Raw genomic sequence first — 143155 nt, 5'->3', positions numbered from 1 at the left:
GAGCCTCCAAAAGCACATCAGATCTGATGCCTTCTAGACATCCCTGGGCATCACAGTACTGCCTGAAGAAATTTGGAAAATGTCACTGAAGATGATGAAATCTTGTCTAAAAACCTGAAGGAAGATCCTAGGGGCACAGGTGGTGTGTTACAGTATCAGCGGGAGGAGAATGATTACAAACTTGGACCACACTGGTAATGAGGGAGACATGGGGGGACCACAAGCTCCAAGGGCATTTCTTGCCTCCTACGGCAGGGCTCCAATGTCCTGTCACTTCCAGGGGTGTCCTCATGCTACCCTCTAAATACAGCATCTCTGTTGGGGAAGCCATCAAGCTGAGCTTTTTGGTTTTTCTCCTTTAGTCCAGCTAAACTGGTCCAATCTCTGTTCCCGAGGTAGTGTGCCAGGCTCTCCAGCTCCTATATAAGTTCATTTGCACTGACCATCCAGTCCATTGAGTGCAATGTACTCCTCCCTTGTTTCAATCTCTTAGAATCCCTCGTTCTCCCTTCCATATAGCTTAAACACCCACCTTACATATGAAACTTTGGCTGATCTTCCAACTGTGAGTACTTTCTCCCTAACTACATTTTATTTACTTTGTATTGACTCTGTATACAATGTTTCATATATACATATGTACATATGTATAATGATAGATTATCAATTCTTTAAAGACAAGGCTTGTTTCAATTTTTTGTATCTGTATTGATTATCAGCCACATACAATTATACGATATATATAATATATATTGTATATATCTAATGTATATATATTGTATAATTATACAATACAATGAACCTTATACAATGTTTTGCTTATTAGGTGATTAAAAAATATGTGATTGATTGAATTTTTTATATTATTTCTTATGGCACAGTAATATTCTGTTCATATTCAGTCATATAGTGTTTTTATCAATTCTCTAGTCGATGAACTTTGTTTCCAGTTCTTTGATACCAAAAAATACTACTATATTCTGTCATATATTGAACCATTATTTCTGTCTTTGACTTCCTTGAGGTATATGCTATGAGGTAGGATTTCTGGATCAAAGATTCATCTTGATCCATGGTCTCTGGCTCTGAATGTTCTGTGTCCTCTTCTCTTAGATAATGACCCGAGGCAGAAGTACTCAGTGGAAAGCTTGAACTGGAAGGGTATGGAGAGCATAACGATATTTTTTTCTGGTACAATTTCAAATCGAAATCCAGAACAGTTGGACCACTTCAGAACACTACTAATATTTCTTCCCAAAGCCCCTCCAACATTGACAATTCCCATCTTTTGCCAATTTGCATGGATTGAGGTGAAAACTAAGAGTGACTAATTTTTGTTTCTTTTACCATATGTGATTTGGAGCATGTTTTCTTGTGAGCATAATGATAATTTCATCCTCTAAAAGGTGGAAAAGGTACCAAGGGGAGCAACTATTCTGGACCTGATTCTCATCAACTAGGAGAAACTAATTGCTTAGAAATAGAAATTATGAGAGTCTTGGAAATATGTTACCAGCTTAGAATTTGTGATGCAGAAGGAGAGGAAAACCAGTCATAGCCTGATATATATATCCATATTTGGTGAGACCAGATTTCAAAATGTTCAGACAAAGATAGGTAGGATCCAAGGCTACATCAGGGGAAATTAATCTTAGTGGGAATGGGGAAACTCTCAAGAATGAAATTCTGAAGACAAAGTTCTGATGAGAAGAAAAATGGAAATTGTCTAAGGGGACTGATTTAGAGATTGCTATCTCTAATACATACACAGAGATAGACATACACAGAAAATGGTGGCAAAATTATACAATGGAGAATGAACACAAGAGTGTAACAAGGCCTAGTAAGAACAATGTAAAGGAGTGCTAAAATTCAGGATAAATTGAATCTTATAAGAAAATCTAAGGATAGCAAAAAAGGTTTTTTTTAAAGCAATATTGGGGGGGGGAGAAAGTAAGGTTCAAAGAAGAACTAGGGGCACCTAAGAAAATGAAAAAAGAGAAGTAAAATGACTCAACTCCTAATCATTTTCATCACCACCAAGAAAAACTTCACCTTTGTCCTGCAAAGTACAGGGCAAATAGGACTTGGAAACCATCTATAGAATAGAAACCCAAGATAAATATGAAGGTAGTAAGAAAGTATCTGGCTGTCCTTGATGAGTTCAGGTTGCCAGGGCCCTGTGCAATGAAGGAATTGAATATGATCACTGATCTTTGATAGATTGAGAATGAGAGAAGTACTGCTAAGGGCAGATAAGGGCAAATGTGATTTTCATAAAGAAGGGAAGAGAGAAAAGTCTTCAAAGCAATCAATCAGTAAGCATTTATTAAACACTATATTCCTGGCAGCTAGGGTGTCGGCCCTGGAGTCAGGAGGACATGAATTCAAATGTGGCCTCAGACATTTACTAGCTGTATGTTCCTGGGCAAGTCACTTAATCTTGTTTATCTCAGTTTCCTCCTCTGTAAAAGAAGCTGGAGAGGGAAATGGCAAACCACTGCAGTATCTTTGTCAAGAAAATCTCATGTGGGGTCATGAGGAGTTGGATGTGACTGAATGACAACAAAAATATAATGCCTGGAATATTATGGTGGTTAAGTGCTGGGGATAATTGTATAAAATGAAATAATACTGACTCTCATGTTTATATTCTAGGGGCAGCTAGATAGTGCAGTGGATAGAGCACCAGTCCTGGAGTCAGGAGAACTTGAGTTCAAATCCAGCCCAGACATTTAACACTCCCTAGCTGGGTGAGCCCAGGAAGTCACTTAACCCCAGTGGCCTGCAAAAACAAACAAATAAACAAAAAAGTTCAAGTTCTAATGGGAGAAACGAGTACATAAGTAATTGTAATGGAGGATTGGTCCTCAGGCCCAGTCCTTATTTTCTCACATGGAAGTGATTAGGGAGCCTGATGCTGAGAGAATTCTGATGGTGTGTAATGCAAGTATCTGCATGAGACTTTGGAGCAATCAGTTATAGAATAATATATAACTGATTCTAGTTCACTTCCTATGTGATGAAGACAGACCTATTTGACTGCATAGCTGAAACTGGGAGTTCATTCAAAAGTCACTATTAGACTGGAGCCTTGATCCTTTCCTCTTCAGGTGACTTCTTGCCTGATGGCATTTGATGTGGGAAGAGAAAATATTGTAAAGGAAAAGGTCTTGGGCCTTTTCCATTAAAGCTTGACATGTAGCTTGTAAATATGGGTCTTGGTTTCTTGGTCTGAATCTTTCATTTTAAGGGAAGGAATTGGAAGCAAAGATTTTGTGAGTTTCAAAAAGGCATGAGGAGGATCTGGGAGTGGAATCCATGCCAGAGTGTATACAGTCTAACTTTGAGGCCCTGGGAATTGAGGAGTAATCTTCAGGACTCAACCTAGTAGTAGGTAAATCATGGGTTCATTTAATGGAATCATTGCATTTGGACATGAACTTATGGGACCAGTGCTACTGTGAAATGACCAGTGAAATTGTGTTAAATTTGAGCCCACCTTCCCCTAAAGCTGAGATGGTTTAGGACAAGTATAATATGGCATTGGTTATATTTTTGTTCTTGTTCCATCTGCAAAGTAATGTCTCTTTTAGCCAATCAATGTCAATTGATTAAATGAAACCAGCATGTTTATAATTGGAGGTCAATGGTGGGGAAAGAACCACATTGAAATGGGGAGTCAAATCAATAACATTAGATAGATACCTGAATTCCAAAGGAATATCCTTAGAATGCTAAGAGAGAGATTTAACTAGCTTTCCTCTGGGAGAAGGAGGAATACATTGGCTTTAGAGGGGAGGTTTGAAGTCTTTGTCCTCTAAGTATCATTTCTCTTCTCCCACTGGATGACATCAAGAAGGAAGAAGTCACTTGAATAGAAAGGAACTGTGTGAGATGGAAAAATGAAAAACTTACAAGATAAGTATTGTATGAATTCCTCACCCCGCCACTCTTTTTGTTATTTCCCTGTGTCCTGCATATGCAGACATATTTACTTAACATTAATCAGTGACATTTATCAGTATTTGACATTTATCAATATTTGACATTTTTTGGTATTTAGTCTATGAGCTTGACCACTGTTCATTTGATTATCTAAAGCCTGAAGACCTAAGCCAGAAACCTTCCATTCCAGTCTCTCTGGACAGCAACAACCAATTAGATTCCCCCCCTCACACCCCCACCCCCCAGCCACCATGCTCTCTTACTTGTGATGTAATCTCTTCTAACATATCTATAAAAGCTGTGTATATTCATTGATTCTTCGGCTCTCTGCTGTAAGTACTTTCATTTCCCTTTATCTCTTATTGCTGGACTGCCCTATTCTCATAAGAAGCTATAATAAACAAGTTTTCTACTTTCTACTTCGAGTGTTCTCTAAGTAGTCAGTTTGGGTAAGGGTCTTGTATGTTCCACACAGCTGGGGGCTCATCTGGGATCGAGAGTCTTTGGGGGAGATGGCTGTGCACACTGAATGAGGACAGGTGCACCCACGAAGTAGTTTTCTCCATGGTCTCTGGCTCTGAATGTGCAGCCTCCCTCTTCTCTTAGATAACGATCCGAGGCAGAAGTACTCAGTAGAAAGTAGAATTGAAGACTAGAAGGAAATGGAGTCCTTATGGCCAGCAAAGCGCAGTCTGAAAGACTTACACATGTAACTTGAGGTAAGGCTCTTGGGAGTCTGGGGGTGGGTCAAGGGAGACCTGAGGGATTAGCCCTCCTAAATTTGTTTTTGGTGGGGACTGCTGTCGACCCCAGTGATAAAGGACTTTCTTGAGGAAGCTCTCGGATGATTGGTGGTGTGATGGTGACCTCTGCCAATACCTGGTTTGGGGGCAGGTTGAAAAATGGGACATAAGCAGTCCAAGAATCGATGTCAGGTTCTGATTCAGGGAATTCCCTCTTGGGAATTGACTTAAAGACCGAGATGAACTTATCACATATAAAAGGAAAGAAAACTAGGAGGAGTATATTTGAGTATATCAGACTTATCTGTATCTAAAAGGTGAAAAGAGTTCTGCGTGTGTCTGTGTGGGTATGTCTGCTTTGCATTCTGTGTTCTGTGTTAAAAGTCAGCAAGCTTGTAACAGATAAGAATTTAGCCTCTGTGTTGTAGGTTTAGAAAAATATCAGGCTGAATTGTTGGAAATGGAATTAATTCAGAGTAGTAATTCTTTCAGAGTCACTCAGAATGTATTGGTCTTTGATTATGGTAAGGTAACTTGGGAGCTAATTTTGGGCTTCTCAAGATTAGGATAATGCAAGAAAAGAAAATCTTTTTCTCTTTCTCTCCCTCTGCCTCTGACTGCCGCAGCTTTGTGGGAAAGGGGGAGAGAAAGGGGAAAATATATCTAATATAGTGAAATGAGAAATTTTAAGCATGTAGAAATGAGAAAAACATAGATTGAAAAGTATTTGAAAGTTTGGAAAGTTTTGAGAAAACAGGAGAGCAGTATACTATCACTTTAAAAACTCCTGTAAGCAAGGAATCCATAATTTTGTTATCAGAACTTGAGTTTGTGGAATCATGTCAAGAAGAATCTCAAGATAAAATGAAGCAAAAAAAATTGGCACTTAACTCTCCTGACTTACTAAAGAAAAGAAGTTTGAATGGAATATCTAGGTAGATTTTAGGAAATTTCACAAACTAAAGTACTGGTTAATTTTAAAATAATTTTAAATTGGTATGTATGTTAAAATTGGAAACTTAACACAATGGTAGCATGTCTAATAAATTAAACAAATGACATTTCCAATTCATGATCAGACATAAATAAGAAATTGCAGAAATTGGAAGGATGGAATAATAAGTCAGTTGGGGAATTACTGAAAGAAGCAATGAAGATATATGTGAGGAGAGATTGGCAAAGAGAAAAGAGTGTCAAAGAATCAAAGTACTAATTCAGACTTTAAAAAACAGGGAAAAGGGTGGAATAAAAATAGAGTAAAAAGGGTAAATAGCCGAACATGGGGACCCTCTGACCTGTTGGATCTGTGGGAAAACTAGGCATGCTTCTAAAAAATTGTCCCAGGAGAAGAAAGAAAAATCATTATTAGCAAGTTTGCTTTCATGGAATTAGAGAACAGAAAGTTTAAGAGGACTCAACTTGGGCGGTAGAATTGGTAATTGTTTGTCTGCAACATTTGATTAAGAATTTGGGGAACTTACTATATTTTAAAGAGGTACTATAATTTTGAAATTGGGGGAAATAATTTTCCTTTGCCTTGCACATGATAGATTTATTCTGAGTATAAAACCTTAAGAATTGTTTCAGTATTAAGGCCTTTACAACTGAAGAGAAAAACTTTTTTTTTTTAAATTTGGTTGGACTTCAAATTAAAATATAGGGTATTAAACAAAATGCCGGTACCTTACCTTAGGGGAAGTTATATCTTCGATTGTATGTTACTTTCTAGAAGTATTGGGTAATTTGTAAAAAAAAAAAAAATTTTTTTTGTCAACTCTGCTGAGCATGTATATGGGTTTTATGGAGTTATTTAGCTATTCATTGCGCTGTGAACATTTAAAAAATTTTTGAAGGGAAAAGGAGAATGAAGGTGATTTAAGAAGGATTGATTAGTAGGAGCAAATTGAAAGTTTGAATGATTTCAAGAAGGAATCAGTGCAAAAAAGAAAGAAGGAACTAGTTGGGAAGGATAGTCACAGAGAGACAGAGATGGGATGTATTTCTGGGGAGATAATGTTGGTAAGAGAAACAGAAGGAAACGTATGTAGCAAGAGAGAAAGAGAAAGTTGGGAAGCCTGGTGGACTTGGGAAGAAATTTGATATTGGGAGAAAGTAAATAAACTGATTGGCTAAATCCTGAGAAGGATACCTGTGTAGGAAAATAATTTTTTTTCTTTCTTCAAGGGGAAAGATTTAGCTGACTTCCCCTTCATGCCTTGAGGCTGCTTCTTTGGAAGTGAGGTGGGGGAAAGAGCATCAGTGGAAAGGTGGTTCCTTTTGCTGAAGAAAGCAATCTAATCTTTTAAAGGGACAGGCTGCTCTTACAAGATGTTAATTGAGTAATTGTTTCTTTAGATACATAATGGTTTCCTTGTTTAAGGAATATGAACAAAAATTCGATCTATAGTTTGAAAGGGTTATTTCAAAAAGTTTAATTGATGTTTTTAAGAACTTTTCAGATTCTTTTATGTGAAAATAGGAAGTTTTAATTAACTGTATTGGTGCCAGTTATTTTAAAGGACACAAGAATAATAGTTTTTGCCTTTGTCCTTTTAAAAATGTTTTTGTTATGGACAATATGTAGTTTGGGATTTTTCTGTGTATTGGGTATTTTAAAAGCAAAATGAATTGGTATAATGTTCAACTTATGAAACATCTACTTGGGTATGTAAGAATTGTGTGAACTTTCAGGGATAAATTTCTTATTGTTATCAATATAAGGTCATAACTATTTGGGATTTATCTGAAACTTTGATTAATGGGATTTGTTATTGGAGATAAAATTTCTTGGGCTTATAATTAATAATATTTGGGAGTTTTAAAGCTTCACCCTCTGACAGTTAGTGGGACAATTATCTGGAGTAAAACTGGGTTAAGGCTATGAGCTTAGGAATCAGTTTTGATTGCTTATGTTATAGTTATGTCCTTACATTTCTTTTCCTCCTGTGACTGATTTCTATAATCAGAGGAATGGTCAATAGAAATTGTTAATGCATTCCAATTATGTCATACCTTGCTGTTTCCAATCTAGTTATATGTAATCATTATGTCCTAAGTGCTTAGGCAAATAAGTATTTAGCTTGGTCATCTGTCTGTTACTGGATATTTGTGTGTTTTTTTTTAAAGGTTTCTAAATGATAACAGGACAATTAACAGTGGTCTATGAAACCTAACTGCTGTTTTATTTATTAGAATATAGCTGATGGCCATTTGCCTGTCATCTCTTCACATAGGAAGCTGCTGGCTCTTCACATTTTGCAGCAGTCTTGTAAACCAAGTCTTTCTATTTCAGATTGTTCTAACTTTTGTTAGATATGTTGTTGTTCTAGATTTGGTCAAATTTCAGATTACTGAACCTCTTCTGGGACATGGATCGGCCCATCTGAAGCTTTGCTAGCTGTCAGCATGCCATCCCCACCCCCGGAGGAGAGCCTCCGCTTATTCTCAGTCTGAAGCAGCTTAGAGTGAGATCATCGACCCTGCTCCTGATGTAATTTGGACTGATATGGGGGGAGTGGGAAAGTGGTTGGTGAATTATTGTTAAAATTTTAACTGTGTTATTGTGTGCTTAAGATTTGGGATAGAAATTGTAAAATTGTGTAACTATTGTTGTTATGGATATATAGGAACTTTATATGTGGGAGGGTTACTTGATGGTTTAACTTTGAAATCCATTATTCTGTTGGAATTGCTCTGACAGACTATTCTCTGATTGCCTGCTTTCAGGAAATCTCCACGATATAGACACCTGTCTTAGGACTGGCAGTCTCCAGCCCTGTAACCTCAGTTTCTTAATTGGTATTTCAGCATTCTCAAAGGACATTTTAGATTTGAGATCAGACCTCTAAAATTTGGAGTTTGCCTGCCCTCATGGTCTAACTGTGCATTTTCTGTTCAGAAATTTGGATCCTTTCTGGATCCTAGCATCAGCTCCTGTTCTTCTGAGTGGGGACAGGTAGAGCTATTCCAGGTCCCACTCTTTCCCTTCTTTGGAGTCCCTGACAGACTTGGGGTGCCCCTCCTAGCATGGGCAGCATGACTTTCTTGAGCACTGCTACTCCCTATATAAACAGAGGCTGAGTTAAATGCACAAATGACTGCAGACCACCTAACACAGTGAACTGTCCATCTCAAACTGGATTCTCTGGCTGAGATGAGGGCCTTTGTATTGCTGATAACTCTGGGGTTGCAAGGGAGAGACTTACCCTTGGCATAAGTCCTTGCATTTTCTAATTTTATTTTGATTTATTTGCTTCACATTGGGATGGTCAAAATTATGGTGCTGAGACCTCCCAGATATCTAGGGGGAGGTAATTCAATAATTCAAATATTCAGAAGGAGAGTATGTAATGTTGTGCCTCAATTTCCCTAGATTGTCATCTTTGTTTATATATCTTTGTATTTTTATGTCTGCCAAATGCCAATCTGTTCTGTGATAACAGTTTCCAAGACAGTCAGTGGAAGCAACTTTCATGGTATGGAGTTATTGCAATCAGTGGTATTATCCTGTTGCTGCTATGTCTGCCCTGTATAATTATGTTAGTAACCAGAATAGTTCAATGGTTCTGTCAAAGATACTGCATACAGAGGACGCTATTAAAATGATGATTCTTCAGAAAGAAGGCTGGAATGTAGTAGAGAGAGAGGATCCAGATGATGAGCTTGATAAACAATGTGTAGCTATGTTGGCTGATTTTGAACTGTTTGTAAGTTCTTCACAGAAATATGATAAACATCATTTACAAATTATAGGGGGGATTGTATGAGATAGAAAGATGAAGAACTTACAAGATAAGTATTGTATGAATTCCCCCCCTTTTGTTATTTCCCCGTGTCCTGCATATGCAGACATATTTACTTAACATTAATCAGTGACATTTATCAGTATTTGACATTTATCAATATTTTATGTTTATTGGTATTTAGTCTATTAGCTTGATCACTGTTGGCTTGATTATCTAAAGCCTGAAGGCCTAAGCCAGAAACCTTCCATTCCAATTTATTGAAGGGGGATGGAGGGAAAAGAAGAGAAAGAGGGAAGAAGGAGAGAAGGGGAGGGAGGGAGAAAGGAGAAAGAGAGAGAAGTAATTCAGGAAAATCAAGCACATTACAACTATGTCTACTAGTATATGCAATTTTCTGCACCTGTACTTCTACACCGATGAACATTTTTCTTTTTCTATTTTATTATCAATAGTATTTTATTTTTCCAAATACATGGAAAGATAATTTTCAGCATTCATTTTTGTAAGACTTTGTGTTCTGTTTATTCCCTCCCTCTTTCCCTTACTGATTTTTTTCAAGAAGAATGTGGATAGTTTGTTTAGGATAGTTTCAAATCCATACATTGCTATTTTGCTTTCCTGACAGTAGGAGTTTCCTTGATTTAAAGATGGAAATATTGAAGTATAACCTGAGGTTATACATGAGGAATTTTCTCCAAAAAATGCAAAGATAGTTTTCAACATTTACCCTTGCAAACTGTGTTCCAAAATTTTCTCCCTCCCTTTCCCTTACCCCCTTCCTTTAAACAATATAGTTAAAACATGTATAGTTCTTCTATACATATTTCCACATTTATTATACTGCAAAGAAAAACCAGACTAAAAGAGGAAAAAATGAGAAAAAAAGAAAAACAAACAAGCAAACAACAACAAAAAAGCTGAAAAAACTATGTTGTGATCCACATTCAGTCCCCATAGTCCTCTCTGAGTGCAGATGGCTCTCTCAGATCTATTGGAATTGTCCTGAATCACCACACTGTTGAAAAAAGCCAAGTCCATCAGGATTGATCATTGTACAATATTGTTGTTGCCGTGTTCAATGTAATCTTGATTCTACTCACTTCACTTAGCATCAGTTCATGTAGGTCTCTCCAGGCCTCTCTGTATTCATCCTGCTGGTTATTTCTTAGAGAACAATAATATCCCATAATATTCATATGCCACAAGTTATTCAGCAATGAACCAAGTAGATGCTCCTCCCTTCCCCCAGTCCTCTCTTACTTGTGATGTAATCTCTTGTAATAAAATCTGAAAAAGGTGTGTATATTCACTGATTCTTCAGCTCTCCTACTGTGAATACTTTCACTTCCCTTTATCTCTCACTGCCAGCCTGCCTGCCTCTCATGAGAAGCTATAATAAACAAGTTTTCTACGTTTTATTTCAAATGTTCTCTGAGTAGTCAATTTGGGTAAGGGTCTTTTACATCCCACACAGAACCATTATCTCACCAGTGATTTCTGAATACAATTTCAGTTTGGTTTTTACATGGCTGATCATTACATATTCATACATAAATCAAAGAAGGTATTGAATGGGTATATATGCTCTAAAGCATCTTCAAGAGTCTTCCATTATACGTTACCCTAACTCTTCAGAAAGCAGGTTCCACAGGCTGTTCTACATAAAGAACTATAACAAATGCTTTTTAAAATTCATTCTTTCTTTCTTTTTTAAAGGTAGTTTTCTTTTTTTAATATTTAATATTTATTTATTTTTATTTTAAAGAGTTTAAAAATATTTTATATTATTTTTTATTTTAAAGAAAGTTTTTCTTTCTTTTTAAATAGTTTATATTTATTTTATTTTAAAGGTAGTTTTCTTTTTTAATATTTAATATTTATTTATTTATTTTTATTTTAAAGCTAGTTTAAAATATTTTATATTTTTATTTATTTTTTATTTTAAAGATAGTTTTCTTTTCTTTTTTAATATTTCATATTTATTTATTTTTATTTTAAAAATATTTTATATTTTATACTTAAATTTGTTTATTTTAAAGATAGTGTTTTTTAATAAATGCTTTTTAAAAAATGTTCATAAGTAATGGAATCAGTGGCCAGTCTACTATCATAACTATTTATATAGAGATAACATAAATATAAAGTAAATAAATACAAATTATATACAAAGTAGTTAAATAGAAGGCAGTGGTGGTGAGAGGATACTAGTTGTAGGGGAGGGAATCAGGAAAGGTTTCATACAAAATGATACTTTTATCTTAAAGGAAGAGATTTCTCGATGTGGAAGGTTAGGAGGGATCCTTCCATGGCAGGTATGGGGTGGCCAGTGCAAATCTGCAGAGACGGAAGATGGAAGTATATGTAAAGAACAAAGAGATGCCAGTTTGGCAGATCACAGAGTGTGAAATGGGTGAATAATATCCATGGAGGCAGGAATGGTAAGTTGGGAGGCCCCTGTATAAGAGTTTTAAAAGCTAAATGGAGAAGTTTACATTTTAATCTTAGAGGCAATAGTAAACCACAAGAGTTGACTGAGTAGGAGATTCATACCGCCCAGAATTGGGCTTGAGGAAAATAACTTTGGCACAAGTGTTGAGAGACTTGAGGCAAGGAGACCCACTGGGAGATCACTGTGTTAATCTAGGGAAGAATAGATTGGGGCTGCACTTAGGTGGTAGCTGAGTAGATAGACAAGTTCCGATGTGAGGATGTAGAAGTAGAAAGAAGATTTAGCAGCTGTTGGGATGTATAAAGTGGGAAGGGCTAAAAGATCAAGGATTTTGCTAAGGTTATACATTTGGGAGACAGGAATGATCATGGTGCTTTGATAGAAAGAGAAGTTTAAAAGAGGGGAGATTTGCAAGAGGGAAAAGAATGAGTTCAAGTTTAGACATGTTGAGTTTAATTAAGATGGCTCTGGGACAACCAGCTTGAAATGTCCAATAAGCAACTGGAGAAACTCAGGGGGAAAGACTAGGGTTGGATTTAGAGTTCCAGATCCCTTGCACAGAGATGATAATTAACCACTACAAGCCACTGCACTTGCATTCAATTCCTGGAAAGAATTATTTATGGAATGCCTAGTGAATATCTGGGAAAGCAAACAGTGGTTATAGATGGAATGACCTGGTGGTACTAGTATAAGTATTCAAACTTATACTAATATAAGCCTTTAAGGTGCTGTCATTTTATATGGGACAGTGTGAACTGATTAGTTAAGAATGATCAGAATTGTAAGAGAAACAATTCCTAAAACAGTTCATCTGATCCAGTGTTTTAAGGCAGATGCTACTTATTTTTAAATGAACATGCTGTAGTATATTGGAGGTATACAGACATTAGAATGGTTTTTAAAATTTTATTTCAAAAAATTTCAATTAATAAGCATGTTTATTCTTTCCCACTCCCACTATTGAGAAAAGAGAGAAGTAAAGCCTTTGTACTAAACATCTACAGTTCAAACACATTTTCATAATGGCTATATCCAAAAATATGTCTCATCCCACATCATGGGTCTATATTCTTTCTGTCAAGATTTGGTATGTCTTCTGTATGGTCTTCTGGAGCTGGGATTAATTACTTTATTGATCAAAGTTCTTAGATCTTTCAAATTTGTTTTTCTTTACAATGCTGTTTTTGTATAAATTATTCATTTTTGCTCATGTCCCTGCATCAGTTCATGAGTTTATTGAGTTTTTCTGAAATAACCCGTTATTTCTTACAGCATAAGAGTATTCCAATTCATTTATAAACCACGATTTGTTGTTATTCCCTAACCGATGGGTACTCTTTTTGGTTTTAATTTTTTTTTTTCTTTTCTGATGGGTACTCTATTAGGTTCCAATTCTTTGCAACTACAAGCAGAGCAGTTATTTATTTATTTATTGCATATATGAGTCCTTTTCTTCCTTGCTCTTTTTGGGGAATAGGCCAGTAATTTTATTGTTGGATCAAAGGATATGCAGCTTAGTGACCTTTTGGGCATAGTGGTAATTTGCTTTCCAGAATGGCTAGACTAATTCACAGCTCCAACAACAGTGACTATTTTCCTGCAGCCCCTTCAACATTTGTCATTTTCCTTTTCTTGTCATCTTTAACATGAGACTTGTTTTATGATGTGGGACAACTATATCAGATCACAGAAGTTGTGAATTTGGTTATTAACCATAATGAATTGTATAGTTACAGACAGCAATGATGGCTTAAGACCAGACATATAAGGTAAAATACTCACTGAGCAGAGTCTAGGTTCCCAGGGTTGATACCTTTTGTACCAGATGGAGGTGGAAACTGGAGAACAAGGCTGGCAGAGAGATGGTTGGGAAGAACAGAGTGCTGCTATGATATGAGGACACATTTCGTAAGTTCCCAATGGCAGGTCTCTTTGTTAGTGACCCTGTTTAATTTATTTTGTCCAACAAGAAGTAGATATCCCAGTGTCTTTCTTTTTGCCTCCACTGATAAAAAGCTTAAGACACAATGTCTACCTCTAGGACAGCTAGGTGGCTCAATGGATAATATGCTGAACTTGGAGGCAAGAAGGCATGAGTTCAAATCTGACTTCACATAATTTAGTAGATGTGTGAATCTGGGCAAGTCACTAAACATATTTGCTTTACTTTCTCCTCTGTGAAATGAAGAGGAATAATATCATCTATATTCTGGAGTTGTTTCATGGATCAAATGAAATAATATTTATAAAGTGCTTTGCAAATCTTAAAACACTATATAAATCCTAGCTGTTATCCATATATCTGCAGTGGCTGATTCATATCAGGTGCTTGAGATTTCTATTTTCCTGCTCTATTTGATTCAATGAGTCTTGTTGTAACATTTCAGTCATGACTGACTTTCTGTGACCCTACCTGCGATTTTCCTGAGAAAGAAATTGGAGTGGTTTGCCATTTCTTTCTCCAGCTCATTTTATAGATGAGGAAACTGAGGCAAATAGTTATTGTCCTTCATTCTCAAAGAGGACCAAAATGGTATCACCATGTTAGAGTTGAGTTACAGCATGTATGACTGTGGCTGATCAGACCAATCAGAGCTCAGAGTGCTCTGCCACAGGTCGGACACAAATAGTCCCTATGAACTTTTGGGGTGGCTTCTGTCTTTTTTTTTTTCCTATTTTAATTTTTATTTATTTATTTTTTAAACTTTTTATTGACAGAACCCATGCCAGGGTAATTTTTTATAGCATTATCCCTTGCACTCACTTCTGTTCCGATTTTTCCCCTCCCTCCCTCCACCCCCTCCCCCAGGCAAGCAGTCCTTTATATGTTAAATAGGTTACAGTATATCCTAGATACAATATATGTGTGCAGAACCGAACAGTTCTCTTGTTGCACAGGGAGAATTGGATTCAGAAGGTAAAAATAACCCGGGAAGAAAAACAAAAATGAAAACAGTTTACATTCATCTCCCAGTGTTCTTTCTTTGGGTGTAGCTGCTTCTGTCCATCCTTGATCAATTGAAACTGAATTAGCTCTCTTTGTCGAAGAAATCCACTTCCATCAGAATACATCCTCAAACAGTATCGTTGCTGAGGTATTTAATGATCTCCTGGTTCTGCTCATTTCACTTAGCATCAGTTCATGTAAGTCTCACCAGTCCTCTCTGTATTCATCCTGCTGGTCATTTCTTACAGAACAATAATATTCCATAACGTTCATATACCACAATTTACTCAATCATTCTGATTGATGGGCATCCATTCATTTCCCAGCTTCTAGCCACTACAAACAGGGCTGCCACAAACATTTTGTCACATACAGGTCCCTTTCCCTTCTTTAGTATCTCTTTGGGGTATAAGCCCAGTAGTAACACTGCTGGAACAAAGGGTGTGCACAGTTTGATAACTTTTTGAGCATAGTTCCAAATTGCTCTCCAGAATGGTTGGATGTGTTCACAATTCCACCAACAATGTATCAGTGTCCCTGTTTTCCCACATCCCCTCCAACATTCCACATTATCTTTCCCTGTCATTCTAGCCAATCTGACAGGTGTGTAGTGGTATCTCAGAGTTGTCTTAATTTGTATTTCTCTGATTAATAATGATTTGGAGCATATTTTCATATGGCTATAAATAGTTTTAATTTCTTCATCTGAGAATTGTCTGTTCATCTCCTTTGACCATTTATCAATTGGAGAATGGCTTGATTTCTTATAAATTAGAGTCAGTTCTCAATATATTTTGGAAATGAGACCTTTATCAGAACCTTTGACTGTAAAAATGTTTTCCCAGTTTATTGTTTCCCTTCTAATCTTGTCTGCATTTGTTTTGTTTGTACAAAAACTTTTCAATTTGACATAATCAAAATTTTCTATTTTGTGGTCAATAGTGATCTCTAGTTCTTCTTTGGTCATAAATTCCTCCCTCTTCCACAGGTTTGAGAGGTAAACTATCCTATGCTCTTCCAATTTATTTATAATTTCATTCTTTATGCCTAGGTCATGAACCCATTTTGACCTTATCTTGGTGTACGGTGTTAAGAGTGGGTCAATGCCTCGTTTCTGCCATACTAATTTCCAAGTTTCTCAGAAATTTTTGTCAAATACTGCGTTCTTATCCCAAAAACTGGGGTCTTTGGGTTTGTCAAACACTAGATTATTAAATTTATTGGCTTTTTTCTCCTTTGAATCTAACCTTTTCCATTGATCAACTAGTCTATTTCTTAGCCAATACCAGATGGTTTTAGTAACTGCTGCTTTATAATATAATTTTAGATCTGGTTACAGCTAGGCCATCTTCATTTGATTTTTTTTTTCATTAATTCCCTTGAAATTTTTGACCTTTTGTTTTTCCATAGGAACTTTGTTATTATTTTTTCTAGGTCATCAAAATAGTTTTTTGGGAGTCTGATTGGTATAGCGCTAAATAAATAGGTTAGTTTAGGTAGTGCGGTCATCTTTATTAAATTTGCTCGCCCAATCCAAGAGCATTTAATATTTTTCCAGTTGGTTAGATCAGATTAATTTGTGTGGAAAGTGTTTTGTAGTTTTGCTCATAAAGTTTCTGATTTTGGGGCAGCTTCTCTAATTTTGCACACCTTACATTTCTTTTGGGTTGATTCAATTTTGCTTTGCTCATAGAGCACAGCACCTTCTCTGATGAGGACACACCATGCTGGGCAGTTCTGTATCAGTGTCTCCCATGTCATACAATCAGTTCTAAAGTTATTAAAAGAGACCTTTGTTGTCCTTTTATCACCTTTTTGACCACCTTGAGCACTTGTCATGTATAATCTTTTTGGCAAGTATATATTTAACATACAAACAATGTGGCCAGTCCAATAGAGTTGTGCTTTCTGCAGTAGATTTGGAATACTTGGCAGTTTAGTTTAAAAAGGACTTCACTTTCTGGTATCTTATCCTGCCTGATGTTCAGAATCTTCTTAAAACAATTCAAATGGAATCTCAGTTACACATGCTCTCAGGGTTCTAGGGGTGTATCTTCCCTTTTTTTTAAATTTAAGCTGCCATTTTTATTATATGTTAAAGTTTACAAGCTGTTTCACTTATCATGTGTTATCTCATTGGGGACTTACAGCATCCCTGAAATAGTACAAAGTCCTTATTTTACAAAGAAACTGTTTCAGAGACATTATTACTGAATCACAAAGTTGAAAACTTTTTAAAGGTCCTTTTTAAAAAATATGCAATATTCAAGTGGTCATTTAATGTTAATCCCCAATAAGGACATATCCATTACTTGCAGTGATGACTTTAGATACTAGCTCTGCAATTCTGGACTAATCATTTATCAATTTACTTCAGTTTCCTCATCTGTAAAATAGCATCTACCAAGCAGGATTGGTGTAAGAATCAAATGAGATATTTGTTAAATGCTTAATAGTGTCTGGACGTAATAGTTTTATAGCAATGCTTATTCATTTCCCTTTCTAATCATTAGGGAGTTTTCTCTAAGGGTAGTTATATTCCATGAACCCTCACTCATTCTCAAATGGTCTCCACCAAATCTGAGAAATACTCTCTTGGTATGTTTGGCCAGGGTGGGAGGAGACAGCCCAAATTCTAAGCTGAGGCTGGGGCTTTCCCTTCCTCTCCCAGCTAGTTGGTGTATTGCTTGATTTTACTGAATTGATTCTGAAAATTTTTATTACAAGAGATAGTCTGTTGTGCAGAGAAGAATATATTTAAGGGCAGATGTGATATAACTAAGAAAACAGCAATAAACATTAATATTTTAAAATGTAAGCACTTTAAAGAAAAAGACTTTTTTTGTTTTAGTATCCCACCATCTAGCACGGCTCCTTATACGTAGTAAGTACTTAATATATGTTTGCTGAATTGCCAGAGAAGTCAAGTGATGGTCACATAGCTAAGAAGCAAGAGATGGGATTTAAATCTGGTGTTTTTTCACTACTATCTCATTTCCATGGATTTGGAGTCAGAGCACCAGAATTCAATTCTTCCGTGTCTTTGGACACCAAACCTGTCTTGGACCTCGCGTCTCTCCTCTGTAAAATGGGGTAGAGGATACTGGACTCGATAGTAATGATGGACATACATGGACACCTTGACACCTTTTGACAAGTTCAAGGTTCTATCCATTACGCCACACTGGCTCCAGAGCCAAGAACACATACAGGGTACTTTTCAGATTGGGAGTCAGAACTCTCAATCATCCCTTTTGTTAATGAAGTAACACTGACAACCTACACTAGCTTTTGACCTGCCTCCTCTTGGTCTGCAGACAGACTGTATCAATTTATCATCAAACAGAAAGGGAGATGTAGTTATAATTTTGTCCACCAGATGACACTCTACTCAACCTAACATCCTAGTAGTTGATGAAATTATCAAAGATTAACCTGACAGCCCATCTTGGACAAACTACTAATTTGAAAAACCCTGGAAGGAAAGAAATATTCACTGATCGGGGTAATGAATGAACACAGGGTAGGAGACAACATTATTGCTTTGGATTTTAAAAATTGGACCATTTATATCATTTGAGCCCCCATCTCGTCTCGAATGTAACCTAGCTCAATCTCTCCTCTCTTGGCTGATACTACAGAAGCAGTCAGCCTTCGGTAGTTCCATGGTTTATTCAACACAGTAAAATTATAAAGAAACTTGTTTGTCAAATTGTCACCTCCCCCTTTCCATACCTACAGGTTGTAAAAAAATAAAGTGTGAGTGTGTATAAAGAATGGGATGTCCTTTATGAAGGACACAAGTAGAAGGGTTGGACTTGGCAGGAAAGTTCACCTCTTTTAAGCCTGGAGCAAATGGGAAAGAGAGGGGAATGCTGAGGGAATTAAAGAATTGGGGAGGAGAAGCTTGAAAGTGATGGATTCCATTTTCTTGGTCAAATCTGAATGGTCTTCAATTGAGAGGATAAGGCGAGGGGGAATGGTAGGTGTCTTGAGAATAGAACAACATTTTCTAAGGGAAGTAGAAGAGGGGAAATGAGGAAAGACTATAAGGACTGAGGTACAGCAGTGATTAGGTAAAGTACATTTGTATGGTTCAGGCTGAATTGTTGTGTGACTTCCTCCAGCCCTTGAAACAGGAATGGAAAAGATAGAATTAGCCAGGGTTGAGGTAGCGGAGGAAGCTGGAGATGAGGAATGACAAGAGTGGTAGCTGGGAAAGGGAGTTTTCCTCCAGACAGCAACTCTCAATTGTGGGAATTGGGAGAGGAAGAAGAAAAAAGGGTAAAGGATAGTGAGACTACTTGATAAGTAATGAGTTATCAACTTCCTCCTTCCTCTCCCAGTTCTTGAACAGAACTTCCTTTTACAGATAACAAAACTGAGACTCATCGAGGTAAATGACATGCCCAGATTTACATACATGGTAAGTGGCAGAGCTGAGAGTTTAACCCAGGTCACCTAAAACATGAGAATTTATTGGGGGTGAGGAAGAATTCACAGAAGCAGTGTTAATCCCTGGCATCTTTAATTTCCATGTCACCTATATTTTCAAATCTCTTCTTTTCTCCCTGCTCAGACAGCTAATTCCATATAACAAAGAAAAAGAAAGGGAAAATAGTAGATTAGCAAAATTGCCCAATATATGTATAACAATCATTCAAGGTTCCACACAAAGTCCCATATATCTGGGAAGGAGGGGGAGAGAGAGGTGTTTTGCATTTCTTTTTCAGGATCAAACTTTATTATAATCATATAGCATTATTTTGATTTCTTTTTGGTTGTTCTTTCCATTAACATTGTTGTAGTCATTATTCATGTGGTTTCCCTGGTTCTGCTCATTTCATTTTGCATTAGCTCATATAAATCTTCCCATGCATTTCTATATTTTCCAGTTTTCTATGCTGTTAGCAACATGCCATTCAGTTACTGTCCCACAATTTGTTCCGCTGTTTCCCAGGGCATGAGCATCTACTCTGAACTCAGGTCTGTCCTACTATGAAATATTTTGGTACCTATGGAAGTTAGGGCCTTCCTACATTCATATTAAGAATTTCTTGTGGGGCAGCAAAGTGGTGCAGTGGATAGAGCACCAGCCCTGAAGTCCGGAGGACCTGAGTTCAAATCTGACCTCAGATACTTAACAGTTCCTGGCTGTGTGACCTCGGGCAAGTCATTTAATCCCAACTGCCTGAGGGGAAAGGAGGGATGACGACCAAATTTCTTATGTGGCCTTTCAGATTAGCTAAAATGACAAGATAATGGCAAATGAAGGAGATGTGGGAAAATTGGGACACTAATACATTGTTGGTGAAGTTGTGAACTGATCCAACCATTCTGGAGAGCAATTTGGAATTATGCCCAAAGGGTTATCAAACTGTGTATATCCTTTGATCCATCAGTGTCTCTATTGAGCTTGTATCCCAGAGAGATCATAAAAAAGGTAAAAGGACCCATGTGTGCAAAAATGTTTGTAGCAATCCTTTCTATAGTGGCAAAGAACTGGAAATTGAATGGATGTCCATCAGTTGGAGAATACTGGATAAGCTATGATATATGAATGTTATAGAATATTATTGCTCCATAAGAAATGGTCAGCAGGATGATTTCAGAAAAGCCTGAAGACACTTTACATGAACTGATACTAAATGAAGTGAGTAAAACCAAGATTACATTGTACACAGCAACAACAATCTTATACAATGATCAATCCTGATGGACTTGGCTTTTTTCAACAGTGTGGTGATTCAGGACAATTCCAATAGATTTGAGAGAGCCATCTGCACCCAGAGAGGACTATGGGGACTGAATGTGGATCACAACATAGCTTTTTCAGACTTGTTGTTGTTGTTGTTGTTTGCTTGTTTGTTTTTCTTTTTTCTCATTTTTTCCCTCTTTTAGTTTGGTTTTTCTTGTGCAGTATAATAAATGTGGAAATATGTATAGAAGAATTGTACATGTTTTAACTATATTGTTTAAAGGAAGAGGGTAAGGGAAAGGGAGGGAAAAAATTTGGAACACAAAGTTTTGCAAGGGTAAATGGTGAAAATTATCTTTGCATTTTGGGGGAAAAATTCCTCATGTATGACCTCAGATTATTTCATCTATCTAGACTTCAATGTTTCCATCTTTAAATCAAAGATTTTTGGTGAATTCCTACTGTCAGGAAAGCAATATAGCAATGTATGGATTTGAAACCATCCTAAACAAACTATCCACATTCTTCTTGAAAAAATTCAGTAAGGGAAAGAGGGAGGGAATAAACAAAACACAAAGTCTTACAAAAATGAATGCTGTCAAACGATATGAACAGACAATTCTCAGATGAAGAAATCGAAACTATTTATAGACATATGAAAATATACTCCAAATCATTATTAATCAGAGAAATGCAAATTAAGACAACTCTGAGATACCACTTCACACCTGTCAGATTGGCTAGAATGACAGAGAAAGATAATGGGGAATGTTGGAGGGGATGTGGGAAAACAGGGACACTGATACATTATTGGTGGAATTGTGAACACATCCAGCCATTCTGGAAAGCGATTTGGAACTATGCTCAAAAAGTTATCAAGCTGTGCATACCCTTTGATCCAGCAGTGTTTCTACTGGGCTTGTATCCCAAAGAGACACTAAAGAAGGGAAAGGGACCCCCATGTGCAAAAAATGTTTGTGACATCCCTCTTTGTAGTGGCTAGAAGCTGGAAAATGAAAGGATGCCCATCAATTGGAGAATGGTTGAGTAAATTGTGGTATATGAATGTTATGGAATATTATTGTTCTGTAAGGAATGACCAGCAGGATGAATACAGAGAGGACTGGCGAGACTTACATGAACTGATGCTGAGTGAAATGAGCAGAACCAGGAGATCATTATATACCCAACAAAGATATTGTTTGAGGATGTATTCTGATGGAAGTGGATTTCTTCGATAAAGAGAGCCTTAATTGATCAAAGATGGACAGAAGCAGCTACACCCAGAGAAAGAACACTGGGAAATGAATATAAACTGCTTGCATTTTTGTTTTTCTTCCCGGGTTATTTATACCTTCTGAATTCAATTCTCCCTGTGCAACAAGAAAACTGTTCGGTTCTGCACACATATATTGTATCTAGGATATACTGCAACCCATTCAACATGTAAAGGACTGCTTGCCATCTGGGGGAAGGGGTGGAGGGAGGGAGGGGAAAAACCGGGACAGAAGTGAATGCAAGGGATAATGTTGTAAAAAATTACCCTGGCATGCATTCTATCAATAAAAAGTTATTTTAAAAAAATGAATGCTGAAAATTATCTTTCCATATATTTGGAAAAATAAAATACTATTGATAATAAAATAGAAAAAGAAAAATGTTCATCAATGGAGAAGTACAGGTGCAGAAAATTGCATATCCTAGTAGACATAGTTGTAACGTGCTTGACTTTCCTGAATTACTTCTCTTTTTCCCCTTTCTCCCTCCCTCCCCTTCTCTCCTTCTTCCCTCTTTCCCTTCTTTCCCCTCTATCCCCCTTCAAGAAATCTTTGTTCCAAGCTTAGCAAGTATGCAGATCCTCATTATAAGGAATGACTTACTAGGTATGTGGGGAGCAGAGAGGAGGAGCAAAAGAGACATATATACAGCGATCAATATAAAGTAATAATAAAATATATGAAAAGCAATTTAAAAAAGATTGAAAAGTTTCCTCTTCCTATAAATCCTCCAAAATAAAAATAAAATCTATCAAAAAACTTTTTTGAAAAAAGATTGTGAAAAATGTCCTCTATTTCTTCTCCAATAGTCCCTGATATTGTGAGGCAATAGGAAGAGTCCTAGATATGCAGTCAGAAGAACAAATCCCTACTTGGCGAAGTATTTAGTACTGATGTGACCATGGGCAAGTAATTTTCCTAACTTTGAGTTGCTGTTTCCTCTTCTCTGTAAAGTGAGAGAATGGATGATGGGGTCTCAAAAGTTTCTTCCAGTTCCCAATTTGATGGCCTTTTATTTTCTCCAGAACTAGTTGGGTGTGGGGGTCCAGGTTATGATCTGGGTGTAGACCAAGTTGGAACAGCAATAGCTAGCTTCAGTGTCTACTGGTGATTGCCACTTTCTCCTCTGCCGTGCAGCTATGGCTCTCTGCACAAACTTGACCACAACTGGGGAGTTTGCTGAAGCTTCATAGCCCCCAATCCCCTAATTAGCACAAATCAATCGAACATCAGCCTCCAAGGGGACACAAGGGCTTTTTTTTTTTTTTTTTAAAGTACAAGGTAGAACCTTTATTACAACTTTTTTTTTTTTAAATTTTCATTCATAGGTATACAACATCTGAGAGACAGATATGAAGGAGGGGAGGGGAAGGGATATTATTATAAAATGTCACATTTATTGCTACATTACTGTTATATACAAGACAGTTCTCAAAATCTACTTAAAAAAGTTAGGATTATTTAAAAATTCCAAATAATCCAGCCAGCTGTTTTGACACTTGTATAAAATTACTTTTTTTAAAAATGAGAAACAAAACAAAAACCAGTCATCTTGAGGCACTCAGAGACACAATTTCCCCCTAATTGTGAATTCCCCTTCCCACCCCACCCCACATTTTTTTTCCTTTTTTCTGGGTTAGGAATACACATGTGTGTGTGTATGCATACATGTATATATACACACATATATATGCATACACACACACATATAGCAAATAGTTTGAAACTATAACGTGTTATCTGATTTAAGCACAAGGTTCCTCAGTCATGAAGCACATCTGGCAGGCAACATCAACACCATAACTAGGGTCCAAATGGGACCCCAAACAAAACAAAAATACATGCTCCTCTTCCCCAACAAAGGATTATGGGGAGGGAACCCCACAAACAAAGCCAAGAAGAAATCCCACTGGTTTCTCAGTCTTCCTCCCCTCCCCAGTTTCTCTCCTGAGACTTGGGGTTCCCAAGAGTTCATGGGTTGAGTGACTGGATGGGGAAAGGGGGATGGTGGGGGGGTGGGGGTAAGGCGCAGAAACGGGGGAAGTTTTGTTCTCTGCTGATGGTCTCCACTGCCTGGCTAGGGAGGGAAGGAAAGAGGTAGGGCTTGGAAGGGATATTATCCACTTTGTCCTGACCCACTGAAAAGTGAGGAACGTTGAGGGCAGCACGCCCGAGAGAGAGGTGTGGCTCACAGGTGGGTTTGGGGGAGATTCTCAAGGGGTGAGGTTAAATCGGGAGACACTGGCGGATGGATGGCATTTTCTCTGGCCCCGTGAAATGGGAGCCCCTTGTTCTAGCTATGTGAAAATGGAGGAGATGCCGGCATCTCCCTGCTTGCCAAGAGCACAGGTGGCGAGGGAATTACTGGTTCTCTCTCCTCTCCCTGCCCCACCAAGATGTTCAACTCCTTTCCCATAGTTTAGCCCAAAACATTTTCCTGCACTTGCTGAGTGACCCATGCTCCCTTATCACCTGGTGGAGATGGGCTTAGACCAACCCTATCAGCTCTCCTCTGACAGCAAGTCATGGAAATTCAAGGGGACATCTTGCTTGTTACTTACTAGTCATGGGATCTTGGGCAAGTCATTATTCTGGGCATCAATTCCTTCATCTGTAAAACATGGGGCTTCTGAGATCCCTTCTATCTTCCCATCTACTAGCGTCTGATCCCTTGAATGTGATTTAAGTGCTAACTATCCACCTAGCAGGGCACTCCCAGACAAAAGTCCAGACAAAAGATGAAAATGGAAGGTTGGCTCCTTTCTTAAGGAGTAGCTTACTTCTATGCCTGGGCTGCTCTCCAAGGTACCCAAAAGGGGAAGGAGTGGTGGGCTTGCTCATTATTTCTTGGCTCATACTGGAGGCAGCGGCAGCTGTCCGCCTCAGACAAGAATCCTTGGAAGTAGAGGGAAAGAACTGGCTTCTCTCTCACACCACCGGGCCAGGCCCCTGCTTTCCTGACCATGGGACATTTATGTGTTTGCCCCCCTTGACCCAGAGAAGAAAGCCTAAGAAGGGATGAGGGACTCCTCTTTTGTCTGGGACTGTAGGGACAGCCACCCTGGCTATGGAACCCTGGGCATGGGATACACTAAGAATTCCAAGTGACTTCTCTTTGGACAAAGGTGGGTATGGGGGGGGCTTTCAAAATGGGGAAGGTCTTAGTATTACAGGGTCACATCACAGACCTAACAAGTCCCACTCTCAGGGAGCAGCCCAATGCCGTTCTCTATCACTCAGCAGGAAGACATACCTTAGGGCGATTAGTTAGTTCTTGAATAGCCAAAGGCAGTACTTGTCTCTTGATGGATTTCCTATGGGGTCTGAGCTGATCCAGAAAGCAAAGCCCCATTCTAGGAACTGAACCGAGTTGAGGTTTGGCATTTGTGGGACCCGAGAACGTGGGTTCTCCACCTCCTGGTTTTTGTGAATGTGTGTGTGTGTGTGTGTGGCTTCTGTGCTCTTGGCTGTCAGGGAATGAGGGTCGTGAGTGTGTGTGTGGAGGGGAGAAGGAGGGCTGTGTTGGTTGGACATAATCTTTGGGGTGTTTTCAGCAGGTGACCAAGCAGGGTCAGCCATAGGAGATGGGATGTGCCTCAGGCACTTTCCCTTCACATGGAATTACATGCCTTGGCAGGCAGTGCCAGGCAAGGGTTCCTTCTTCACGGTGGTGGGAATGGGGCATCTTCCAAGATTCTCTTCTCCTCAACCCAGATACAGCAAAAGAGTCAGGACTCTTTAAGTCTTCCCTAAAGTACGAGATGTTTCAAGAGTCCTGATGACTAGTCAACATGAAGATGACCAAATGGCCTCTAGATAGGGACCGGTTCTACGATTTCATTTAGGGTTTACCCCTGATGCAGCCTCTTCCTTTTCTGCCCCATCGGTTAGAAATGCTTAGTGACAAAAATGAGCTGTCCCAGGACACACAGGCCAGGGCAGGGTAGAGGTGGGATGGGAGAGAGAGGCAGTCGGAGGAAGACAAGGAGGGATAGAGGGAGGACTCTACTAGTTCATACTTTTTGGTGGGAAAGGAAGGAGGGAGAGAGAAAGAGCAGCAATGTTTGTGATCCCCCCTCCCAGTCCTGAAAGACTTCCTACAAAGAAACTAGGGAATAGGCAGCCTCAGGAAGCTCAACCTCTGGGAATTCAGGGGAGGGAGCAGGGAGAGCCCACTTCCTCCCAATCTGAGGTGGCTCAGAGCAACAAGGTATGTTCAATCCATGAACTCTATTTGGAAGATATATGTAAGATGAAGGGAACACAAGACTTGGACAGCTGGGGTAAGTGGGGAGGGGAGAGCAGAAGGGAGCCTGGGAACAGATTTTTTAAAATAACAGAAAAAAGTCCCCTAAATAAAACCACTAAAAAAAAAAAATCAAGCCCAAACAGAAAAAAAAAACAAAAAACAAGATGAAACCGAGAAACACCCGCATGGCTCCATTCACACTGAGCGGCTTCCCGAGGAGTCAACCTTGCTTTTTAACCCAGTCTCTTTTTAATACAACTTTTAATAATCTGGTTGATCGTAGAGAGGCAACATTTAACCATAGAAACAGCAGCAGAAAAGCATGGGACACAAGACTTGTTTTTTTATACAAAAAAATTTGTCGCTTACAAAACATACGCAAAAGAAGCTTAAAAAAAAAAATCCCAAAGGTATCGCTATTTTCTTCTACATAAAAAATCTCATAACTAATGTTCTTTTACTCTCCTTAAAAAAAAAAAAAACCAGCAAACAGAAATATGAGGCTTAGGCACAATTTGCTGCTGGCTGTTTGTGAACAAGCCAAGTTTAACACAGCGTCTCCCCTTCTTAACTGAGTGATATGTATTGACTCTTCCATTCTTTATACTTAAGGCAATTTTTTTTTGATGAAGTGTTTATTTTCTTTCCTTCTTTTCTTTTTCCCCCTTTTCTTTAAAAAAAAACCAAAACCAAAACCAAAACCAAAACATCGCTCCTTACGGCGAGTGCCAGGGTCTCCCATCTCAGGGACAGGCGTCGGCAGGAGAAGGGCCAGGATTTTCTGTTTTAGGAAGATGGGTGAGTCACAAGGCTTCCTGGGGTGGCGGACCTAGGAGAGAAGGAAGGGGCCAAAGAGCCCAGTGAGATGGGAAACTGGCATGTACAAAGTTCAAATAACAGCACTGGGAAGTCTTTACAACATGGAATTTCTGAGCTGAGAAGGACTTTAGGGCATAGGATGTCAGAGCGGAAGAATGACAACCCTGGTCAGAACACATCTGGAGAACGGCGTTCAGATCTGGAGGCTATCAGTAAGTTGGAGGGAGCCTGAAGGGAGGCTCTGAAGGGACCTGAGAAGTCTTCAGTTCTAAGCCTCTTCTTTCACAGATGTGGCAGAGATGGTGAAGGTTCTTGATTGTAGGTTGTATAAAAGTCAGATAAAGGAACTGAGGATAGAATGGGGAAAAAAAATTCCAACACAGTACCCGTGTATTGGGAGGGCTGTACTTGGAAGAAATGCCCTAATGGGCAGGACTGGGAGTAGAAAGAAGTTACTAAAAGGCAAATCCAGACTCCATATAAGGCAAAGGTCCCCAACATGCTGAACTCTCCACACGTGGAACGGACCACCCTGGGAGAAAGTGGGCTCGTCTTCCTTGGGGGTCTACGAGCCAAGGCCAGATGGCTACCTGTTAGCATTGCTGCAGAGGGACTCTTTGATAAGGCATAACTACATGATCTCCCAACTCTGGAGTTCTGTGATTTTCAAGAATATAGAAAAATCAGGGCTGGGAAGGGTTTTATAAGTGAGGCAGTGTGGGAAGACCTGAATTCTGCCCACTTGCAAACCTGGACAAATTATTTAACTTCCCTGGGTCTCAATTGCCTTCCTTGAGGGGTGGGGGTGGGTGGGAAGGCACTGGACCAGATAATCTCTGTGATTCCTTTTAGCTTTAGAGTTGGAATGCTATGAGAGAGGTCTTGCATGTGCATGGGATCCTACAGCAGAAACTAAAGCAATTGGACTTCTGGGTTGTGTGTTGAATGTAACCATTTCCGTTCCCTTTTTGTACTATGGCTCACCAGCCTCAACCCTCTTGGCTCTAGCCTTTAGTCTGGGGCCTCTGGGGGTGGCCAGAGGTGGAGCTAACCTGTCCTCCCAGAAATGATCCAGGAGCACAGGATGACACACGCCTCAGGGGACAGTGGTACTAGGGACGGAGGTAGGAGTATTGGGACAGAGCTGGCTTTGTTTTGGACCCAGACCAAGAGCTGGCTGCGTCATGGGCAATGGGTATAAAGAAGAGCCCGACAGGTTTCAATTGCCCAATTTCTGCTGAGTTTGATCTTGACAATCGTGTGGTCATAAATTCAGACCAGAGAGGGAAGGGAGAAGGGATGGGTATGCATGTGTACTCCTGTATGTGAAGATTTTTGACTCAATAAAACAAAATTTCCCCAAAGTTGGAGCTGTCCAAAAATAGAATATGAGAGGCAATGAACTGTTACTGAATACAAAGTGGTTGCAGAGATCTTGTTACAGAGATCTACAAGATGAGCTGGAGAAGGAAATGGCAAGAAAACTATATGGTCCTGGGTAAATCAATAAATCCGTTTGCCTCAGTTTCCTGCTAGAGAAGGAACTGGCAAATCATTCCAGGATCTTTGCCAAGAAAACCCCAAATGGGATCACAACTCAACAACTATGGATCATTCTGTCCATCCCTGCTAAGAAAATGTAAGCTAAGAGCATGGATGGAACAGGAGGAGTCCTGGCCCTGGTATTTAATAGATGGGAGTCCATGTGTATTCTTTCACTTCTTCAAGCCTCTGCTTCCTCATCTCTAAGGCATGGATTCAAACACTTCACTTGTACCTCCTTCCTAGGAGAGCCACTGAGAAAAAAAGCAGTTTGTTAACTGGAAAGGGCTCCAGATTTGGGGTTTTTGCCACTGTTGTCCAGAGTCAGAGACAGCTCAGCTCAGCCCAGTTCAGTTGCTGGTTTCTAATATTGACATTACCCTCAAACCATTCTTTCTACAAACTAAACTTATCTCCTTGTCCTCAATCCAGGAGAGCTCTTCTAGGGTGGAGGCCAAGAGCTCTTTTGGGGGTGCAAGCAAATGGTTGGGAATTACGAGGAGAAAATCTGGGGGCTCTGAAGGAGAGGGGGCCCCTCGGGTATCCATCCAGCAGCTGATCAAACAAACAAGGCTTCCCGTCCCTGCGGGAGGAAGAGGCACACCCCAGTAGGAGCTGCAGGCTGTTGCTCTAAGGGGCTGGGTGCTGCTCTACATACCACAAGGATGTGTAAGACCCAGGTGCTTTCTGGGGCCATGTTTTGAAATGATGGTGTGTTATCTCTTACCACATACAGACTATTCTCAGTTATCTGCAGGGGGTGGGTAGATACAGATAATCCTGAACACTAAGCTAAAGGTTTGGGTAAGGCAGCCTAAGCTCTCAGAAGGGTTACTGGAGGTCATATTTTACTGATGGGGAAACTGAGGCTGAGAAAGCTTCAGTGGCTTGTTCATGTCATTAAATGACTGTCATGACTAAAACTCAACACTTGGGGCCCCAGAGACAATGCTCCTTCTAATACGCACTACCGAATATCAGTCATCAATAAGGGGTCAGGAGACAATTTCAAGATAATCGCATTCCATTATATAAGACAAGTCTCTTGGAGACTACCTCCTTGGGGGTCTTTGCCTCGTACACAGCAGGCACTTAATAAATGCTAGTCTGACAATTAATTACACTCTTTACCTCAGCATCAGGAACAACTGAACATTGCTTAGTCTTTCCTGGATGGCACAAAAATTACATCAACAGGAAGCATTTATATTGTGCTTTACAAGTTTTATCTCCTTTGATTCTCATGGCCCCCCTAATGGTAAGTGCTATTACTGTCTCCATTTTGCAGAAGGGGAGACTGAGGCACACAGAAGCTAAGTGGCTTGTCCAGGCTCACACAGTTAGTAAATGTCTGTGGCCAGATTTGAAGTTAGGTCTTTCTGACTCCAGGCCTGGTGCATCAGTTACCTTGCAGACTATGGGGATGTTTGTTCCTCTACTGAATGGACTCAAATCAGTATTCTTTTTGAGTTCTCATGTATGCTTAGATCTCAGACTCTCAGGAGTGTTAAGATTCTAGGCAAGTTCCTTGCTCTCAGTTTCCTCATCTGTAAAATGGGGACAATAATTGATTTTTGTGAAGATTATATCAGATATCTGTAAAGAGCTTTTCAAATATAAAAACAGGTACTCTTCCTCCTCCTCTTTCTTTATATTCTTCTGCCTCCTACCTCAGACTGTTATCAATTTAACTATTTCTAGCATATTTTCCCCATACCTACTTTCTCAGTTGACTGTGGACTTGGGAACAAACTTACCTACCTGATTATAGCTCTATGTGAAGATCTGGTTTTCTCTTGAGAGCATCTGCACTTTAGGACATAGCTCTATGCCCACTATTTTGGCTGCCCTAGGGATTTCTGGTGGGGTTCCAGATATGAGGAGTCAGATGAAACGTGTATTATTCATAATCAGGGAATCAGTATGATAAAGGCAAGGTTAGGGGTTTTTTTTAAGAGTTCCTTCATGCTGACTTTCAAGTCTTCATATGAATAAATGGTCTGTTCTCCTTAGTCTCACAAGCAGACTGGGAAGAAGGCATACCAGGTATTCTTATTGTCAGCGCCCCAAGTGAGGCTAGAATCTGGATTTTCATGACTTTAACAGTCACATGCTAGCATGGCTGGCTAGTGGTTTAGCTGTCCACTCCTACTGAGAACAGGACTAGAATGCCTACAAGTTAGGGCTGCTGGCTGGCTGCGGGACGACTCACAAAGGGGACCAAACAAAACCACAGAATTCCAATTGGAAGAGACTTTGGATTTCCCCTTTTCAAGCCGAACCAGCAGTCATTCAGTCTCTGCTTGAGACTCCCAATAAGAACCAGAGAATTCATGACTTCCTGAGGCAGCCCGTTCTACTACTGGATAACTTGAGTTGTTAGGAAGTTTCCCCCAATGTCAAGTTTAAATTTGCCTTTAAAAATTCTGCTTATTGTTCCTGGTGCTTTTTCCCTGCGTGCTTTTCAGATACTGGAAAGATTCATGTGCCCTGAATCTTCTCTTCTCTACTCTCAGTTCCTTCCAATGATCCCTACGTGACCTTACTCGAGGTCTATCACCACACTGGTCACCCTCCTATGGACATTACGGCCGTTAAATTTCTAAAATGCGGTGAACGTGGCAGCCCAGAAGTGGGCAGGGCAGAGATGGGTGGACCCGTCACCTCCCTATGGCCAGCAGACCTTAATGCAGCCCAAGTCAGTGTGAGCCTTTCAGGCTTACATCCACACCCACCTAGGCCCACCCACTTGGGCCCGTGCACGCCTACAAACACAGCCCACACAAAGGACACACGCCATGCGACACAGTGAATCACATCCCTGCAGTCCGTTCGAACTCATTCCCAGGTTTGTTTTTTCCCCAAAGCGTGCACTCCCTTCTGGTACTCAAGAAGCTGATTTCTTGCACCCAAGCACACAGCCTTTTCCATTCATCCCTATTAACTCCAGCTCAGGAGATCTGGTTCAGAGCTCCAGACTTTTGGGGAGCTTACCCTGGTGCTTAAGCCATCTCACACAGCGGCTCTCCAAATAAACACTCAAACCCAAAGTGGCTAATTCAACAAACTGTAGGATTCTCCCAACAGAAGCTCAAGGCACAAGACCAAGTCCCATTGGCTCGAGGAGAGAGGAAAGGCACGTACCTTTACATATGTCCAACGGGGTTATGACCATCGCCCAGGCCTGGATGACCGGCCGAAAGTGCCATCTGAGGATCACCGACCACTCCAGACACTTTCTCTTCTTCCCGACGCTTCAAGCAGGCAGCTTTGGGGTTCAGATTGCGCTCTGTTGAGACAGGGGGGCAAGAACACAGACCCAATGGGGAGATGCCTGAGGAGGGAGCAGGGAGCTAAGAGCTTGGCAGGCCAAGACTGACAAGTGGATGGGAAACTGAGAACAGGAAGAAGTAAGCCAGTGACAGGCAAGGGCTGGGGGCTCTGCCTCTAAAAGGTGGGTAGCAAGGAAGGAAAAGAGGAAGGGGACCTGAAGGAATCTGTTATCCTCTGCGGGGAGGAGGGCTCCTTCTCTCTGATCCAAAGCATCTCTGCCCATCTCCCAGGGCCCCCAAAATTCTGCCCCAGCAGCATTAGGGAGTTAGAGGGTTAGCCCGGGGAGGGGAGGGGGGGAAAGAGATGGAAGTGATTATTTGTGCCAAAGAAGAATACCCTAGAACTGCACCCTCGGAGACCACCGAGTCTAACCCTCTCCTTTTGGACAAGCTCACGGAGCCCTTGAAGACACAGAGGGAGCTGAGGTTCCAAGCCGGGCTCTGCAACTCCCCAAACACCAGCCTTCTCAACAAGCACGTTTCCACCTTTCCACACCTGAGGAAGGCCGGTGACAGGGGGAATGAATCCGGGGAGGGGGTTTGGAGGGTCAGAGGCCAGGCTGCCCGGGGCCACTCAGTCTGGGAAAGACAAGACTCAGGAAAGGGGTTCAGATTCACTTCAGGTCAGCCCCCATTACTCCGTGTTAGGATACCGCGAGTCAGGCACTCACGGGGTGACAGAGAGGAAGAACCCCGTGAGTGACCTCAGGGAGCTTCCATCCCTGCTGGGGAGAGGCTGTACACACACAGATAGGATGTGGGGCCGAGAGAAACACAGTCCGGAGCTCAAGGACTTCTGTGTGGGAGCAGCGGAAGGGAGAGAGCAGACACTGACAGCTGAGGGGCCGGAAGAGGGGTCTCCAGGAGAGAAGGAAGTGAAGGACGCAGGAGGGAGCACCTCCCGGCACGGACCAATGGCCCGCGAGCGCAGAGCGGGAGGGCGGAGGGCCTTCACTTGAGACAGAAGGGATCCCAGTCCCTCACTCGGGGTCTCCTAACTGAGCGTGGGCGTCGTGAAATTATGATTTATTAGCAGTAAATGTTTGAGTTAGACACCTACGTACCCAGGGTCACGTAAACTTCTGGGCAAAAAGGGGCTGTGAGGGAAAAAGCTGGAGAAGCCCTGACGCTGCCTCACTTTACAGATGAGATTTAAGGCGGGGAGAGACTGGTTGTTCAGGAGAAGCCGCTGGCCCGGTCCTGAGGAGTCCAGGATGTGCGCTGTCCCGGAGGCCTCCCGCTTTTATTTGGCCCCAGATGCCTTAGGAAGCCTCCAAAGGTTTCTGACCCAGACCCAGCAAGTCTGACTCGGGCCTCCTGACTCCCCCCCAATCAGAGGGTCTGGAATTTTCTCCCTCCTGGCTCTCCTCGGCCCCCCCAGTCCCAGAGTCTGCCAGAGCTTCTGCCCTTTGTGCCAGGGGGTCTCTCCCCCGGGAACAGAGACTAACCAATGCCCTCTGGCGGAGGAGAGGGGCTGGGGGAGCCGTGGGGGCCGGGGGAGCTGTGGGGCCGGGGGAGCTGTGGGGCCGGGCACACTCGCTGGCACAGACACAGATAAAGGCGTCTGCGCTCGGAGTGGAGGAGGAGGAGCAGGGCGCGTCCTTGACTGAGGGGGGGCTCCAGCGGGGCAGCGGGTGATCACGAGGGGACAAGAGGCGGGGGCTCGGGGGGCTGTGCCCGGCAGGCTGGCGAGGAGGGGGAGCGCGCACACAGACACACACTCGCACACGGACACACGGACACGGCGCACGCGGGCGGGCGGGCGCTGCCGGGCACGGAGGGCTCCTGGAGGCGAGGGCGGCCCCCGCCGCGGACCGTACCTCGCACTTGCTGCTCGAGGCCCAGAATGACCTGCACGGCTTGCTGAAGGATGATCAGTTTGGTCTGTGCTTTGTCCGATTTTAAGTGCATCTGACACATGCGTCCCAGCTCTTTGAACGCCTCGTTTATGTCCCGCACGCGCACCCTCTCCCTGGCGTTATTGGCCATCCTCCTCTCCCGGTCCCTCAGATCCTTCTCCTCCAGTGAAAGGGCCTCGTCGGTACTGCTGGGTTCACAGCACCAGAGGCATTAGTCAGGGAGGGCGGGCTCTCGAGGGGCTGGCCCGGCAGGGGGAGGGGGCGCTGACGCCCATTAGGGGGAGGGGGCGCTGACGCCCGGCAGGGGGAGAGGGTGCTGACCGCCCAGCAGGGGGAGGGGGTGCTGACCGCCCATTAGGGGGAGGGGGCGCTGACCGCCCGGCAGGGGGAGGGGGACTAGCAGTGGGCTCGGAGAGGCGGCTCCAGCCTGGGGCTTCGGGAGCTGTGTGGGGCTCGGGCCTGCCCAGGCCTGTGTGCTGCGTGTGCCCCCCTGTGCGTGCGTTTGTACGTGTGGATGAGTGAGCATGGGTGGGAGCCCGCGGCAACGAGGCAAGAGGCAGGGAGGCTGGCCTCGAACAAGGAGCGCGCGGACGTGGCCAGCTTTGGGCCCGTCCTTTCTGGCTCAGCCCGAGTGACCACGACCACCTGGCAGAGGCTCCCCTTAGTAAAGACGTGGGGAGCGCAGCCTCCAGTTCTGCTTCCTAGCTGCCCTTGTCCTGGACGACTTTCTCCTCCCAGAGCAAAACCGTCGCTAGGACTCACTTCCTATCCCACGGAGCCGTCCCCGCCTCCTCGGGACGCCTGCCACCAGCCGGGGGGCTGTGTGGGCCTGGGGGCCCTGCGCAGCAGCAGGAGCGGGGGGGCTCGGCAGGGCCCTGCAGGGGCTGGGGAAAGGGGCGTCTTTGCCACTATCGTTGACAGGAGTGACTCTGTAATCATCAGAGGACCTGCAGGGTCCTCAAACTGCGGCCCGCGGCCAGATGCAGCAGCTGAGAACGTTTATCCCCCTCCCCCAGGGCTAGGAAGTTTCTTTATTAAAGGCCCACAAAACAAAGTTTTTGTTTTTACTATAGTCCGGCCTCCACCAGTCTGAGGGACAGTGAACTGGTCCCTATATAAAAAGCCCGAGGACCCCTGCTTGTATCCCCAGAGTTTAGCAATGTATCTGTTCATAAGATACCTAATAAGACACCTAATAAAAGCTTTCTGATTGATTGACCTAATCCAATTTATGTGGGAAGGATAAATCCCCTTCCATAAAATCCTTATACCAAATAGACTTGAAAGAGGGACAGTGGATAAAATCCCGGCCCCCTATTTAAAAAGCCTGAGGAGCCCTGCCTAAGGATTCCAAACACGGGCCACGGGACCAGAGAGCCCGGGAAGGCCAGGATCGGGCCCGCGGAAGCGGAGTCAGTCCCACTCCTAGGGGGCGCTTCCCTGACCCGGGGGGCTTCCTCAGTCAGCCTGGAGCCCCTGGGCCAGGCGGGTCTAGCTGCTGGTAGGCGGGGACCCCCGAACCTTCCTGCCTCTGGCTGCTGATCTGGGGCTGGGGAAGGGCGTCCCACCCGGGTCCCGGCCGGCCCCCTGAGCCTTCCCACGCGCCAGCTCGGGAAGGCGGCATAAAATAGGACAAGAGCAGAAGACCAAAATGATCACGGCTGATGGCGACTCGCCCCTGATCCGGACTGGTCCCCCCCGCCCCGTCCCGTATTTTGGGGGAGAATTTAGGTTTGGATGCCTGGCCCTGAACCTCGATCCTGCCCCGACCCGGGCTCCGTCTCCATCAGCAAGTACAAGGTAGGGAGTGGGCCACCGGGGGGTCGGCTGGGGACTGTCTGTGGGAGATTGGAAAGAAATCAACGGGGGAGAAAGGAAAGAGGGGGGAGAGAGAGGAGAGGAGAGGATGAGAGAGGGGATGAATGAGCAGGGTGGGGGGCGGGATTATCAACACACATTGCAACAAGACGCAAAATATTACAAAACAAGAGAGGCACGAGTAAAGTCCAGATGCCATGATGGGACAGCGGAGGGCAGGCGGGGAGGGGGAGGCTCAGGCCCCTGGCCTGACATCCAGTCCGAGCAAAAGTGCTGCAGGGAAGAAAGAGTTAATGCGGCAGAAGGGATTTAAATTTTTTTTGGGGGAGGGGGCAGAACCCAAAAGGAGAGGAAGGGGTTAATGAGGAAGCGCATAAGTGCCAGACTTGAAAAGCAGGGGAAGAGAGACAGACGTAATTTGCTCCAAGAGGTGGTATGGAGGTAGTGGAAAGAACTCTGCAGTCAAGAGCTTTGGGTTCAAATCCTGGTTCTGATGCTTATTTTCAAGCAATTTCACCAGTCGGTGCCTCAGTTTCCTCCATCTCTACAATGGGGATAATGATGCTTGAGAGAGGCAACAGCATATAATTCGATTTCAAGTCACAGGACAGAGAGTTTAAGTCCTAGCTCTGTGCCTCTGGCTGGATCCCGTCCCTGCTTTGCACCTCAGTTTTCCCCATCTGTACAATGGGGGCTGGGGAGAGACTTTTAGGTGAGATGACCTCTGGAGGCACCAGCTCAGGGAGGTGGGCTTTAAAACCCGGGGGATCCAAACCCTCTGAGGAGCCAGCCGGGGGAACAGCAGCATCTCCGGGACTAGGAACGAGACTTGCTCCCAGAATACACTGACCGGCAGGGGCCAAAGCGAACTCCAGAGAGAGGCCGCCTAGGAAGCTACCCCTTGTGTCCTGGCCACGGGTCCTGCTCAGATCCTGAGTGAGTGTGTACGTGTGGGGGGTTCCACGGTCTCCACCTCCTGACTCCCCCACAGAAGGAAGCGGGATCGCTTTCAGGTCAGTGCCGGACTCCAGAAGGGGCCGGGGAAGAAAGAGTGGCGGACACTCAGTGGGTCCCCCGTCCCTGACCTAGCACCGAGGCCCCCGGCAGAGGTGCGGGAGGGGACCGAGAGCCCAGGGCCCCTCTGAGGGTCTGGGGTGTGTGTGAGGTGCGTGTATTGGCACACAACTTGGTGAGGGAAGACAGGGAGAGAAGCAGACCTGGGAGCGGGAGGGTGCGTCGGGGAAGGAGAGACGGGAAGCAATGAAGGGGCTGGGGAGGCCCCCGGGGTGGGCCCAGGAGCCGCGAGACAGACAGACAGCCAGACTGACGGACAGACAGACAGACAGACAGCCCACGCCGGCCGGCTCCGTCCCAACGCGGGCCCCCCCAGCACCGCGGGCCTCTCACTGACCTCGCACTTGCTGTTCCAGGTTCAAAATAACCGACACGGCCTGGTGGAGAATTAGAAGTTTGGTCTGCGGTTTTTCACTGTTAAGGTGGAGTTGGCACATGCGGCCGAGCTCTTTAAAGGCCTCGTTGATGTCGCGGACACGGAGGCGCTCGCGGGCGTTATTGGCCACCCGCCTCTCCTTCTCTCTCTCCGCTTTCTGCTCTGGGGGGAGAAGTTCGTCCTCCTCATCCTCATCTTGACTAGGGGGTTCCGAAACGAGAGAACGAGACAGGGAACATTCTCCATGGGTGCCCTCGGGCATCCCGTCCTGGCGGCCTCCCACCGTCTGAGGGCCTCCTGCCACCTTGCCACGGGCGTGTGTGCGGCTGCGTGTGTGCGTGCGTGAGGGCGAGAGCACCCCCGAGGGTGGGGCGTGTGTGCGCGGGCCTGAGGGCGCTGGGCAGGGGCGCGGGCCCCACGCGGCTTCTTCCGCCCAGGGCCTGGGGCGGGGCACGGGGGCTGGGGGCCTGCGGGGGTCCCCGGGGCGGGGGAGGGCCGGGGTCCGCGGGGGTCCCGGCCCTCGGCCACCTCCCTCCCACGTGGGCCACGGAGGACGGGGAAGGAAGGGGGGAGTCTCGCAGAGGGGTCGGCTCCCAGGGGGCACCTTGTTCTAGTCCGAGACGGCTTCATCTCCTTCTTCTCCTCCTCCGAGTTGTCCGCCACGGACGTGTTCTCCTCGTCTTCCTTCTCCTCCCTCTTGATTTCACTGGTTCCTGAAGAAGCGCCGGCTCTCCCCAGCCCCGACGTCAAGCCTGCAGTGTCGGGCAGGGGCCCAGGGAGGGAAAGACTAAGCCGTGTCCTCCCTGCCCAAGTGCGCCCTGGCCTGGGAGCCGGGCTCCCCCCCGCACCGTCACCATGTGGCTGCCGTGGCCCGGGAGGCTTCCCCTCACCCATCACCACGTGGCTGCCGCGGGCCGGCCGAGCACAGGGACAGAGCGGCAAAGTAAAGCCTGGACCCAAGGAGCTTCGGGCCCGACTGGGGGAGGCGAGGGAGCGGGTACAAGGCGAGCTCTCTGGTGGCCGCGCGAGAAGTGAGAGGGCGCGGAAAAGGCTTTTTGTAAAACATCAGGCTTCCGGCCGGTGGAAACGGGGAAGGGAGCACTCTAGCACGGGGACGGCCAGAGAAAAGGGCCCCAGAGACGGAGGGCTTAGTGGCCCAACCTGCACCTCTCCCCAAGCTTCCCTCCCCGGCAGAGACCTCACCCCTGCTTACAGCACCACCCTCAACTACTCCTTTTCCCGCAGCCAAACTCCGTCTCTCCTCTCTCTCTGATTCCTTGACCCTGGTTTCTGGCTTAATCGTTCAATTAAAACCTCTCCCTCCGAAGCCGCCGATGCCTTAACTGCCAAATCGGATGCTCTGACCTGTCGCTACCCCGACCGCCCCACGGCGCTGGGCACAGCCGCGCCCTCCCCGCTGGACATTCTCTGCCCCCTTACCCGGCCCTCGTTCCTAGCTCTGACAGCCCCCCCAGAGTCATGCCCCTGCCTGGGGGGCCTCCCCCTCTCTCCCGGCTCTCAGGGGCTCCGCCATCCTCTCTGCAGAAGCCCCCAGGTCTCTGTCTCCACGCCTCTCTCTCTTGCGTTTAAGTCACCTTAACGGACATTTTGCACTGGCTTCCTGCAGAGACCTTGTGTTCCACAATAACCTCTCCCCCTAAGCTCTCTCTTCTGGCAAAGTTCCTTATTTCTTTGGAGGGCACCGTAATCCTGCCAGCCAACTCCTAGCTGCCAATCCGTGACTGAAGCTTGTACTTTTTGCTCCCTCGCACAGTAACCGCCCCGGTTCAGGCCCTCCTTCCCCCGTCTGGGTCACTGCCGCAGCCCCCTCCCCGGCCTCTGCCATGCTCGGCCCGGCTGCAGAAGTGCTTCCCTAAAGGCCGCGTCTGGCTGTGCTCTCTCTCTAGAAACATCAGTGGCTCCCCATCACCTCCTGAATCTGAAGGCCGCCAGCATTTATAGCCCCATAAATTTTCCCAAACTTTTACTTTTTTTTTACATTATTCACCTCCCTGGTTCTCCTGGTCACCAAACCAGTCTTCTTCCTGCTCCTCTGTGACACACTTTCCTTCCGTGTTCCTATACCCAGCATGCTCCCCCTCCTCACTTCCACCTCGCAGAATTCCTGGTTTTCTTCAGGAAAGTTCACCATCTTCCGCACGACCCCTTCCTGGAGCCCCCCCTCCCCGAGCTGCTCAGACCCCCGGCATTCATGTGACTAGTAGCCACTTGCTGGTGTAAACTCTGCTCCTGCTCTGCCCGCAGACAGAACTCCCCGAAGGCAGGGCCCTCCCTGCTGGCGAGAACCCCCGAGAGCAGGAGGCCGGGCCCTCAGGCCCCCCCCCCCCCAGCCCCGGGGACTCACCGCTATAGGCGTCCTGCTGCCGAGTGAGGTCGGGGAGCGAGCCGGGCTGGGAGGGGAGCGAGACGTGGTTGTGGAGGAGGCTGGAGTTGCTGGGGAGGCCGTCCTCCGTGTGGCTGCCCCCAACCTACAGGACAGTCAGAGCAATGGGCGCAGGCTCGACACCCCCGCAGCCCCTCCCCCCAATGGAGCGGGGAGGAAGGCTCAGCACACGGGCGCCCCCGGGGGTGGGCCTCCTGTCGGTCCTGCCCGCACCCCCCACCCCGGGAGGGGGGCCGACGGCCCCAGCAGGGCGCGGGACTGGATGAGAAGATCCGAGTCCCAATCCCAGCGGCCCCGACCTTTCCTACGGGGCGGGAGGGAAGGTCCCCGGCGCGCCCCCCCCGCTCACCAGGCTGGAGTGCCGCCCCACCAGGGGCATGACGGAGGTGGAGAAGGCCTGGCCCAGGGTGCCCACGGCGCCGCTGTGCCCCGGCGCGCCCCCCAGGATGCCGTGCATGTCCCCCGTCTGCCCCACAGCGTGGCTCCTCAGCACGTGGATGGCTTCATCTAAGTGATCCTCCATCTTGTTTTGCTGTTGGGGGCGTGAGGGAGGGAGGAAGGAGGGGCAGAATTAGGGTTTTCCCTGCGCCCCCCCGGCCAGAGGGCCCCGGTTCCGGCCCCGCCTGGGAGAGGGAACCTCCAGCCCTCGCAGCTGGGGGCTCCCCAGGCTCTGGAAGGAGAGGGGCCGCCAGGCGCACTCACCAAATTGTGCAGAGTTCCTTCGTAGCTGGGAGATAAGGCACCGGGTGCTCCTGTTCGGGGCCACTGGGAAGTGCCTGGAACACAAGGCTCGGGTTCAGGGCCCGGTCTCACCCGCCCCCGTGAGCGCTCCCCAAAGGCCCCCGGCGCCTTTCACTGACTGACGGTGCTCTGAGGCTGGCGCCCCACGACCAACCGGAAGGCCGAGAGCCTGTGAGTTCTCGGCCCCCCCGGGCCAGCCCCAGGTTCCTCCTCCGGGGAGCACTGGCAGCCCCGAGCTGTTCCGGGGGCACAACCTTGCCCATCATTTATCTGTGACCTTGAGACGCCTGCAGCGCTGACTCACGCCACAGGGGGGCACCCTGCACAAACACAACGCGGGGCGCCAGGGAGGGCCTTTGGGGGGAGGACCCCCGGCATCTCTCCCCTGAAGTCCTCCCCATCCAGGTTCCTCCCAATTCCTCTTGGCGAGAACCAAGCAGCAAAATGTCTCCCCAATGGGACAGAGGGAGCCTGGGAAGGAGCAGAGCGGACAGCTAGAAACATCTGAGGGGGGAGAGGGGGATCGGGGCAGCCGAGCCTGGGGAACCTAGGGTCCGAGGCCCGGGACGCGTCTGACTGCTTCCCGCCTCCAGGGAGCCTCCGGGCCCAGCTCCCCCGGGGAGGAGCGGGGGCTGGTCTTGCTCCCACTCCTGTGCTTCAAGGCTGAGGCTCAGGACACTGGGAGGGAGAGGAAGGCCCCTGGTCTGCTCTGAGGACTGAACCTCGTGTCCCTTTAGCCCCCAGCAAGTCACCACAGGGGGCCGCGTTCAGGGAGCCCTTCTCCCCAGGGACGGTCTAGGAGCAGAGCCGACTCCGGGGCCAGAGAACCATTTCCCGGTAACTCACCCGAAGGAGCCTCGGGAAGGGAGGCCCCCCCCGCTCTCCCCTTCACACAAGCCCGAGGCTCGGCTGGGGGGCAGGAGACAACTCGCTTGGACAGTCAAGCTTCCCTTGCCCTAGCTAGTGGTTCTTGGGGCCACGGGGAGAGCGGCGGGGCCTGTTTAGCGAAGTGAGAGTCAGCAAGGTTTGTAGTGAGATCAGGAGGGGGCCCGAAGACAGAGAGCGGTGGGGACCCCACCTACCGGGGGGCCCAGAAGTATTTTTAACTTAACTGCCAGCCCTTCCAGAAACCCAGAGATTTCACTTCCCTCTCGCTCCAGCTGATGGGGGGAGGTATGAACAAAGCAGGGGACTGAGCACACACCTACAAGTGCTTCTGTAAAGAGATCTCACTATGTGAGAAGGGGGGGCAGGAAGGGAAGGGGAGAGGACCGAGAGACGGGGACGGCAAAGAGGGAGTGAGGAGGAAAAGGGGGGGAGAGAAGGAAGGGGAAGGATGGAGGGAGAAGAGAAAGGAAGGGGAAGGATGGAGGGAGAAGGAAAGGAAGGGGGGAGAGAAGAAGGGGAAGGATGGAGGGAGAGAGAAAGGAAGGGGAAGGATGGAGGGAGAAGGGAAAGGAAGGGGGGAAAGAAGGAAGGGGAAGGATGGAGGGAGAAGGGAAGGAAGGGGGGAAAGAAGGAAGGGGAAGGATGGAGGGAGAAGAGAAAGGAAAGAGAAGGATAGAGGGAGAAGAGAAAGGAAGAGGGGGGAGAGAAGGAAGGGGAGGATGGAGGGAGAAGAGAAAGGAAGGGGGGAGAGAAGGAAGGAAGGATAGAGGGAGAAGGGAAAGGAAAGAGAAGGATAGAGGGAGAAGAGAAAGGAAGGGGGGAGAGAAGGAAGGAGAAGGATAGAGAAGAAGAGAAAGGAAGGAAAGGGGGGGAGAGAAGGAAGGAGAAGAGAAAGGAAGGAAAGGGAGGGGGAGAGAAGGAAGGAGAAGGATGGAGGGAGAAGAGAAAGGAAGGAACGGGGGGGAGAGAAGGAAGGGGAAGGATGGAGGGAGAAGAGAAAGGAAGGGGGGAGAGAAGGAAGGAGAAGGGTGGAGGGAGAAGAGAAAGGAAGAGGGGGGAGAGAAGGAAGGAGAAGGGTGGAGGGAGAAGAGAAAGGAAGGGGGGAGAGAAGGAAGGGGAAGGATGGAGGAGAAGAGAAAGGAAGGAAACGGGGGGGAGAGAAGGAAGGGGAAGGATGGAGGGAGAAGAGAAAGGAAGGGGGGAGAGAAGGAAGGGGAAGGATGGAGGGAGAAGAGAAAGGAAAGAGAAGGATAGAGGAGAAGAGAAGGAAGGGGGGAGAGAAGGAAGGAGAAGGATAGAGGAAGAAGAGAAAGGAAGGAAAGGGAGGGGGAGAGAAGGAAGGAGAAGGATGGAGGGAGAAGAGAAAGGAAGGAACGGGGGGGAGAGAAGGAAGGGGAAGGATGGAGGGAGAAGAGAAGGAAGGAAGGGGGGAGAAGGAAGGAGAAGGGTGGAGGGAGAAGGAAAGGAAGGAAAGGGGGGGAGAGAAGGAAGGAGAAGGGTAGAGGGAGAAGGAAAGGAAGGATAGAGGGAGAAGAGAAAGGAAGGGGAAGGATGGAGGGAGAAGGGAAAGGAAGGGGGGAAAGAAGGAAGGGGAAGGATGGAGGGAGAAGGGAAAGGAAGGGGGGAAAGAAGGAAGGGGAAGGATGGAGGGAGAAGAGAAGGAAGAGAAGGATAGAGGGAGAAGAGAAAGGAAGAGGGGGGAGAGAAGGAAGGAGAAGGATGGAGGGAGAAGAGAAAGGAGGGGGGGAGAGAAGGAAAGGAAGGATAGAGGGAGAAGGGAAAGGAAAGAGAAGGATAGAGGGAGAAGAGAAAGGAAGGGGGGAGAGAAGGAAGGAGAAGGATAGAGGAAGAAGAGAAAGGAAGGAAAGGGGGGGAGAAGGAAGGAGAAGAGAAAGAAGGAAAGGGAGGGGGAGAGAAGGAAGGAGAAGGATGGAGGGAGAAGAGAAAGGAAGGAAACGGGGGGGAGAGAAGGAAGGGGAAGGATGGAGGAGAAGAGAAAGGAAGGGGGGAGAGAAGGAAGGAGAAGGGTGGAGGGAGAAGAGAAAGGAAGAGGGGGGAGAGAAGGAAGGAGAAGGGTGGAGGGAGAAGAGAAAGGAAGGGGGGAGAGAAGGAAGGGGAAGGATGGAGGAGAAGAGAAAGAAGGAAAGGGAGGGGGAGAGAAGGAAGGAGAAGGATGGAGGGAGAAGAGAAAGGAAGGAAACGGGGGGGAGAGAAGGAAGGGGAAGGATGGAGGAGAAGAGAAAGGAAGGGGGGAGAGAAGGAAGGAGAAGGGTGGAGGGAGAAGAGAAAGGAAGAGGGGGGAGAGAAGGAAGGAGAAGGGTGGAGGGAAAGAGAAAGGAAGGGGGGAGAGAAGAAGGGGAAGGATGGAGGGAGAAGAGAAAGGAAGGAAACGGGGGGGAGAGAAGGAAGGGGAAGGATGGAGGAGAAGAGAAAGAAGGGGGGGAGAGAAGGAAGGGGAAGGATGGAGGGAGAAGAGAAAGGAAAGAGAAGGATAGAGGGAGAAGAGAAAGGAAGGGGGGAGAGAAGGAAGGAGAAGGATAGAGGAAGAAGAGAAAGGAAGGAAAGGGAGGGGGAGAGAAGGAAGGAGAAGGATGGAGGGAGAAGAGAAAGGAAGGAAACGGGGGGGAGAGAAGGAAGGGGAAGGATGGAGGGAGAAGAGAAAGGAGGGGGGGAGAGAAGGAAGGAGAAGGATGGAGGAGAAGGGAAAGGAAGGAAAGGGGGGAGAGAAGAAGGAGAAGGGTAGAGGGAGAAGGAAGGAAGGAAAGGGGGGAGAGAGAAGGAAGGAAAGGGGGGAGAGAAGGAAGGAAAAAGATGGAGGGAGAAGAGAAAGGAAGGAAAGGGAGGGGGAGAGAAGGAAGGAGAAGGATGGAGGGAGAAGAGAAAGGAAGGAAAGGGGGGAGAGGGGGAAGACAAAAGGGAAATGGTCTCTGAGGACCCTTTATGAGCATGTGTGTGACTGGCATGGCAGGGAATGACCACACATAAGATTACATGTGTGTTCCGGTACAGTGGGTATGTGTCCAAGGACAAGGATAGGTGGAGATTAAAGCAGAAAGCCACTGGATTTGCAATCAGGGAATTTGGTCTAATCCCAATCCTGTCATTTGCTTGCAGTGTTCACCCGGCCAAGTCACTCGCCACTGTCTGCACATCCCTTTTCTTGCCTCCTTCCCCCAAAGGTCAGTGAGGGAGATCGCAGGAATATTCGGGTGTGCGTGGGGAGCGGGACTGCGTGAGTGCCGAGTGTGGGAGCCCCCGTATCTGTGTCAGAGTGTGGCTGTGAGGTCAGACACAGATGTGTAGAAAGAGGGAACCAATGAAGGGAGAAATACGCCTGAAAGTCTCCCTATGCACCAGATGTTGAGTTAACCATTGGGGACACAAATACAAAAGGGGGCGGTCCCTGATCTTTACATGGGAGAGACACTTTATCCAGGGGAGGGAATGGTGACTATGATGTGAAGAATCGGGGGGTGGTGAGGGTCACGTTATTCTGACTTGTTTTAAAGCAAAAAATAAAATGAGTGAGCAAGTGAGTGAGACGGAAGAGGAAGACGGCTGACTAGATGATGTGAGCTCTTGCCAACTGGTCAGCCTGGCCCTGGATCATGTGGTCACCCCCTCAAGAAAGGTGGGAATGAGTTATAGGGATGTAAGTTAGTGGTGGGGAGGTGTGCACACGTCTATGGGTATGAGCTTCTCCTGGATGCACATGGTGTGTGTAGATATGGACACGTGGTGGGTACAGGTGTGCGCTCCTCCAGGATATACATGTGTGTGGGAAGTGTGGACACATGGTGGGTACAGGTGTGGACACATGGTGGGTAAGGTGTGCGCTCCTCCAGGATATACATGTGTGTGGGAAGGTGTGGACACATGGTGGGTACAGGTGTGCGCTCCTCCAGGATGCACATGATGTGTGTAGGTATGGACACGTGGTGGGTACAGGTGTGGACACATGGTGGGTACAGGTGTGGACACATGGTGGGTACAGGTGTGGACACATGGTGGGTACAGGTGTGGACACATGGTGGGTACAGGTGTGCGCTCCTCCAGGATGCACATGATGTGTGTAGGTATGGACACGTGGTGGGTACAGGTGTGGACACATGGTGGGTAAGGTGTGCGCTCCTCCAAGATATACATGTGTGTGGGAAGTGCGGACACATGGTGGGTACAGGTGTGCGCTTCTCCAGGATGCACATGATGTGTGTAGGTATGGACACGTGGTGGGTACAGGTGTGAGCTCCTCCAGGATGCACACGTGTGGGGAGGGGGGCATTGGGCCAGGACACCTGGATACACACATCCCCTCACTTAAGTCACTTATCCCGGGTTCTCCGTTTGCCCTGCTGTCGAAATGAGCTAGCGCCGTGAGCACCGCCCGCTTTCCCTTCAGGGGTGGTGGAGAGGAGCAGGCGTTGCATGTGTGCAGGGAGGAGAGCTGTCGGTGGGGAGGTGAGGGGAGTGGAGGGGGGCAGGGATGTGTGTGCCAAGTAGCTCCCCCCGACCCCCAACACGCCTCAGCTTGTTCTGCATCGGCCGGTGGTGCCGCAGCTGCTGATAACAAACCCCGCATTTTTGGGGTCACCGAGGAGAACACGGGACACTTTCCTGCACGCAGGGAGCCAGGCGCCCGGGCACAAACTCCCCTTCCCCCCCCAGATGCTGCCGAATCAGCCTTGCCATGCCCGAGACCCGTGGAGCCTTCCTAGGGCCAGAGCTGGAAGGTGACCGGTGCCCTGCCGGTCAGGGGACTGACCTCCCTCCTCCCCAGCCCTTCCTGGCCCTGCTGCGGGGCTTTCTCGTTTCTGCCTCTGCTGCCAGAGGTGCTGGGGCCGGGGCCACAACTGCTCTGCCGCAGCCAGCTCCCCAACGTTTGCTAATCCCCTCCTATGGGCCAGCACCGGGAGCTCGTGGAGAGGGGGCTGAAACCGCGGGTCAGGAGCCCCGGCTCAGACATCACCACCTGTGCCGTGGCGGGCGGGAACAGGGCCTCCGTAGGTTACCCTGCCAACATTAAGTGAGCAGTACTCTCCCCTGCAGCCGCCTCTGGTGGGCGACCCGGTGACACAGAGGGCAGAGCCCCAGTCCAGAGACTTGTCTTCGGGAGTTCAGACACTCGCTAGCTATGTGACCCTGGCACTTCACTCTGTCTGCCTCAGTTTCCTTATCTGTAAAATGGGCTGGAGAAGGACGTGGCAAACACTCCAGTGTCTCTGCCGCGAAAACCCCAAATGCTTTGGACAAGACTGAAATAATCGATTGACAAAACCCTCTCCAGGGGGCCCGCTGTGTGAAGGGGGGGGTCCCGATCCCTCGTGCCCCTCCCCCCTCCTAGAACACGTACCTGCAAGTCCCTGAGGGGAACCCACCGGGGTCGAGGGGTTGGAAGGAAAGTTATTGCTTGAGTGGTCTGGGGAATAGATCTGGAGGGGAGAGAGAGAAGACACGCGTGGCTCAGGAGGCGCCGGTGAGACGTCTGATCCCAGCCGGGAGCCGTCATTCCTCCCAGCGCTGGGTTACAAACGAAAGACACCGGGGGGCTTCTCGTTGACAGCGAGTCTAAATCAGCCCTTGAGAGCTGTCCCCGTTACCGGGGCCGCCGGGTGCAGCTAGAGCATCAGGCCTTGAGTCAGGAGGGCCCGAGGTCCCATCAGGCTCAGGCACTTCCAGTGGGTAACTGCCTCCCTCCCACCGTCCCCCTTCCTGTGGATGTGTGTGGGGAGTTACTGACAGAAGAACAGGGACGTTGCACCGGGTGGAGACCTGAGGACCAGGGCGACCCCCTTAGGGGATTCTTCTGAGAAATGACCGCTCCCGTCCCTGGTCCCACTGTCAGAGTCAAACCCAGCGAGTCTGAGGCCATGGGACGCGAGCAGCCGCCTGCCTTCCAACTGGGTTCTCGGCATTTACTGGGGGAGGGACCGGAAAGGTTCCCCGGGGCTGCTCTGGCAAGCAGAGGAAGCAAATCCCCGGGAGCACTCACCGCCCTGACGGGAGCACCCACCTCCCTGATGGGAGCACCTACGGCCCTGACGGGAGCACTCACCGTCCTGATGGGAGCACCTACGGCCCTGACTGGAGCACTCACCGCCCTGACGGGAGCACCTACGGCCCTGACTGGAGCACTCACCGCCCTGACGGGAGCACCTACCGCCCTGAAGGGAGCCCAGAGCTACTGCCCTGACCCTCGCCCCATCTGTACTGTCTGACAGCTAAAGAAGCCGGAGGGACCTGTCGCCCTGGCCCACTGAGGCTCGGTGGCCTGAGGGATGCTCCCGGGGGGGCCTCTGGGAAAAGAGCCCTGGCTCCCTCCGTGACTCAGTTTCTCCAACTGTAGAATGGCTCTAGAGCCGTGATGCTGTGAGCAGCCCCCACGGCAGCCCCAGCCCCCCGTCCCCATCCGTATTTTGCTCATACGGAGGCAAGAATGGTGGTGTCTGGGCCAAGTGCACAAGAGACCTGGGCAGGCAGTGGGAGGTGGCGGCCCGAGGGAGAGAATGGTGAGGGGGAGGTTTGGGCAGATCATCGACGTGAGGCCCCCCAGTGACACTGTTCCCACCATGCCTTTCGCTTCCTGGCACATACACCCGGTGTTCTCAGTTTCAGCCACCTTGGGGTGCCTGTGGTGAGGCTGTGGGGGGAGCCGTGATGAGGGGAGAGGGAAACGGGACTACCTACAAAGTGGCAGAGCTCAAGGGCAGCCTGAGTGAGCTGCTGGGAGTAGGGGCTCCCAGCCTCAGTCGGGGGGAGCAGGAGCGCGAGCTTCCGCCACTGTCTCCTCTCTCGGTCACTGGACTCTGGGAACTGGGGCAGGGAATACTGGCCGGAGGGCCCAAGAGAACAAGAGTGAGAGGAGACACACACGAGGGGCCTGGGTCTCTCAGGCCCCTCTCATCACCCCGGCAGCCCCCCTCCCCTCCCCTAATAAATGGAGGAGACTTTGGCCGGCTCCCTTGGGAGCACTCTCCCCTGCCAACCCAAGGGAAGGGAACCTCAGTGCCCTTCTAGGGGGTAAAGGGAGGCCCGAAACAACCGTTCCCGGCCAGGCAAATCTGCCTATGAATCCCCTAGTCTTGCCCATCACCATCCCGGGGAGAGAAAAACTGGCAGAAGCAGCTCTTACCGAAGCCAGCGCCTTCCCAAGTGCGTCTCCAGAGCTACCAGCTGTAGTCCCTCTGTTACCTGGGACGGAAGGAGAAAGGGACACAGGTCAGGCCTTTCACTCCCATACCCTCGGAGGAGGGAAGCTTCATGCTAACCAACCCACAGAATCTCAAGTGCTGGAAGGTACCTCGGAACATGGAACACTGGAGGGGAGAGGGGATGTCAAATCTTGGAGGGCCCTTAGAACCCAAACAGTCAGCTGGGAGGGCCCTTAGAACCCAGGAGGTCAGAGCTGGGAGGACCCTTAGAACCCAGGAGGTCAGGGCTGGGAGAGCCTTAGAACCCAGGAGGGTCAGGGCTGGGAGAGCCTTAGGACACCTCAGAGACATGAAGCGGCTGCACCTGCCCACTATCAGATAGCCAGGGCAGAGAGGACAGAACTGGTGCCTTCCTCTATTCTACCGACAGCTCAAAGAGCTAGGATCACAGAGTGAGCCGGCTGGGGCTGGGGCTGGAGCCCCGTGGATGTCCCTGGGGCCAGACCTCTACAACGTCCTGTTCCTTCCTGGATCAGCTGCGGCTGGGGACTGTAAGAGAGCCAGATGGGAGCCATGGAGGGGAAGGGACCCCCCGGGAGCGGTACGTACCCATGATGCTCTCTGTCCCGCTGATTGGCGGCGTGTGGCTGGAGACACCATAGGGAGTGGTGGCGGAGGAGAATCCGGACACTGACGGGATCCCACCATTCACTTCCCCCGAATGCATCTGGTAGTTCTTAGGGAGACCCCGCAGGAGCAGGGAGAGAAGGAGAGGGGTCAGATGGCGGACTCTGGACACGGGGAGTGGTTTTCTCTAAGGCGGGGCCACACCTCTCATCACCCCGGCAGCCCCCCTCCCCTCCCCTAATAAATGGAGGAGACTTTGGCCGGCTCCCTTGGGAGCACTCTCCCCTGCCAACCCAAGGGAAGGGAACCTCAGTGCCCTTCTAGGGGGTAAAGGGAGGCCCGAAACAACCGTTCCCGGCCAGGCAAATCTGCCTATGAATCCCCTAGTCTTGCCCATCACCATCCCGGGGAGAGAAAAACTGGCAGAAGCAGCTCTTACCGAAGCCAGCGCCTTCCCAAGTGCGTCTCCAGAGCTACCAGCTGTAGTCCCTCTGTTACCTGGGACGGAAGGAGAAAGGGACACAGGTCAGGCCTTTCACTCCCATACCCTCGGAGGAGGGAAGCTTCATGCTAACCAACCCACAGAATCTCAAGTGCTGGAAGGTACCTCGGAACATGGAACACTGGAGGGGAGAGGGGATGTCAAATCTTGGAGGGCCCTTAGAACCCAAACAGTCAGCTGGGAGGACCCTTAGAACCCAGGAGGTCAGGGCTGGGAGGGCCCTTAGACCCCAGGAGGTCAGAGCTGGGAGGGCCCTTAGAACCCAGGAGGTCAGAGCTGGGAGGGCCCTTAGAACCCAGGAGGTCAGAGCTGGGAGGGCCCTTAGAACCCAGGAGGTCAGGGCTGGGAGGACCCTTAGACCCTGGGAGGTCAGGGCTGGGAGAGCCTTAGAACCCAGGAGGTCAGAGCTGGGAGGACCCTTAGAACCCAGGAGGTCAGGGCTGGGAGGACCCTTAGAACCCAGGAGGTCAGGGCTGGGAGGACCCTTAGAACCCAGGATGTCAGAGCTGGGAGGACCCTTAGAACCCAGGATGTCAGAGCTGGGAGGGCCCTTAGAACCCAGGATGTCAGAGCTGGGAGGACCCTTAGAACCCAGGAGGTCAGGGCTGGGAGAGCCTTAGAACCCAGGAGGTCAGGGCTGGGAGAGCCTTAGGACACCTCAGAGACATGAAGCGGCTGCACCTGCCCACTATCAGATAGCCAGGGCAGAGAGGACAGAACTGGTGCCTTCCTCTATTCTACCGACAGCTCAAAGAGCTAGGATCACAGAGTGAGCCGGCTGGGGCTGGGGCTGGAGCCCCGTGGATGTCCCTGGGGCCAGACCTCTACAACGTCCTGTTCCTTCCTGGATCAGCTGCGGCTGGGGACTGTAAGAGAGCCAGATGGGAGCCATGGAGGGGAAGGGACCCCCCGGGAGCGGTACGTACCCATGATGCTCTCTGTCCCGCTGATTGGCGGCGTGTGGCTGGAGACACCATAGGGAGTGGTGGCGGAGGAGAATCCGGACACTGACGGGATCCCACCATTCACTTCCCCCGAATGCATCTGGTAGTTCTTAGGGAGACCCCGCAGGAGCAGGGAGAGAAGGAGAGGGGTCAGATGGCGGACTCTGGACACGGGGAGTGGTTTTCTCTAAGGCGGGGCCACACCTCCCTTCCCCCCCCCAGCCGCAGTCTCGCTGAGGGCAGGAACCACGGCCCCTTCTTAAAGGGAGGGGGGCACCTGTGAGGGGGCTCTCTTACCATCCGCTCATGCTGGTGTAGGTTACTGAAGCCGCCACTCTGAGGGAGAGGGGAGGAGGAGCTGCCCAGCATGGGGGGGGCGTAGTTGGACTGGTTCATGGTGCCCGAGGGGCTCCACAGGTCCGCGGAGTTGTGTAGTCCATCTGCGGGGAGACCAGCGTCCAGGTCAAGAATCAAGGTTCCAGGGATACAAAGGGTCCCAGACCCTCCCCCGTCTCCTCTTCCAACACTTTCCTTACGCCGGCTCTACACAGCCCTGAGCCCTGATGCTAGCGGGACTCTGACTGGGACCTCGGCGGGCTAGTCCCCAAAAAAGCGGGATCCCCAAAGGCCTCCCCCCAGGGCAAGCTCCGATCTCCTGGCGTGAAGGACAGATGGCGGCCCACCTGACCCGCAGGTGCCTCCGCACAGCAAACAAGGGCGTTTCTCCTTCTGCCCCATGAACCGTACCTGGCATGTAGAAGGCTGCAGGGTACACAGTACTGGCAGGTTTGGAGGAAGGGTATCCCGCGGGGTCTCGGCTATAGTCATCACCTGAGTTGGAGGGATACACCTGCCAAGGAAGAGAGTCAGTCAAAGGGAAAGTGCCCCATCGCCAGCCCCTCCTCGGGAGGCAGGGACCAGGTAGCGCGCCGTCCTTGGGCGGGAATCCTGTCTCAGACACTTCTTACCACACCGGAACTGCCACTTGCCCTTTCTGGGAGATTGTCAGTCTTTCTAAAAGTTCCTCAAGAGTCTGGGAAGACTGTTGGGGAAGGGGGTAGGATAGGTAGTGCAGGGCCCTACCTCCTTAGGAAAGAAATAGGGAAAGGCCAGGAGAAGGAAGGAAGGTGGAAAGAAACAGAAACATGGAAGGGATGCCAGAAAAAGGAGATCTGCCATGTTACGGCAGAAACTTGCTGAGATTAGAGTTAGGAACTTGGGGTCTAGTCCTAGTATTGGCACAATTCACTGGATGGCTAGATATCCACTCTAAGGGCCCTCCCAGCTCTGACATCCCCTGTTCTAAGGGCCCTCCCAGCCCTGACCTCCCGGGTTCTAAGGGCCCTCCCAGCCCTGACCTCCCGGGTTCTAAGGGCCCTCCCAGCTCTGACATCCCGGGCTCTAAGGGCCCTCCCAGCTCTGACATCCCCTGTTCTAAGGCACACCTCCCCGGCCTCCTCCCTGATCTACAGTTTTTCTGCTGTAAAATGGATCCAACAGCATCTGTAGCATCTCTAGGTTTAACGGTATGATACATCACTGGGGGAGTGTTAAAGTGCCAGTATAAACAGTGGTCACTCTCATTTTGTGAAGCTCCCTTTGAGCTTCAACCTGAGGGAAAGGAGAAAGAAAAGGGGAGGCAGGACGGGGCTGCTCGGCCCTAAGTCCCATGGGCTTCCTTTGTGCTCTGCCTTCCTCCCCCAGGGCTGAGCCAGAGAAGTTAGGAGGATAGACCCCCATAACTGGCCTGGCTCCGCAGGCGGTTCTCCCGGGCCTGGAAATGCCCAGGTGGGAACAGAGGCGACGCCCTGGGCTCCTTGCTTCCCTCCCCACCCCTCCCCCACCCCCAGGCCCTCCAGTTTGGGAGAATGGGAGCGAGTCCCCCTACCAGGGCCTCCTTCTGCCGCGGGCGGGGGGGCTGGGGTGGCCCAGATCCCTTACACTGAGATTCAGTTACATTTTCAGCAGATGGTAACTTAGGTTTTAGAGGCCCCAGCAAGGGCAAGCTAATAGTGTGTGTGTTTTTGGTATGGTCTCTGGAGTGGGAAAGGGAACAGGGTTTCTTTTCTCCCCCCTCTTCTTTTGAGGATCTCAACCCTTCTTCCTTAAAATGCTGTGGATCAGTCTGGGACCTGGGAAGCCCCGGTGTCCCCCCCTCAGAAGGGAGCTCCAGCTCAACCATTCACCAAGTTTCTCTCTCCTTCCTCCTCCAATTAAGGCTGTGAAAGCCAATTAGCCAGCCCTCTGGCCCTGGGACTCCCCCTCGGGCCCGGCCAGATGCAGAGAGGAAGCGGGGCTGGGTCGGGGCCAGGGGAGCCGCTGGGGTCAAGAGAGCCGTGGCCAGCTGGGGCCTGGCCTGTGGAATCTCTGACATCCAAGTCTGCCGGACGGGCCTGGGATCCCTTCCCCTGCCCCCCACCCGACGGATCCCAACGGCAATGCCCGGTTTCCTCCAGAAACCGGGAAACCAGAACCAGGCTGTCCCAGGTCTTGACTTCACCACCACCGTTCTGACTGGACGCTGCACTAGAGCAAGGGGAGGCGGGGGAAGGGGCAGGTGTGGGCCTGACATTGCCTGACTAGCTCCATGAGCCGGAGGTCCTACGGGATTTCTTCCTCTCTAAACCGGGGCCGGGCTGGGTGACTGGCAGCCCCTCCCAGTTCTGCCATCAGTGCTCTGAGGTAGGACTTTCTCTGGCCCAAGGACTTTCCCAGCTCTGACCCTCTCCGTTCTAAGGGCCCTCCCAGCCCGCTATTCTGTAGGGCTCTACGTTAGGCAGTTCTCCAAGGTGGCTCGCAGGGGGAGAACACAATACCTGGGATTTAAGAGGGAGAAGAAGAGCCCTCCGGGAGGTGTGTGAAGACCTGGGCCAGGTGGGGTGGCTGGGGGGAAACGAAGCTTCTTTTTCTCTAGGAGGGAGGTGTGTGGGGGGGATATGTGGCGCCAGGGAGCCCAGAAATGAAGGGAATGAGAAGGGCTACAATGAACAAGAATCCAGCAAATTGACTTTTTCTATAATTTGATTAAATAGCGGGAGCTGGGAGAGCCGAGCCTGTCTAAGAGCTCTGTGCCATCTGTCGGGCCCTGGCCCCCCGCCAAGGCTTCATGCAGCTGTGCTGCGAGGGAGGGGTGGTGGGGGATTGGGGAGGGGAGGAGAGTGAGTGAGTGTGTGTGTGTGTGTGTGTGTGTGTGGCTATTGGGAAGCTCCTGATGTACAGATGTGGGGGAGCAGGGGAGAGCCCCTCTCCTCCACCATCAATGCTTCCTTCCTTCCCTCCTTCCAAACTCCAGTGGGCAGGGGTGGGGGAAGGGGTATCGATGGGGGTGGAGGAGTCGGGTTTCAGCCCCTCTCCCTATCACCTTCTCCCCTCCACTCTTCATAACCCTTCGGTTTGGTGCCTCTGCCCGCTTCCCACCCCGTCCAGCCCCCCTTCTCTTCCCAAATAACGGGCCGGCGCCTTCAGCGCCGTGGGACAAGAACTGCTCCTTTCTCCGGGGCCCAATCCCCCCGCCCGCCCTGGTTCTGAAACCGACATGAGATGAAATGGTGGGGGACACTCCCAGCCAAGAGTCTCAGATCCTCTTTGATTCTGCGAGCGGCAGCGAGAGGCAGTGATTACGGTTTCCTACCTCGCCGTCCCCGTGACTTGTTCCGTCACCTTGACAAGTCATTTCTATCTGACTCAAGCTCTCCGTGTGTGTGTGTGTGTGTGTGTGTGTGCAAGCAGCGGACCCCTAACAGGACTCTGCAGCCCTCCTTCGGATGGGGCTCTCGGCCGTCTGAGCCAGAAGCGGCTGACAAGTCCCCCTTCGTTTCACACACGGGCGGGGACGCCTGCTGGTCACCAGCCAGCTTCCCATCAGCCAGTCTCCAGGTGGAAGATGGAGGACCCCTCGGTCCTGGAAAGCGAGACAACTGTCCACCTGGGGGCCGAGGCCCTTGAATTCTACTTTGGTGTGTCAGGCACTGGTGGGCGGTGGGGGAGGGACCAGAGGGAGGAGAACTGAGGGAGCTTCCTCCTGCCTGGGTGGGGAGGGGGCATCGGCCAAGGGGCCACGTGCGAATGCTCGCGTACGGACAGCACTCACACACGGGAATCTGAACAGAATTACAACCTCCTCGGTCCCTGTCACACAAGCCGAGCCTCCTGTGCCTCGGAGAATAAGGATGGGCAAGTCATGGCAAGATGACTCACTGAGGACTTATCTTGGCTCCCTTGTTCCCGGGGCTCCCGTAACACTAGCGAGGGAGCGCACCCCAGAGCCGGGGAAGGCCCCGAGGCTCCAGGGACAGCTGCCTGACCAGAGGTCACAGAACGGCTCCTCCTCTGGGAAGACAAGCAGAGGCTCTCTTATGGCCAGATGTGAAGCTGGAGGGCATCTCAATGAAGAGGCTGCTACTCTAGAGTTTTCTCATCTGCAAAATGGGATGAGTCTTTCAAGGTCTTAGCTCTAACAATTCGTGTTATACCTTCTAAGGACTCTGAGATCCTGGGTTCTAGGGTCCTTTCCCACCAAATTTTGATGTTCTAAATCAGGGGTCCCCAAACTTTTAAAATAGGGGACCAGTTCACTGTCCCTCAGACTGTTGGAGGGCCGGACCATAGTAAAAACAAAACTTTGTTTTGTGGCCTTTAAATAAAGAAACTTCACAGCCCTGGGGGAGGGGGATAAACGTCCTCAGCCACTGCATCTGGCCCCAGGGCCGTAGTTTGAGGACCCCTGTTAAGGGACACTATATGACGCTGATTCCTGGAGTATTACATCTGAATAGGGTTACTTATGTCATGTTGCAGCTTGACATTTGCTCACTTAGACAAGGCCTTGAAGCCTACGCACTTGTGTGGGTACTGAAAATGTGGGGGATCTCCTGGGGTGGGAGAATGGCGGCAGGCCCTCCCTCCCCCAACACAGACCGCCTATGAGACAGATACCCACATCCTGTGATCTCCTCCCCACATCCCCCGGGCCTACTCACCGAGGAGGGGAGTCCTGGAGGCACCTTCCGCACCTTCTTAGGTTGCCCATCTAGTCAGACAGAGGCGGGAGAAGGAGAAAGAGAAAACAAACAAAAAACCATGAAACCACAGGAAACGGTAACCTTTGCCTTCTCTCGCAGAGCAAATAGGATTTCAGACCCCTCTGTCAATGCCTACCAACCCTGGGCTGGAGCATCTTCCCCTTCCTTGCTCTGCCCTTCACCTCCCAGCCCAAGACCCCCGTCCTTGCACGAAGTCACTGGTCAGCCATCATCCTCTGGGACTTGTTGATATATGAGCCTCCACCATCTTCCACTTATCTCAGGGCTGAGTTCCCCTAGCTGTGTAAAGTTAGGCAGCGACAAAGCTTGGGGATGTGTAAAAGTGGGGACCGTGATATCTGCAGGATAAAGTGCTCCAGAAGGGAGTCTCGCCCCCATCGTGGCCACCTCTGGAGCCGGACCGGGAGCTCCCCAGAAGCCTCTTCTCTCACCCACAGGGCCGGCAGCAGAGAGTGCCGGTGTGGGAGAGAAGGGGCTTCGGGGCCTTCCAGAGGAGCCCTCGCTTTATCCTGAGGTAACAGTGCCAGAGAAGAAGGGACACAATAAGTGCCGGAGGATGGACTGGAACTTGGGTCTCCGGATGACAAGATGGACTGGGACTCCGACTCGGGCCCGGTGGCTCTGGAGCCACATTACAAAGCCAAGCGACCACCGACGCCCGGCTGAGACGGCGTTCCCTCACTGCTGCCCGACAAGCTCGCAGTGTAGACCGGCTCCATATTCGGGGCTGGGAGAGAGGAGGGAAGTCCTGGCTCTCAGGGAGGTCTCACAGCGGCTGCGTGAAGGATGGCGGTGAGGTTGTAAAAACGCAGGTGCTAATACCTCACCTCACTCCAGGCCTCTAAACTAGGCAAGCCACTAAATCTCTGCTGTCTCATCTTCCTCATCTGTAAAATGGGGGCAGCGATAGCCCCTCCCTCTCGGGGTTTGTTGTGAGGAATCAATGAGATAATAGTGGTGAGATGCTTTGCACATTGCCACGTCTCTGGGAAATATGTATAGAATGACACACGCTTAACATATAGTGGATTTCTTTGGAACACAAGGTTCTGCAAGTGTGGATGTTGAAAATCATCTTTGCAAATGTTTTGAAAATAAAAAGCTTTAATTAAAAAAATGAAAGAGGAAATAAAAGGACACTTTGCACACCTGAAGGGGACTCTGTTAATGTTATTACCGTCATTAGGACTTGGAGGAGGAGACGACATCCTTAGCAATGGAAGCTGTGCTATTACTCTAAGAGCAATGAGAACACACCCAGTGCCAGAGGAAGTACACAAGGTCAGGAAAGGAGAGAGGGACCTACCTGAGAAAAGGCCCTCCCCCCAACGCCCCCCAAAGCCTGGCTCCGAGCCCTTTTAGGGCTGTGGGGAGGGGAAGAAGTATTTCACAACTTGGTCCCTTTGCTGCTTGAGAATAGGCCGATGGCCATCTCTCTGGGAGGCAGGAATGTAAATTTAGCTTTATTTGCAGGCGCAGAGAAGTAAAGTAATTTCTGAGGCGTGAGAGGCGGGGCTTCCCGGGAACACTCCCTGGGAGGGAGGAACAGAAAAGGCTCCACCAGCCCCGGAACTGCGCCCGCTGGGCAGCACCTGATAACCCGGGGCCTCTGGGACACACCTGTCCCAGCTTCACGTGCCTCTCTCATCCCCTGGGCTAGGCTGGGCTGGTGGTTACTAGGAAAAAGAACAACAGCTAATAGCTAGATAGAGCTGGAAGGTTGGGGAATAGCGCACTTTCCATATACACTTTCTCATTCAGGGAGCCTCCTGTTAACCCTCCGAGGTAGGTGCTATTATTGGCCCCATTTTAGAGATGAGAAAACCGAGGACTCAGTGCATTAAATGTATTTCCTCGGGGTCATTCACCTAGGATGGGATTTGGACTCACAGGAAGGGCGGACCCCCATGTTTGGGGACGGAGAAACGGGCGTCTCTGGGACTCTGGGAAGGAATGATGGGAGGGCGCTTCTGTGAAGGGAGGACTTTAACCAGGTGAAGGAACTGGGATGCTCAGCCTGGGGTGGGGGGCGGCGGATAGCACATATGATTTCTATCTCCCAGGAGCAGGATTCATTAGACTGTTCTTCTTGGTCCCAATAATGGGGGGAAGGGATTGATGGTGGATCCGTTCTTTAGCTCAGTGGAAGGGAGCTGTCCGGTGACCTCAGAGGTCACCGATCCAAATTCCTCATTTTACAGATTAGGAACTAGCTCCAAGAGGTTCGAGGCAGAAGATCAGTCAGCAAGGGCCTCATGCACAAGGCATCTCGTCCAACCTGTCTGGGAACAGGACTCCTCTGTACAACGCAGCCTGAGCACCTACAACTTGCTAGTTCCAGCTGGGGGTCGCTCCCGATCTGGGGACAGGGAATCCACCATCTCCCAGACAGCCCCCAATCCACTCTGGATTTCCACTCCTTTGGTTTCTTAGAAGAATCTCCTAAAGGCAAATTCCTTAAGCCAAAAGGTGGGAGAGCGGTCAGATTTCACGAGGACATGGCTAGATAACCTATGTCTTCTGGCAATTGGAGGAGAAGGCCACAGACAGTTTTGTCTCTACGGTGTTTGAAGGTCTGAAAAGAGCTTTATAGAATGATTATCTTAACTGATTCTCACCACAACTTTTGTAGGCAGGTCCCACTGCTGTCCTCATTTTAGAGATGAGGAAATTGAGGCTGAAAGTGCTAATAGGATTTGCCCAGGGTGCCATAGTTAGGAAGTGTCCTGACTCTAGGGATAGTGATCTCTTCAATGGATTATTTATTGAGCTTTCTATCCCTGGAGGGGACTCTTATTCACCTCTGAGTGGGACTCGATGTTCCTTTCCAGCTGAGATTTTTTGGGTAGCCAGGACTCACACTCACTGGCTGGGTGAGACCGTTAGCAAAATGCTTCCCCAAACTGGACACCATTTCCCCACCTGCTGAAAGGGTAACGACCCCTGGTCTTCTCCCCAAGCTGCTGCTAAGAGGGGCTGGGTAAGGAAGCCCCCGTTTGACGGACTCCTGGGCTGTTATTTTTTTGGCTGTTGATGTTGGTTGGAAGTGAATCTTCCCATCAGGTCTGGGGCATTGGGGCAGGCAGGAAGGCAGGGCAGTAGGCAAGATCAGAGTGTTCTGAGAAAGAACGTTTATTGCTCTGCTGATAAGCATCTCTTGGCAGTTAAGAGTCACCGTTGCCATAGCTGGACATGACTCTTAAGGGAGCCGGCAGTCAGCATAGGACTGGCCTTATGTTTAAAGGAGAGAGAGGGAACCAAGGGGGCAGAAAAATGTGGCCTACAACAGGCCAACCAGCCCCACAGCCCTGTCGGATGGGCGAGGACCTGCTGGCCGGCCGTTGGTCAGCCAGCACACAAAGATAGAGCAGCACTGGCCTGGGTCCATGTGGAAAACACTTGGGGACGGTCAGCCACACCGTGGTCATGGCGGGCCCCAGTGTCCCAGACTGGAGCTCCCCATCCTTCGTGAGACCTTGCTCTGGCAGCACCACCTGTTGATATCCCTTAAGGGCCAGTTGCATGAAGCCATCCCCACCCCGTGACCGGAAGGTCATCTCCCCCTGCTCAGCTTTTGGGGCACTTGATAACTCCATTTCTGCCAAAATTACTTGCTAGTCAAATATGCAAAGGATCAGTAATTTCATGAGCATGGGGAGCTCCTTGTCTGGGAGTTCCTCCCACAAAAACAAGTGGCAAGGGCTGTTTTGTAACTTATCAGCAGTAATGACTGCGGGAGTCTTTCCCCGGCCCCCACTGCTCATCCCCACCTGGCGCTGGATTTGGATGGCCCTACCTGGCAAGAGGCGGATTCACCAGAGCCCTGCTCCCTTCTGGCCAGTCAGCCAGCCACCCCTTTGTAAGCATCACTGATCGGGGCCCCGGCTGTGGGCGCCCTTGGGTGAGCAGAGATTACTCCTACTAAACAGGGAAGACCACCAAGTCTTATCATCTACCCTGGTACTGCCCCTAAATTCCATGGGATCTTACCATCCCCCTCTGAACCCCCAGGCTGTGTCTCCCACCCAAGGCCTCCTGCACCACAAGTGTCCGGTCTCCCCCAATTAGAATGCAGATTCCCGGAAGGTGAGCCCAGCAGGGTTTCTATCTGCACCTTGATCACCTGGCACGTGCTAAAGTGGTTAGTACTTTTCTATCCACTGTCTGTCCGGGTCTAAGGAGAGAGGGGCCCTGTGGGCTGAGGCACACAGACAGGGGCAAGTGCTCCTGAAGCTAGATCCGGCCTCTCTCCAACATATCAGATCACCCGGGGGATCGTAGCTGCAGTACATTAGTCTATGTCTCCCCTAGGAGAAGGGAAGTCCCAGGAGGGCAGGGACCACGTCTCAGTTAGGTGCTAATGAATGTCTGCTGAAAGCAAAGAGATAGCTTTATCCCAGAGACTAGCACATGCTGTACTGGCAAGGACAAGGGATGAGTCACTTGCTGTTTGCCTCAGTTTCCTCATCTGTCAAATGAACTGGAGAAGGAAATGGCAAACCACACCAATATTTTGGCCAAGAAAACTCCCAATGGGACAGTTGGGTGGCGCAGTGGATAGAGCACCAGCCCTGAAGTCCGGAGGACCTGAGTTCAAATCCTGCCTCAGACACTTGATACTTCCTGGCTGTGTGACCCTGGGCAAGTCACTTAAGCCCAACTGCCTCAGCAAAAGCAAAAACAGAAAAAAAGAAAACTCCCAAAGGGGTCAGGAACAACAACAAAATGGAAGCTAACATCACCTGTAATACTTAACTGAGAACTGTTACGAATATATTGTATTCAAAAAATACTTTGTAAATCTGTATAAATGTCAGCTGTTACCATCAATAAATTAAAGACTAAAAAGAAAAATCAAAAACGAATGTGCTATAATTAGGCTGAGCATGAATACGTGATTCCTCCCTTTTTTGCAGAGGGACAATGGGTGTGGATCCCTGCACACACTCGCCTCAAATCCACCTTTGCCATGAAACTTTTTCTGATTCCTCCCAGTTGCTTCTGCCTTCCTCCTCACCATCACCCTGTTATGTGTGTGTGTGTGTGTGTGTGTGTGTGTGTGTGTGTGTGTGTTATTACTTGTTGTCTCCCATGATCAAAGAAAACCTCTTTGAGGGCAGGAATCCTTTTATTTTTATGTGTATTGGCATCCAGCATGCTTCCCGGCACAGGGCAGGAACTGAGTGCCTGTTGCTGGGTTAGTTTTTGTCAAACTGCCTTTTCCACCTCATCTTTTATTTTATATTTTTTCTTTTAAAGGATGGTTTTCTGGAAGGAATATACTGGTAAACAGTACTAACAACAATTCCAAAAACAATTAACAGAGCCTCTGTACAGTGCTCTATGGTTTGCCAATGATCTCGTCGAATCTTCGTAATAACCCTGGGACATAAGTAGTATCGTCACCTCATTTTACAGCGGAGGAAACAGAGTCAGGGTTTGGATGGCTTGTCTTGCATCACCCATTTAACAAGCGTCTGAATTTGTCTAATTTCCAAAATAGCCTTTGAGTCAGCTTGCCTACTGCTCCACAAAGCCATTCTCCCAAAGCCTGGGGCTGACCAGACCACCTCTCTATCAGCAGCTTCCTACACCCTTTGGGATCCAAGGGGCATTGAAATCTCTCACAATCCGCCCAGTTCTACTCATCTAGCCTTAATTATCTCCTCCACACCCTCTGCAATTGACTGTGGGGACTGAATGTGGATGACAACATAGAATTGTCCCGTTTTTTTGTTGTTTGTTTTTTCTTTTTAATATGATTTTCCCTGTGAAGCATGATAAAATTGCACATCCTATATTGAACTACTTGCTGTCTAGGGAAGGGGGAGAAGGAGGGAGAAAAATTTGGAACACAAGAGTTTTGCAAAGAAAAAAAGCTATTAAGAGTCAGCTCAAGAGCCATCTTAAACAAGAGGCTTGTCCTTACTTTTGCTAATGTCCCTCCCCATCCCAGATTCATTTTGCATGTGCTTATGTGTCCAGGTTGTCTCCCCTGTTAGTGTGGTCCTTATGAGTAGAGATTGCTGGGTGATGGTCTCACATTGCTAGCACTGCGTACTGTTGGGGCAGGATGAATGCTCGCTGACGCCCTGACTGACACTGCGTCCTAGCAGGCAGCGAGGGCAGAACCTGCCTTGAACAACAGCCTGATTTTGGGACACTGGGCAAGTCATTTAACTTCTTGACACTCTAGGGCAGTGGTCCTCAAAGTGTAGCCCAAAGAATTGTGGGGGTCTCTGAAACCCTTTCAGAGGGTCTACAAATTCAAAATTATTTTTTATTTCTAATATAGTAAATAGCTATAAATATAACCCATGTGAACAAAAACTCTTTGAACAGATCCTTGATAGTTTTTTAACAACATGAAGATACCGAGAACAAAAGTTTGAGAACCACTGCTCTAGGGAATGCTAGAAGTCCTAAAAGCTGAAGGTGCAGAGAAGGTGCAGACGACCTCAGCAGGTAGAGGGAGTTTTGCTTTGTTGTTTTTTTTACCAGGATTCCCTTGTACAATGAGATCTCCAGTCTGGTCCCAGACAGGCGTATGTTCTGGTCTCTCCCAGCTCCTCTATTCTATAACATGTGTCCTAAGGACCCTGCAGTCTCTAACGTCTTCCTGGAAGGTAAGAGACTGTCCTTTCCTCCCCGGCCCCAGTACTCTGGGCTATGTAGAAGAACTCAGGAAAGGTGTGCTGCCTGGGAGATCACAGAACAGGATCATTCACCCGTGCCCCCCAATAGCACTCACCAAGGTTGCTGTCGGCCGCCCTCCGTCGAGGGTTGTTGGGATACGAGTAATACTGTGAGCCTCCCTTGACCCCTGTGGGGGACAGCGTGCTCGGGCTGTTGATTCCCAGCTCACTGGGCAGGAAGCCGGCCTACAAGGAACAAGAGCCATAAGCTCTCAGAGACGCCGAGACCCCGGTCCCCCCACCCCCACTCCCCAGGGCAGCCCCAGTCCAGTCTCTCTGGCCCAGTTGAGGACCATGGCACAAGCCCCCACAAACTGCCTCTATGAGCCCGGGCTCCTGGGGGAGGAGTTGGAGAACGAGAGGGACGCCCGATTCCCAAGCAGGGTCTCTGCCTGCCATTCAGGGACTGCTCTCGGAGGAACCCCTTCTCATCTAGAAAACGAGGGGCTTTTCTCTCTCACTGACAAGTCTCCCCAGAGGGCCATGATGCTCCGTAACTAAGAAGCCGTGGTCCTGTGAGCAGAAAGATGGGGAAGCCCCGGCACAAACCCCCATCAGTCCATTTGCAGCTCTGAGGATCTCTGTCTTAAAGTCCCTCAACTCTGCCGTTCTATGGCGGGCCTCCTCGGCAGCATGGTTTCCTTCAGTTTAAAGTGGCATTGGGGCAGCCGAGTGGCTCAGCAGACACAGTGCTGGCTAGGCCTGGAGTCAGGAAGACCCGGACTGAAATCCATCCTCAGACACTCCTAGCACTCTAGATGGGGAAATCACTTCACCTGGTTTGCCTCAGTTTCCTCATCTGTAAAATGAGCTGGAGAAGGAAATGGCCAACCAGCCCAGTATCTTTGCAAAGAGAGTCCCTAATGGGATCAGGAAGAGTCAGACCAACTGAAAATGACTGAATAACAGCCTGAAGAGAACACCATGTAAGCTGAAATGAGCAGTTATAATTCTACAAGCTAAAAGGCTAAAAAGGCCTGAGGCTTCCCAGGGAAGCACCCTAAGGCTGGATTCCAGACTCTGGGGGATAGTAGCACATAGTGCTCTTAGGATTGTGCTCAATGTCACTGAACAGCCTCCCCAAAAAGGAAAAGGTGTCCCTGGGACTCCCAGGAAGGGAAGCAGCAGCTGTTGCTTGGGAACGCTCCTAAGCCTGAACCAAGAAGCAGGAGACTTCATCACTTCATCGCTGAGGAGTCTTGGTCAGTCACTTGAACCTTCTGGGTTCTGCCTGGGCAATAGCTCAGAAGGGGAGGATACCATTTTCTCCAGCATTTGAAAGAAACAATATAGGTGGGAACACTGGAAAGGATACGGAAACGGGAGCCAGGAGGTAGGAGTTTGAATGCAAGCCCCGAGAGCCAGGGCAAATTATAATTCTCCCCCAACTCTCAGTTTTTTCACCCATATGATGGGGTGTATAATAATAATAAATCTTTTCACATCACTTTAAAGTCTGTATGAGCACTTACAGAATATTAAATGCTTGCCCTGGCTCCCTCTAAGGAAATGAAATAAGAAGATAGCATTTTATTATAATCCTTAAAATGCTATAGAGAAACGAAGTCTACTATTATTTTATTTTATGCATTTAAAACCGTAATTCTGAGAAGAGGTCCATGGGTTTCACCAGGCTGACTGATGCCCAAGGAATCTGTCAATCAAAAGAAGTGCAGGAGCCCTGATTTGGTTCAGCCTCCTTATTTTACAGCTGGGCAAACTGAGGCTCCAGAGAGCAGCCACAGGCGCTAAGCAGCAGAGCTGTGTTCCCAAGCACGAGGAGGGAATGGGGTGGGGTGTCTGGCTGCAGTTCTAACGCTCTCTGCAATAAGCCATGCTGCTGCCTGGTTACAGGAACACCGAGAAGATTCCTAATTTCATTCAATGAGAACTCCCAGTGTGGGAGCCCCCTCCTACAGGGCAGATCCATAATCCTGGCTCAAAGCTCTAGAACAAGAAGGGACCCCGAGACCGTCTGCTCCAACCCAGGGAATTGAGACCCAAGGTCACACAAATGCCCTCTTTATCCCAAAGTGCCAAGATGGCAGCAGACACTCTAATTCCAAGTTTGGGGGTCTCAGGAGTTGCTGAGGCTCGACACTGACCTGCAAAAAGCACTGGGTCATTTGGGGAAGGGGGTGAGGATTGGAACTCAGATCATGGTGGCCAAGCCTAGTGCTCGATCCCACTTTGCCTCACCACCTGTACCTATTTATCAGTACGGCTGTTGGGGCAGGGACTTTTTTATTAAGTCCAGGGAACTCCAGAGCGAGGATGTTCCTTCTACCAATGCTGGCAGGCGACTTCTTTGAAACGTACTGTTTTATTACACATGTATGAGCTATGTCAAATTGTTTGCCTTCTCAAGGGAGGGAGGGAGAGAATTTGGAACCCGAAAAAAGAAGGTTAAAACTATTTTTAAGTGGGAGGGGGGAAGGGAGAGAAGAAAAGAAACTTAGAGTCTTAGTTGCCCAGAGAACTGAGTTGGGTTGGGTCACAATGGGAGGATATGTGAAAGGCAGGCTATCTGCTAAGCCTTAAAATAAGAATGATTATTATTATGTTTGTTACTACTACAAATAATGATATGAATAATGATGTTCTGGGCAAATGCAAAAGATCATGAATATGAAAGCCCCTGGGTCCAGCTTCTGAAGAGGGACCAAGGCACCTTCCCAGCCCTTTTTTTGGGGGGGAGGGAGAAGATCTCCCTGCTATCCAGTCCTTCCCCAGCCCCCAAATTCAAACCTCTGCCAAATGACAACATTAAAAATAAAAAATCCCCCCTCGTGGGCCTTTGGCACCTGTCCCGCTGCTATTTTCACAGCTTCGGTGGTAAATTAAATTCACCGCGGCCGGCCCCGGAGCCAGCGCAGCTGGTGTAGCAAAAGGAAACATTCTCCGTTCAGAGAAGAGGAAATTATGACAAATTTGTGCAAAATTAAAACATGGGCTTTAAAAAAAAAAAAGGGAAAGAGGGAGAGAAAGAGCTACCCAAAACCACACCCTGCAAAGAGCAGAGCAGACAGGGAGGAAGGCTGGGCTAGGAGGAACAGCCCAAGGAGGGGCCACTGGACAAGCCCTTACATCCTCCCCCCTCATCCGCCCACTTTCAAATCTCCAAGAATCCTGTCTTCCCCTTCACTGCTCAGTGGCCATTTTCAGTTCTAATATTTGGTTCTCTCTTGTAAGGCTTCTTCTAACTTCAACACTCTTTGTTCTAGGAGCTAAGAACCCTCCCAGCACTGACATCCTGCGTTCTAAGAAGCTCTCAGCTCGGATATTCTTTGTTTTAAAGGCCCTCCCCACCCTGACAGCCTGTGTTCTAAGGGTGCTCCCAGCTCTGACATTCTCTGTTCTAAGATTCCCTCCCAGCTCTGACATCCCGGATTCTAAGGGCCCTCCCAGCTCTGATATTCTCTGTCCATTGATAGGTTCTTCCCAGTACATGAGCTAATAATATCCTTTGCACAATCACATTCTATCTTCCATGTGTGGCAAACTGCTCCGAGGATGCCCTTCTAGAAATCTGGCAAACTCATCTTCCTTGTCCAAGCTTGGGCAGCTCTCTAGTCCCCCCAGTGACCCTCTCACCCCCACTCCCTTGGTTCTATTTCAAGCTCCATATTGGACTACTCAATTCTTGAGAAGAATCCAGAAAATAGGAGTTATTGTCCTTCTCCCCTTCCCCAAAGTCCTGGAAAAATCTTAATCCAGGCTGTTTCTGGTGGTTGGGAAACTGAAGGTGACAGTCCCCAAGAGGAAGGAGGCTGGGCTTTCTACAAGAGGCAGCAGAGTTGGATCCCTCTCCTCAGACCATCCCAAGCCACCACCTGCTTCAGCCCCCCCTGCACTGACAGCCCTGAGGCTTGGGGGGGAGGGAATAAAGGTGACAGCCCAGCCCATGAGCCCAGACCCCAATTTTCCAATTATTTTCCTCTCATTCTGTGCTGTGCAAGGCTCAGGGCAGCCCACCCTCTAAGAGAAGGCCTCTCTCCACACCCATCAGCCAAACGACTTGGATTTATTGTTTTTTCTCCTGTTACTTACCTGGCTGAGTCCAGGCATCCCAGGGTCTCTCCCAAAGGCTGAATATGAAGCTCTCTCACTGTTCTTCCCTAGAGGAAAGGAAGCAATATCCTGGTGAATAATGGCAGAAGAAACTAGGCCACTGGTCCTGGCAAGGCGGGCTAGGTGGCTACAGAGACTAGGGAGAGAGCACCCTTCCTAGTTCTACGGTTTGTGATCAGAATAAGGACTCATCTGGTTGGGTCCTTAGGGGGAGAGATCCTCCCACCCTAAGGAGCATCAGAGGCTGGTTTCTGTTTCTTCACTGTTACACCAATGGCTTTTACTCCATTATCTCAAGTCCAAGGTAAGAAGTAGGTGCCATCTTATGATGGGAGTCAGATTTGCTACTGATTCTCTCCTGAGTTACTGCAAATCATTGCTCCTCTCTAGACCTCAATATCCTCTCCTATGTGGACAAGATAATTGAAGTCTTCTTCCATATCCCAGTCCCAACACCTGTGTTTCAAGGGCCCTCCAAGTCCTGATATTCTGGGTTCTAAGAGCCTTCCTGGCCCTGCCATCCTAGGTTCTAAGGGTCCTCCCAAACCTGAGACTCTGTGTTCTAAGGGTCCTCTCAGCTTTGACATCCTGTGCTCTTATCAGCCCTCCCTGCTCTGACAATCTTGTGTTCTAAGGGACCTTCAAGGTCAACATTCTATGTTCTAAGCATTCCCTCAGCTCTACAACAAGCTCTGTCTTTTAAGAAACAAACTGGAGAAGATGGAGGAAAGGCAGTCCCAGCTGGGGTCCTACTTTATCCCCATGCACCCACCTCCTTCTCTTTTCAAACTTGTCAATGAGGACTTGTGGTCATGGCAACCGATTATCTCAAAATACCAACCAAGGCAGGAAACCAGAAGCAATAGATCAGAACACACACTCACACACAATTACCTTATTCAAAAGGAATGGGACAGGTAAGGAGGAACAGGATGGACTCATGGAGGAAGATTGTACAATAAGATACACTCAAGTCAGGATATCCAGAATCCAAATGCCAGGACCAATAAGGAGAACAGTTAGGTGAAGACCAACAGAGGCAAAGTCACAAATAATCCTTACACTGGCACAGACTATGCAGGGAAGATTTAAGGTTAGGAACCTGACTGCAAGCTTGATACAGAAGGCAGTGATAGAGGGACTTGAATTACTTGGAACTTTAGTAGAACCCAAAGCAAAGTGGCTAATAATTTCTTGGTTCTCCTTATGAGAATTTCATTCTTCAAAAGGTGGAGGAACTAAAAAAGGGAACTGGGATTTTGGACCAGATTCTGATTCACAAAGAACTGGTCCCTGGGACTCCAGGGCATGAGAGGATGAGCCTACTCTATTATAAGAGTTTGTAATAACAAGTAACAGATGAAAAACTGGGAGCATCTTGTAGGCACCTTGATTTGAGAACAGCAGATTTTAGGAGGTTATGTGAAAGTCCAGTTCCAATATAGACTAAAATTCTGCAGGAGAAGAAAGTAGATAATAAGGGATGGAGGAGAAAATAGAGAATGAAATTCTTTGGCAAGATATGGAAAAAAGATAACTCAAGGGAGGAGGAAAGGGGTATGTGTGAGGGGTGTTTAAAAGACCGATGTGGACAACAAGGAGAGTCACCAACTGAAATAGTTTTAAAAGGCATGACACAGAAAATGAAAGCCAAGGCAGATAAGAGGTGATTAATGTCAAAGGTCAGAAAGTTCAGCAATCTCTGTTCAACAAGTCAGTGATGTGATATGGCAGAACAAAAATTTAATGTCCCAGAGAAAGGACTATGGGTACCCAATGTGGATCTCAACATAGTATTTTCACCTTTGTTGTTGTTTTGCTTGTTTTTTTCTCTCATTTTTTCCCCTTTTTGATTTGACTTTTCTTGTGCAGCATGATAAATGTGGAAATAATCTTTAGAAGAACTGCACATGTTTAACCTATATTGGATTACTCGCTATCTAGAGGAAGGGGGAAAGAAGGGAGTGAGGGAGAAAAATATGAAACACAAAGTTTTGCAAGGGTGAATGCTGAAAACAATGTTTGCATGATTTTGAAAAATAAAAAAGTTTTATACAAAAATAACATACAAAAGTTATGCAGCTTTAGTTTTTGTTAAGGAAGGAAGGGGGCATCCAGGATCAGGGAGGTAATAGGGCTGGAATCTTCTGCCCTAGGCAGACTTTTCTGGGTTACCACATTGTAACCTAGAAATTGTCCTGAGGGAGAAAAGCAAGATACATGGTCTGGGATCGGGCCACAGGAGGATCAATGGAAGGAATTGGAGAAGTTTCCCATGGAAAAGCAGGGGGATGACAGCTGTCACGTGGAAGACAGAAAAGACCTGACCCTGGAGGCCAGGCCAGAAGCAATGGGAAGAAACTGAAAGCAGCACATTTTAGCCTAACCATCAGCCCTCCCAAGTGTAATGGGCTAACTTGGAGGGCCGTGGGTCACTCCTCTCTGAAGTATGAGTCTTACTGGGCCAGCTTTTAGAGAGGATTTTCCTAGGAGATGGTGGCTGCCAGGCTACTAACAGCCATTCCACATGGAACTGGGTGACTTGCCTGGGAGGGGGGAAGCGAGATCCCCAAATGACTGGGCTCCTGTACCATAGCCCCAAGACATAAGCAGCCTTCACTGGCTGGGGCCCCTGGTGGGAAGCCTCTGGACTGACAGCTCATCTCCTGGTGCTGGATGGAGTCTGTAGGGGGAAGGGGAGGAGCCCATCCCCCTTACTCACAGGGAGGCCAGGACTCCTGTTTTCAATCTATACCACATGATTTCGTCTCTCTTTTTCAGTTTGAATGAACTTCAGAAAATTGAGGGAGGGACTATGCTAAAAAGGAAAAGGGGAAGAGAAGACCTTGTGAGAGAAGAGAGGGAGAGGGGAAAAGTGGGGAGATGGGGGAGGAAGGGAAGCTGAGACAGGAGAAGAGAGGACGTTTAGGAGAAAGGGAAGGGGGAGACAGGACTCAAGGAGGAGAGAGGCTCAAGAGGCGAGAGAAGGGGAGTGGCTCCTATTTCTCCCATGTCTATTCTGAACTCTTCTCATGAATGCCCAGGTGTGTCATCACAGAGGAAAGGCAGAGGCTCTGGAAACTAGACCAGAGAGTGTCTCAGAGCCTGAGAAACCAGGGCTCATTTCCCAGTCAATTATCCAAGGGCACCAGGGGAATGGTCTTTCCTAGTCCACAGGGTGACGGATGTCAGAAACTGCTGCAAAAACAGCCCTAAGCAGCCAGCTCAGGCCGACTCTCCAGGGGCCAGCTCAGGCAGCTGTGGCGCTGGGGGCTGGAGGAGAGAACTTTCTACCTCCCCCAAGCCCTGACCAGTGGAGGAAGGGAAAAGGCTGGCTAAAGGGTGGTCACCTTAGGTCAGGCTCCGGGGGCCACGAGCTCCCACCCAGAGAAAAGGAAGAAACTGCGTGGTCTTTGACCTGAGAACCCCCAGTAGCAAAATGGGATGTCAGGGATGGTCTACCTCACAGAGCACAGAATGGCATGAATAGGCGTGCTGCTCAGCCTGCCCCTTGGCCAAGGGATCCCTTTAAATCATGCTCGAAAGGGGTCACTCCGCTTCTACCCGATCACTTTTAATGACAGGAAGCTCACGACCTCACAAGGCAGCCAAACATCCTGACTTTCCAGTGCTAACCCCTTCTCAGTGGGATAAGGATCATTTTACGGAGATGAGGAAGAAAATGAGAGGGACCCAGAAAGATGGTGACCCCCAAAGCTGTGAAGCAGCAGGACTCACTCCCTATCTACCCCGGCCTCTCACACCACACTGACCCCTGGGCCCCTGGATGTGGGGTCTGAGCCCCATCCACAGCAGGGATACAGGGAGGCGGAGGAAGTCTCCCTCCTCCCCTCAGGACAAGAAAGAGGAGGGATCGGAGACAGCTGGAGCTGGGAGGAAACAAAGAGAGGTAAAACTTTTCCTGGAGAGGCTGATGAATTCAGTGGCCGGAGCCATCAAGTGCCTTCTAAGTTACGCTCAAAGCAGCTGCTTGTACAGTGTGACATTGAGGAAAGTGTCTCACACTCAGAATACGTCAAAGAAAACTCCTATTTTCCCTACATTTTAAGGTTCGTAAAATGCTTTTCCAGATCTGAACATCAAGTCCATCAGTGTCGGTCCATAAGCTTGAAGGATTAATTTGGGCAAGATGTTCCTGTTCTTTAAACCTCAATTTGTTGTGTTCAATCAGGTACGATTTTACGTGACGTGGGATCTCCTTGGCAAAGATGCCAGTAATCTGCCATATCTTTCTCTGATGTGGACCCATTTTACAGATGAACTGAGACAAATAGAGGTTCAACTGACCTGCCCAGGGTCATACAGCTAGGACGTCTCTGAGCCCGTATCTGAACTGATATCTTTTTGAGTCCGGGCTGCTGCTCTACCCACTGAGCCACCAGGCAGCCCTTAATTAACCTTATCCAGGAGGTTGTCAGAAGTCCCCAGAGCCTCTGATGTCCGTGCTAGGGTTCCATCTCAGACAACGAGACAAAGCTCCCTGGTGAGGAGGAGGGGGTTTCCTAACCGGGACTTATTTATACCAGTGAAATCATAGGACTGCACACCCTCTACCCCCAATTAACTATCACACAGGGTGATGAGCTGTGAGGTTTTTTGTTTGTTTTATCTACCCACCTACCTACTGTTCTGCTCTGTCTCCAGTCCAGCCACCCCCACCCCCCCAAATATCGGGGCACTTTGTGGAGGGCACAGAGCTGCCTCCATCAGGAAGTAAAGACCAAACCCAAGTAAAATAATAAAGAAATAAAGCCATCAGGGGCCTTATCTTATCTCTATTCCCAAGAGTCTATAATCCTGGGCCTTAGCCAGGGGTGGCAGGAGGGAGGGGGAGGGGAGAAGAGCCGATCCCCCCCTTCTTCAGCAATAACACACCCCCTGATACCGTGTGGGAAGCAAATTTGTTTTTACCGTTTCGAAAGCTGGAAGTCGATGGAGTGTTTAGAACTGACTGGGCAGATTTGCATTTTTAAGTGGCTGGGGGAAGTGGGGGTGGGTTGTGGGGTGCAGAGTGGATTGCTGGGAACTCGGTTTATGATTCCTGCTGACCTGAGGCCGTCCACATGCCGCCGCTACGGCCTCCCCGCACAGCTCTGTACCCTGAACCTGGGCCCAGCCTGGTTCCTGGGTGGGGTGTTGGGCTTGGTGCATGCGCCAAGGTTCTGGCACCCATAAACTGCTCCCACTGATAGGGCCTTTCTCTGAAAGCCAATCCCAGCCCCCACCCTCTCAGTAAAGGGGAGAGACCAGAGCATCTGGGAGTCAAAGGAACAAAATCCCAACCCTCGTTCTGCGGCTGCAGGACCCCACGAGCAGCTTGTGTCACCTTGTGGGGCCTCAGTTTCTCCATCTTTAAAATGGAAGGTGTGTGGATTGGATGGTCCATAGAACTGGGGGTGGCTAGGGCTGCTTTCAGACAAGGTCACCCATCCCGGGAACAAGAGACACGTTCAAGCTTGCCAGGGGCTCCAGGACCCCCCATGCTCCAAAGACTCAAGAGATTAGAGCTGAGAAGGGTCTTCTGATCCCCCTCTCCCCACCCCCTTTTAACAGACAAGGAAACAGAGGCCAATAAAGGTTAAGTGTCAGAAGAGGAATCTAAACCCAGAACCTTTGACTCTCCCTTACACCACAAGGCTTCTTGGGTACCAATCAATTGCATTTCTACAGAGCTTTGTCTACGGTTTGCAACCTTATGCTTTTGTCAATGGTTACCACCTTCACAGCTTACTTTGTCCAAGTATTATCCCCATTTTTATAGATGAGGAAACTGAGACTCAGATCTCAAGACTGTCCCAGCATCCTATAGTTCGGTGCGTGTGGGTCAGTCCGAACCCCGGTAACCCTAAGCTATCCAATGCTGAATTGTCTGTATGCTATGCTCAACCGACATTCTGTGATTCAGAGTCTCCAAATTCTGTGTTCTAGGTTTCAAAATCCCTTCCAGCTCCGACAGTCTGTGCTTTCTGAGAGTCCCAGTCGGGGAAAGGTTCTGTGAAGCAATAATTCTCCTCTAAACTGACCTCCCCACAATGGGACACTCTTTTACGTCCTAGTACAAAAAGCTCTGGGCAACAAGACATGCAAGAAAATTCTTCCTGCTCTGTCACCACTGCAGCCTTCAACCGTGGCTGGTTTGCAACTAGACATGCCATCCATGTTGGCAATTGACTGACTTAAGGAAAATGACCAAATGTAGCTTGGCTATTTCTTCAGAGTTGCTGAGATAGAAGTGTAAGATATATATAAACATAATAATATATAATATACAAAATGATACGTAAATGTAAGATATAAGAGCTAGGAGAGTTCCTAGGTAGAAGGGAGGAGAGAGAAGAGAGGAGAAAAGGATTTTTGTAGTTGAGTCATTTTAGTCACATCCAATTCTTGGTGACCCTTTTTGTGACCCCCTATGTAACCAAGCAGAGATATTGGAGTGGTTTACCATTTCCTTTCCAGTTCACTTTCTAGATGAGGAAACAGGCAAATAATGTGTCAGGGTCATAAGCCCAGGATCATACAAGTAATAAAGTGTCTGAGGAAAGATTTCAACTTTCCGACTTTAGGCCTGGTGCTCTATCCACTGTAACACCTGGCTAAAGAAGAGAGATAAGGAGCTAGATAGAGCATTTGTTGGCTGGCTGGGTGGAGAGAGCATTTAATAAAAACCTGCTATTAAGGTCCTGTGCTAAGCGCTGGGGATACCGCTTACTACAAGAAATAAATTCAAGAAGCCTGCCTTCAAGTAGCTTATATTCTAACAAGCAAAGTCACACAAAAAGGGGAAGTGGACAGTGGGGAAAAGGAGGCAGAAAGGTCTGATCAACCACTCTTTCATTTTTTACAGTAAAAAACTAGGTCCAGGGAAGAGACCTGCCCAAAGTCACACAAGTAATTAATTAGTGGCAAAGCTCAAACACAGAATCTTGGAGCTGGACCAAAAGGGCAGCTTGTCCCTTTCTCTCTAGATGAGTATGTCTCAAAGAAGATAGATACAGAGGGCCTCTGACCCCAAATGCAATGTTCTCTCCTCCACTGTCACCATAATGGTCTCCCCCTGACCTCTAAAGTTCCACAGACCCCCACAGAATGGGAATACCTCAGTAGTCTGACTCCCTGGAATCAGGAAAACTCTCATTTTCCATCAGAAGACTGAGTATCTTTCTGGAACAATAACCCATGCCTTAGAAAGGCTGGGGTGTACAACGGGAAGAACATTGAAATCTGGATCAAAACACCTCAGTTCAAGCCCTGCTAGTGACCTATTTAATCTATCTGCACTTTAGCTTCTTGCACCATAAAAATAAGGGAGCAAGAAGAGACCTGGCTGGTTTCTGAAGTTCCTTCCAGCAAGGAATCAATTTATGGTCCCATGAACCAGCTCTGGGAGAGAGAAATGCAGATGTTCCAAGGGGGAGGTACCCCAAAGACTCCAGTCCCAACCATATTACAGATGAGGAAACTCAGAGAGGGGAAGAGATTTACTCAATCATATATGAGTCTTCATGACCCCCACTTGGGATTTTCTTGGCCAAGATACTGGCGTGGTTTGCTATTGTTTTCTCCACTTCATTTTATAGATGGAGAAACTGAGGCAAAGTCACCCAGCTAGTAAGACTTCCTGAGGCAGGCCCAGGGCTCTGAGGACTGTACCACCTAGCTGCCCCCTTACTTAGTCCTACAGAGAGCTAACAGCACAATCAGAACTGGAAGCTGGCTCTTCTGACTCTCAGGCTGCTAGATGAAGCAGTGGAGAGAGTGCTAGGCCTGAAGCCAGGAAGACCTGAGTTCAAATCTAACTTCAACTTATTATTTGGTTTGCTTCAGTTTCTTCAACTAAAAATGGGGATACACAGCAGATGCTATGCTCATCCCCAATCTTATTCCTGAGTTCTTTCCGCTGTGTGGAGATGGAGTCTGCGTATTGGGCAGTTCGGGACATCAAGAAAACACTCCCAAACGAGCTGGAGTTTGGCTGGACAGTGGACATAGTGTAGCAGATTTGGAACCAGAGGCCCAGATGCTGTAGCCGGGCCCCCAACTTCTCCAGACTTCCTTTTCCTTCTCCATCAACTGCAGGATGGTGATCTCAATGTCCCTTTTCCCTCCCGATTCTAAATCCAACCCTGTGATTCTCCTTTTCTGGTCTTCTCTCCCACGCCCCTTTGACTCAGACTTAAAGTCAGGGCCAAGTGAGACTGTGTGGATTGTATCTGCTGCTGTATCACGGCAGGAGAGCAGGTGTGACCAAGGCTCTGGGGGCCCAGGGGAAGGAGGGAGGGGACACCCACACACGGATAGCCTCCAATTGCTCCATCCACGAGGGCCTCTCGAAGCTCCTCCTTTCTCCCCTTTCTGCTCCCTGGGGTACTGAACTCCAACAAGCTGAACTTGTACACCAGGGGTTGGGCTGGGCCCTCCAGGGAGCCCCCAGGCCTATAAAGGTGGCGCCAGCAAAGGCTTGGAGGGGCTTAGGGATTCGATTAGCTGGTGCCCTGCTGGGGGAGGGAGGGAGGGCCTGAGACACACACTCAGATAGAAATAGCCACTCTCCTTAATAATTTTTTTTTTAAAGGATGTAAAGATGTGACTATTGACAACCAAGGCTCCACGGGCAGATTAAGCCATTGTCCAGGACGCACCCCATTCGTTGCTGTGCACAATACACACAAGATTAGAAACCTGCCTCTGAAAAGAAGCTAATTACTAGAAATAATTAACTAGAAAGAAATCTGTTATGGTTTATCAGTTTCCCTGCTGTTTAAAGCGTCCCATTCCCTCCTCCCCACCCCCTACCCTCCTGCCGCTGCTGGGGAGGGGACGCCATCAGGGTGACAGATTTCAAGGATTCAGTTTTTTATTTATTTTTTTTTTCTGAAGGAAAATTCCCGTCACAGTGCATGCACACGTGTGTTTGGGTCAGGCTGTGTTTGGGAACAGTCCAGGGACTGTGAGACCAAGGTTTCTGTAAGCCAGAGTGTGTGCCCATATGAAGACAGGTATTGAAAATGTCACCAGCTCAAGCCCAATCACCTGGGGTAGGCCTGAAATCTGGAGCGGGATGGAGGGGAAGAAGGCAATACTCAGAGTTCTGCTAGTCCTATGAGACAGCCCTGACCTACCAACCCTCCACCAAGCTCCCCTTGGTTCACATTAGGGCCTTAAAAAAGACAAGCTGAATTGTCCTGAGCAAAGCACTTCCCTTTCTCTGAGAGGCATCTCTGAAATGGGGATACCAATCAGAGTTCGCTCTCTTTTTCTCATGGGGCTGTACATGAGTTAATATTCTTGTCAAAGAAAGCACTGAGGTTTTACTCTCTCCCAGAATCTAATTCAATTTAACCTGCAATCCAGAGCTGGCTCTACTCGGGGCTGGCAGATACCTCCGTAATCAGTCCCTCGCACTAACACTAAGTATGTCCCATATACTGCTCTTTTCTAAACACTCTCCCTACCCTGAGATTTCCCAACAGGACTTCTGGAAGAAAGCAGACCTAAGGGATCTTAGGGGATCCTTAGAGGGAGTCCAGTGGGAAGAAGTAATCCCCCTTTGTTTGCCCTAATAGGAACCAGACAGATGACAATAAAATGGGTGATTGTGTAGTCAGAGTAAGGCTGCTGGGTGGAACAATGGATAGAATGCTAATTCTAGTTAGGAAAACTCCTCTCCCTGAGTTCAAATCCAGCTTCAGACAAAGCTAGCGATGTGATCATGGGCAAGTCACTTCATGCCTCAGTTTCCTATTTGTAAAATGAGCTAGAGAAGGAAAACGGCAAATCATTCCAGTATCCTTGCCAGGAAAACCATAAATGGGGTCACTCAGAGTCAAGCATGACTGAAAAATAATTGTAGTAAAAGCAGCCTTGAAGGGACATCAGTTAGGACCAAAGCTCTCACTTTTTATAGGTTCTGAATTTCTAACAGTGACCCTGTGAGGCAGGTAGCATTAGACCCATTTTATTTTTTTGGTGAAACAATTGGACTTGTCCAGGATCACACAGCTAGGAAATAGTAAGTGTCTGAGACCATATTTGAACTCAGTTCTATCCACTGCCCACTTAGACCCATAATCTTGTGCTGCTGAGCCCTGGTTCAGCCTTGCACTCTCCAGGGTGATCTCTGCTGAGCCACTCCCTCCAGCTATGAGCCTCAATTTCCTTATCTGTAAAAAGGGGAGGGAGAGTTTGGTTTAAAAGATTTCTAAGGTCCCACCAAGGCTTAAATCCTTTGAAACTTTGGAGATCTTTTCCATTGCCTAACAATGAGAGCCTGAGTTGGAACCCGTGTCTCCTGGCTCTGATGAAAGGGCTGTTTCCAGAATACACAGGGCTCAGGGCAGCTCAGGAATAGTGAAGATCTGTCCCAGGGGGTCCAGGAGGAGTGCTGTGAAAAACAAGTGCCTCGGACCATGAAACAAGAGCCCTCGGCTTGCCATTACAAGCACTTGAAGCATGCTTGTAACAGTCTTTTCTCCTGCAGACCTCAGTTTCCCCTGCTGTAGGACAGGAATGGGTAATGAGAGGCAGATGGGGGAATGGATGTACAAGAACTACATGAACAACAAGGGATTCTATCAAATATTGCATCAGAGAACTAAACCAGGCCTAGGAGAGTTGGGGGAACCCTAAGCCTGGGGCTGGGCTGGGCTATGGTCCTTCAAACCCTGATCTCTACCTCTGCAGCTCCCCGAGGGGCCTTCAATCCTGTGCTGACGCCACAAGTCCCCAGTTTTTCCCAGGAGGGGCAGAACGGATGGTGTTGTTAGATGTGATTATTATTATTATATTATACTTATTAATACACTCCCTCAAGGGGGCCTCCCGGGAGCTTGGTCGCCATCAAGCAGCCGCAGCCACTGCTTTCCCAGGGGCCCCTTGGGCTCAATTCTTGTTTGGACCCAATTGCTGGTTCTACTCAGGCCCAGGATGAAGGAACCTTAATACTGTCTTACTGAAAAGGGCCTAAGTACAGCTCTGTAGGGGAAAATCAATGCTCCTTTTGTGCCTTAGTTGCCTTACCTTTAAAATGAGAGATTATAGGATAATAAGATTTATGATGTAAAGGAACTTCTAGGCCCAAATTGTCCAACCCTCTCATTTGACAGATGAGTAAACTGAGACCCACAGAGATTAAAGTGATTTGTCCAAGAAGATTTGAATCCAAGTTGTCCAGCTCAAGAGATGGTCTTTTCACATAGCTCTAACATCCCATATTCTAAGGGTCTTCCCAAGTTTGACATTCTGGGTTCTAAGGGCCCTCTCAGCTCTGACATTCCATGTTCCAAGGGTTCCTCCCAGCTCTGATAGTCTGTGTTCTAAGGGCCCTCTAAGCTCTAATGTTCAATGGTCCTTTGGAAACACAAGAGGAGACACAATTAATGACTGTACACCTATGGAAAAGGGATGGAGCCACATGTGAGGGGAAGTGCAGTTACCACTAAGAGGGGTGAGTGAAAAGCCCATAGGGTCTGCATTCTGACGGGGAAATCCTGAGAGCAGCTTGCCAGTCCCTGGGCACTCTGTCACCTGTACCTACTTGGGATTAACTCTTTCCAGCTTTCCACCTTGGGTAAAACTCAGGAAAGGAAGTGATCTCTCAGTGGGGCTCCCAGGACCAAGGAAGGAGAAATCAGAATCTGTAGCTGACTCTATTAAGTGAATCACATAGATTTTCAGGACTGGAAGGCACCTCAGTGATCATCTAGTTTCATTTGTCCCTGGGGAACAGTCCTTTGCCCAACAAGTGATCATCCAATTTTCACACGAACACCTCCAGTGAAAAGAAATCTACCTCACTATCTCTGGAATTCCCATTACACTTGTGGATAATTCTGGTTGATACAAAGTTTTTGTTTAGTTTAACCCACCATACAATTATCACAATGTATCACCATACAAAATATCACTGATCACATCCTCAACAGAAGCAGCTGGTGGCACAGTGTAGAGAGCAGGGGCCTAGAGTTCAAATTTGACCTCAGATACTTCCTGTGTAACCCGGGACAAGTCACTTAACTGGTTTGTCCCAGTGTCCTTATTTGTAAACGGGGGCTCATAATGGCATCTACTGTTGTGAGGATCAAATGAGGTAACATTTACCTAGTTCTTAACACAATGTTTGACTCATAGTAAGTGTCAAATAAATGTTCATTCTCTCCCTTTCATCCCTAACAACAATTAATGTCCAAATTACAAAGACCACACTAGCAAGGGAAGGAAGAAGAGGGGAAGGCGAGCAAGATGCAGAGAAAGGTAGCACAATGGCCCTCGAGCATGACTTCCAGTCACTTTTCCAGTGGAAGGTAATTTAATCCTGGCCCAGCCTGACAAGCCTCTGAATTGTTAGGTCAAACCCATGCTTGGGAGATAGGACTCCTGGACTCAATCCCCAGTAGTGTCTAGTGCAACTGGCCCCAGACTGTTGCCCCATCTTCATTTCTATCTGCTAAGGAGGAGGATGTGGAACCCAGTCTAGATGGGGAGCCTTGGAGTCTCCTGGCCTTCGTGATTCTTACTCTCCCATATAAATTTTATCATTTTTTCTAAATCTATAAAATCTATTTTGGGATTTGATGTAGTACTGAATAGGTTTTAGGCATGATAATTTAGGTAGTACTGTCATTTTTATTATTTTGGCTCAACCCACCCATGAGTTTCTCCAATTATTTTGGCTCTGCATTTCCTATGCCTTATATACCTGTCCCCAATCTGCATTTACTGAATTCCTATTTACCCTTTAAAGGCCACCTTCAATGTTACCTCCTCTAGGAAGCCTTTTTGGATTAGATTAAGCCCCCTTGAACTTCAAGCAGCACTTTATTTGTACCTCCTACAGTACATTTTAGCATGTGTAGGCTAGTACAGATTCCATGAAGATTCAAGGACTATGTTTTAACTTTATGTTTCCCCCAGTATACAGCACAGTATTTTATAAAAGATAGACATTGATAAATATTAGTGAATGAATGATTTGGGGTTAGTCATAGGCCTATAAATCAGAGGGTTCCACTTTGAAAATTCTAGGTAGGACTTCATAGAAATCATTCATCTTTGTTTGCTGTTGCTCCCACCCTTCCTGGCTTGGAGTATGTGCCCTGCAAATGTTGGCTGAATGAATGATTGATCCCTTCACAAGTCAGGAAGGAAGTTAAAAAAAAAAAAAAAGACATTTCTGAAAAAGAACTTGGTTGGGATGGAGATTCCCACTCCTAATTAGGGGCTACCCCCACTGTCCCAAAGTATACCAACTCCCTGGCCCCAGTCCCAGCCAGCCACCCTCTGAAAGAGCACTCACCTACAAGTCCAGATCCCAGGAATGATGTTGAAGATATGCTATTGTGAGAGGGCTCTGTGTAGTGAGAACCTTCACTGTAAGCCTGGATTGGGGGTGGGGAAGACAAGGGTAGGAGAGACAGAAAGTTATATGAGATTCACATGGATAAAAGGTCCCTACATCAAATTCCTATCCCAAAATCACTTGGAGAAAGCTGGGAGTGACCATCCCAGACTGTCTGCCTGGTTTCACCATTAATTCTTCTAAGCCTTTTTAAAAGAGATGTTCTATTTTTGAAGGAATATGGAGAGGTAAGGCTAAAAGAAAACTGAGCTAATCTTAAAACCTAACATAGATTTGCTGAGTGACACTGAATAGAGTCACAGAGCACCTTTTAGCGTCTTTTTCTTCTTTTGGAAGGAAGAATGTGTGGTTGTCCACTTCCTAGGATGTGTTCAGTTTGGGACTGAAAAAAGCTCAAAAAGCTTGGCTAGAATTAGGACCACCCTCCAGATGGGTTGCTGCAGATTACAGAGGACAGCAGCTGAGTCGAGAGGAACCAGGAAGCTATGAACAAACCATTAGAGCCTGAGGAGAGTTGGGGATGTAGAGGAGTCTTCAGTTCATGCTCTTTCAAAGGTAGGATAAGAGAAAGCTTGCTGACATGGAAGTCAGTAGTCCTGAGAAACTGAGTCACATCAAATAAGGGCCTTACCCTTCCTTGGTCGAATGAGGAATTGATTTGATCTCCTGATGTTCCCCATGACCCAGAGCCTGTTCTCTCCTCCAAACCTACCAAAGGAGAATGAAAATGTTAGAAAGGGATTATTTTCAGTATCAAAGATTCTAACCATCAAAGTTTTACTTTGGGCACTGCCTTCCCACATTTACCACTGTTAATATGGTAGAGTCTACCCCCAATTCCCTTTTACCATATGCTTAATAATAAGAAGTAGAGCCAGTTGTTCCATAGAATTCCAGCCAAACTAGATCACCAGTCATTCCTCAGAATCTATACTTTCTCTCAATCACTCTTATGAGGTCACCCAAACTATTCTGCCTCAAGTGAATACTTTTTTTTTTTTTTCCATTTAAGGCATAACTTTCAGCTGCCACCCCTCCATTTTCCTGGTACTTTATTTATTTGTATAATTGTTGTATCCTCCCAGCTCCTTGAAGACAATAACTATCTTTTTTGTTTTTGGAATTGTAGAGCCTAACACAGTGCTTAGCACAGATTAATAATATTTTAAAAAACTGAATTTAAATCATCAGCTTCCTTTTTTTTATGGTAGCAAAGAAATGGAAACAAGGTACATGCCCAATTACTGGGAAATGGCTAAACAACTTGTCGGATATAATAAAATATTATTATATAGTAATGAGTATGAAAACTAGAGAATCATAGGAAGACTTCTATGAACTTGATGCAGTCAAATAAGCAGAACTAGGGGGGAAAAACACTCAAAAGGATCACAATGGAAATGGAAAGTATAACAACAAAACCCCCCCAAATCCCCAAGTCAACTGAACTAAGTAAAATTATAACGATCACATTTAGTACCAAAGAGAGACATCGATTTCCTTTCTTTGCAGAAGTGGAGACTATGGGTAAGGAATATCCCACCTAGAACAAAATTTTCTTGAGAATTTGGTAAGTTTTACAGCTTTCCCTCCTTTTCCTTTTCTAAAATGTTTTCTTGTTACATTATGGAGTATAGTTCTTCAGGAAGAATATATACTTAGAAATGAAAGTAATGTGAAAATAAAAAATATCAAATATAGAAAAAAAGAAATTGATGGCTTACATTTGCACAACTTTTGAAAATACCATGTAAGCTATGCTTCTAAAAACCTTACCAGGGATTCCTTTCCATATTTCACATATGAGGACTCTGAGGTTCAACACATCTTTTATTTCTATAGTCCTTAACAGATTTTAAGAAGTTTTGATTGCAATAGCCTAGTAAATTTGGCAAGTTTGGCAAGGCTTATTCTATTTCACAGATGAGCATACCGAGGCTTAGATACTTGCCAGGTGACACTCCCACAGTTCTTTACAAAGAGATTCCCTTACAACTTACCAAGGAGGTCACAAATGCAATTTATTGCCCCCATTTTAGAGATGAGGAAACTGAAACCCCAGATCCTTCAGCAACAGAGCATGGACCCAAACTTAGGCTACCTGATGACAGTACCTATTTTCATCAGTTGAGCCAGGACTAAAGACTAAAGTACATTTTAAACAGAATTCTAGGTTGAGAATTCTTGAGTTTTTGCCCCTGTTAGGAGTGGGGTGGGGCAGCTTACACTAGTGTCAGAAAAACGGGCCCCTGTTGCTTAACTCCCATATTGTAGCCTTTGTGATTTGGAGCAATGTGAAAGCATAGGAGGGAAGGGGATGGAGAAGAGAGGGAAGAAAAAGGATAGGGGAAAAGAAGAATGAAAGGAAAAGGGAGAAAGGGAAAGAGAGAGAGAGAGAGAGAGAAGAGAGAGAGAGAGAGGAGAGAGAGAGAGAGAGAGGGCGAGGGAGGGAGGGAAAAAGGAAAGGAGAGAGAGAGAGAGAGAGAGAGAGAGAGAGGAGAGAGAGAGAGAGAGAGAGAGAGAAAGGGAGAGAGAAAGAAGGGGAGGGAGAAAGGAAGAGGAAGGGAGGGAGGGAGAAAGGGAGAGAGAGAGATTGCTGTGTGTGTGTGTACACGTACATATATATATATATATTGGAGGGAGGAGAGAATTCTCTTTCCTGGCTAAGTCAGAATCTGCTTTCAGGCCCCAGGCCTCCCTCCACCATTCACCACACCCAGCACGCAGCAAAGATAAGCAGGAGGCCGACACTTTTCAGGAAAGGACCCTACTGAGTATTTTTATTCCTTTTTTCTATGATATCATGATATGATATATTCCCTACCCTCTTCTCCCCCCATTCCTCTGCCTAAGGACACCTTTATAATTCCAGAACTTTAGGGCAGGAAGGAGCCTGAGCAAAGAGAACAAGGGATCCCACATGGAACGTCAGAATGAGGACCATAGGAGAGGGGACAGGGCCTGTTTTAAGAACTGTAAAGGAGAAGGATCTCTCTGATTCTGAGCCTGACTCTTTCCTGCCCCCCCACTTCCCACCCCTGGTGGGGTCACAAAGTTGGAGCTGTAAACAGTCTGAGGGGTCCCGAACTGCTGGGAGACAAACCCTTGTTATCACTGCACACATGCTAACGGCTGGCTGGAGAAAGGCCTGAGCTGCCAGAGACATTCTAGCTGCAGGGCTCAAGGTTATAAACATCAGGCCCTTTCCTTTTCATTTGGAGATGTATCCCAGTCCTCAAGGTGATAGCCTGGGAATTTCATGCCCATTTCAGAGATGGAGAAATGGAGAATCAGAATAGGAAAGGGATTTGAAGAGGGTCACAGAGGTACATCTCATGCTGAGTTGCCCTGTGATCCCTTCTTGGGACCTCAGGCCCTTTAAGCACCTTTCCTGATCCTCATCCTTGAGCCGGGTCAGAGCTTCTGCAGGGCTTTGGGGGAAGGAGAGAAAGCTCCCTGCCCTCTCCTCCCCTGGCAGCCGATTATCACAGCAAACACACTGGATCTGTCTCCCCAGCGCTGCTCACTGCTCATTTCACCAGAAACTTCTTTCAAATTACATCCTTCTATTTCGGTGCCTTTGTGTTAATCATTTCCCCAGAGAATTGGTGTTTAATTGCTGTCTAATTTGCATAATTATGCATATTAATCTCCACACCTAATGAATATTCATACTTCTCATTTAGATTTTGTTTTCTAATCAAAAATTTCCAATGTGATTATGGTGCGGAGCAGGATGGGGCGCTAATAATACCGCGGGTACTGGGGGACGCTGCCAATTCTCCCACCGCTGACTTCCCACAATCAACTTTTGCTTTGCTTATGTGTTTTCTAAAGCAATTCATCCTCAGAAACCCAGCAAACACCCATCAGAGGCAGAAGACAAAAGCCTTTGCTCCCTGCTCTGCAACCCCGGGCTTCAGCCCCCATGAGCCCCCTTGCTGCTTTCCTTTGCTTCCCTTCCCCTCCCCGGCGCTGGCCCCTGGATAAAACCTTTGATTTCTGAATTGGCTCTCAGATTCTCCACCTTCCTTCCACTTCCTGACCTCTGTTTTTCTGCCTGCAGTTCCCAGGCCTTTGGTTTCCCAATCCCTCAGCCCCCAGCCTCTGGCTCTCTCCAGCTCTAGCCTGCTTCCTTCAGCCCTTCCTCATTCTCTCCTCTGAGGGAGTAAAGGGGGCAGCAAGCTGGTTATTGATCCAGGCCAAGTCCCTAGGACCAGAGATGGAGCCCCCCGGGGCCTTCTGCTGGAGGGTAGCCTGAGCAAGATGGCTGACTGTCCCTCATCTCCTCACCTGTCGCAGGTGCTACCACCTTAAACCATAGTCCTGGGAGACAAGGACCCAACTTGCATTTTAAGGAGAAAAAAAAAAAAAGACCCCCTTTTCAAACCCAGCGGGCCTCCCTTCCTATTCAGATGGTACAAAAATAGGGACTTCCTCCCCCCACTCCCATTAATACAGTTATTAAAATCAAAACCCCCACAGATTAATTATGCATTTTAATAACTCAGGTCATGAATATTCATAATGCGTTTCTTGCTCATGTTCTAATTAAAATGTACTAATAGAATAAGATGTAGCTGTCAGAGTGGAATTTTTTTTTTCATTTTTTTTCTTAATGCCAGCACTAAGGAGAGCTGATATATGATAATCCTTGGATTGGCACAGCCCAGCCCAGACTTGGTAGAAAGAATGGGTCTAGCTCAGTCTGGGGACTGGTTTAAAGGCTTCTCACTTCATCAGGTTGGCCATGATGCCTACTGGGCTCTCCCTGTAGACTGACAGGGGTCTAGGAGGCCCTGGTACCTAAGCTGACTGCTGCTAGTTTAAGGAAGGGAATAAAGAACACATTTACAGAGCAATCAACTTTTCTTTTTAAGCTTTCCTAAATGGCAGATGAGCAAATGCCTCACCTGCCAACATCAAGGTCCACTTTGGCCTGGCTAGGAGCTACCCCACTCTGACCAGCCAAACCTGGCCAGTTCAGAGTCAGAGACCTGAAGCCCTGTCTGAGGATGGACCTGTGGCCAACATCTCCCCAGCAGGCCAGTAGCACCATTCAAGCAGCAGCACATGGACGCTCCTTGTCTCCTCTTTAAAAGAAAGGAGCTAGACTAGAAAATGTTTTACTGTTTCTTCCAACTTTGATATTCCATATTCTAGAGCCCCTGACAGCCTATGCTCTAAATGCTCTTCCACTTCAGATACATCCTGTTATTCTGTCTTCTATGATCCATCTGAGGGATGACACCCTGTGTTCTAAGATTGGCACCCGCCCCCTTCTCTGTACCCCCAAGCCTACTGCCCTAGATCAAGCTCTCATCACTTCCTGTCTGGATGTTACACTAGCCTGCCAATATAGGTCTCTCCTCTTCCCTTATTCATCCTCTGCACATTTGTCCAAGTGATTTTCCTAAATTACAAGTCTGAAGTTGTCCTCCCTCTATTAATTCCAGTGGCTCCCTATGACCTCTAGGATTGAATCCAAATTCCTCCATTTGGCATTTAGAGCCCTTTACAACCTGGCTTCAATCAACCTTTCCAGTTTGATTTATAGACATCACTCCCTCCCCTTCAGCCAAATGAGACTTATTGTTGCTCTCTATACATGACACCCTATCTCCCACATCAGAGCCTTTATCCATGCCTAGGATGCCTTCAAGTAACTCTCCACACACTAGAGGCATTCCCCCTCTCACCCATAAACTCACTCATACTTATTTGCATATATTCCCAGATTCCCCTGCGGGCAGGGCCCATCACTCACAGAATCTCCAGATTGAGCTCTTCAGTTCTACAGTTTAAGGTCTCTCCTAAGCACTGACTCTGGAGAGAAAAGAACCTGAAAGTTCTGGGCACTCTCAGCTCCTTTCACATAGGAACAACAGATACTTGATAAGGACTCACACTGTGTAAGGCATTGACTGTTCTCCTTTAGGATCACTCTCACCTCCAACTTTGCAGATTCCTGGATCATATACAGGGGCTTGTGGAAACCCCAGTGGAAGTTTTCTGACAAAGTCAGCAAATAAGTTGACTTATTGCTCTGATTACCCAAGGCTGCATCTCCCCCCCCCCCCCCAAGGTCAAGGAGGATTTAAAATTAAACACTTTAGGATCAGAGGATTTAGAGCTGATCTAGTCCAAGCTTCCTATTTTATAGATGAGGAAACTGAGGCACAGAGATAAGTGACTTGTTCAAGATCATCCAGGAAATAAGCAGCAAAGATAGGACAAGTGGGTCTCTAGGTCTTTTAACTCCTCCTAGACACAGACAGCTTCCTCTACAGAGTCCCAGGCCTGAAAAATTGTAGGATTCCAAGCACCTCTCTTCCCTTACTCTGGAGGACACCTCATCAAGCCTATAAAACTTCAGCAGATTTGAAATGTCTTCCCAATCCTCGTCTTTTCCCTATCTCGTGTGTCTAACCCTGGGGTCAATGGTGTGAGAACAAGAACAAGAAATCAGAAGTTCTGCTGAGGACCACGGGGGGAGGGGAGAGAGAACAAAGGCAACCCACCCCTCACCCCTGAGGAGAGAGGGTGACCTTAAGCCTTGCACATTAAGGGCAGCAAGGTGGCAGCCAGAGAGCTCCACATTGCTAGAAGAAGCTGGGAGGAGCCCCTCTGAGATGACACAGAAAGGACTCGGGCTTCTGCCCCACAGCCTGAGCTCCTGGGAGGTGCCTCTCTCCCTGAGAGGATCCAGGATTCTAGAGGAAGGACAGGGCGGGGTGGGAGAGGGCAAGAGAATGGGGGCAGGGACATTATGCCCAGAGATAACATTCTGCCTACCAGCTTTCATAGGAGCTGGCCCTCAGAGAAGAAAGAGCAGGCATTACATTATTACAAAGCCCCTTCCTCTCCCTCTTCCCCTTGCTACAATCACACATTTAAACATTGTTGCTTCCCCTCAGTCAATGGGCAAGCCTGGGTAAAACAACAGCCCAGAGACTGGAACAGGTCTGCCTTCAGGGAGCTCAGGGTCTAACTTGGGCTCTTTATACCCCCCTTCCTGTCCTGGATGCTTCCGTCACAGTCTGCTGAAGTCTATGGACCCCTTTTTCAGAATGTGAGTTTGAAGTAGCTGAAGATTATAAAATGCTTAATTTCAGCAAGAGATTAACAAAAATAAAGCTGTAATTTTTCCTCCATCTAAATTCAGAGAATGCCTGAAATCTTTCCTCAGACCTCTTGGGGAGGATGTAGACCCCAGATTAAGAATCACTGCTCTAGCTAGAGAAAACATGGATAACCACAGGCCAGTGTGGCTGGGCCAGACTCTGCTTGGGCAGCACTGGGCTAGAGGAGTCCAAAGGACAGCTCGCTGCCTGGGGGTCCAGCTGGGCAGTATACTTCCCAGAGTCACCAGCACTAGACTTGGGGCAGGGACAAGAAGCGAGAAGGTCCTTCCAGCCAAATAACTTGCTTGGGACCCAGAAATCCACTAGTCTCCCTTGAGGCAGTCAAATCTGGCCTGGGCAGTGCCTTCTAGCTTATGGAGACCAGCAGAAGGGGAATCAGGGGCCGAGTTGGGGGGGTGTTGTTTTGGTATTTGGGGCTCAGTCAAGAGCTAGAAAAGGCCTAAAAAATTCTCTATTTCTAGCTTCTCACTTTATCCAGAGAACCAGAGGCCCAGGGAGGGAAGGGAGCTGGCTGAAGGAAACAAAAGGGAAAAGAACAGATTTGTGCCTCCTCGACCAGAAGAATGCTGCCCTCACTTAGGCTTAATTAGGTGTGGTCTCAATTTTGTCCCAGTGCTAATTAATTAACCCATTGTGCAGTTATGCCAGCTCACAGTTTCAGAGGACCGGTACAATTCAAAGCATTTTTATGTCCATCTCATTTGAGCTGGCCACCAGCCACCCCTAATTGGGAAGATGAGGCAATTTCCTCACCTGTAAAATGGTGATGACACCTGGCTGGCTTTTTTGGAGGGCTGTGGTGAGACTCCATAAAGATGCCGGGAAGCACTCTGTAAGCTTTTTAGTGGCTACATACATAACAGTTGCTATTTTGTAGCACTATTCACTGTGCCCATTACATAGCTCAGCAAAGCATTTTAAAGGGAAATCTAGCAGCAAGGTGCTAGGGATGATCTAGCATCATTGAACCATGGCATGTTAGAAACAGACATGTCAAAAACTATCTACAAGAGCCAAAAGAATAGTATCGTTCTTGGAAGAAGAGTAATACAGATAGTGTTTCCTTTCCAACAGATGGATATATTTTAAGTGTGGTGAGGACTGGAAAAAGGAAATAGATGATGGTTCACATTGAGAATAATAGTGGAGATGACCAGCTGGGATATCAAGTTACTTTCTTTCCCCTTCACAATCAGTTCTGAGACATCAAACTTGAAAAATGCTTGCAACAGAAAACAATGGAAGAATATTTAACTGATGTTCTTTCCTTAAAATCGATTGTGGAACCTCTCAAACTGGCTAAGATGACAGGAGAAGATAATGATAATTGTTTGGAGGGGATATGGGAAAACTGGGACACCAATGCATTGTCGGTGGAGTTATGAACTGATCCAACCATGCCGGAGGGGAATTTGGAGCGATGTCCAAAGGGTTAATAGCACTGTATATATCCTTTGATTCAGCAGTGTTACTGCTAGATCGATATTCCAAACAGATCATAAAAGGGAAAAGGCCCTCTATGTGCAAAAGCTCTAGGGAACTGGAAATTTAGGGGATGCCTATCAATTGGGAAATGGTCAAATAAGTTGTGGCTTATGAATGTAATAGAGAATTCTTTTGTTCTATAAAAATAATGAGCAGGCTGAGCTCAGAAAAACTTGTAAAGATTTACACAAACTAAAGCTGAATCAAGTGAACAGAACCAGAACATAATATATAGTAACAACAAGATTGTGTGATGACTCTAACTCTCCTCAGTAATATTTTGATCTTAAGACAGTTCTCATAGTTTTATGATGGAAAATGCCATCCACATCCAAAGAAAGAACAATGGATATTGAATGCCAATCAAAGAATACTATTTTCAATTTTTTTGTTTTTTTCCTTTTCTCGTGGTTTTTTCCATTCTGTTCTGATTTTGCTTTTACAAAAAAACTAATATGGAAATACGATTAAAATGACTACATGTATGTAATAACATATCAGATTGCTTGTTGTCTTGGGGAGAGGTATGGGAGAAAAACATTTCTAACTCAAAATCTTACAAAAATGAGTTTTGAAAACTATCTTTACATGTATTTGGAAAATAAAATATTATTAAGAGAAATGGATATGATATGGGAGGTAAAGAAAAGCTAAAGAGAGGTATTAGACTATAGAATGTTAAGAGTTAGGAGGGCTCTTAGAACACAGACTGTCAGGGTTGAGAAGGTGGCCCTTAGAACATCGGATGTCAGAGCTGCAAAGGACCTTAGAGATCATTTAATCCAATCCTCTGACATTACAGAACGGTAAACAAAGTCTCCGAGATGGAAAGTGGTTTTCTCAGGTCACATGGGGCACTGACACACTCAGCTTTCCCAGTTTTCAGTCCAGGGTTCTATCTGGCATACCAGATTGCCTTGGGAAGCTAACGGGTTCCATTCTATAACCTCAAAAATGGATTTGCTCATCATGATGCTCTGCTCTAGCCTATAATTTGGAGTGTCTGGGCACAATTTCATACAGACCCAATAAGAGTTTCCTGCCCTGGTAAAAGGCTCTTTGAGGCGCTGCCCAAAGTATGTTCAAGCTAGAAGAGTGTTTCTTCAGCTCCCAGGACTACCTCCTTCCATGGGCTCACTAAGAGAGACCTGGATCTCCCCTCTCCCACATGTAATCTGGGGCATGGGGACAAAGGCCAGCACAAGAAGGACATCAACAAGCACTGACATAAATGATGCTTCTCTCTGTTGTTATCCTTGGCTCCTGTGGACTAGTTGCATCACCCCTGTGGCATCCCCCAGCTGTAGGCTGACAGGCTCGCCTCCACCAGCTAGGTGAGGAAACCGGTTGGTGGACAAAAGGCTCCAGTGTCCTGCCTTGGGGTCAGAGGGTGACTTCGGGGGTGGGGTCCAGCCTGGGGACTTCAGCCAAGCAACCCTGCCAGCTTCTGAAAAGTCCCTCAGGATACCCGGCAACTGACATTCCACGGGAACACCATGATTGTGACGCATGGCTATAAATATCTTTCTCCCCTCTCTCCAGCCTCTACTCTCCTGGTCAGGAACTTTCTTATTTTGAACTAGTACAGCACTGCTTAGATGGTCCAAGACATGACAAAACTCAGGTGCTTTGTGATATTTGGTAACCTAGCAATGTGCTTTACAAAGCTGATCCCTTACTTTTCCAACATTCTGTATTCTAAGAGCCTCCCAGCTCTGACATTCTAGGTTCCAGAACAAAGCTTCTTAAATTATGATCACAACTGACCCCATATAGGGTCATGAAAGTGAATGATTATTAATTTATTGATAAAAATTAATAATATCATTAATTAACATTAACAGAAGTTTGATTTGTGTATTTATTTTATATACCTATATATCTCAGGGTCACATAAAAACTTGTTGGGCAAAAAGGAGTCTTGAGAAAGTTTAAGATGCTCTATCTTAAAGGCCTTCCAGGCTCTGCCATCTGATGTCCTAAGGGCCTTTTCAACTCTGATATTCCATCTTCTGAGGATCATTTCAGCCTTGATATTGTGTTCTAAGGGCCTCTTCATCCATGATTTTCTGTGTTCTAACATACTTCCTAATTTTGACAGTCTGTATTCTAAGGTCCTTGTTGGTCCTAACATCTCATGTTCTGAAATCTTTTCCAGCTCTGGCTTATTTTATGATCCTAGACAGAAGAAATCCCACAAAACAAGGTTGATGATTCTACACAATATAAAGAAGATAAACTAGATAAAGAAAAGAAGGAACAGTTCTGATCCTCAAGCCCTGAAGAAGGCTACATCTCCACTATCAAGGTAACAACTTGACTTATGTAATAGATTTCTGGGTTTCTATTAGGGTGGAGATGAAAGGCTAGCTAGCAGATGACATTGATATAAAAACAAGAGTCATTAATGCATCTTCCAAAATATCTACAAATTAAAAACAATCACCTAAAAAATGTTCACCTTTTCTAATAGCAAAAGAAGTATAAACTAAAACAATTCTCATTTCACATGGACCAAAGAAGAAAAAAGAATAAGGATGAAACACTAATGTGGATAGTGCTTTAGGAAAAGCTGAACTCTCAGGGTACTATTGGAGGGCAGGAGGAGCCCCTGTTAGCAAAGACACATACAAGGGAAAGGGGAAAACCCTGCTATCGGACACACACATATAAAGAGGAGGGGGAGATCCCTGCTAGAACACATGAGTTATAAGTAAGTAATTCTCCCCAAGTCAATCATGCTATTAATGGGAATTTACTCCAGCCAAAGGGGAAGGGAGAAAGAAGACTATCTGTTCTATTATCTGTAGCAGCTTTATCTGACTCCACACCAATGACATCATGGCTTTTTTAAGACTCTAGGAGTTTTTGTCAGTATGACAAATCAGTGACAATCTAAATATTCGCCAACGGCCAAACGATGAAACCAAATGGTGGCCGATGAATTTTCTTAGAATATCACAATGTGATCAGGAACAAATGAGGAATATGAACACGAGATGATTTACAGAAAATCACGAGACATGACAAGGAGACACATCAGTCTTCACAGAGACTATGATGACCTAATACCCGAATGAATGGCCCTGATGAGGAGTAATTGATAAATCCTTACAGAGGACAGAGAAGCAGAGCTCAGATACTGACCTTAAGCTCCCTCGTTTCAGAAACAAGGGCACAAGGCTCGGACAGTTAAGTGATGGTCACGCGCAGAGTTGGGATTTGAACCCAAGTATCTCAGACTTCTTCCAAAACACCTGCTTCCTGTGTGATTGGTCACTTACCCTCTTGGATTTCAGGTTTCCCATCTCTTATTGATTATTAGCTAGGCCTTTACGATCCTGTGCTCCAAGGTCCCTTCCTGCACTAACATTCCCCACTCAAAAAGTCCACTTAGTTCCAACCTTCTGTCTATGGGGCCTGTCCATCTGTCCAATGCAAACCCTCTCTCTTCTGACTCTGCCGTAGTCCAGAGCCTCAGCCTGCAGGTGGGTCTGTCTGCTTCAAGTCTCTCCCCATTCCTGTCCATTCTTCAGCTCCTTCCTTCCATTAATTCTTTCCAGTTTATTCTGTTTACAGCTTGCTTCCTATACATTTGTTTACATGTTATCTCCCCATGAGACTATAAGCTCATTGAGAGCAGGCTCTTTTGTTTTTTTTGGTATAATCAGTTTTTAGCATAGAGCCTGGCACACAGTAGGTGCTTAATAAACGTGGACTGATAGTCTCTCCTAGTTCTAATATGTTTTATGTGCTTTTCACTGGGACATTTGATCCTTGGAGGCCCCTCTCAGCAAGGTCACAACACCCACTCTTCAGGAATATAAAAAGCCTCATTTGCCTTTTCCCAGCAGGCAAGTGGGAAAAACTTGGTGGGGGGTTTCTCTTCCTGGCATCGGTCCCCAGCCCTTCACTAATCAGTAGCAAATGAGTTCCCTGCTTTGTCAGGTCACGTTTTTGGAGAGAGTTTGGGCTGGGATGGGAACTGAGATCATTCAGGAGCCCATACGGAGAGTCTAGAGCTTGTAAAGCTGGTGGCTTCAGCTCCCCAAAGATCAAAGATTCAGAGTTGGAAGGACTCTGGAGACCTGACTCTAGCCCCCCCTTTTTAGAGAGGAGAGAGACTGAGTCCTTATGAGGGGAACTCCCCCAAAGGCACATCAGTGGTGGGTATTCAGCCAAGGTGGATTCAAAACCAGGCCCCCGCCTCCAAATGCACTCTCCTTTGTCTACACCATGACCTCGGTGGTCCTTCTTGGCCCAAGGAGGACAGGAAGGTTAAGATGAGGAGGGGGAGGGGAAGGAGAGGGGTTCTAGGTGACCGATGCCTTTCTATGTATGTCACTGAGTTATCACTCCCCCTCTCTGGCCTCAGCTCCGTCCTATCCAGGGTACCTTGCTGCCTCTGAGTAATCCTGGGGAAGGAGGAGAGCCGCCTCCAGCCCACTCCCCTGGAGAATGAGCGGCTTTGTTCTGGGATTCCGCCATCCTGCCCCACCCCAGCCTGGTGAGGCAAGGTGGCCTGGGGCCCACGGCCCAGGAGGGTGGGGTAGCCCCAGCACGAGGGAGAGGGCGGGGCGTGGGCCCTCATGGGGCCCGCTGATCCCCTGGGTGCTGAGGGCACGGCCAGGAGTGAGGCCTTAGCCAGGGAGGCGGGTACAGGGGTGCCAGCCCAGGCAGGCCATATCCCAGAACAAGAACCATACAGTCTCCGGGCCTCAGTTTGTCTGGCTATACAATAGGTCTAAAAAGCCCCACCTTCCTCCCAGTATTATTGTAAGTGAAGAGTTAATGAAGTCATGGTTGGGAAATCAGTTTGGAAACAGCAGCAGCTCTAGTTTCTGTGCCCATTTACCATTTATAAAATGTCCTAACTGCCCCACTCCCACTGTAATCCTTTGGGAGAGCCCTTACATACAATGTCAGCATCAGAAAGGACCCTAAATATCAGAAAGGACCTTAGAATGAAGGATCCCAAAGCTGGGAGGGCCCTTAGGACAGAGAATGTCAGGGCTGGGAGGGCCCTGAAAACCTAATAATGACAAGAGTAGCCATGTAGCACTTGATAGTGTAAGGATACCTTCTCACTTGAGCCTCATCACAGCCCTGGAAGGCAGGTCTTCCTTTCTATTTCACAGTTGAGGAAATAGATTAAAGTAGCAGAAAGAGCCCTGTCCAAGGTTACCCAATCAAATCAATGAGAAGACGGGCCACAAACCCAGTCCCCTGGACTCCAGGCCCAGGTCCTTTGCGTGGTCACATGCCCTCTGCAGCCTTCTCTCAGTCCCGTAGGACACGTCCAAGATGCCTCGGGTGGCCATCTCACTGAGACCAGGTTGATGACAGGAGAAGTCTCTTTCCTGTCCAGGAAGTTGGGAAAGTATGGCCGATTTCTTCAGCTCCTCAAAGCTACCAATTCTTAGAGGCCCTAAGGCCTCTGTGCTGCAAGCCAGGTACCAGCCAGAGGCTGCAGCTTCTCCTGGATGGGATATCCCTGAAGGTTACAAAGGAGGAACCAGCCAGCCTCCCAGCTCCCCCACTGCTCACTGAATGACCTGAGCCGAATCAGCAAACCTCTCTTTCTAGCACCCCACAATTCCCTGTGGAAATATCTAAAACGGGGAAGCAAGGATACCGGGATGTGGGAATCACCAACCAAACACTCTTCTCTCTCCCCCCAACACCTCAGAGCTAGATGAGAAGCAAGAGTTTGGTCCAGGTTTGCGGTTGGCTGAAGGCAGGCTCCCTGAGGGAATACCAGGGACTGTCCCTCCTTTCTTTGACTTGGTTATAGGAGGGCAAGCCCAGGGAGGTCCTTCCAGCAGCTGTCTTTGGCTGGTTGAGACCAAAGACAAGGTGGCTGCCTTCTCCTTCTCATAAGATACTGAGGTGAAAAGGAATTTGGAGACGGTCTAATATACAGAGGAGGAAACTGAGGCTCTAGTCTGGTCAGAAGCAAAGGGACATATGAGGTCGCACATGCAATAAAAATAACTGGCATTTATATATCAAAAGGCATGTGAATGACTAACCTAGTGTAGTATAGTACAACTTTTAGGGAGGTATATAGGGCAAGTGTTACTACCCCTACTTTATAGATGGGAAACTGAGGTCATTAAATGCTTTTCCTGGCATCACACAGCTGGTTAAACATCTGAGACATGATTTAAACATAAATTTCTTGACTTAAAGTCCAGGACTCTTCCCACCAGGCCACACTGTCTCTGCTGGTAAAGTTGCAGAATTAGGTTCTGATTTCCAAATCTGGCCCTTTTCATGATCCCCTATTTTTCCTTTGCCACTGGCTTTTCAAGCCCCAGGAGCCATTGGGGAGAGAAAGGGAGGGGGCTTAGAATTCTGGGGTGGCAGAAGATAGTCTACCAGCATCTTTGGGTGTCTCTTTCTCTGGGAAGGTCTCCCAAATGAAAGCTTCAGCCTCGGAGTCCCCATCCCCCCACCGAAGGCCTCTTGGCTCCTACAGCCTCTTACCTCATAACCTCCTCCTGTTTACTTGGGTAAATATTTGTGACTTACTTGGGGAAGGGGATCTGGGAGGTGGGGATGAAGGCAGGGGGATTTCCACACCATCAGATTGTCTCATTATTCCCAACAATTCATTGTGCCATTGTATACTTCCTCCAAGGGAGAGGAAAAAACAGCTCATGGCCTTGTTGGGAAGGGAGGGCAGGGCGGAAGGCAGAGGGGGATGATGGGGGTTGGGGGTGGGCATAAGAGAGAGGTAAACAAGGGATTGGTGCTGTCACCAGGGACAAGAATGGGAGGGAGAGGAACATAAGAGGCTAAACACAAGAGACTGGGAGGGTGAGTCAGTTCCCCAGGAAAAAGCATCTAAGACAGCCAAGCCTGTCCTATGCCCCCCACAAGGTTGGGGGGGGGAGCTTTCCTGAACAACTTCCTGTGGCTGCAGCTGAGCCTTCAAGGGGCTGTGCCTTGTTCTTGCCTAGTCTCAGTGGTCACAGTCAAAGCAGTGGGGTAGAGGGTATTTGGGTGAGGAGGGAGGGGGGAGGAAGGAACGTACGTTGGGGAAGGGGCCCTCTGCTTTGAAGAAAAACACAATCAACTCTTTTGCTACCTGCCTGCTGGCTAGAAGTCACTAAGACATGTCTCGGGACCAGACATCTAGAGCTGGAAGGGATCTCCAAGGGCAGATAATCCAAACCTCTCATTTTACAGGAAAAAAAAAAAACAAAAACCCAAGGCTCAAGAGAGAAGGAAGTGACTGCCTCAGGTCTTAGGGCTTAAGGAGGCAGATTTTGAACTCAGGACTTGACTTTTAAAGCAGCAAAATGGAACAATGGAGAGAACTGGGTTTGGAAACAGGAAGGCTCATCTTCCTGAGTTCAAATCTGCCTCAGACACTGACTAGCTGTGTGATGCTGGGGAAATCACTTCACCCTGTTTCCCTCAGTTTCCTCATCTGTAAAATGAGGGGAAGAAAAAGATGGCGAATCATTCCAGTATCTGTGCCAAGAAAACCCCAAATGGAGTCAACTAGACAGGACTGAAAAAAACTAAGCCACCACCACCAAATTCAGAATCCTTCCTACAACATGGATGACACTTTTGAGACTAGTTTGAAAGATTTATAGAATGGTAGATAGAACGAGAAAGAAAAATCATGGAATCTGACAAAGACATTTTATAGAGAAAGACATTTTGGCCCAGAGAGGGGAAGTAATTCTTTTGAGAGATTCTTGGAGTTCCAGTGTAAAGTAAGAAGAAGAACCTACATTAGGAAAGGGCCAAACCCTGGCCCGCCCCTTGCTGTTGTATAATGCTTACTAACTCACTTGGCCCTCAGAGAACTTCAGTTTTCCCCTTGGCAAAGTTTTTATAAAGCCCTAGCCTGCTCTAAGTCTCGTGAGCCTATTGTTCTAAGCTTTAATTCTAACTGGGAAGGTGATCCATTCTAATAAAAAGACCTCACTTGTCCTATCACTTCTCAGACTAAACCCAGCATCCAGACTTATCCGTCCTGCAAACTATAAACCTTCCCCTTGCCCTGCCTCCCTCCAGCATCCCTGGCGTGGCTCAGTTCCTCTCAGGAGAGGTGCATGGGTGGCCAACAAGTCCCCTTGACACCCATGAGCTTTTCACTCTTTTCCTCAGCCTGGCCTGAACTCTATTATTTGGCCATTGAGCAGCTTGTGAAGGACAGATGTGACCTATTTCTGAGGCTGCCAAACACTTCTGGAATCAGGAAGGCCATTGATTATATAAAATCTTGAACAGGGCTTGCAAATGAGGGAGGAGGGACTAACCGGCCTCCCAGTTCACCCAATAATCCTTATGTGACCGGAATTGAGAAACCAGACCTGCTCTCCAGGGCCCCACGATTCCCTGTCCAAATGAGGACTTGGGGATGCAGGGAGGCAGGAATCATAACGTCCACAGAACAGGATAACTTAGCTCCCCGTTCATGAAGAACAGCTCGATACTGAGTCCTAATAGTAGACCCTCTGTCCCACTCCACACACCCCAATTTTCCAGATGGTGAAAAGGGGACAAGAGAAGAACACATAAACCAATCCCCCAAGGTAAGCCAGAACGCTTTCCTCTGAGCATCCCCTCCTGACGTGCCACAGTAGGGATTCGTAGCCCCATTTTACAGCTGAACAAAGCTAGGCCCAGAACTTTCCCAACAGCTCCTTAGTCATTGCTTGCAGAACATGTTACTGAGGGCCCTGCCCTGTCAGGCACTAAGTAGGACTGGAGAGGAAGCGGTCATTGCTGGCTAGAGTAGTCACAGCTGCTGTGGACATGAACACTTTCAGGTGGTCACAAATTTTCATTACAAATCCAAAGGCCTGCCCAGTTCTGATATTCTAGGCCCTAAATAAAGTTCTCTCCAGCTCCAACACAGTAGATCCCGAGGCCCTCCTTCCAGGACACTAAGGTCCCAGGAGCTCTGCCATCTTCAGTGTCTGGCTGGCCAGAGGGATGGGGCGGGGGGAAGGGAAGCAGACAACAAAAGGCTGGAGGTGAGTCTCCTTCCCCAGCCCCCGCAGGGAGGCTTTAACTTCACTGGGGAATCCCCTCCTTTTTTCCTTATTATTTATGAAGCCCAGAGCTTTGTGCCTCGGCTCTGAAGACCCTCACCCCCAACCCCCATGCTCAGAATCCTTCTCCACATCAAAGCCCAGCCTCGCCCAGCCCAGATGGGAGTTGGGGACAAACTTCAAAGGGAGCTCCATTTGCTCTCTCTCTTGCTCCCACCCCAATCTTTCCTAAACAAAGGTTCCCAGCTCTCCTCATCCTGGGGTCTCAGGCAGAATCAATAAGCCCCTGGGGACAGCCTGGGTATAGGAAGAAAGAGGCCTGACTTGGGAGGCAGGAGACATGGATTCTAGTATGAACGTGAGACCACATGACTTCCTCTCTTTAGGTCTCACTTTCCCCATCTAGAAATTGGTAACCGGCTTCTTAGGACTGCATGGACCACAAAAGAAGTCAAGCAAACATTTTCGAAGTCAAGGGACTGGCCCACGGGCATAATGCTGGTACACACTGAGGAACCTGGGTCCTGCCATCTATGTGACTTTGAGCAAAGCTCCTTTCATTCTCTGGACCTTGATTTTTCCATCTGAAAAATGGGAGGAGGGGCCTGGATAATCTTCAAGTTCTGTCTCAGCTCTGAAGTAGACTATGGAGGGCTTCTGCAAATAGCGCAGATGGGCCTGAAATCTCCAAGAGGGCAGTGGATGTATGACTCGGTGACATCCACCAACACTGATGCCCTGCACAAATCCCCAGCGTTAGGGATTCTTATTCTCTTCACTTCCAGTTCCTCACGGTCTTGGGCTTTCACCCCTCCCTAGAAATGGCTCCCTGGGTGAGATCCCGAAATGGGGAGACCCCCTCAGGTAGTCACACACTGGACTTTTGCCTCTCCCACTCCTGGTTGATCTGCTCTGACCTTGGAGATGCAAAGACAACAAGTACTCTCCAAGTTCAGTGCTATGTGGTACTTTAGAGAACTCTCCAACTGGTAAAGCACAGGTCCCCAGGCAGGCTGTAACCCCTGAAACAGGGCTGTAGAGGCTGGGAAAGGTAGTCCCAGAAAAGGCAAAGCAACTACAACATCTTAGGTGAAAGATTCAGAGGCTCGTCTTATAGCGTGGATGGCAAAAGAATATTCCTGACCTTGCTCCCTCGGCTCTATGTCCTGCCGGGAGGTGGGGGGGGATTCGTGGCATCCCTGAATCTGGTGGTAGGAAACCCAAGCCAACCCATCGCCGATAAGGAAGCCTCTCTAAAGCACATCCTGTGACTCAGGGTAACAGTCACTCTTTGCCAAAAGATCTCCAGCAATGGGCATCCACCGAGGCAACCCCATGACACTTCTGGACAGCTCTCCCTAGTCACAGCTAGCTATAAGTTCGGAAAAGGACAGGAAGGAAGGAGAGCTGAAGAGCCCTTGGAGGTCATCCAGGCTGACCCCTTCATGTCATAACAGGGGAAACTGAGGCGCTGGGAAGGAAAGGGACCTCTCTAAAGCCACCTAAGAAGCCAGGAGCAGAATTAGAATTTAAATTGTAACAGTATCTCCACAAATCCATTGTTCTTTCCACAAGCAGTTAAAGGAATTGCCAGAATCTGAAGCATGAAGACCGCGTGTGAACAGCCGATGACAGGGCATCCTTCTTAGAAAAAATATCAGCCTGGAGAGAGGCACTTTCCCCATGGTCACGATTGCATCTAGTACTAGTGACTTGCATTTCACACCTGCCTACTCATCTCCAAGCCTTCTACTCTCATCCTCACACCGCTTCCATTCACAAGGAGCCGTCTCCTTACTATTCAGTTCCACCTTAATGGTGCCCCAGAATACTTCCCGCTCTCTCCCTACCTGCCCACACCCGACCCTGGAAAACACTCATATTACACAATGGAAGGCTCTGTCACAAGTCAGATTCTCCATTGTGCGTTTGGTCCTTTGCTTGAAGCTCCCACTGCCTTGCTTTTTTTAAAGCCTTTTTTTCAGACAAACAGACACAAAGACTACTTCCATTTAGGGAACAACAAGCTTCTCCATTCTATCATGTCACTCCCTACCTATAGAATGCAACCAAATTCAATGTCAACCTGTCGACAAAGAAGCCACATCCTTCCCTGTGGCTCCAGACTTTCCTACGATGCTGTTCCCTCTCCATTGCCACCTTCCCCTCTCTAACCTGGCGACACCCAGAAAAATATGCTGGCTTTTGCTGTCAGAAGGATCAGGTCTCAATCCCTGCTCTGCCCCTTCCTAGCTGCATAAATCTGGCCAGACACTGTTTTACCCCGGGGTCTGTTTTTCAAGCCTCAAAATCACCAGCCAAGTCTAGAGCGAGCTTGGAGGTTTACACAGTAGGAGAAACCAGGTTCTCTGGGCTTTAGCCAAGGCTCTAGAATTGCAAGAGCTCCAGCCAGGCCTGAGCGCCAGGTCTCTCCTGGCTGCCCCATGGTCTTGGGCCAGATGAGCTCTAACGGAGGTTTGGTCGGCATTCGTGCTCTTCCTCTTCCCCGAGCCAGAAGCAACCTCCCTCTCCTCTGTAGCTGCAGAGCCTCTGCACTGGAGTTGCCTCTCCATGCACTTCTCTCTGACTAGACTGGGGGCTCCTCAAGACCGGGAACACAATCTTTTGCACTTCTCTGTCTCCCTCATGGGCACTGGCACTTCATACTATTTAGCTGTCTGAGACTGAATGAGTGTATTACTCTTCCTGTCACCATAGCACCCGAGAGCCCCCAAGGGGGCCAGACCATTTACACTTACTAAGTCACTGTCCACAGAAGGACCCGGTGAGAAAGCTTGGACGGTCCCCCAGGCCCATCCCTCTGCTTGTAGGATTATCAGTTTAGAGCTGTCCGAGGTCATTTAGTAAACACCCCTAACTCTACAGATGAGGAAACCGAGGCTTCTAGAAGGGAAGTCTTTCCCCCAGCAGGAGGGAATCACAATACGCCTACCGGCCCATCGGGCACACAGCAGGGCATGGAGAGGCGTAGGCGGAGAAAACCACCTGCCAGACACACCCAGGCCTCCTCCCCCGTCCCCAGGCCCTTACCCCCCTCTCCTTCAGTCCTGAGCACCGAGTGCTGGGCTTACCAGCTTCTAGGATGGACCTCGGTTGCTCCCTCTGGCAGGAGGTTCCAGCCACTATTTCCATGGCACCTGCCCAGTGGGAGGGTAGAAGATGAGGGCTGAAACACTTGACAAAAGCAGCAGCAAGCTCCCTGACCCCTGGCCCTGCCTGCCAGTCCAGACTTCTGTTGGAAGACCAGCTCCCCCCTGCTCCTTCCAGCTAACCAGGCCCCCAGCAGTTCTGCAGCTCACGGGCACCAACTCACACTCCGGGTTTCTGAGCATAATATGATACTTGGAAGAAAAAGCCAAGTTGTTAAGGTTGTTTTTTTTTTTTTTAAATAGAGGGGGCTGGGAGACAGCCTTGGCCTCAGGAAGTAATACCATTATCCTGTTGAAACAATGGGTTCAGAAACTAGGGCTGAGTTAAAAGCTCTAAAGTGCCACCCCCCCAGAGCCTCAGGCCCTATTTGCCCATGACTCACAGCCCCAGGAACTGTTACCCAAACAAGGCTATACACACACAGTAATAGTCCTGGGACAGGCGGAAGGATATTAAAAAAAAAAGTCTGTCCATCAATTGGGGGAAGGGTTAAATACACGACTACTCTAAGAATGTCATGGACTACACTGTTCTCTAAGAGATGACTAATGGGATGGAGACTGAAAAACACGAAAAGAGCTCCATGAACCGATGCAGAGCAGGCCCAGTGACCACAGCTGTGGAAACAATCACTAAGACAACCCAAGGTGAATAATATTGCAAGGAGGGAATCAAAGGGACAGGAAAGGTCACTGCCACTGCGCCCCCATGCAGGGTTGTACTGCACAGATTTTCTGACTTCTTTGATGATCAATCACCCCAATTTCTACCCCCTTCCCCTTCTTTTTTTTCCCCTTTAACAACTATTTGTTATGTGGCTGGCTCTCTTAGAGGAAACCCGGATAGAATACTGGGGACACCAGGGTGTCATAAAAAACCAAAAGGCATCAATAGAAACGTATTTAAAACAAAAAGGGGGGGACCGAATAAAAGGGAAAGGGAAGAGGGAGCTGCTAGAGAAAGCTGGGAGGGACTGGTTTTGAGGAACTACTTCCAAATCTGGCTCTTCTCTTCCTGCCTCTTCCTACTAATCCCTTGAAAAAGCCACCAGAACTATCTCAAGTGCAGTTTAGGTCATTTTCTTGTCCTGATCATATACCTTCTACGACTCTCCTGAATCACAAGAATCCCATATGTCTGAGTTGGAAGAACTCACAGACTAACTCTTCCCACTGTCCTATGAACAACCCACATCCCAGATCACATAAGCCAGAGCCAAGGAAAGGAGATCAGGATCCTGGACTCAGGTTGAACATCTAGTGGCTCTGGGACCCAAATCACTGAGTCTCTCAAAGCCCTACTTTCTTTGCTTATCATTTAGAATGGGATACTGAGCCTGATAAAGTGTATTACAACCGATACATTGTATCAGTTACAATATAACTGATTCCTCAGAAGTCTTATGGATTTTATTTTATGCATTAAAAAACATTCTGAGAAAGGGATCCATGACTCTTCCCAAATGAGGCTGGGTGTTCTGGGGAAGGGGTGGTAAGGGTCCAGAGGGAGTCAGAACAAAAGCTCCCACTTTCCTCTGATGGATTGCCACTACACAAAAGCCAAATACCAGCCAGAGTGCAACAGGTGACTATGGTCAACAATGAGTAGATGTTGATGGAAAGAGGGTTTTCACAAGCCTTTAAAACAGCAGATCTTGGTGATTTCTGATCATTGAAACTAAGAGGAAAGGGACTAGAAGCCACAAAATCATGAAGTCTTAGAACCATGACCAGAACTTTATCCAAAGATCCCTGTAGATCCCTATAGTGCCTCAGAAATTGTCAAAACACAGAACCAGGAAACCCTAGAATTTTAGAACCTTAAAACCAGATATTCTCCAGACCTAAAATAGCTTTCTTAAACCAAATTCTCAAGACTGCCAACAGAGCAAAGTTTTTTCCAATAAGCTCCTAATCAGCACATAAATTCCTCCCTCTAGGGTCTCTGATGAGTGGACATTCAGCGCTAACATCCTCAGTGATACAGAGTTCCTACCTCCACGTCAGCCCAAGCTGGTTTTTTGACATCACTCCCAGAAAGAGCAGAAGAATGTTTGAGTGGAGAATGGAGAAGTAGGAGAAATTTATAATTGTACCATTTCTGGAGTCAGAGGGGCAGCTTCAGTGGCACAATGGAAAGAATGCTGGGCCTAAAGTCTGAAAGACTCATCTTCCTGAATTCATTTTGGCCTCAGACACTTAGTAGGTGTGTCACCCTGGTAAAGTCACCTCACCCTGTCTGCCTCAGTGCCCTCATCTATAAAATGAACTGGAGAAGGAAATGGCAAATCCCTCCAATATCTCTGCCAAGAAAACCCCAAACTGTAGGCTGTCGAGATCTTATGACGGGAGGATTTGGGATTCAATGATCTCTAAGGTCTACAAAGCTGGTCCTACAGATTAGACCTACTGCTTGGCACTGGCTCTGCCATCCTCAATGAATGAGCTTGGGTCCTCATCTGTGAAAAGGGGCAAAGATGGAGAGAGATCCACCTGGCGGGAACCCAGATCCCAATCACCACCAAACCTAAGGAGATCAATACTAGTGTGGTAACAAAAGTGCCATACAATTGGAGCATTCCTTAGGTGGTTACAGGAAGTAAGAGGATGACCTGTGTTCAAATGATGCCTTCAGGCATTTATTAGCTATGTGACCATGGCCAAACCACTTAGCCTGTTTATCTCAGTTTCCTTAACTGAAAAATGGGAATAGTAAAACCTATTTTTTTTTACACAAAGTTGGTATGAAAATCAAGTGAGTTAAAAGTCTTTAGGAAAAGGCCTGACAACGCACTTCAAAAAATGTTTATTCCCCTTCCTTATTCTCCCCCACACTTGCCCTGGTTTCCCAAGAGGCCTAAGGCCATTTTAACTGATTTGGGAGTCTGCTGAAGATAATGGCTCATATTTTTATAAGGCTGACCCAGTATTTTTCTGAAAACAACCATGTATCCCAAATAACTGATGGGGAAATTAAGGCTCTAGACTAGAGATAAACTGATTTCACCTACCTAATAAATCAGTAAATATTATTATCTCCGTTTTATTGATGAGGAAATCAAGGATCCAAGTGAAATAATTAGCCCAACACTCTTTCTACTGTCCTTCTAGAGAGATGAAGAGGTAAGGCCCAAGTAAGTCAGGGTAAGCCGGTTTCTCAGAGGAAGGATCTCTTCTGCGAGCTATGCTATGCACGGGCTCTGCAAAGGGAATGTACCCCAAAGGACAGGCAACCCTCCTCTCACCCAAGGGGAGGCCAGAGGCCCAGGGCAAGCCCCACCCTGAGCAGCACCAGGCCCAGCTCTCCCAGATGTGGGAGGCCTGGCTTGTAAGAACACAAAAAGCCAGAGTTGTCTCTGGCTTTGGATGGGTGGAGTCTGTTTCCCTCGGGCAACAATTTACCAGGGCAGGATTAATGAGAAGTAGAGGTTGGAGGAGGGAAGAAGAAAAATACATTTTTATAAGGTGCCATCCCCATGGGGGAAGGGCCTAACCCAGGGATGTCTTGGGTAGGGAGGGACACTAGGACACTACAGAAGGAGCTTCTTTCTCAAAGAGATCTGGGAGGGGGGAGGAAGGAGAAAGATATAGTTTCAGGCTCCCTTTCCTTCCCATCTCTGGAATCAAACTATGGTAGCAGGAATAGAGTGGGAGGGTGAGGAAGAGGTCTCCATGGTGCCCCAGGAGACAATGCCCACAATGGGTGACGCCTTCTACCAGGAGACAGGAAACTTCAATTCCAGTTCCAGCTTTGTTATGAACTCTGTGTGGCCCTGGCAAGTGCCTTACCCTTTGGGTCTCCGTTTCTCAATCAGTAAAGTGGGAATAATAAAAGCCAACCCTGCCTATATCACAGGGTTCTAAGAACTCTGGTAGCAGATGGAACACTGCTTAGTCTTAGAACCCAAAATGTCAGGGCTGGGAGGGCCCTTAGAACACAGAGTGTCAGAGCTGGAACATAGGAACACAGGAAGTCAAAGCTGGGAGGGCCCTTAGAACCCAGGATGTCGGAGCTAGGAGGACCCTTAAAACCCAGGAGGTCAGAGCTGGGAGGGCCCTTAGAATCCAGGATGTCAGAGCTGGGAGGGCCCTTAGAACCCAAGAGGTCGGAGCTGGGAGGGCCCTTAGAACCCAGGAGGTCGGAGCTGGGAGGACCCTTAGAACCCAGGAGGTCGGAGTTGGGAGGACCCTTAGAACCCAGGAGGTCGGAGCTGGGAGGGCCCTTAGAACCCAGGATGTCAGAGCTGGGAAGACTCTTAGAAAGTAAACTATAAGAACTTTATGAGTCACCTTTGAGTCTCCAAGGAAGACCTCTGAAATTTACTGAAATGCCAGGATTTGGGCTGAGACTTCAACTTTTACCTTTAGAACACAGAATACTGGAACTAGAAATGACTTTAGAACTTGTAATGTCAGAGTTGGAAGACACTATCGGTGCCAACAACAGTTATCCCTTCCAAATCACAACTTTCCCCATCATGGTTTTTATAATTCACGAGTTATCACAAGAAGTGAAATGGGAATTTGGGGAGAGTTTTGTGGAGGCTGCAAATGACATGCAAAGGCCAGGGAGACAACACATAAACGTTTAGAAACTCAGAAAAGATCTGCACGGTATTGTATATTAACCTAAATTTTAGAATAAGGTAAGCATCCCCATAAAAGAAAAAGAAAAAATTCAGACTTCTTCTCTGGCAAGAAGGGAGGGCCAAACAATCTTATGCAGATTTCCCAGTCAAAGGGGGCTCCACACCCCTATTCCCTGAGATGTGCAAGGGATAACTGCAGTCCATTTCCCCTCATTTCAAAAGACTCAGACAGAGAAAGTGACTTGGTCACAGTAACTTAGTATATAAGTCAAGGCCAGAGTCAATGGCAAGTCAATTAGCGATTATTATACACACACACAATTGTTAGCATTTCTTCTTAGAACTGATGGCCTGGTCTGGTCCAACCCCTACCAGAGCCAGGAGAAAATGGCAACAAGCACAACTCACTACCCTCTGAGGCACAGTCACTGTCTGCAATGGAGCAGGTAACATGAGAAATTCAGACTCTAAATCTTCTCTGAGTTCTTCTGCCTTGAAGGGTCCAGTGGAAAGAACACGATGCCCCAAAACACAGTTCAAGCACCAGGAACTGTTACCTGGTCACTTATTAATCATATGATCTTGCCCATGTCACTTCCCTCCCAGGCCTTGGTTTGCTTATCTGTAAAATGGGAATAATACTTCCTACTACTGAACCATTTTACAGGATTATCAACTGAGATCAACAAAAAGCAGTTGTTGTTGTGATTATTAAGATTATCCCTTCCTTTGGTTTTGAGCTCTTGACCTGGCCTGGGGTTTATGTGAATCATTACTCAGTTCACCTGGCTCTAAAGTAGTTCTTAAGAGGATAGTAAATAGATGTCAGAAAAACTGTGAACTCTTGAGGAGGAAAACTGCCCTTTGCGGCATTGTGAATGTAGGGAACACACAGAGGCTTTCCCAGACTGACTGCCAAAGGGGACCAGAACCCAGAAAAGCCCACGAACCCTTGGGGTTAGAGGGAAAAACCTTAAAGGGGAGAGGTATAAAAGTCAGCATGAAAATGAACAGAAACAAAGGCATTACCTGGGATCAGGGGATAAATGCAAACAACCCATAGCCCATCTCCTGCTTAGCATCCTTCCTTATCTTTTACCTCTTCTTCTAATTCCCCTCCCAAATAAAAATAGTGCAGAATCTGAGCAGACCAATACTCTAAAATTATTCTTATTTAACATTCTAAGAAAATCACCAATATTCAGATATTCTAGGACCCTAAGACTTAACAAAGAGTCTTTTCATAGTTTGATTACAACTTCAGGGAAGTGGTATGTGTGTGTGTATCTTTGGGGGTGGTAAAAAAAAGATATGATTTTGAAAAGCAGTATTTTGTCCCTAAGATTGATGGCAGCCCTCCCAGAGTAGCCCTGGAGCGCTCCCATTCCACCTCACTCTGCCTTGCTTTTCCCTCCCTTAAACAAAATACGTCCTTGCTACCCTGGTGATAGGGAAATGTCACCCAGAACCATCCATCACAGAGCTTCTGAAGCCACTGGCTGAGACTGGAGGCTGTGCTGACTGTTTGGAAGGGGAGCAGCAAATGGAAGGCCCTGACCCCAAGGGGAAGCTCCAAGGCTAGTCTTCTCTCTTCCTTTAGCCAATATCAAAATGCAGAGGGAAACTCCCTTCTTCTACGGGCTGCTAAGAGAGCTACCATGATTCCCTTGTCTCCATCTGCACAACGGAACTTCTCTGGTTGGCTAAGAAACTTCGGCAGAGGCTCAAGAGAAGGGGGGAATGCCACCTGGCAGGGGTGAACACCCCTTACTCCAGGCAGCACAAACAGCCCGTGATTTCCCTAACCCTTCCTTCCCTGAAAACAGAAGAGGATAAACAACCCAATCTGCTGCTGCTTTTGGATCCCTGTTTTTAGTAATAAGCACAGAGAACTTGGTTTACATCCCAACTCTGCACCACCTGTGAGATCTTGGACAAGTTAAAACCCTCTTTGGGCCTCAGTTTTCCCTCTTAGTTATCTTTAAGGTGTCTCCCAGCTCTAAATCTATGCTCCTCTTACACAGTTCCAAGACTTTTCAGACTCTGACATTCTATTCTCTTCTTACAAAGGTCTACAGGAAGTGTCAAAGCCAAGAAATTTTCCAATATTTAATCTCCACCCAGAGCCCTGGGACTAAACTGAGAGAAAAAGGCTTTGGAGGGACATGAGGCCCGCCGGGAGGGCACAGGGGCTGGCCGTTGAGCTCTGAGAGTTGGTGGGGAGCAGGCCCACAGGGAGGCATTTTTATGAACTTAGCCAAAGGCCCCATCCTGATCAAAGGGAGGCCTTTCACGTACAGCTTCATCACACACCCCTGCGAAATTCAGGAAACAGAGCATATACAACAGGAAGTCCCAGCAAAGAGAAAAGTCATCAGCCTGATCATATGGGCCTGGAACACCAGACTGTCTCAGGCCAAGTTTGGGCTCTCAGCTCATCTTCAGCAGGCGCCTTCTTCACTAAGATATCTCCCATTTACACTGTACAGAACCTACCCCTCTGGGGACTTCCAAGTTGTCTCCTCATTAGTATATAAACTCCTCAAGAATAGGAACTTCTTCCTTTTCTTAGTGTTCACTGACTGATCTTAGGACTTAGGATCTGAGAATTCAAACCTGTCAAAACTAGGGAGGGATCCTGTTATCACTTACCATGGGGAGAATGAGATAAGCTCAAAGAACAAAAAAGATTCAGAGAAGGGATCTTAGAGATCTCTCTTCCCTCCCCAGTTAGTGTGGCAGCCTCAAATCAACAGCCACCAGATTAGGGAGCTTAGAGTATCAGTTTCCTCTTCTCTAAAATAGGAGATGATCACAATTATGCCACAAGATTGATGCGACTGGGTAAGCCAGTTACAAAGATCTGAGGACTTATAATTTCAGCTTTAAAAAATGGGACAGTGAAGATCAGGGGGTCAAGCAGCTTGTCTAAAAATTACACAGTTGAAAAAGAAGCAGGACAAGGATTCAAATTCAAGTCCTGACTTCCAATCCTGTCCTGTTTCCCTTATAGCAAGCTGGGCTTCCCAAAGGGACAGTATCAATTATTAGCAGTCAAGGCTGAAATGCAACTCTCCCAATGGCTGGCCAGCTGGTCACCTTCCCTGAGGACACGTTGACTTAATGGTTTCCTAATGGGACCCGACAGCTTCCACCCAGGCTGGACCAGCACAGCAAATCCATGCAGCCAACTTAACCCTCCAGACCAACTGCAGGGACAGGATAAAGCTGTGTTCTATCACAGAATCCTTAGTATCAGAACTGGAACGAAATTTAAAACATAGAACGTCAGAACTAGGATGGGTCTTAAAACACAAAATATTCTAGCAGGGAAGACCCTTAGAACACAGAGTGTCAGAGCTGGGAGGGCCCTTAGAACCCAGGATGTCTGAGCTGGGAGGGCCCTTAGAACCCAGGAGATCAGAGCTGCAAGGACCCTTAGAACCCAGGATGTCTGAGCTGGGAGGGTCCTTAAAACTCAGGATATCGGAACTGGGAGGGACCTTAGAACCCAGGATGTCTGAGCTAGGAGGGCCCTTAGAACCCAGGAGATCAGAGCTGCAAGGGACCTTAGAACCCAGGATGTCTGAGCTGGGAGGGCCCTTAGAACCCAATAGGTCAGAGCTGCAAGGACCCTTAGAACCCAGGATGTCTGAGCTGGGAGGGTCCTTAGAACTCAGGATATCGGAGCTGGGAGGGACCTTAGAACCCAGGATGTCTGAGCTGGGAAGACCCTTAGAACCCAGAATATCAGAGCTGGGAGGGTTCTTAGGACCTGGTATCAGGAATTGATTGCTCCCAGGCTTTCTGGAATCAACTAGCCTAAATCACCTGTCTTGTTAATGGGGGAAACTGCAGTTCACTCACTCTGTTGCTCTTTCAAGTTCCCTACTTACTTCAGGAATCTCTTACACAATAACCTTGAGCATAAGTATTGTGCTTCAGTGTCTCTGTGATGAGTTTCTCTGTTCAATGAGCTCTAGCTTGTCAAAATATCTTCTAAAGTGTGATGTCTAAACCTGAATATGATATTCCACCGAAAGTCTGACCAAGGCTTAGGATATCCCTCACACGTACTGTATTGCTACTAGTTCAACCTGAGATTATATTAGTTTTATAAAAAAAATTTTAAAGTGTACATACCTTAACAGTGACTCATTCTAGGCTTAAGGTGCACTTAGATCTCCCCAGATCTCTATCCCCAATCCCCCAGGCCACAGGAAATGATAGCCAGCTCAGCCAGCTCTCTACTTATTTAGTGCTTCTCTATTCAAATTTCTTTATCTACTACAGGATTTTACATCATCCTTGTCCAACTTCCAGGTGTTTATTTTCTTCTGAAGTCTATCTATCCTCTGCAGAATTAGCTATTCTTTCATCTCAAGATTCTCCACCTCCCAAGCCCACACATTATAGTCATTTCTCCATCTATAAACAATGTAGAGAGAAATCAATTCTTTCACAGGACTCCAGCCTTCCCCATCTTGACCCTTAATTTATCACAATAATGATGGCAACAAAACAAAATGGAACTCTGAGATCCAACTAGTGTCTTTTCCTATTAAATCCCTGATCTATGAGCAGCAAGAAACAGGTTCCTAAGACAATCTCCCACCTCCATGTCAACTCCCTCGACTCTGAAGAGCAATTTTCCAAAAGCCCCTGCAAAGACATCTGAAGGTCACTTAGCAGGGGACCAAGTGGGAAACATTTCTCCAAAGCTGAACTGGGTAGCAATTTTCCAGGAAAGGTCCCCTTTCTTGACTGGGAAGCCACAAGCTTCCTTGCTTTTACTTTGCTTCTTTACTGAGTTCTCCTTCTCCCCTCAAGTTAAAAAATGGTATCAGGAGTTGATAGCTCCCAGGCTTTCTGGGATAATCATCAGACAAACGGAGGCCAAAGGGTGGAAAAGACAGGACCTGATGACATTAGTAACTCCAAGCAAGAGGCCCAGCTTGGGGGAGGGAGAACAGCATACACTTTGGTTTATTTCACTATTTGACAGAACAGTAAGGGAAAAAAATCACGATACCTGAGCCTCCAAACTGAGTGCTGGTCAACGTGGTGGGCCTGGATTTTCCGTTGGCTACTGGCAGCGGGAACATCTAGAAAACAGAGAGATAGAAACAGAGGGACAGAGAAAGATAGAGGATGGAGGGGGAGAAAAAGAAAAAAAAAAATTTGAGTGAGACTTTGTCGATTAGGAACAGGACCTAACTTTTGGTATTGGAGTTAAAACATCCAAAAAACTTTTTTAGCCTCGGGTGGAACCTTTAAACAAAACTGTAATGTTGAATCTTGGAGCCCCAAAATACTTACAGATAATTAGAATTCAAACTTCTCATATGAAAGGTGGGACAACTGAGGCCAGAGCAAAGAAAAGACTTGCCTGGTGCTTTCTAGCAAAATCAGTGGCAGAACTGGTTCCAGGGCTTTGAGTCTCTTTCCTAGGGCCCAGGGCTGTATAAAGCGAAAGATGCTGGGGATTATGGCTGAGTTTAAGGGACTTCAATTTCTTCTGCACTCATGGCTCAGAGGTGTGAGCCATGGAAAACTACTGGAGGAAAATGAGATGTTCAGTGGTTTTACTCCTACTAAAGAAGCTTTAATTCCTGTATATCAAGAAAAAGCCATGGCAGGATATCCTTTTTTCTGAACAGGGTTATTGGACCAATGAGGAATATCGCAGTGTTCCTGGTCTTCAACAAGCACCATGAATCCCGAGTCAACTAATGGGCAAGATGGACAGATTGGGCTAAATAATATCAGTGAGGTAGAGTCAGAATAGTAAGACCTAGAGAAGTCATTAATGGGTCAATGCCAATTTCAAAAGAAGTCTCTATTGCTTAAAAACTATGGATCTGCTCTCAGCAATGTGTCATTTAAGCGTTTTAATCTACAATAATAATAATGGGAAAACATAATATGTGTACAAAAAAGTATTATAAGCATTTATTATTCACCTACAATGTGCTTGACATTGTGCTAAGTGCTTTTTACAAATGTCTCATTTGATCCTCACAACAACCTAAGGTCCTAGTCTGATGATCCCCATTTTACAGATGGGAAAACTAAGGCACATTAAAGTTTTTTTATTTTATTTTATTTTTTTATTTTTTAAATAACTTTTTATTGACAGAACCCATGCCAGGGTAATTTTTTACAGCATTATCCCTTGCACTCATTTCTGTTCCGATTTTTCCCCTCCCTCCCTCCACCCCCTCCCCTAGATGGCAAGCAGTCCTTTACATGTTGAATAGGTTACAATATATCCTAGATAAAATATATGTGTGCAGAACCGAACAGTTCTCTTGTTGCACAGGGAGAACTGGATTCAGAAGGTAAAAATAACTGGGGAAGAAAAACAAAAATGCAAGCAGTTTATATTCATTTCCCAGTGTTCTTTCTTTGGGTGTAGCTGCTTCTGTTAAGGCACATTAAAGTTAAGTGATTTGCCAAATATCACACAGGCTGAGTTTGAACTCAGGTCTTCCTGATCCTGGGCCTATTACTCTATCTACTGTGCTTCCTAGCTGTAGTGACACTTAAAAGGTATACCTGGAAAGTCCTATAACTAGATTCAATCAATTAGCCACACTCCCGAAAAGAAAGGTGTAGCCTAGAAATAGTTCTCCTAAAAAAAATCAGAGAGTGCTAGTGGACTCCAAGCATGCACCAACCATCAGATACAGCCATCATACAGTTTTTGTGATGGTAGACTGTGATAAAAAGCCCAGGTTGAGATTGGACTGAGGGGTGCCCAGTTCTGAACCACAAAATACAGAAAGGAGATGGGCAAGTGGAATACATCCAGGAGGATAGTGGGAAGATGATGTCACATAGGATCCAATTAAAAGAGACGGGGACATTCAGCCCTTGAAGTTTTTGAATATCTGAGGGGTTGCTATGAGAAAGAAGGATCCCATTTGTTTTGCTTGGCCCTAGAAGGCAGAAAGTAAGAGAAACAGACGCGAACCACAGAGGAAGATCCAGGCTCTATTTGTAGGAAAACCACCAAGTACTTGGAGCTATCCAAACTTGGGATGGGTTGGTCTTGGCCCTTGTGAGGATTCCCCTGGAGCAATCTTTCAAGCGAATCAAAGAAACAAGAGAAGGGAATCCTGTTAAATCAGATGACACTGATGGTCTCTTCCCACTCCGAGTCTGTCATTCTACATGTTTTTAAGATCTCTCTTAGCACCCAGCACTTTTTACTGAAAAGAATGGGTAGGAGTTGAGTGAGGAACTATTTCAATCTACTTCCCTGCCATTTGCTGTTGGGCAGAAACTTCTCCATCTCTCTGAGCCTCAGTTTCCTCATTATATATGTGTATGGAGGAGGGAGGGGCATTGAGGAGACTGGACTGGTAGACGAAAGTAAGGATTTGTTCATATAAAGAAGTGAGGACCTCAAGTTGGAAAGGACCTCAGCTGCAGGGAAGGGAAGAACCTGGCATCCTAGGAATAGAGCTGCAGGTGAGATTGGAAGCCAGGTCTTCTGATATGATTGGAAAAGGAGGTTGGGAAAGAAGGGGAGGGAAGGGAAATAAGCTCCAATAACTCCAGGCTAAAGACTTTGTACCATCTCTTAGAGGCTTCTCAGAGTCACTAGAGGAGTCTGGGCAGAAGAGATAGGGAGGTAAATGGGAAGCTTCTAAAGAAACCTAGCAGAGAGATGAGACCTGGACTAGTCTGGTTCCCATCCTTCCTTTATTCAGTCTTCCTGTTACCTGGAAAAACTGCCTGGGTATTTTAATTCCTCAAAGATGAGGCAGATTAGAAGCATTAAAAAAAAAATCCTAAAGAGAGAAATCAGTCTATCCCTCTGGGGCTGACAACCCTTTTCCTGAAAGCAGCTGGAAAACAGGGGACTCTGCTTCCTGAAAAAGGAAGAAGGTCTGGGCCTGGGATGTCACTGGATAGGAAGCTTTATCAAGCAAAGAAACTTCCCTCTGTCAAAGCCAAATTGCCCCTTTCTTTATAACTTGTAGTCTCAAGAGAAAGGCCTACAATTTGTAGAAGTAAAGGGATAATTTATCTAAGATCACACATATGGCCAATATGGGTAAGAAGCAGAGCTAAAACTCAGATCTTTTGGCCCCACAGACAGCCCTGGATCCACTAGAACTAGCCATGGTTTTCCCACTTTTATTAGAAAAGGTCTAGCAAAGTGATTCTCATAATTAATTCAACGGACTCTATCTAACCATTAAGGAGTTTTAGGTATTGATAAAGGCATTCTATTGTCCTCATTTCACAAAGAACTCTGAAAAGGACTAGTGAATTGCAGGGAGTTACGCGATGTCAGGGACAGAATGTGCACCCAGTTCTTTTTGACCCTCATGCTCATCATTCTTTCTCCTACAGGCAACTGAGATGAAGTTTGATACCTTGAGCCTGTAAGATCTGGTTAGTGGAGGGAGATGCCTCGGCTCCATCCTCTCCTTAGGGGGCAATTCAAGCTGTGAGCCTGGGGTCTGGAAAGCCCCACAAGCCTCTGTGGGCTCTTCAGGGTACCAGCCTGCTTTGAAGCCTGGCTGGGAGTGACTACTTTCCTGCCTCTCTCTATCCCAGCCTTCAAAGATGACTTCAAGTCCTCCAAGAAGAGGACCTATGGATTATTCTTCTGTAATGCTTTAAGATTCTCCCAGGGCACTTTCCCCATAACATCTATTTTACAGGAGATAAAAGAAAACTTGATAATCTTAAGTCAACTGTCCAGGATTACACAGCAAGGAATGGTCCAGTGGTGAGAGTGCTAGAATTTGGAGACAGGTAACCTCCAATCTGACTCTGGCCCCGAAGCTGGCTCTGGGGAATCTTTCACAAGTCCCTTCCCAACCCTGGACATAATGTCCTAATCTATAAAATGAAAGATAAAGGAAGGGGGTGGACTAAAGCAGGTACTCTTATTCTGGGCTCTATAAATGGTAGGATTTGGGGGGGGGGTAACTCTTTCAAAATACTTGGTTTTCTTTGAAAAATCCTATGAATTTCATTTTATGCATTTAAACACTTTATTCTGAGGCATCCAATCTATAGGTTTCAGCAGGCTCACAACCATGGGGTATAGGTCACAAAAGAAGGTGAAATGTCACTGGTCCCAATGCTCTCTCAAGTCTTTTCTGCCTTTATAGCTATCGATGAACCAGGATCTGAATACCTACAGGTCTCTCTGGAAAAACCCAGACCCATGATGAGAGAGCTCTTTCCTTGAAACATTTCCATCACTCCTTCTCCAACCACACAGCTTAAAGCTCCCCTCTGGCAGGGCAGGGATAGTGCTTCATATTGAGGTATCCTCCCCATGGGACTGGCCAGGATAGACCCAGGCACAATAGGAAATAGTGACTGACCAATTGAAATAAGTAGTATTCTTATCTGACCCAGGGATATCACAAAAAAGGGTCTTGGAGTAAGAATTGCGAGAACCAGGTTCCCCTCTACCCTTGATTCACTATTCTGATGTTCTTTCCAGCCCTGACCTCCTGGGTTCTAAGGGCCCTCCCAGCTCTGACCTCCTGGGTTCTAAGGGCCCTCCCACCTCTGACCTTCTGTGTTCTAAGAACCTTCCCAGCTCTGATCTCCTGTGTTCTAAGAGCCCTCCCAGCTCTGACATTCTGTGTTCTAAGGGCCCTCCCACCTCTGACATCTTGTGTTTTAAGGGCCCTCCCAGCTCTGACCTCCTGGGTTCTAAGGGCCCTCCCAGCTCTGATCTCCTAAGTTCTAAGGGCCCTCCCAGCCCTGACCTCCTGGGTTCTAAGGGCCCTCCCAGCTCTGACCTCCTGGGTTCTAAGGGCTTTCCCAGCCCTGACCTCCTGGGTTCTAAGGGCCCTCCCAACCCTGACATCCTGGGTTCTTAGGATCAGACAATTGAGTTCTAAATCTATCACTATCTCTCTGTGGGAAACTAATCAAGTTATTTCCCAGATCATGGTTCCTGCCTTCTAGTTCAGGGATTCCTCAACTATCTTTTCCATATGACTGGGCAGAGCTAAAGTTAAAAAACCAAAACCAAAACCAAAACTACTGTGCATCAGCCTTTTTCCTACAGTTTAGGATAGCTCGGCCACAGAATCTGAAACTGGAAGGAAGCTTAACTATGCCTCCATTTTACAGATGGGGAAAATGAGGCTTGGAGAAGGGGCATTACTTGGCAAGGCAGATAGCAGAGCCAGAATTGGAAGGACGAACTTTTGACTCTGAGGCCAAACCTTTCCCCAGTGGACCCTGCAAAGGAGGGCTGGCAGTTGGGGCCTCAGAGGTGTCAGGACACAGAAACGAGCTCCAATGAATGAACCTGAGTTCACTGAGCACTGTCTCCTGTTTTGTCTTACTGGCAACCCTTTTTTTGGCTTTGCTTTCTGCTTTGGGGGCTTCCTCCCCCTTGCTATTTATAGACCTGCTTTATAACCTTCTGCCCACCCACACATCTCCTAGGGGCGGTCCTGGAAGACACCCAGGCCCCCCACTCTGGGATCCCTCCCCCAACCTCCTGGCAGACACGTGAGCTCTTCCTTCCCCTCTCCCTCTCGGCTTTGTGGCAGGGGATGAGCTGTGGGGCCCCCAGCTGACGTGTCATTTCTGCCACACGCACTCACTCTCGAGCACACATATACACAAAAACACACCAAAAAACAACTTTCCACCTCCCTGCCTACCAGCTTTCCCCTTCTCTGCTCAAGGGTACAGAAAAGGAGAGAGAAGGGACCGAGTGCCATCTTTAACTTTGCCTGTCTCTCTACCTCTCTATATTTACCTCCCAAATTTTGACATCATAACATAACTGGAAATTGTGTTCAGCAGAAAAAACCCTAAGCCCCAGGGGAGTGAGCAACATAGTCTTCTAAGCCTCGGTTTTGTTATTAATAAGAATAGTTACCATATTAATATCATTTCTAAAATGAGGATCAGAGAGGTTAAATGATTTCCCTGGAGCCACACAGTATCAGAGGCCAAGCTCTTTCTGATGCCCAAGTCTAGCACTTTATCCTAAGGTACCTTGCAAAGCACTTTACATGATTTATCTCATGCAATCATAACAACCCCAGTGAGAGCCAAGTTATCTTGCTTCTCTCACACTCAAGTTTTCCCACCTGCAAATGGGAAGGCTGCAGTCGATGGTTTCTGTGGTCCTTCTAACTTGGAACATGGTACACTCTGTGGTCCCCTCATGTTTCTGACAATCTATAAGACTACACTGTTTTAAACTCACAGGCCCAAGGACAAGGAATCCACCCACCAGCTTTCTTTTACTTGCCTGACCAACAGGCAGAGGAGTTTATTAATCAGGTCAATTGTTTTGAAGGACTGGGCAAAAGAAGTGGACCTGGCCAGTATTTGGGGTTCCAAACCTGTGGTCTCAGCCACCCATGCTTGTTATGGGCTGATGCCCAGGGACATTTCAGTTTGACAAAACAACTCTGAAAAGAAACCCAAATTACTGAAGCACAGAAAAAAAAAATTAAAAAAAAAAACTGCCTTAAAAATACCGCTTGCCTTTTCCGGAGGCTAAGTAGAGCTGGTTCTCCCTGCAGGTCTTTTTTTCTGAGAAGAGGAGAGTGCTTTATATGTTTTAGGTTAAATTGGATTTAATCTGGGAAATGAGGCCTGGATTCTATTCCCAATTCTGCCACTGACTTGCTGTGTGATCTTGGCCAAGTCAGTTCCATGCTTTACTCTTCCCAGATATTAATCTCTTGCTCTATAAAATGTAAATTTTTAAAAAGTAATGATTGAGCATCAGCCATGTGTAAGTTCTGCTAAGATAAGAAAATGAGAAGGACATGACCTGAGCCTTCCAGATTCTTATAGAAGCAATAAAGCATAGTTGACCAAGTTGCACTGAATGACCCAATAATGCTGATGGTTAAGCCTTGGAGAGGTTTTGTGTTCATTCTCTCCCAGGACTTTGTGAGGGGTAAGGGGAAGGTTTTCCAAGTATCGTCATTCTCCTTTGGCAGTTAGGTAAGTGGCCTAGTGAAGGAAATGAGTCCTGGGCCTGAAGTCAAGTACACCTGAGTTCAAATCCAGCCTTTGAAACCTAGTGGCTAAGTGATCTTCGGCAAGGGAATTCAACTCTGATGGCCTTAGTTTCTTTATCTATAAAATGGGATAATAACAGTACTCAACTCCTAGGGTTGTTATAAGGCTCAAATGAGATAATATTTGTACGATACTTTGCAAACCTTTAGATGCTATATCAGTGCTGGCTCTTGTAATATTTTAGATAAGGAGTTGAGGCTCAGAAAAGTTACAGGGCTTGCCTGGGGTCAGAGCTAGGAAAGTCTTGCCTACTCCTAGCTGAGCGTTCCATTCTCTATGCCACGTTACCTGAAATAGAACTGCTAGGGTACTGGGTCCTGATCTCTGATCTGAAACAGATTCATTATTTATCTGTAGAGAAGTCATTTCTGTTCTCATCTGTAAAGGGGATAAACAACCCTCTCTTCTTCAAGGGACATTCTAGGATGAATCAAGGTATCAGATGGGATACATGTGTTTTGAAAACTTAGAAGCCCTCCTTGATAAAAATTTGTATTTTTATCTACTTCTCCCACTGGATCAACTTCTTATAGAAACAATGAGGCATAGTGGAGACAACCAGTATAAAAAGGGGCAGTGGGGTTTAGAGGCAAGAACCCTGAGCTGGCAGTCAGAAGATAAACTTTAGGGGTCCTCTCTGGCTTCCAGGTTCAAACATGAAATCCTCTACTTGCCTTTTAAAGCCCTTGAGAACTTGCCCCCTTCCCATCTTTTCAGCTTTCCAACACGTTCCTCTGCCCAGCACCCATTCTTCCAATCAATAACACTGGCCTCCTGGCTGGTCTTTACTCAAGATACAGCATCTCTCAACTCTCAACATTTTCCTTTGCTGTCCTCCATGCCTGGAACACTCCTTATCTCATCCCCTCCAGGCCTCCTTGGCTCTCTTCTGCAAGAAGCCTTTCCTGATCTCCTTACTACCTCCTTCTGTTGGTGATTTCCAAGTTATTCTGTCTATATTGTATCTTATTTATCCACAATTGGTTATAATGTCTCTTCCATTAGACTGAGAGTTTCTTGAAGACAGGGATTGGCTCTTGCCTTGCTTTGTGCTTCAGAGTGTCTGGCATATAACAGGCATAGTAAATGTTACTTGGTAACCAGGCAATTATTCTCTGATCCTTTAGCAGCCGCTTGGGACAGCCCATACCAATAGAAGTCCTTGAGTATCAGCTTGATATAGTAAAAAAAAAAAAAAAACTTACTAAGTCTAGAATCAAGAAGATCAAAGTTCAGATCTTGCTTACTCCTGTGCAGAGAAGAGGGGCACAAATTTGGAGGGTATAATTCAGGGAAGTTCCTAGATCCAGGAATAATAGTAATAGGCAACATTTATATGGCCTTCAAAAGTTTGCCAAGTATTTTATGTTTATTACCTCATTTGAGCCTCCCAAAGGAGGTGGCAGTAATCATCAATCATTTTCAATTATGTCTGACTCTTCATGACCCCATTTGGGATCTTCCTGGGCAAGATACTGAAGTGGTTAGCCATTTCCTTCTCCAGATCATTTTACAAACAAGGAAGCTGAGGCAAACAGGATGAAGTGACTTGCTCAGAATCATACAGCCAATAAGAATCTGAGGCCAGATTTGAACTGAAGAGCTCCCAGGAAGATGATTCTGACTATCCAGTGTGTCACCCAGTGTGTCTCTGGGAAGTAGGTGCTATTATTATTTTTCATTTTATAGACTAGGAAACTCAGGTAAAACAGAGGTGAAATGATTTGCCTAGGTTCTCACTACTTTAGAGTCCTGAGGATAAATTCAACTTAGATCAAGGATGACAGATCCAGTGCTCTGTCCATCTGCAGCTCTTGGTCAAAGTCCTCTGGATAGCTGAAATTAGGACTTGAATCCTGATTTTTGGATTCCAGTGTTCTTTCCAAGCACCATACTGGTTTTGTTACAGATGGGGAAATTGAGGCTAAAGTCAATGGACTGGCACTATTACTAATAAAAATGCCTGACATCTATATGGTGTGCTTTTTTGGGGAGAGGCAATCAGGGTTAAATGGCTCGTCTAATGTCACACAGCTAGTGCTTGAGGCTACATTTGAACTCAGGTCCTCCTGACTCCAGAGCCACTGCTTTATCCATAGTATCACCTGGGTGCTCCCTCATCTATATAGTTTTTAAGATGTTCCAAAAGCTTCATAATGGACATTGTCATTCAAATCTCCCAATAACCCTGTGAATTAAGGTTTATTATACCCTATTTTATAGATGGGGAAACTGAGATAAGGTAGTACAAGTCATTTGTCCATATTCACAGAGCAAGGAAATACCAAAAATGAAGTTCCTAAGCCAGGTCTCCCTGACAAGCTTCCCTCAGCCCTCTTATCTCCTATGAGGTGGTGACCAGCCAAGACACTGGGAGGGATGAATGGGATAGTAGTATCACAAGATCTGGGGGGAAAGGGGCTAGAAAAGAGTGGGGGATTGGATGGCAGTAAGTTCAGATCAAAACCTCATCCACTAGCATAACATCCACCTCATCTCTCTTCCAACCAGATTTGCCTCCTTTCAGACACTGCTCGATTTGTCAATAAAGACTGATTAAGCAACTATTGTGCACCAGACATTGCCTCAAGTATTAGAAATACAGAGAAAGGTAAAAGACAGGCCTGTCCTAAACTTTTGGAGCTCCCAGTCTAGGGGGAGACATCAAGCAAACAGCTCTGTGCAAGCCAGATATACTGGAAATAAGCAACAGAGGGAGGGCACTGAATTAAGAGAGGCTGAGAACAGCTTCAAGCAGATTTTATCTTTTTGAAATGGCAGCCTCTGCCTAGCCTTGTGAGTTGGGAAAATCAGAGAACAGACACGGGTTTTGATCCCAGTTCTGTTACTATTTTGCCAGAATGACCCTGACCCTTTCTCTATGCCTCATTTCTCCCAAAATTAAGATTCTTGACCGGGGGTCCATAAACTTAAAAAAAAAAATTACAATTTAATAACCTGTATTTTAGAAGAACTGATTTCCATTGTAATTCCAGGTTCTTTATTTTTTGCATTTTGAAAACCTTATTCTGAGAAGTCCATCCATGAGTTTCCCAAGGGGTACAGGACACAAAGACTAGAAGATCTCTCTAAGGTCTCTCCTATATTTGCGGATCCTTCCTTTCCCAGAACACACACTCATCTACTCATGATCTAAGTTTAACAGCATCTGGAGGAGTCTGACAAGGCAAATTTGAGGGGGGAATGTGAGTTTCTGAATAAAAAGCTTTTCTTCTTGCACCCTTAAGTGAATGTAGTCTGCAGAAGGCCTGGGTGAGGAAGACAAGAGGAGGCCCTCAGGAGTGTCCTCTGAGGAGAGGGAACAGCAGCACTCAACTATATTTGGCTTGCAGGGGACAGGACACTTAAGGGCTTTACTGGATAGAACAGCATCGAGGTCAGTGGGTGATGTGTTTTGTTCAGAGTTGAGGACAATTAAATTCTTTCCACAAAAAGTTGACTTTTCACTCCCTTCATCTTCCCTTTCCATGACTCTCTGGAAATAGGGGACTGAAGGAGGCCAAATCTACTTGCCCCCATTTCTTCCTTCTCCCCAACAAGGGGATGGGGGAGTACAGAATTAGGAGGCTGTTTCTACCTTTGACAAGTGAAAAGGGGCAGTGAGAGCCACAGGGCCTTCCCTTCCACAGATCTAGAGCAGACGCCAGAGAAGTTGGGGGAGGAGGGGACACAGGACAATCAGGTCCTCCAGCCCTTTAAACAGCCCCCAAAGACTGCTTACCATGCTGAAGTCTAGCAAGTCACTGAGTTCTTTGTCTGTCCCGACTGCAGCCATCCTGTGCTGCTGATTCATACTCCCACAGACTCAACAGCGGCAACAGCTCCGGAGGGCCTGGAGACACTGTGGGGGATGGGAGGGGGGAAGGAATGGAGGAGATACACACATGTGTTGGGTGGGAGTGAGATGAGGGGGAAAGAAGTGCACAAATGTAAGGTGAAAGGGAAGAGAGAGAGAAGTTAAGAGACACAGGGGAGGTAGAAAGATTGGGTATAAGAGAATGACATGCACAGAGACAGAAATGGGAATCAAGGCCACACACGAGGAGGGGGAAGGATAGAACAACACACAGAAGGGAAGAGATAGAAAAGGAGGGAGAGATATATACGGGGGGAGGGAAGAGAACAGAGAGAAGAAGGGAGAAGTGAGAGACCCCGAGACAAGAGGGAGAAAAAGAGAGTGTCAGGGAAACGGCGAATACACACACACACCCAGAGATAAGAGGAAGGGAGAGACAAATTCAGAGAGAAAGGAGGAGGATAGAGAGCCATAGGGAAAAAAAAGGGAGGGGGGTAAGATCCATAGAGAAACAGGGAAAAAACACATATACAGAGAAAAGGAGAGGGAAAGAGAATCTCATCGAGAATGGGAAAGAAAACAGACCCATAGAGAAAAGGGGGAGGGAGATACAGACCCACAGGTAATTGCAGGAGCGCGTGGAAGCAACACAAATCCAGAGAAGTTATGTGTATGTTATGGGGAGGGGGGTGGTTAGAGAGACAAAAATCCACAGAAAAGGGTAGAGACAAACCCAATCAGAAAAGGAAGAGATACAGACCCATAGAGAGGTGGAGGGGGAAAGCGGGGGTCATCGACGAGGAAGTAGGGGATACAAAAAGAGGGGGAAGGGAGGGAAAGAGAGAGAGCAGAGAGCTTTTAATGAAGGCTGAACTCCGGAGGGTGGGGGCGTTGACAGATGAATGTTTTGTAAACGCTAAAAACCCTGGCAAATCCTTCCCCATCTCAAAGGGGCCCCTGGCCGGCTGGGGGCCAGTGCACATGGCGCCCCGGGCGCTGAACAAGTTCCCCATTCAGGTTCACACTCGGATGTTTGTTTTGGGGGCTGCCGGCCTCCCAGCTCTGCTGGGGGTGAAGAGGGGAAAGACAATCAACCAATGAGAAAAGAAGGAGAGGGAGGAAAAATATGGGCCACTCAACATCCAGGGTGTAGGGCCAGTTATAACCTTTGGGGGATCTTAAAGGGCCAGCCGGGCCCTTCCCCCTCTTAAAGGGGCAGCCCACTAGGCACTGAACAATACAGGGACACCCAACCACCACTAAATTAATTCCCTAAATTCCAGAAGCAAAGAGGTCTAGCTAAAATTAAAAAAAAAAAAAAAAAGAATTGTAGAAATAGGTTTTCTTTCTGGAAATGGGAAGAGGAATTATTGGGGGGTAGGGGGAGAAGACAACTAAGGCTGCTTCCCACTCTTGTATTCCTCTGGCAGACCCTGGGGTGATGGTGTGGGGAGAACAGAGAAGAGCAGTGGAACTCTCTTAACACCTATAGCCAGAACTCAAATGTGGGGGGTGGGGTAGAAATAAAAATTTCTCCCCCTTCTCGGAGCGGCCCCCAGCGCCAGATGTCAGGACGCATTTCAATGAAGTGCACAACACACAAGCGCGCGCACACGCACGCACACACATCCCGAAAAAAAAAAAGTTAAAAAAAATCAAACGAGTAAAACTCGGCTCCTCCTCCCCTTAGGTGGGGGGAGGGGAAAGGGTGCATGAGGATTTTAAGTAAGTCTAAAGCAGCACCGAGCATACAGTCGGCGCTTAATAAATATTTGTTGAGTTGAATATGCTCTTCCCCTAGAAAACAACAAAAGCCAATAAAGGTTTTTTATTTAAGGTAACTTGGGAAATAATTGCTCCCCTCCCTCGCCAGGCAGTCCTCGACTCTCTCCGAGGGTCCCTCGGGGGAGGATACCCGCTCAAAAACAAGAAAGGGAGGGAGTAGGGGGTAGCGTGTGGGGTGGGGGCGGAGAAGGGGGGCGTGGCGTGGGGGGAGAACTATCCACCTGACTCAGGCTCAGAGAAAAGAAAATTGGGGGGGGGACTGCTTCTAAACCAGACCCCCCCCGAAAAAAAATCACCAGAGATGTCTTTTAAAATTAACACCCCGCCACGAGAGCAAAATATAAAGAAACTGACCTTTTTCACTTAATCCAGAAAAAGCCCTAACTTCATGAATGAGAATAACTTTTTTCTCCCCAACCCCCACTCAAAAGCTAGCTAACTTGGAGTAGCTCAAGGAAAAAGGGGGTCCCGGAGGTGGTGGTGGAACTAAAGTGTGGGGGGGAGAACAAGTGAAATCGATGAGCTCAGAAAGCGGCTGCCAGTCTCTTTCCTCCCTCCGCCCTCCTCGCCCCCACCCTCCCCGCAGCTAGGGCACGGGGAGCCCGGGCGGTGGGGATCCCTTTGAAGCCCACGGAGCGGCCGGGGCGTGTTATGCCTCAATCTGAAATCATTCACAGCAGTTTTGCCGCCGCATGCCAGCGGAGAAAGCCTTTCCCCGAGTTAACGCGGAGCAGATGTTTCACCGTACCCCTCCCCACCCCCGCACCCCCCCCTTCTCACCCCCCACCCCATGTACTTCAACCTGAGACACCAGTTAGGAGAGGCACCTTCTTGCCTTCAGACAAAAGGGCTTCCCCGCCCCCCCCCCCCTTTCCCGGCCTGTTCCCAAACTCCGGGCCGGGGCCTGCAAATGCCAGTTCTTGGATTCCGCCTCTTCTCCCCCCTCCCCCCCCCCGCCCCACTTACATACTCACTCCACCAGGGGCAGGCCCCACTTAGGGGCTCTGGGGGAAGGGGAGGAGGGCGAGGGAGAAAGAACATGAGCCCCAGCCAAGCCAACCAAACTTTGAAGAACAGACCAAGTTGCAGCGTCCCGTCCCGTCCCCTACCATCACCCCCCCATCCCAGTCTATAAAGTTCAGGAAACTGTAAGCACATTTGGGGGCGAAGCACAGGGCAAAAGGGGCAGGGGATCGGTCTTTCAGAGTACCCAGTACTCTTTCCCTCCACACCTCAAAAATAAGAAAAAGGGGGGGAAGAGACCCAGCCTTTCCCTCCGGGCCCTTTAAACTTGGCTAACAGAACAATGAGTCCCCTCCAGCTGCCGCCTCCACCCCTCCCCCCAACCAGTGCCCCAGAGCTAGTCCCCAGGAAGCCACGGGGACCAGACAGCAAGACTGGCCCAGGGAAGGGGGGAGCGTTCTGCCCCACAACCACCACCCCCTCACCTCTCTAAAGCACCATGCGTCCCCCAAACTTCCTCCCCTGGAAAAAGAACTGAGCCCAACTTTGTCGCGGCTCCAGCCCGGGGTGCCTACACAAAGCCCTTGGGAGGGGGGCGAGGAAGCCCCCAGCGCGGCGCGCCCCCACCCCATCTCCAGTCAGTTCCCCCATCCCCCCAGCCGGCGCAGGCTGTTTACCTTCTCGGTAAGAAATCGCATCCGGCGGGCGGGAAGCTGCGAGCCAGGGTCGCGAGGGTCGGGGGCATGAAACAGCAGCGGAGACGGAGGCGGCGGCGGCAGCGGCGTCCCCCCAACACCGCCCGCCCGCCCGGTCCTGCACCAGCCCGGCTCCTCGGGCCCGGAGGCGGCGTGGACAAAAGCGGCGGGGTCTGGCCGGGCGGGCTTCCCCGAGCCCCCCGCCGCCGCCCCGCGGCTCCGCGGGCGGCTGCTTTCCGACGACTCGCGCGTGGGCGCTTCGTCCCCTTCTCTGTTCCCCTTCCCCCCCAGCCCCTCGGCCGCCCCCTTGCTCCGTAGCTCGCGAGCGCCTTGGGCCCCGCGAGGCAGCGGCGCGCGGGGCTCCCGGGCCGCGTTCCAAGCGCCGCTACAACGTATCCGCCCTGGCCGCCGCCGCTGCCGCCGGCGCGCGCTCACATCCGAGCCCTCCGGAACCCCGGGGCTCCGCTACAATTGTAACCACTTCATCTTCCTGCGGCAGGAGACATGTTCCAACCCTTCCCCCCCCCCACCCCCCATCCGCCCCCACCTCCACCTCTCCCTCCCAGTCTCCGTCCCCTCCCCCTTCCACATTGTCACCGCTCCGCCTCGGATCCCCCCCGCTCCTCCCACCCCTTTCGTATCCTTCCGCCGTCGCTGTCCAGCGGCCCCGCGAGCAGACTGGCGGGCTGCAGTAAGAGTGGGCTCCGGGGTGGACGGCCCCCGGGCCCTTGGAGGGCGCGAACTCTGAGCGCAGTACGAGTCCTTTCTCTAGCTAGCCGGGAAAGGAGAGAGAATTTTGCAAGAACAGGATGAATTCCCCTCCCCCAAGTGCAAAAAAACCCAAATCAACAACAACAACCCATAAGTGATTTTTAGAAGACACCCTACCCCTCTTTTGGGCTTCTTTAAAAACTCCTTGTGTCTGTTATTCGGCTGCTTCCCCGACCCTCCGATTCTGAACCCGTTCCTGCCATGAGCTCCCTGGAAGAGGGAAAGGGGGGAAAGAGTATTGAGATGATGACCGGGAAGGATCAGAGAGACTATATGGGGCCCGGGAGGGGGAAAAGAGAGCAAGGCCGGGGCAGGGGTGGGGGGGAAGGCAGTGCGGGAAAAGGACTATGTTTCTTAGCGGAGGAGCACGTGTGATTCTAGATTTAGCAAGCGGGAGGGAGAGAGGAAGAAGGAGGCATGACGACACAGGGAGGATCGGGAGATGGAATGATAAGCCCGCAGGGCACCATCCAACTAGAGGGTGCGCCGTACGTGATTGGCAGGCCGATTGACTAGTCCTTTGCAGGCTCCTGCCCTCTTTCCTCTTTTCCATCTCCCTTTCTCCCCTCCCCTCTTTTCTCCTCCCCTCTTCTCCCCTCCCCTGGCCCGGCCCGGCCGGGCTCCGCCCTCCTAGCTCTGCCCAGCGCCCACTGTGGAGGCCGGACTTTCTGAAGCGAGAGGCCGCGAGAAGCGGTTAGGGGGTGGGTTAGTGGGTTGGGTTTTTTTTTTTTTTTTCTGCTATTGGGTTCTCGTCTCCCTCCCGCACTCAGACTCCAGGGCCGCCTGCTTTACCTTGTTCTGGGTTTTGCTTAGAGGAGGGGGTAGGGCCTAGGTTCATTTGCAAAGTGTCCCTGGAGTGAAGGGGAGCCATTTGCCTGGAGAGAGGGGGTGTTGCAGACCAGCTAGGAGGAAGGGAATGAACCTCGAGAACTACTTTACACTTTTGTATATTTGTCTCTCTGGGGACTCCCTAAACCCCGGGAGGGATCTGGAGCCATTGGACGGAGGAGATGAGTGAGGCCCAGGGAGGGCCAGAGGTCACAGGTCACTGAGAGAGTTAGTGACCAAGGCAGAATAAGGACTCTAGTGTCCTGCCCTCCACTCCAGGGCTTCTTCCAGGGCATTACCTCTCCCTATGTGATCCTGTAACTCTGGCTCAGTTTGTTAATTGAATTTTGTTTGAATCTGAAGTGGGGATTGGCCTCCTGTGGAGCTTCGGAGATCATGGAATTAAAACTAAAGAGCAGGAAAAATAATCGGGGCACATTTTATTTGTACTTTTAGGTTTACAAAGTGTTTTCCATATGGATTAAAGTGTCCAGGTTGGCCCCATTTTAAAAGAACCTCAGGATATAGAATGTTGGAATTGGATGAATCTTAGCCCAATGCCTGGCACATAGATTGTGCTTATTGAATGAATTACTGAATGTTATAAATAGAATGTCATAACTGGGAGAGAACTTAGAGCATAAAATGTCAATGCCAGAGGAAACCTTAGAACTTAAAGCATGAATTATTAGTGCGAGAACAGATTTTAGACATAGATTATAGAATGTCAAAGCTGGAAATTACCTCAGTGATTCGTTAGTCTGACTTTTAAAGATGGGGAAACTGAGGACCAGAGAAGGAAAGGAACTTCCCCAAGATTGTTACCCTGCTCACCTCACTAGTGTTTTCAAAATGAGATGAAATAATGTACAGGTTCCTCCCATCTTAGATATCTGTGTATTGATATTAAACATCCCCCCTCCAGGTCTGACAATCTAAAAGTCCTCTCTACTCTAACATTCTGTATTCTAAGGACCCTCACGTGACTGACATCCAGTATTTTAAGGGCCTTCCCAGCTCTGACATCTTGTCTATAACCTTTCCCAACTTTGATTCTATGTGCCATGTTGCAATATTCTCTTAGTCTATATGAACCCATTTTGTCAAGTCACAGAGTCGTTGAAATGTCTGGAGAAACCAGAAAAAATCTTCAGCATTTACCATAAATGCATGGCCTATGGTGAACTTTGCAGAGGACATGGTCAAAGGGTAGAGAGTGCAATAGGACTGGATGGGTTGCAATCTCTGTCAATGGCAGGAACTCTGGTATCTATAAGATCATGGCTCTGTTTGCATATTTGAATATAAAACCTTAAATGAATGTAATTTATTGTTATCATCATTATTAGCCTCCTCCTACTCCTGGGAACTGGGAGGTTTAATAGTTTCTCTCTGGGGACTCTACTGGAGATGCTAAGAAAAATAAATTTTATTCAGGAAACTAACGCCCTACAGGAGAGACAAAAAACCCAGCAACAAAGTAGATTTATCTGTCTGCTTCAAATCAACAACCAGGTATTTGGACTTTGAAAATGTGTTTTCTTTTTTGGACAAAGATGACACCCCTAAAGTCCTAGCATTGCAAAGGAGGGGCAGCAAATAGGAGCTCAGATCTTGGCTGTCTCACTATCATACAGGATAAACTTGCTCAAGTTCCCCTCCTCTCCCTCTCTGTTCCTTTGTAAAATTCAATTCCATTCAGCAGATATTTATTAAATATATATTATGCAGATAGAGCACTGGCCTTGGAATCAGGGAGATTTATCTTTATTAGTTTAGATGAAGCCTCAGACTTAATACCTGGTTGATCCTGGGCAAATTAGTTAACCGCATTTGCCTCAGTTTCCTCATCTGTCAGGACATCATGAACCACTCCAATATCTTTGCCAAGAAAACCCCCAAATAGGGTCAGGAGGAGTCAGACACAATTGAAGAAAAACAACAACATGTGTGAAGCCCTGTGGTAGATGCCATTGCTAGAGATATGAAGCTGAAAAAAGGAAACAGTTCTTACCCTCAAGTAGCTTATACTCTCTCAAAGTAAGGGTTGGGAACAGGGAATAGAATGATGATAGGGAAACTGAATGAGGAGAAGATAGCAGTGATAAGAGAATATAGGAAACAGTGTGAGCTATAAGGCTTCACAAAAATCGTTTTTGTTATTGTTCACTTGTGTCTGACTCTTCATGATCCTATTTAAGGTTTTCTTGGCAGAGATCCTAGAGCAATTTGCCATTTCCTTCTTCAGATCATTTTACAGATAAAGAAAATGAGGCAAATACAGTGAAGTGATTTACCCAGATTCACACAGATAGTAAGTATCTAAGGTTAGATTTGAACTCAGAAAGAAGAGGCTTCCTGATTCCAATCCAGGCACATTATCCACTATGGTGCCATCTAGCTGTCCTACAAAAAAAGAAGGTAGCATCCAAATTTCGACTGAATAATCTCTGACATGCCTTCCAATTCTGGTATGATACAATGTCCTTCAACTAGGCCACAGACTCAGAACTGTGTTCCTGACAGTATGGGTGGCCTGCTCCCAAGTCAGCTACAATTTCAGTTGGTAATTCTTTACATTATATTAGTATATACAACATTCTGTCTCCGGACATTTTGCCTTTGCAATACCTTGTATCTCCCATGTTTGGAATATTCTCCTTCCTTGTCTCTGATTTTTGGTATTTCTGGCTTCCTTCAAGACTCAAATCTTACCTTCTGTAGGAGGCCTTTCCAGGTCATCTTCATTCCCCTGCCCAGGAGCTTTAACCTCCCCCTTCCTAATTTTCTTTGTATATACAAAGAAATTTACATTTACATCTTCATCTATCTATCTATCTATCTATCTATCTATCTATCTATCTATCTTTATATTTAGCTCTAGCCTCCACTGATGTTATTCCCTCTATTGTAGGAGGCCACAGGAACTTTTACATGGAATTTTGTTGTGCCCCCTCTTCTTTTGTACCTCCATAGACTCTGGGAAGGGAAAAGGAATTAGGTTCATAGTTTAGTTCCAAGTCTAAAAACCCTGTTAGGGCATTGTTGGTGGAATTGTGAAATGATTTAACCATTCTGGAGAATATGGAACTATGCCCCCAAAACTATAAAACTGCATATCCTTTGATGCAATAGTGTCATTACTGGGTCTGTATCCCAAGGAAATCATAAAGCAGGTCCTTTTTTTGAAAAGGACCCACATGTGCAAAAATGTCTGTAGCAGCTATTTTGTGGTAGCAAAGAATTGGAAAAGGAATGGATGTCCGTCAATTGAGGAATGGCTGAACAAGTTGTGATACATGAAGATAATAGAATATTATTGTTCCATAAAAAATAATGAATAAGCTGATTATAAAAAGGCCTGGAAAGATTTACATGAACTGATGTTGAGCAAAACAAGCAGAACTAGGAATACATTGTATACAATAACAGCAAGAATGTTCGATGATCAACTATGAAAGGCTTAGTTCTTCTCAAGTGCTTCAGTGATCCAAAGGAGTCCCAATAGACTTTGGACAGAAAATGCCATTTGCAACCAGAGAAAGAACTAAGGAAATTGAATGTAAATCAACACATGCTAGGTTTATTTATTTTTTCTGTGTTTTTTTTACTCTCTCTCATGCTTTTCCCGTTTGCTCTGATTTTTCTTTCCCAACATAATTCATAAAACAATGAATATTTAAAAAAAACAAAAAAAAGCCTAAAACCCTATTAGGGTTCATGTCCCAGTAAGCTTCTTAGACTCTCCATGCTGGAGTAGTTGGGTGTTCTCATTTTCATCTGAAGTCTAGGCCAAAGTCTTCATGGCTCAAACTCCCAATCCATGAGGATCACTCGAAATTGAGGGGAATAAAGAAAGTAGAAACAAATACCATTCCCCGATAGGCTCATTTTTCAAAGCCAGAAGTAAAAGAGAGGGAGAAGGGGGAAGAAATCCTTCCTCTCTCACTAGTTTACTTCATGGCCTCCCAGCTGTGAATGAACTGGGATTTTCCCCTTCTGGCTCTAATGAACTGGAATCTTCCTCCTTTGATTTTGGATAAACTGGGATCTTTACCCTCTGGATGAAGCATAACGGAGTTGACTAAAAGACCACAACAGAAAGATTGTCCATAAAGGAGCAGGGTACAGTCTCACCAATTTTAAAGATGAAGGAAGTCAATCATAGGAGACAATCAACACACTTCTGGTGGGGGATGATGAGCCCTCCATGCATGAGAGGCAATCTAAACATGCTCTAAACATCCCACAAGAGAATGTTCATGTTACATAACCTGCTCTGGTGACATCTCCACAATATACCTCCTTATTCACCTTTAGAATGTAATCTCCTTGAGGGTGAGCTCTAAGCAAAGTCTTTTTTATTTTTTGTTTTTTGGTCTTTCTTTGTATACCTTCCACTTCATTAGTCCAGTGCCCAGCAATCCTCTTCCCCAATAAGTGCTTGACAAATACTGAATAAAGAGGTCACTTTCAAGATTTATCAGTCTAAATTCTCTGAAGTTAAGGCTCAGGGCTTCAGATCCCTGACCACTGTTATCCCTGATCCTAATTCTGTTGGGGGCTAGTGGTGCAACATAGCTTTGGAATGGCACTACCCTAAGATCAGTCACAGGCCTCTCTTGAATTTACTATATACTTCAACTCCTTGGGTTCCATGAACTGAGCCTGATTATAGCTGCTGGCTACTGGAGGGGAGGGGATGGGATGAGAAGAGAGACAGGGATGGCCATCAGAGCCAATTCCCTTTTGTGAAAAGAAGGAAGCTACTTCCTTTTATACCCTACTTCCACTCCTCATGTAATAGGATCCCCTGAGCAGGAGCTGTTTTTCCAATGCCAGGATAGGGCCCCCAAGTCTTCCCTAAGTCCATTGCTACCCTGCTTCTCCACCCTAAATCCTCACGAGGGAAATGGAATGGGCTTTGGGAGTAGAGAAGGATTCCAATGATTTATTTGCTAGGTTCTTAGGCTAGGATCAAAACCTAGTTTTGTTCCAGAAATCTAGGCCTAAAGCAAGAATGGTTTGCCCAAGAAGGTCACACAAAGGGTTAATAGTAGAACTGGGCTTAGAAACCAGATCTCCCTGTGAGAGGGAGGGCTCTTTCACCTGCACCAAACCGTGCCTCTCCCTACATTTCTCTGCCTGTCTGTGCCGCTCTGCTTTGTTCAGTCTCTTCCTGACTCCAGTGGAGTTTTCTGGGCAAAGATTCTGGAGTGGTTTATTATTTCCTGGTAAATGAGGAAACTCAGGCAAGCAAAGTTAAATGACTTTGTGCAGAGTCAAACAGCTAGTAAGTGTCTGAAGCTGGATTTGAAATCAGGAACGTGAGTCTTCCTGCTCCATTTCATCACTGAGCTGTCCATATCTATCTCTGCCTAAATCACAATGCATCTGTCTATAACAGGCAGTCTCTTTACGCTTCCCTATGTGGCATTGCCTGTGTCAAGCCCACTGCCTTTATCCACATCACACTATATCCGTCCACACCATAATGCCTTTTTTCTAGCATTTTGGTCTCTGTCTGCATCACTCTGTCACTGTCTCTCCCACTCTACTTCTGCCTACGTGGTGCTGCCTTAGCTTGTACCACACTATGTTTAGCTATCCCATCCTGCCTTTGTCTACCATACTGCCTCCATCTATTCAAACTTCCATCCAAAGTATTCTTTTTCTGTGGGGTGTAGAGTGTGTTCAGGGAAGACTAGTACCTGTCTTGTAAAGGCTGTCAAGCCCTTTATAAGGCTGCTTTCCACCCCTGATATCTATCTGATCCACCAATTCTCACTTGTGGCTCCAAGAAGCTGTAGCATACACAGTGACCACACCCTGGTAAACCTTTTTGGCAGACGGGCTAAACCAAAGTTTAGTTGAGGGTAACCAAAGGGTCTCAAACCCTAGGGTGAGTTGGGGGGGGAGGGACTCTATTCCAGGAATGAAAAGGCTTCCCCTGGTGCAATGGGCAGATGACAACAATTTGTTCTAGTGGCCATGAAGATGGGGAAGCAGGTGATCTGGAGTGCTTAGGGCTTGGTTAGACATTGGAGATACTGCATTTGACTCTGTCCTGCCACTGATGGCTTTAGAAGAGAGAGTGAGGCTGATGACTTCAGGCAACCCTGTCTCACTTAAATCCAATTTACACATGAACCTAAAGATTTTCTATGCCATAGTCCCTGCCTATTTATGCCAGTGGTATCAAACTCAGAAAAGAAGCCACCAATATATATGTAGGGTCCCTGCAGATGGCATATTGACCGAGTTCTACAATGTTATCCATTTTATTGTATTTTTGCTTATTTTGCTGAATATCACCTAATTTCATTTTGATCCAAGGCCTTGTATTTTGAGGCTTTTGTCAGTAAATATTCTGTCTGTCAATTGGGGCAGCTAATTGATAGAGTGCAAAACTTGTTTGCCTCAATTTCCTCATCTGTAAAATGAGCTGGAGAAGGAAATGGCAAGCTACTGTAGTATCTTTGCCAAGAAACCCCTAAATGGGCTTAGAGAGTTGGACGTGATGGAAATGACTGCACAACAAAATATCATAGTCTTTTTCTACTACCACTATACCATGCCTCTCTCTATACTGCACTCTCTCCCTTTCATTCATGGTGTCTACACTACATTGTTTCCTCAGTGGCTCATGGTAACAGCCACTCAAAGCAATCATAAATGAATAATGATAGTCCAAACAGTCATGAGGCAAGAGTTTCCCTCCAAATATGAACTAGGTTGGTATCCTACCCCTTGAGGGGCTTGTTGTAGAAATATGAGGGGGTAGGAAGTGGAGGAGTAGGAAGCTCTGTTCTTGATTAACAAAGTTCCCTTGGGCCAACTTTACTTTGGGCCTCAGCTTCCCCATCAGTAAAATGAAGCAGTTGCATCGGGAGATGTCTGTGGTCCTGTAACTACCATGAACTGCCCAAGAGGCTATTTCAGTGACCTTTTCTAATTCAGGGAAAAGATCCAGGAGTCAGAAGCCCATGACTGCAGTTATCTCCTTCTGCCCCTTGGCCCAAGCCCAGACTAGATCCCAGTAAGGCAGTCAACAAAATGAGAAAAGTGACTGCTTCCAAGGACCTAGGCAGATACCCAGAAGGCAATGGGACTCAAATAGGATTGATGACAGGCAAAGAACCCTGCATTTGTAGTCAGAAGACAAATTGTGTTCAAATCCTGTCTTTGCTAATTACTCACATTTCTTCTGTAGGATCTTAGTTTCTCTATTTGTAAAATGGATTGTGGCTGGAAGGTTCCTTCCAGTTCTAAAGTCCTATGATTATATGATCTAAGTTTGTGTTCTCTCCAACACACACATACCCCACTTACTCATTTTGTGGCTTCATTTCATTGATTTTTACTCTTCTAAGATTTAGTTTCCCCAATATACAAAATGAAGAATTTGGATTACATATCTCTTAGATCTCTTGAGAGTCTAACAACATATGATTTGATAACTACATCACTCCTAGTTATCAGCTCCCAATTGAGGATTGGGGTATCCTCAATACCCCAGAGGATGTACGCTTTAGATGGTCATTCAGTATAGCAGAACTGGGGTCTCCCTTTTGTTCAGTCTGATCCTTTTATGGTGACCAGAGGTGCAAGTTCCATGTTTCCTGCTCAGTGTCTTCCCCTTCTTTCAACCCCTTCTCCCTCTATTCCAGGGAGCCTCAGAAACACAGAACCCTTAGTAGAATCAGACTGAAATTAATTTACAGGAGGCCTGGGTGAAGAGAAAGAAAGCAGAGAAAGAAAGTAAAGGAACAGAAATGAGAAAAGAGGAATGAAACAGAGCAATGCAAAAATCTGGAGGAAGATTTCTGAGAGATAGTTTGGTTAAAGTTACTGTTTTGCTTGTGAGGTGTGTGAAGAGAGAATGGGTGGGAGGTGGGAATGGCTGAGAGCTGAGCTCCCCAAGGGAAGTCAGATTCCCTTCTGGACCAGAAAAAGTAACACTTACCCAAATGTTTCTTTATACCTCTGGCTCCAAATTCATTTATCTTTTGCCACTGGTTGGCGAAGTCCTGCCCTTATGATTAATCTGGGAGTCAATCAAAAATATGGAATTTAATCCTTGGCTCCTACACATGTGAAGTATGTGACTCTGGAGAAATCAGTTCCCTGCATTGAGCCTCAGTTTCCTCATCTGTAAAACAGATAAATTATACTTAATTGGGTTGTTGTGAAGAAAGCTTTTTATAAATCTCAAAGTACCACATATATGGGAGTGATTGTTCCTGGTACAATCCCTCTAGATTTTCGCAAGATCTCCAGGAGTGCTATAGCTGGTCAGCCCCAGCTACTGAGATGAGGAGAGATGAGGGACTTTTGCTGGCATCCACAGAGAAAGGAGGGATGGGCTGCTTGATGGAACCAAGCTTTGAGGAATCTCTAGCTACCTTTCAAACAAAAATTGTTATCCAAGTTCAAAAAGCACAGAGAAGGGGAGTGGCTTATTTGGGTCAACATAGCCCTAAGCAACTTACTCTGGGACTGATTCCCCCCCAACCCTTTTCTGACCCAAGCCAAATCAAGTTCCCTCCAGGTCTAACACTTCTTCCCAGCCCCAAAGGCATGAGTGTGCCCACCCAGCCTAGCCCAGAGATTTGCCAATCTAAATGTAACCACTCTTTTAATTATTATTATTATTATTATCATTATTTTGATGAGGTGGTTAGGGTTAAGTGACTTGCCCAAGGTCACATAGCTAGACATGTCTGAGGCCAGATTTGAACTCAGGTCTTTCTGACTATGCTGTGTCATTTAGCTGTCCCCAATATAATCACTCTTTGGGGAGTCATATTTGTCCTTTAGGGGCTGGGGGCTGGGGACCATGTCACCTGACATGGTGACCAAATGGAACTGCCACACAACTGGGCACCAGGAGCCCCTTGGTCACTCTACTCACTTATGTCTTGTCCAAGAGTTGAGCCTTATACACAATGGCTAGATTGGGGTTAAAACAACTGTGACCAACATGAAGATGACTCTCAGACCCACAGACAAGTACAGGTGTTCCAGCAGCAGGAATGGGGGAAGGAAAGGGAATAAGGATTTTTGAAGCCTTATTATGTGCCAAACACTGTACAAATAATGTACCTCATTTGATTTTCATAACAACCTTGTATGGTAAATGCTGTCATCTCTAATTTACAGGTGAGGAAACTGTGGCAAACATGTTAAAGGATGGATTGCAAAGAACCAACTTCAGTCTCTTGCTGGTTCTCCTAATATGAGATCAGTACAGAGCTGATGTCAAGATCAGTCTGGGGTCTTGGCTAAGTCTAAGGGCATCGTAGGATGTCAGTCTATTGCCCAAGTCCAAACTCAGAGCTGGCCTGGCTCTCCTGGGATACAGACCACAGTTCAAATGAATGGGAGAGGTGTTGGCAAGGATGTGAAGGAGGTGACTGAGATAGCATATGTGGTTCCGTGGCCCCTTTCCTCACTTTGGGGGATATAATCCAGGTCTTTGGCCTGCTGATTGGTAGCGTCATCTCTGTATACAAAGGGCATACAACTCCATTCCTGGAGCTCAGTTTCTGTAAACACAGAGTGTCATTATTGCTCTCTGTTTCTGTTATTGTTATTTGTCGAATTAATTACTTTGATGGCCTGGATGAAGCTGAGGTTGCTCCTGGTGTTAGTCTTGGCTGGCCCAAGCCTACTTCCCACACTGTTTCAGGCTCCCACTGTACGTGGGCTGTACCAGGTGACCCATGATTCCATAGTTCCCTGTGCATGGCCTCCAAGGGCTGGGCTGCCTGGGATTGGTGGCCTTGGGCCAGATATAGCTTTGTTTTTTTCTCTTCCCTTCATTTCTTCTCCCAAGTCCCATTTCCTCTGAGAAACCCTCCTTGACTGCCTATAGTAAGCTTTTTCTGTACATGCCATTTGGTGCTTAATTGGGTACTTGAATCTTAACCTTTTTTTTCCCCAATGTGAAAGGTTTGTCATGAAAGGCAGCCTGGTATAGTATTATTACATATTGGTACACATTATTCCCTTCTCTATTTTATGGTCCTGTCTCACTGGCCTTCTTGCTGCTGTTCCAAATACAAGGAGTTCCATCTGCTTTCTTTGTACCTTCACATTAGCCCTCTTCTATGCTTAGAATGCCTTCCCTCTCTATTAATGTTAACTGCCTGCTGATGAGAGAGTTATTTATCCCCGTGTAGATCCCCAAGTCTTTCTATTAGGATAACTTATTTCCTTCAAGAGCTCAGCTCATAGGCCACCTTCTACTTGAAGCCTTTTCTTATTTCCTTAGATGTGAGTGTCTTCCCCACCAGAATGACCTTCTGTTTAGCTAATTAGATAGCTATCCATTCACCCACCTATTACTGATCATCCATTCCATCCATATCCATTCATCCATCTACTTATTATCCATCCACCTATTTATCTATTATATACCTACCTATCCATTTATTCACCAGTCCATCCATTCTTCTTACCTATTATCTATCTATTGTCATCTATCTTCTTTCTATCCATATCATTTATTCACTTACTTTTTATCTCTCTTTGCATTATGTATCTACCCATTTATCCATCCATTCAATCTGTTAACTTATTATCTATCATCTCTCTATCCATCCACATCATTCATCTGCCTATTTATTATTTATCTATCCACCCACCCACCCATCCATCCATCCATCCATTCACTCACCTACCTATTATCTTTCTAGTACCACAAATGCATATGTGGTTCCCCCTATACTAAAAAAATACTCCATGAAGGTAGTCACTGTTTCAGTTTTGTCCCTAGAGCACAGTAGATGTTTACTAATTGCTTGTGGGGTAACTAATTGAGTCTAGTAGAAAGGATCAGAGATGTGTATTCTTCACTAAAATTCTATGTGATCATGAGCAAGTCATTGCTACTCTGAGCCTGAGTTTCTTCTTTTATACAAGGAGAGATGGAAGACCTTGGAGAACAGGGACTAGTTTGTTTATTGTTGTTTAGCCTTTTATCCAGTCCATTGCATAGCACCCCCACACAGTAGGCATTTAATATTTGCTTTTGGATTGAATTGCAGAGGGTTGAAATACATGGCCTGTGATCTCCTTTTCTTTTTTTTTTCTTTTTTTTTTCTTTTTGGTTCCTATTAAAACAATGCAGATTAGCAGCCAGGCCCAGCATCCTCAGGGGTTTGGGGACCTACTTGGAGAAGGCAGGCAGTTAACCTGACCTGGGAGTAGCATCTGAACACAGGACTTTCTTCCTGACTTCAAGGCTGATCTTCTGTCCACTGTACTGTGCTACCTTCCTATTTACTAAAAATGTCATTAGAGTAAACTTAGCTATTATGGGAAAGAAGGATCACTGTCTTTGGGCAGAAAAAAATCCAAGTTTATTGTAGCATAGCTCAAATAGAACTCAAATAGAAGCAGACTACTTGTGCTGCATATTGACTTAGAAAAAAACCACAGATTGATATTAGTTATGTTGTATTACATTTGTATTTATTTTGTTAAACATTTCCTGATTCCATTTTAATCTGGGTCAGGCTGTTTTTGACACCTCTGGCATAGTGGATGGAGAGTCAGAAGACGTAGATTCCTTCTAGTTGAGCTTTTCCTCTAACCAGCTTTATATCCCTGGGCAAGTATCTTCCCTCTTTCAAAGCTCAGTTTCATTTCTCTAAAATGGGCAGATTTTTGACTGGATACAGGATTTCTATCTGTCTTCCAAAGCAATAATGTTGGGAGGCTTTTATAAGGCCCTAGAAATGGGAACTCTAAATGCTCAGATGGCTGGATAGGGGCTCTTGATAATTAGTACCTTCCTTATCTGTCCTGAAAGTTACTATTCCTAGGTTGCTTTGGGAAAGATTTTATTGGGTTGGGTAGGGACGGTGAAATAACTGGAGTCACAATTATGGACATTTCATTGTAGATGACTAGAAGGTGATGGAGGAGCAGAAGAGAGGCTACCATTTCCTACTGCTTACAGCCTAAGTATGTGACCTGAGATGTTCATTATTCATCACATTTATCAATCACCTATTTTAATTATAATGATAATATTTAACATTTACTTTATTTGATTCTGACAGCAGTCTTGTGAGGTTGGTGCTCCCTATTGATAGATGGAGAAATGGAGTCTCTATTGTCATATTTATACAAGCTGGTCAGTATCTGAGACAGATATGGACTGAATGAATGAATCCAGGTCTCATTTTCCTGAGTTCAAATGTGATTTCAGATACTTACTATATGATTCTGGGCAAGTCACTTAATTTTATTTGCCTCAGTTTCTTCATCTGTGAAATGATCTAGAGAAGGAAATGGCAAACCATTTTGGTATCTCTACCAAGAAAAACCCAAATGGAGTTAAGGAGAGTCAGACATAAATGAAATGACTCCATCACCACCATGCCAACAACAAAAGCTCCTTTCTGATTTTTTAATATTCTGTGTCTTTAAGGACCTCTTGAGCTCCAAGATTCTCAAAGTAGCAGAATCTTGGGCTGTTGCAGGTGTCAATTACGGGGATGGAGAGAGAGTTTCAGTGTGTTCAAGAGACTGTCTCTGCTCTTGGGGTCCAGAATTTGGCTCCCTGATAGGATTCTTCTGAAGATCAAGAAAGATAAAGGATATAAAGGGCTTTTTTTTTTTTTTAACACTTTAGAGCTGTAGATAAATGCCACTTCATTGGTCCACAGGAGCCCAGGTTTAGAGCCAGAAGGAATTCTAATCATCTAGCCCAATCCCTCTCCCCTCTTTGTACCTAGAAGGCTCAGAGAGGCTGAGTGATTTGTGTCAGATCACACAGCTCCTAAATAACTAAACTAGGATTTACTCCTACAGCCTGTCATTCTCTAACCAGCACTTCTTCCACTGCTGTTATGATTATTAGGAGGAAGCTTTGAATGGCTAGGGCGGCCAGTGGGGGCGGGAGGGGGAGGGTGCCCAGTGGCCCCTCCGGGAGATGAGCCAGGGCATATGTTGGAGAATGAAGATTTGTATTCAGTCACTGAATGAGTCACACATTCCAAGCTGAGGCTGCTGAAATGTTCCAGGGCTGACTTTGTGTTTCTCAGGCCAGCTCTGTGTGTGTGTATGTGTGTATGTGTATGTATGTATGTATGTATGCATGCACATGTGTGTGGCTGAGTATGTGAGCATACATTTTCATTTGTATGGGTAGTTATATTTATATTTTTGCATATGTGTGTTGGTGCATTTGTGGGTGACCATATCTATGAATGACACTAGATGAGTAAATATGTTTCTGTATATATATAAAGTACAACCAGTATATACTTCTATGTGAGCAATCATTGGGGAAGGGAAGAGAAGAAAACAAACATTTATTAAGGGACATAACAGTGTGCTAAGCACTTTATCTCTCATTGGATTTTCACAACAACATTGGGAGGTGCTATTATTATCCTCATTTTACTGTTGAGGAAACCGAGCTAGGAAAAATGATTTGTCCAGAGTTGCACAATTAGGAAACATCCACGGTGGGATTTCAACTCAGTTCTTCCCAACTCTAGGCGCAGAGCTCTATCAATCTCACTAGATCACCTAGCTGCCTCTACTGGCATAGGTTAGTAGGTATTTCTTTTTGTTGTTGTTGTTTTTTGGTGAGGCAGTTGGGGTTAAGTGACTTGCCTAGGGAAACACAGCTAATGTTAGTGGGCATTCCTGCAGGTGAAGAGAGAGTAAGCTGGGTTTTTCTCAACAATTGTCTATTATTAGCAAACTGATGAAGTGCCCGCTTCATACTTTTCTTTGAAACAAAGGGCCAATGTTTTTGATACATCAGTATCCTTCTTTCAGTGCTTTAGGGCTACAAGTTGTAGAAGCTCATGGTCTTTGAAGAAGTGATTGAGGTTCACCCAATAAATCATAGTACATACACATTGTACACATGAAGATGCTGCAATATATTATAAGTGAGAAATTAATTATCTTGGAGAAAGTGCAAAGGGTATTATCAGAGAAATGTCTAGTTGGAAAGAGGTGGGCCAATCATCATTGAGATTGAAGAAAGACTAATGTGTCTTCCACCGATATCCATGAAATATCAAGACTCACGAGAGCACATGGATGAGACCCACATAGGGTGGGCAAAGATGGCCGGATAAGGATCTTTATTGTTAAAGAGAACTGCTAAGCGACTGGAAATTATTTGAGGGAGTGGTCCCATTGATGAAATCATAGACACATCCAAATATCTAGGTTATGTGCTTGGGAATATCCAAATGGAGCTGTGATCTCATTATTTTGGAAGTTCCCTCCAATGATATTTATCATGGTCCATCCATACTTGCTCATGCTGTATGACTTTTGTCCAGGGCCTTCCATCAGTTCAGTACACAGGATGCACTCAACATGATGTCATGTGTGTGTGTGTGTGTGTGTATGTGTGTGAATGTGAGTGTGTGTGTGTGTGTGAGTGTGAGTATGTGTGTGTGGTATGTGTGAATGTGTGTATGTGGTGTGTGTGTGTATGAGTGTATGTATGTCTCTGTGTATGTGTGGTGATCTGGGAAGGCTTCATTTTCTGTCAACCTCACCAGGGTGCTGCTGGAGCACTCTGTGTGTCAACATGTCATCCCTCACCTGACCATTCACATAAGAAAGACCAAGTAGATGAAGGTTATTAATATATGCATTTGGATAGAATCTGTTTATTAGTTGGAATATCTGGAAAAGGCAGTACAGAAAGATAATGTGTTGTTCTTGGAATTTAATAGGAGGAGAGTGATCTGGATTCCCCGTGGGAAACTAAAAGGCTCCTTTAATGACTCCAAGTTTCCCATGAAAGCAAAGGTTTATCTTTTTAATACTAACATTCTACCCTAAGATGAAACGAGGGTCTCTGAAGGAAGCGTTGAGAATGCTCAGAGCCTGTGGTAGGTGTGAGCAGTCAGTCCATAAACATTTATTAAGTACCTATTATGTGTCAGACAGTGTGCTAAGCAGTTACAATTTATAACTAATGAGGAACTCCAAAAAACAGGATTAAAGATAGCAAAGATTCTATAATTTGAGGAGAAGAAGAGCTGGTCTCCAGAGGAGGGTTTAGGAGATACAAAGTAAAAAATAGAAATACCCTGCCCTAGAAGACTTACTTTTTCCTGGGGAGGATACAATGTATACATTAATAAATCAGATACAAAGTGACCCCGAAGGGAGAGAAAGCTTATTGCTAAGGAGGTTATATGTGTGTGTATGTGTGGGTATATGTGTGGCTGTTTGGGAGTGTGTGTGTGTGTGTGTGTGTGTTGTGTGTGTGTGTAGGGGACGGTGTGAGAGAGGGAGCTATGTTTGTATGTGAATGTGTGTATGGGGTATGTATGTGCCTGTGGGTATAGGATCTGGGTGGGTGGGACTGTATGTGTATTGTGTGTGTGGGGGGAGATGTAGTGGATGTGTGTGAGAGGGAATATGTGAGAGTGTGTAGGATGTGTTGTGGGGGGTATATGTGTGTATAGGAAATGTGGTGTGTGTGTATGTGTGCATATTGATGTGTAAGGCGTGTGGTATGGGGAGTATGTGTGTAGGCTTTGTGGTGAATGTGTGTGTGTGTGCGCAGGGGATTATGTGGGAGTGTGTAAGGTGTATGTGTGTAAGCTGTGTGGTGTGTGCGGGTGTGTGTGTATGTTCGTGTGTGTGTATAGGATACACAGTGTGTGTGTTGATCTGGGAGGGCTTCACTGAGGAGGCAGCTTCCCAGCTGAGCCTTAAGGCAGGTCAGTGAGGAGGGAGCACGTGGGGCACAGCGGCCATAGTGTCTTTCCCTGATTCACCAGCAGGGAGGAGAGAAGGTGTTTCCCAGCGGGAGTGACCTGAGCTGTTGATTTGTCTGTATTTTTGCGAGCTCAAGCAACAGAAGGTAGCAGCCTCGGAGATGACATGATTCCCCACAGGCCCACTGAGACTAAAGAGTGGCGGGCTCTAAGGGAGAAGCTTGGCTGCCAAGGCAGAGCCTGTGCCGGTGTTCGTCCGTGTGTGGCGGCCATGGCAGGCGGGTGCTGCCTTGTGGCCGAGCAAGAACGGCCTTATGCTCCCTGCGTTTCCAGGCTCGTGAGGTTTCCATGTGTGTGAGGGACAGAGCGGGCCCCTTAGTCTGGGTTTCTGGGCGGGAGCCACGGCAGGCTTGTACCTGAACCAGTGTCCGTGTGAGCAACAGGAGGTTGATGGGGGTGGTGGGCAGGTAGGCGCCCAGACCCGTGTCTCAGGCTTGGGAGCAGGACCCCAGAAGTTGCCTCATGAACGGGGGCCCTGGGCAAGGGGAAACAGACAGCTGTGTTTTGGAGAGAGGAGGGGGCAGGGTAGGAGGACCTTGGAGTCTTTGTAATTTGAGAGAATCCCGTTCCTTCAAACTCTGGAAGCCAAGAGACCTTCCTCCGGTGTCCTGGGGGGGGGGGGGGGGAGGGCGGGGAGGAATGGAGGATCGAGGCCCAGGGGGAAGGGGGGAGGGGAGAGGATGGCATTGAGGGCCAGCAGGGCCGTACCTCACCCTGGCTGCCCTCCTTGTTCCCTCTCTGAAATCCACACATTCCAAACCATCACAGCTGGGATAGTACTTTAGCCAGGAAGCAGAAACCAAATATGAGCCTGGGGGTGGGACCGAGGGGAATAGAGACAGAACTGGGCAAGTCACATGTGGGGTGGGGAGGCGGAGAGGGGCCAGGGAGAGAGAGATAGAGAGATGAGGGAGGGAGACTGGGAAATGAGAGATGAGAGAGACACTCAGAGATAGAGACAGAGACTGAGAGAGAGATGAGGGAGGGAGACTGGGAGATGAGAGAGACACAGAGATAGAGACAAAGACAGAGAGAGATGAGGGAGGGAAACTGGGAGATGACAGACAGAAAGAGACACACAGAGATGGAGATAGGGAGATAGAGACAGAGATGAGGGAGGGAGACTGAGATGAGAGACAGAAAGAGACACACAGAGATGGAGACTGGGAGATGAGAGATGAGAGAGACACTCAGAGATGGAGACTGAGGGAGAGATGAGGGAGGGAGACTGGAAGATGAGAGATGAGAGAGACACTTAGAGATAGAGACAGAGACTGAGAGAGAGATGAGGGAGGGAGACTGGGAGATGAGAGAGACACAGAGATAGAGACAAAGACAGAGAGAGATGAGGGAGGGAAACTGGGAGATGACAGACAGAAAGAGACACACAGAGATGGAGATAGGGAGATAGAGACAGAGATGAGGGAGGGAGACTGAGATGAGAGACAGAAAGAGACACACAGAGATGGAGACTGGGAGATGAGAGATGAGAGAGACACTCAGAGATGGAGACTGAGGGAGAGATGAGGGAGGGAAACTGGAAGATGAGAGACAAAAAGAGACACACAGAGATGGAGATAGGGAGATAGAGACAGAGAGAGATGAGGGAAGGAGACTGGGAGATGAGAGACACACTCAGAAAGAGAGAGAGAGAGAGAGAGAGAGACAGAGAGAGACAGAGAGACAGAGAGATGATAGAGGGAAATTGAGAGATGAGAGAGGCACACAGAGATAGAGCCAAAGC

The 143155-nt window shown here is 47.0% G+C and overlaps 1 protein-coding gene and 2 long non-coding RNA genes across 9 annotated transcripts; 2 read left to right on the top strand and 1 right to left on the bottom strand.

The window, feature by feature from the left end:
* Positions 1-26303: 26303 nt before the first annotated feature.
* TCF3 (transcription factor 3) lies at positions 26304-124225 on the bottom strand. 7 transcript variants are annotated; one of them, XM_051972277.1, is made up of 20 exons: positions 124016-124225; positions 120516-120635; positions 109761-109833; positions 79951-80027; positions 79257-79338; positions 65921-65988; positions 61927-62056; positions 55113-55162; positions 50881-50983; positions 50431-50573; positions 50116-50242; positions 48042-48100; positions 46263-46341; positions 39986-40059; positions 39633-39815; positions 39245-39368; positions 37484-37631; positions 33573-33796; positions 31565-31709; positions 26304-26888 (listed from the first exon to the last, which is right to left on the bottom strand). In XM_051972277.1, the coding sequence occupies exons 2-19, from the start codon at positions 120585-120587 to the stop codon at positions 31567-31569; spliced, it is 1959 nt and encodes a 652-aa protein (XP_051828237.1). In that variant the 5' UTR covers positions 120588-120635; positions 124016-124225; the 3' UTR covers positions 26304-26888; positions 31565-31566. The 7 variants fall into 7 exon arrangements, with proteins under 7 accessions (XP_051828237.1, XP_051828236.1, XP_051828235.1 ...); XM_051972276.1 differs by lacking the exon at positions 48042-48100 and adding an exon at positions 49127-49185 and having other exon boundaries at positions 33573-33799; positions 124016-124224; XM_051972275.1 differs by lacking the exon at positions 33573-33796 and adding an exon at positions 36841-37079 and having other exon boundaries at positions 50116-50233; positions 124016-124224.
* LOC127545171 (uncharacterized) lies at positions 43706-45624 on the top strand. Its single transcript, XR_007949606.1, has 3 exons — positions 43706-44860; positions 44953-45011; positions 45152-45624. It is a non-coding gene; the product is annotated as an uncharacterized LOC127545171 (long non-coding RNA).
* Positions 56146-60036, top strand: LOC127545172 (uncharacterized). The gene is made up of 2 exons (XR_007949607.1): positions 56146-56960; positions 57377-60036. It is a non-coding gene; the product is annotated as an uncharacterized LOC127545172 (long non-coding RNA).
* Positions 124226-143155: the final 18930 nt, after the last annotated feature.

This window comes from Antechinus flavipes, chromosome 1, assembly GCF_016432865.1.
Source record: "Antechinus flavipes isolate AdamAnt ecotype Samford, QLD, Australia chromosome 1, AdamAnt_v2, whole genome shotgun sequence".
NCBI classification, from domain to species: domain Eukaryota; kingdom Metazoa; phylum Chordata; class Mammalia; order Dasyuromorphia; family Dasyuridae; genus Antechinus; species Antechinus flavipes.
The sequence above is the reverse complement of the archived record's forward strand: the minus strand, read 5'-3'. Positions and strand labels throughout refer to the sequence as shown.

Coding starts and splice junctions, on each gene's coding strand:
- TCF3 (XM_051972271.1), bottom strand. CDS start 120,587: ATGAATCAGCAGCACAGGATGGCTGCAGTCGGGACAGACAAAGAACTC. Junction 79,339..79,950: donor CCTCATTCGACCAAGGAAGG/GTAAGGCCCTTA, acceptor CCCCCAATCCAG/GCTTACAGTGAAGGTTCTCA. Junction 37,080..37,483: donor CCGTCTCGGACTAGAACAAG/GTGCCCCCTGGG, acceptor GGAACCCCCTAG/TCAAGATGAGGATGAGGAGG.